Consider the following 121896-nt stretch of genomic DNA (forward strand, 5'->3'; position numbering starts at 1 on the left):
AGTTTGGGTAGCTGGACACAAGTACCTGGAAGAATGGAAAATGCAGAAAGATGCCACAGAAAAGAAGATAGTGGAATCATGCAGAAAAACTTCACCTATTTCACAATGTTTACAAATAATCTGGAGTATTTAATTTATATAGCTGATACCAAACAGTATTCAAATCAGATAGTCAAATCTTAAATACTAAACACGCAGTTACAGATAACAAAAGTTCTAAACAGCTAAGAAATGCTTAAATAATTACCTTTTTCTGGTGTTGAAAAGTTATAGGCTGAATTTTGTATTGCTGGGAGTGTGTTCTATTTACTGGTTTTTTACATTTAGCAGTTAAAAACCAGTAACCTGCAGGAAAACAGTAGTATAATCTCAACATTCTATTAGAGTTGATTATAATTAGTAGCTGAGCCATTGCTGAAGTGGTTAAAGTCACTTTCGTAATTTTTAGTGAAGTAAAGGTGTGTGTGTTTGTTTTTAAATCTCTTTTACTAGAGATTGGACTAGTTATTAGAAAAAGGGAACATTTTCTCCCTTCTCAGTTTTCTCTATACACAATTCTGATAAATGGGCTATAATCCGAAGTTGAATTCAAACTCTGGATAAAATAGATTATTTGGGGAAGGGTCCATGTTCATATTTCTGTCTGTTTCAGCTATGTTCAGGATTCCAAAGACAGAAGAGAAAGCATATATTCAAAAAAGCCCTGGGGGTACTACTGAGTCCATGAACCTCTCCGAAGAGCAGAGCAGAGGGGCTAGAAAACGCCCTCCCCTTTTTTTCTTTTCAATTTTGTTCTCATACGTCTCTGAAGAAAAGCAGAAGTTTTTTGAAAAATCACCGCCACAGACACACAGTAGGGTTGGAATCAAGCAGAGATGAAATCGCTGAGTCAGCAGCTTCCAAGCATCATTTTTAAGCCTGTCTTAAGTATCCCACCAACAACCTGAAGAAAGGCAGGAAGGCAAGCTTTACTTCATAGCCTGGCAGAGAACTGCAGAGTGGAAGAGAGCAGTTACACACACACGCCCGTAAATCAGGCAGGCTTGGGTTTGAATCCTGCCTCTGGCACTTAATAGCTGCAACTAAACAATGTGTATACGTTATTTAATGTCTCTGTGCCTATTTCCTGATCTGTAAATACATTTAATAATAGTGTCTACTTCAGAAGGTTGTTGTGAGGATCAAATAAAAAAGGTTCCTGGCATGGAGTAAATATTAATTATACAGTCATTATTATTAACTCTCCTCCCTACCACTGTTCTGAAAGTGGAGAAGGCAGATTTTGAGGCAGATTATAAAATGTGTCATAAGTAACTTGCTGGTAAATATTTGTTGAGCCAAATCTGCCTTTAGCATTCTGACTATATGCCCAAAGACTGAAATTCACATCTGAATACCAACATTTTAAAATTTCTACCTTGATATAAATTTTCTTTATCTTTTACCTGCAGACTCTTTAGAAGTTCATGGGAGAAAATACTCAAAAAAAGAAGTAAAATGTGCAAAATGGTATATACCATTTCGGCTGAAAAAAAGAGAGTTGAACTATTTGATTACTACATTTCTCCCATCTTCTAAGCCAAAAGAAATATTTTCAAGCTGGATACCCAGACCCCGCCATCCTTCCAATGATTCCTGGTGATCCCCGCTCCTCCGCTCGGAGCAACACTGCGGGACCCGCCGTTCCAGCTCTGCAGGACGAGCCCTCAGGCCTGGGCAACTGCCCTGGAGCGTGACATGGTCCAAAGAGATCTTCAGATCACCGTAGATATTTCAGGAAAGGATTTCTGCGGAAAGCATTTTGAGTGGCTCTCGCCCAAGGCAAAATAAAATACTTTCGGGAAGACAGAGGCCTAACTTCGGTTTTCCACCAGCAGGGCTTACCTGATGGGTCGTCACGTGAGATGAGCCAGGGCGGTTCCTCTCAGGGCTCTGCCCGCGGCCCACTCCTCACGGGGAGAAAACAGGTCTGGTCGGTGCAGGGAAAGCAGAGGGACCAGACTACCTTTACAACCCCAACCTCTTGTGAGGTTATGAATGGTGGTGGGAAGATTGACCTAATCAGACAGTTATCTACGTGGTTACCTCACAATACCGATTCCTGATGAAGGGTACCTTTTCAAGGCAGCTGCTCAGGCCGCCTCAGTGAAAATCTACAGGTGGGGTAGGTATCCTAAGTCATAAACTTTAGTGAGAAGTAGGCGGATAGTACCTTTTCAAGGCAGCTGCTCAGGCCGCCTCAGTTAAAATCTACAGGTGGGGTAGGTATCCTAAGTCATAAACTTTAGTGAGAAGTAGGCGGATAGTAATTTAACTGAGAATTAAAAAGCAGGAAACAACCTCAAGAGATCACCCTGCCTAAAATTCTGCTTCCGGGCTGGTCAAAACTATACAAGACACAATTAGTCTCTCTTGAGGATTCCTAAGGATGGAGATTTTACAAACCTAGATAGTTAAGTTCTTCTACACATTTAAATATAGCCTACATGGTAATAAGTGGTGATAAAATAGGAAAAGTCCAGTATTTGGAGTCAGAACAAATGTTATTGAATTCTGTCCTTTTAAAAAGTGTGAACCTGGGCAAGTTACCTAACCTTTTCTATCCTTAGTTTCTTTATCCTTAAAATAGGAATAATAATAGCTTTTGTATTATAATAGTATTAAAAGAAATAAATGAAGTAGATTATATGACAAGTATATCATGAAGTACTATATAAATGTTAATTTTTCAACAAATTTATGTTTTGTGCACAACTTGTACAAAAAGGTCATTGCTTTTATGGCCAGTCATAATTCCTGTAACCATTTCTATTTTTATCTGTATAAATAACACTGACACTTTTTCTTTACATCATTGTATCATATCACTGGACACTAAAATGGCTATTTATTGTCATGTTACATATTTTATTTTTATAATACCAACTTTATGAAAATTCACTATTTTCAATTATATTTACAATTCAGGTAACTGCCTCCAAATGAATGGTGGTGCCTGGTTTATGGTTGTGTGGGCTTACTGCCTCTCTCTCTGATTTGGCTAAGAGAATATAGTCAGTCCATAAACTAGTTAATTTTTTCTATCATATCTATTTATTAAAAATAATAATTCTTAAAGAAAAATAATAGTACTCAAGTATGACCTATCTAATTACCAATGGCAGATGTTGGACACCATATTCAGTAAGATTTAGAGAAGCACAAACACTTATATACAAAGTTCCTCCCTCACTCAATTTCAACTTTTAAATAACTTGCCAGAGCCTAAGGGGTTCTTTTGGAGCTTAAGTTAGAGCTTGAATGTTGCACCTATTAGAATGAGTGAAGGGTAAAGGCAGTAGAAGGTTATTGGAGTGGTGCCTTCCTGAAAGCCCGGAAGAACAGGTGGGTCAAGTTGCCAATGTAGAAAAGGTAGGATAGGAACCAGAAAGGAGTTGTGGTATACTCAGAATCATCACGATGATGTCAGAGAGTATGTTGACATAAAGTCAGAAGCAACATTAGAAATTAGGAGACCAAAAAAGATACTTTATGAGGCAGGAATTAGGGGCTAAAATGAATTGGGCTGCCTGGGAAAAAACAACAATGTATCCTCAGATTAATCTTGTGTAAAAACAAATGCCTGTCTGAAACTAGAATCTCCCTTTGGGTTAATGGTCAACAGCTTTCTGTATTCTTTTTTCTTACTAATCTGACATTTACTGAGAACTTGCTATGTGGCATCCCTGTTCCAAGCACTTTACTTGTGTTATCTCATTACTTTTTATGACAACCCTATGAAGTAGATTATCCATTTAGCCTTATCTTGTAGATGAAGAAACTGAGGCAAAGGAGGTTAGCCACTGTGTCTCAGTTACTCATCCAGTAAATACTAAAGCTGTGATTCCAATCCAAACAGCCTGATCTCAGAGCCTGCACTCTAAACCACTATGGTACATGGCTACCTGCAGTTTTAACTCATATTTTTAATTTCACTGGGCTGGAAACATGCATATATTACTTAGTCTAATTTTTCTTATTAAGAACATTATATCTAAAAAGATCTTAAAGAAGTACAAGGTAAGAAGAAAACCTTTATCCCTTTTGAAGTTAAAAAGTCTCTATATAGTTTGCTTTTTTTTTTAATACAGTTTGCGCACATAAGCATGTACAATTTTTGTCATCTTCGTGGCAGATTTTACTCAATTTTGGATCTGTTCAATTACAGAAGAGAAGCTGGCCTGTTCTGCCTGTAAGGAAAGACCCCAACACTCATCTGTCAGTTTGTCGTACTGTGGTGACTTGTGCATTGCTGTGGTGCTGGAAGCTATGCCAGTAGTATTTCAAATCCCAGCAGGGTCACCCATGGTAGACAGATTTCAGTGGAGCTTCCAGACTAAGACAGACTGGGAAGAAGGACCTAGGATTTACTTCTGAAAAATTGCTCAGTGAAAACCTTATGGATAGCAGTGGAATGTTATTAGTTATATTATTGTTGTTAGGTGCCGTTGAGTGGATTTCAACTAATAGCGACCTTATGTATAACAGAACAAAATGTTGCCCAGTCCTGCACTATCCTCACAATCCATTGCTATATTTGAGCCCATGATTGCAGCCATTGTGTCAGTCTGAATCATTGAGGGTCTTCCTCTTTTTTGCTTTACCAAGCGTGATGTCTTTTTCCAGGGATTGGCCCCTCCTGATAACATGTCCAAAGCAAGTGAGACGAAGTCTCGCCACCCTCGCTTCTAAGGACCATTCTGGCTGTACTTCTTCTGGTATGCTAACACAAGGTCATACTGGAGTAGAGTGGATCTTAATCCAATCTCACTGGTATCGTTATAAAAGAGGAGAAGAGATACAGAGAAAGAATGTCATGGGACAACCAAATTACGCTGTAGCTGTAAGCCAAGGAATGCCTGCATCAACCAGAATCTGGGAAAGACAAGAGGGGATCTTCCCCTAGAGCCTTCAGAGAGAGCATGGCCCTGCCAACACCCTTCGTTTGGACTCCTAGCATCCAGAACTCTGATACAATAAATTTCTGTTCCTATAAGCCACCTGGAAGCCCTGGTGGCATAGTGGTTAAGAGTTATGGCTGCTAATCAAAAGGTCGGCAGTTCATATCTACCAGGAACTCCTTGAAACCCTATGGGATAGTTCTACTCTGTCCTACAGGGTCACTATGAATCAGACTTGATGGCAATAAGGTTTTTTTTTTTTTAATAAGCCACCTACTTTGTGGTACTTTGTTATGACCACTAGGAAACTAATTCACCCCTTTTCTAGAAATTTCCCTCCTCCTCATGAAAATTGTGGTGAAAGCTATCATGTTCAATCTAAGTAGACACAAACCTAGATGAGAATTGACTACTAGTGCATGGGCGGTCATCTGCCTCAATCTGGGCCAATTAGAACCTTTCCCTGGGAATATGGCATTTGGGCTAAGAGAGAGCCATCTTTCTTCATGTGTCTGGACTATAAATTGTAAATTAAAGTGTGGTCAGAGTGCCTTAGTTTCCTAGGGCTGCTGTAACAAAACACCACAAAGCGGGTAGTTTTAAAGAATAGAAATTGTCTCACAGTTTTGGAGGCTAGAAGTCCAAATCAGAGTATCAGCCATGTTGATTCCTTCTGAGGGTTCTGAAAGAGGAACTGTTCTGCGCTTCTTACCTAGTTTCTGGGGGCTCTCAGCAATCCTCGGTGTCCCTTGGCTTGCAGATGTCTCTTCACATGGTGTCTTCTCCCTTGTGTCTATCTCTGCTTTTATAAGACATCACTCAGAAGGGATTAAGGTATGACCTCATGTAAATGTAACTGATAACATCTTCAAAAAAGACCCTGTTTCCAAACAAGGTCACATTCATAGGTACAGGGGTTAATACTTCAACATATCTTTTTGGGGGACACAATTCAATCCATAACACAAGGTGTCCTATTTTACATCATGTGGTCAGGAGAAGCCAAAGAACCTGATCTACAGAGAGAAGGTGGAATGAAGCAGATGTACAAAAGTAGGGAGGGGCAAGAGAGGGACAGTCTCGGTGACATTCATCTTCCTGGCTCCTTATGTCCTGCTGAATTTCTGTCCTTGGATTCTGTGAGACACCTCTGTATCTTCATAATAAAGCCACCTTCTTGTCTAGGCAAGATTGAAGTGGATTTCTATTACTGCAACCAAAAAGAATCCTAACCAATTCATCTAGGGAGATGTGCCATAAATATCCTGTGGCTCACACTTAGGACATGTGCTTGTTTTGTTCTTAATCTGAAAAATGTGATTTTACAGTACTTGAGATAAAGATTTCCACTCTCCTATGGAATTGCCCAGAATGTACTAAAATATTGAACCCATACCTCTTATTTTGCACGTAAGAAAACCAAAGCCAGATAGGTGAAGGGGCTTAGCCAAAGTAGTACAGCTAGTTGCTGTAAGAGCCAGAAGCAGCACCATGTCACCTCCCTTGCTTCAATATTACAAAACATGTCCTGGAGGGAAGCACCAGGAGGCTGCATTGAAGATTTTGTTTATTTTTAGTGCATTAGCCGTATAACTAATAAAGTAGAACTTTGTTAACAGGGCCCTACTTGAGAGATCAAGTGAATCAGGGATAGGGAATAGAGACATAAATAGAGTTATAATTATAGGCAGTTATTACTAAAAAAAAAAAAAAGATTAACTTTTATCGTTCTTAGTCATGGAGATATTTCATTTGTCACTTAGAACTTATACATAGTCTTCTGAGGATAAAGGAAACTAAATTTCAGGACAGATTACTTGAACATTTTAATTCAAACACTGAGTATCTGGAATTGAGAAGAAACAATTTTAAGACAATATGCAACAGGATGTCAAAACTCAGTTTGACGTAAGCTTCCTGAGAGGTGGAGGTTTGCTCTGAAACTTCCTGCTTGGTCATAACGGAGAACAAAACAACTGGAACACACTCGTCTATTTCTCTCTATCTGGTCCCATATAGTCTATTAGAAATGCTTATTTGGGATTATTCTAGCACAGCATTGTGTTAACTGTACTTTGAGAGGCACCTGTAAGAAGGGAAAGAATTATTAACACATTTTAAATAAAGACAAGGCGGATGAACATGTAACTTGCTGGAAAGCACAGCAAATAATAGAATAAGTGTAATTTGCAGCTCTCAGTTTTATGTTCCCTCAATGGAAGCAACGTTCATTGCTAGTCCATTGGCCACCCAAAATTGTAGCTGCCCACTTCTTGATGGAAGTTGCTTCTGCCACTGTTGGTTGTGCTGGGGCTGCAAGTGTTATGTGTACATGTACCTCTCAGTACTCTTGCTCTTCCCTAAACTGGCAGGGTATCTTATCCTTTTAGTAATTCCTTCTGTAGAGGGGTATTTTCATATTTGATCTCCAACTAGTGGGGATCCCCACTCTATCACTACCTCAGGTGCATATGAAAATAACTTTGGTCTTGACTTCCTTGAGCTGGGTCCTCCCAGAGAGCAGTACCTGCTCATTAACATACACGGAACCTCAAAACCTTTGGGTTAGGGGGAAAGAAAAAAAAATTTCTCAATATGCCAAATAATAAAGAAAGAAAGATAGGAAGGAAGAAAGAGAGAGGGAGAGAGAGAGAGAGACAGGAAGAAAGGAAGCAATTAATAAGAAAGACTTCCCAGCCCCCTAAAGTTTGCTTTTTGGCTTGGGTAAATAGGGCAGGAAAGGCTTCTTTGGTCCTTGCTTTAATTATATTTCTTCTAGAATCAACATACAGCATCATCAGGCCCATCGCTTCCATGTTTGATTGGCTTCCCAAAGACTCTACTCCTTTCTGGAACATTTACTACCTTCTCCTGGCCTGCAGCATTGCATCTTCATAATGTTGGTTTTCAAAGAAATTTATCTTTCCTGTGACTTTGGTATTAATATTTGGTATAATATTAATTTACACCCCAAAACTCCCATTACTCACAGTTCTACGTTGCACCTCTATCAAAAAGGCTAACAAAAGGATAAATGTATTCAGTTTAAATCAGTAAACACTCACTAAACAGAGACTATTCTGTCCTGTAGGGTCGCTTTGAGTTGGAATCGACTCGACGGCACTGGAACAGACTGGAAACAGAGACATACATTGAGATGAACCAGAACCTTATCATCCTATAACTGTAAAACTATGAGAAATATCAGCCTTTGACAATTGATATTACAGAGATAAAACAATAAATAGTCCCCCAGAAAGCAGTGCCAGGAAAGAGTAATTCCAAGTGAGATGGATGGGATTTTAGTAAGGTACAACTTCCTTTAAAAAAAATTACTCTTCTTTGATGACAGAAAGAATACTATCTTTAATTAAAAAAAAATTTTTTTTTTTAAGTTTGGAAATGCAGAAAGAAAGGAAAAAAATCCACCGCTGAGATAGCCTTAAGAAAAAAACTTGAGCTTCGCAAAATGATTTCTGTAGGATAGTTCACTACAGTGTTGTTTATAATAGTGAAAAATTGGAAACAACTTAAGTGTCCAATAGGAGAATATTGATTAAATACAAACAACCAAACAAAACCAAACCCGTTGTGGTCGAGTTGATTCTGACTCATAGTGACCGTATAGGACAGAGTAGAACTGTCACCACAGGGTTTCCAAGGAGTGCCTGGTAGATTCCAACTGCCCATCTTTTGGTTAGCAGCTGTAGCTCTTAACCATTATGCTACCAGGGTTTCCGATGAAGTACAATGTACTCGTATTCTGGAATTAACAACCATTTTGGCAAATACTCTAATATTTTCATACACATACACACATTTATATAAAAAAAAAAGTGGGATATTATTTTATCTAACACTTTACTTGCATCCTGAAGTATTCTATGCTTGAATGTTAATTCCAGAAAATGGATGCATTGCATTTAATCAATACCCTGCTACTGGACTTGAAGCTGGTTTCTAATTTTTCACTGTCATAAACAACACTATAATGAACTATCATACAGAAATCATTTTGCAAATCTCAGATTATTATCTTAAGTTCCTAGAAATTGAACTGCTTAGTCAAGGTATTTAAACATTTTTAAGGCTTTTATAACACTCCTCTCAGTGACATATGACAATCTCCTATTCTGATGGTATAGCTTTTCTAGGAGTTATAATAGCTCTTACTTGGAGGCTTCATCTGTTTGGAAGATGCAGGAAGTTACACAACACAGATTTTCTTGATTGGTGTGCTGTACCAGGAAGGAGGCACAGCGCTCTATCCACCCTACCCTGCCATTTTGGTGTTTGAGTGGGGAAGGGCGAGTTTGTGTTTGACATGCTGTCACACCCTTGTCATGTGAGATGCAAGATGTAGATCAAAGAGGAGAAAAGCTGTGGGCAGTTCTTTTCATCTCCAGCGTAGTTGTGCAAAATGACTTCCACGCAATATTAAGTGGACTTACTACAGGTGGATAGTATTAGTCTTTCTTCCTGCACCTTTTCCCTTCAAAGGTGATAACTGATTTTTTCATTTTCATCAAACATTCATGGACTGTGAGATCAGGCTACTCAAAGGTGGATTTTTTGTTTTTTTAAATTTAAGTATGTGTGTGATACTAGTTTTGTGATGAGGGTTAATCTATTCCTGTTTTGATGTGTATGATACCAAGTGTCTCTGTCTTGATTTTTAGCGTAGTGCAACGTATTATTGAGGAATTTCAAAGCTGTTATTTAAGATGTTGATTGTATAATGTACAGATATCATAGGTGTGTGGTTTAACCTGTTAAAGACATACCTAGAAAAAGGAATAGGAGTATATTGTCACTTTATTACAAATCTATATTAGAAGTCTTAAATATTAGAACAAGGCAGAAAGCTTTTTTGAATTTTGTGTATTTATGTGTGGTAAATATATATGTAACAAATCGTTAGCCTTTTTAACAGTCTTTGTATTTACAATTCAGTGGTATTAGTTATGTCTGTTATGTTATTCAGCTATTACCATTATGTTTCCAAGTTCTCCCTTCACCCTCAACAGAAGCTCAGTGTATACCAAGCAGTGAGTCTCCCTTTTCCCCTCCCTTCCACCCATCCTTGGTAACCACTAATAAACTTAGGTCTCTATACACTTGCCTATCCTAGATATTTCATGTAAGTGGAATTAGACAATGTTTGTCCATTTGTGACTGACTTATTTCACTCAGCATAATGTTTTCGAGGTTCATCCATGTTGTAGCTGTTTTTTAACCTCTTTTTTACTATGAAATATATCATCCATACCAAAGACTGTATAAAACATATACACACAAATAATAGGTAAAGAAACATCTATATACTCACCAGTTTAAGAATAATTTATTAAATTAACTGTTTATGAAAATCATCAAGGTGATTGTTCTCCAGTTGAGCCTGCACAAAATAGTGGCTGTTCAATTAAATAGATACCTGTTGCTGACGAGTTGATTCTGACTCATAGTGACCCTATAGGACAGAGTAGAACTGCCCCATAGGGTTTCCAAGGCTGCAAATCTTTACAGAAGCAGACAGCCACATCCTTCTCCCCTGGAACGGCTGGTGGGTTCGAACCACCAACCTTTTGGTTAGCAGCCAAGCACTTTAACCACTGTGCCACCAGGGGTCCCTAATTAAATAGACAGGTATATTGAAATCCACAGGCTCTGATAATTTGTACTAAAACCACCTTTTCCAGGAACTGGTTAGAGATACTACAGAGCTAGTGTATGTTTTTTAATTATTAGGGTTAAAAATATTTGGAAAAAATTATTGAATGTACCATGAACTGCCAGAAGAATGAATAAATCTGTCTTGGAAGAAGCACAGCCAGAATGCTCCCTAGAAGTGAGGATGGCAAGACTTTGTCTCGTGTACTTTAGACATGTTATCAAGATGGACCTGGAGAAGGATATCATGCTTGGTAAGTAGAGGGTCAGCGAAAAAGAGGAAGACCCTGAACGAGATGGACTGACACAATGGTTCCAACAGTGGGCTCAAACGTGGCAACTATTATGAGAATGGCACAGGACCGGGTTCATTCTGTTGTGTATGGGGTCGCTATGAGTCGGAAGTGACTCCAGGGCACCTAACAACAACAACAACAACAACAACATTAGGAAACCACATCCTCCCTGCTTGGTAGCCATCCCACTCAGCCTCAACAAAGGATCAAAAGATGCTTTGTTCTTAGGTGATTAATGGAGGATAATAACCACATCCCCAACCTATTGGCACCCTTATACAGTAACATTTCTGCTATGCCTTCCTTTTTAACAGAGGTAACTCTCCGGGTTCATTTCACACATTTGACAAGGGTGCTTATGAAACAGCTCTTAGGTGATCAGGGTCCAAAAAGCCTACTGAGAAGTTGCTGTATTATAATCCCTTGTCAGTTGGACCTAGCTTCATGAAAACCCTGTGTTTGAAAATTTTCTTACCTTTTGTTGGCCCAAAGGTGATTATTTTTGCTTGGAAAATGTGAGCTAACTCATCCGAGGTGATAAAAAAAAAAAAAAAAAAAATACTCCCACGGGAAAATTTATTTCTTAGTTCACTTTGAAAGGTTTCTTTTAAAAATAATTTCTTCTGAATTGCCTTCCCTGCTTTGTCATTCTGCAACTTGTGTTGGAAAATGATACTACTTATTTTTGGCTTCATTAGAATAACAACTAGCACTGGAAAATTAAGTTTTAAGCTCCTTGTCACCCATACTTATGAACAAATTTCTTACATTAGAGAAGGGTATGTTTTCGAAATGTTGTAGTCCTAGAATTGGTTTAAGATTTGAAGTTGTAAAATAGAGATGCAGTAATTAAAAGAATTTTTTTTGCACATGTTTTCTGAAAGTATTTGAAGTATTACCCAAGTTGTTTAATTACTAGCTAGCACTATATGTTGGCATATATCATGATTGTTTTTCTCATTTTGTTCATTTTAGCTCTTCCCCCTCCCACTTTTTTTAGCTTCCTCCATCTTGCAAAATTATTTCAAATTAAATGCAATATATATGCTCATGCAACATTTAGATTGTCCATTTAGCTAAGATTAAACTTTTATTGTATGACTTCTGCTAGCAGCCAGTGTGGTATAACAGAGACCAGAATTAACCTCCCACCTAAAACAATTAAAAAACTGAACAAAATGTTTGAAGCTATAGTTTTCAGATATCAGATATCGGGCAGTGCAGAACAGTGATTCTCAGAGAAGGAAACAAAATGATTCCTATACTTGCCCCAGGCCACAGGAGATTTTCCAGGCTGCAGCACAGAGCAGAAGAACCCAAACAGAGTCTGGCCATCTCTCTAAGTTAAGAAAACAGAGTTTGAAGATCTGGGAAGCCAAGACATCAGAATTTGCAAGGTGAAAACCAGAGGAGAAACTATACAAAAGAAGAGTTCTGGGGAGTTCCCTAAGAATATTCAGCTGACTACTGATCAGTATATGCATGTGAGAAAACTAACAAGTCTGGAGAAAGAGCCACTGGAAAATAGCAAACAGAACAAAATTGGGAGTCACACAGGGCCAGGCATAATTTGTGTTCCAACCAGATAGAGTGAAAAGACCTCTGACGTGCAGAACATTGAGTAGAGTTCTCAGAGTGGTGTTGGCTCAATAGTCGGGCCAGATAAACCCTAGAATAAATGCTGTTGTGGATCTACCTAACAAAGTTTAAAATTAAGGCTTGAAAAGATCAAGTCGTTTCTAAGTAGCATAATTACATCCCAGAACAAGCCAAAAATACTTAAAGTAATCCAGAACACTTCATCACAATGGTATCCAATAAAAAATTAGAACACATTCAAAGGAACAGGGAAACACAACCTATAATGAAAAGAAAAATCAATCAATAGAAGCAAACCCAGAAATGACACAGATATAATTAGTTTAATTAGTTAAAGACATAAAACAGTTATTATAACTATACTCCATATCTTCAAAAAGGTAGAGAAAAGAGTGAACATAATAAGAAGAGGCAGCTAAGATATAAAAAAGATCTAAATCAAACTTTTAGAGATGAAAAAAATGTTTAAGATGAATAATACATTGGATGAGATTAACAGCAGATTAGACGCTGTTGAAGAAAATATTAGTGAATTTGAAGGCATAGCAGTAGAAATTACCTAAAATGAAACATAGAGATTTAAAAAAAAAAAAAAAGGGAAAAAATAACAACAGAGCATTATTGAACTGTGGGACAACGTTAAGCAGCCTAACATACATATAATTGAAATTGTAAAAGGAGAAGAGAGAGATAGAGGGATGGAATGAGTATTGGAATAAATAATAGCTAATTTTTTTTCTAAATTTGGTGAAAGCTATAAATTTACAGGCCCAAGAAGCTCAACAAATCCCAAACAAACAAAAACATGAAGGAAAACACACCAAGGCACATCAACAGGAAATTGTTGAGAATGAGTAACAAAAAGAAAATACTAAACACACCAGAGAAGTAGGATATAAATGCAGAGGAACAAAGATAAGAATGACAGAAACAGCGCAAGGCACAAGACAAAGCAACATCTTCAAAGTACTGAAAGAAAAAACTATCAACCTAGAATTCTAGATCCAGCCAAAATGTCTTTCAAAAATGAAGGCGAAATAAGTACATTTTCAGACATACAAAAGCTGAGAGAATTCATCACCAGCAGACCAGATGCAGAAACAGAAAAGGAAGTTTTTCAGGCAGAAGGAAAATGAGATGAGAAAAGGAAATGTATGTTTGTTATTTTTTTTACAAGGTCTCTATATTATAGACTAAGTGGCATAATATTACATAAGGTAGACTGTGTAAAGTTAAAGATGGACACGTAAACTCTAGAGCAATCATTAAAAAAACAGACTTTCGGCCAACATGGTGCTACAGATGGAAGCACCATGCTGTGGCCCAAAAAAACCAAGTAAAACAGAGACAAATGTTAATCCTTGAATCCTAAGCATAAAATAAAGAGATAAAGAACTCAGCCAAGCACCGACTAAGAAACTGACAGAGAAAAGACAGTGAGGAGCGATACATGCAGAGGTCCCCTACCAGCTAATACAGCACAGCACAGATTAACTATCTTGGACTCCTGTCGGAGATTGGCAGACAGGAAGTACAGGAAAGCAGCTTCACGGAGCTCCCAGCAGGAGATGGAACACCTGGTAACCAGTGATACACGCTTTCCCACACCCCATTTTTCTCCCCCCAACTCGACCTCCCCTGCTTCATTGCTGGCTGTGGTTGGTTGCTTGGCTGGCCAAGAAGTGCAGGGTTCGTGCCACTTGGATTCACCCTGCCCACATTGGAGATCAGGGGATGGGGAGTACGGGAAAGCAGCTTAGACGAGCTTCCAGCAGGAGACAGACCACCCAGTAACCAGTGATATATGCTATCCTACCCCCCATTCTTCCCTCCCCCACCCCACTGCTCAGCCTCCTCTGCTTCCCGCCAGCCTCAGTCTCTTGGCTGAGAAGCACTGCTGCTTGGATTTGTCTGCCCGCACTGGCTGGCTTCCGGAGTGCCATTTTTTTTGTTGCTGATGTTGCTTTTTTCCACTTCTTTTGGTTTCTCCCATGCTTCTCAGCACCTCCCACTCCTTTCTCTTGAACAGCTGGCTCCACGTGCCATCTTTGTTTCTCTTTGAAAGGCTGTGAAGCACTATTCAACTGGGGAACGGCTTCCCTGGCCTGGTGGTGGGATCCCCAGGGTTTTTTTTTTTTTTTTTTGCTTTGTTTTGTTTTGCTTGTTTGTTTTCTTTTTCTTCCTGAGGCTTGGGAACCCCTTCTAGCTGGGCTGTACTGTGTGGCTTCAGAGCCACTTCTCTGGTCTGTGCAGTTGAATGGGTGGAATCCCTGGGGGCATTTTTTTTCTTTTTGTCTTTCATTTCTCAGTTTCTCATTTCTGTATGCTTACCTTCTTTTCCTGTCTCCTGAATACCTGGTGCTGTGTGACATCTCTACCCCTTCTAACCAGGCTGCACTGTGCAGCCTGGGAGCCACTTCCCTGGTCTTCAAAGCTGCACTGGTGGGGTCCATGGAGGCTTTTCTTTTCTTTCTAATTTTTATTTATTACTATTTTTTCCTTTTGTTTTTCTCCATTTCTCATCTCTCCACTCCAATGGCAAGCTCCCTTAGCACTTCGTTTGTTTGTTTTTGGATCCTGTTTCTCTCTCCTCTCCTATTTCCCATACCCATCTTAGCTCCACACATCACAACCTCCCCCCTCCTACTTACCTACCTGCACTGTGTACTGAACATCACACCCCTGAGCAGCACAGGCACAGCCTGCTGGAACCTGCCCTGCACTGATTCCCAGCCCACCCTGTTGGCACTCGAACGTGCCACAAACAACCTATCCCAGCCCCTCCCCTTCAGCTGGACCTGCCCCACTGCACCTCAGCTGAGCACCTGGTCCTGCCCATTGGACAAGGAGGTGAAAAGTACTGTACTTACAGGTGAGCAAACAACAAAGAACATACAGCCCACCTGCTCAGACATAACCACATAAAAGAAAAAAGCAGGATGAAACAAACAAATCTACGATTGATAAATGAAGAATGTCCCAAAGACAGCAGATAATATCAAAATATATTTAAAAAACAGGACAAGATGGTTCCAGCAGGCATCCAAAATAAAACACCAGGTGACTTTTCAGTAGAAGAAAAGGCACTAGAACTACTGATAGGGAATTCAAATCTCTAATACTCAGAGCTATCCAAAAGTTGAAGCAAAAGGCAGACAAAAATAAGGAAAAACAGACAAATTCAAGGAAAATACAGACAAAAAAATGGAAGAATTCAGAAAGATAATACAGGCACAAAATGCCAAAATAAATTCACAACTAGAAATCATACAAAAAACAACAACTAGAAATCCAAAAGATAAACAGCAAGATTTCAGAAATGGACAGTGTCATAGAAGGGCTGAGGAGCAGGTTTGAAATGATGGAAGACAGGATCAGTGAAATTGAAGACAAACACTTGGATACAACTCTGTTTGAGGAAAAATCAGAAAAAAGAACAAAGAAAAATAAAGAAACCCTGAGAATTATGTAGGATACAATCAGGTAAAATTTGCGAGTGATTGGAGTTCCAGAACAGGGGGAGAAAATGAAAAACACAGAGAGGATTATTGAAGAATTGCTGACAGAAAACTTCCCTAATATCATGAAAGATGAAAAGCTGACTATCCAAGAAGCTCAATGAACCCCAAATAGGATAGATCTCAAAAGAAAATCACCAAGGCACAACATAATCACACTTGCTAAATCCAAAGACAAAGAAAAAATCCTGAGAGCAGCTTGAGAAAAAAAAAAGTCACATACAGAGGAGAAACAATAAGACTAAGTTCTGATTATTTGGCAGAAACCATGCAGGCAAGAAGGCAACAGGATGACATACATTAAAACCTTGAAAGAAAAATTGCCAAGCAAGAATAATAAAAAAAATATATCCTGTAAAATTCTTGCTCAAACATAATAGTGAAATTAGAACATTTTCAGATAAACAGAAGTTAAGGGAATATGCAAAAACCAAATTTGCAAGAATTATTAAAGGGAGTCCTTTGGTCTGAGAACAAACAACATCAGACTACAGCCTGAAGCTAGGATGCAATATTGCACCAGTCAGATACCAATATAGGAAATGAACACTCAAGGACTATCCAAAACCAAAAAAATTACAACAGGGAACCAGAAAGGTTAATCTGTAAATGACCATAACATCAGAACAATGAAAGAGGGAATAAACGGTGTAGGTATAGAACTTTCTAATGGAGAGGAAGGCAAGATGATACCAAGTAATAATAGGCTGGTTCAAACCTGGGAAGATAAGGGTAAGTTTCAAGCTAACCACAAAAAAAGTTAACAAACCTACTCATCAAAATAAAGAAGAAAAACATAAGGTCTCAGTAAAAACAAAATCTACAAAAACAAAAGAAATGAAAAAAAAATCCACAAACAAAAGGAATTCAGCACAGGAGAGTAAGAGGAACAAAGAAAACATCACCACCACAAAAAAAAAAAAGCACTACACCATGCAACAATAAACTCACACCTGTCAATAATTACACTGAATGTAAATGGCCTAAATGCATCCATAAAGAGACAGGCAGTATCAGAATGGATAACAAACAAACAAACAAAAAAACCACAGGATCCATCAATATGCTGTCTAGACTAAGAGGCACACTTCGGAAGCAAAGATATACATTTATTAAAAATCAAAGGATGGAAAAAAATATATCAAGCAAACAGCTACCAAAAAAGAGCAGGAGTGGAAATATTAATCTCAGGTAGAATAGACTTTAAAACAAAACCCACCATAAAAGACAAAGATGGGCACTATAGACTGATTAATGGGATGATCCATCATGAAGACATAACCATAATAAGCATCTACACACCAATGACAGGGCTATAAAATACATAAAACAAACTCTAACAGCAGTGAAAAGAGAAATTCAGAGTTCCACAATAATACACCACTCTCGGTAAAGGACAGAACATCTAGAAAGAAATTCAACAAAGATACAGAAGAGCTAGAGGGCACAATCAGCCTACTTGACCTCATAGACATATAGAGAACACTCCACCCGACAGCTGCGAAGTACACATTCTTTTCCAACGCACATGGAACGTTCTCCAGAATAGACCACATCTTAGGCCATGGAGCTACCCTCAACAAAATTCAAAACACTGAGATAATACAAAGTATCTTCTCTGACCATAATGCCATCAAGGTAGAAATTAACAAAAGGAAGAGCAAGGGAAAAAAAAATCTTTTACATGGAAACTGAATAACACCCTGCTTAACAACCACTGGGTAATAGAAGAAATCAGAGATGGAATAAAAAAATTCCTAGAATGAAAACACATCATACCAAAACCTTTGGGACACAGCAAAGGTAGCACTCATCAAAAAAGAAGAAAGGGACGAAATCAAAACATTAGCTACACAACTCAAACAAATAGAAAAAGAGCACCAAAAAAGGCCCACAGCCACCAGAAGAAAGGAAATAATAAAGATCAGAGCAGAAATAAATGAAATAGAGAACAGAAAAACTAATAGAAAGAATCAGCGAAATTGACAAAAGAAGAACGGGAGAGGATGCAAATAACCCAAATAAGAAATGGAACGGGGGATGTTACAACAGACCCAACTGAAATAAAAAGGATCATAACAGATTATTATGAAAAACTATACTCCAACAAATTTGAAAACCTAGAGAAAATGGCCAAATTTCTAGAAACACACCACCTACCCAAACTAACACAAAATGATGTCAAAAATCTGAACAGACCCATAACAAGAGATTGAAAAGGCAATAAAAAAAAAACTCCCAACAACAACAACAAAAAAGCCAGATGGCTTCACTGGAGAATTCTATCAAACATTCAGAGAAGAAATTACACCAGTACTACCCAAACTATTTCAGAACATAGAAAAGGAAGCAATACTTCCAAATCCATTCTATGAAGCCAGCATGACTCTGATACCAAAACCAAAGACACTACAAAAAAAGGAAATTACAGACCAATATTTCTCATGAATATAGATGCAAAAATTCTCAACAAAATTCTAACCAATAGAATCCAGCATCACATCAAAAAAATAATACACCATGGCCGAGTAGGATTCATACTAGGTATACAAGGATGGTTCAGTATCAGAAAATCAATCAACGTAATATACCACATAAATTAAAGGAGAGAAAAGAATCATATGATCATCTCAACTGATGCAGAAAAGGCCTTTGACAAAGTCCAACACTCATTCCTGATAAAAAGCTCTCAGTAAAATAGATATAGAAGGGAGATTTCTCAACATAGTAAAGGGCATCTATGCAAAACCAATGGCCAACATCATTCTTAATGGAGAGAGGCTGAAAACATTCCGCTTAAGAACAGGAAGAAGACAAAAATCCCCTTTATCACTACTCTTATTTAACATTGTACTGGAAGTCCTAGCTAGAGCAATAAGGCAATAAACAGAAATAAACGGCATCCAAATTGGAAATAAAGAAGTTAAACTGTCCGCATTTGCAGATGATATGATACTACACATGAAAACCCAGAAGACTCCATGAGAAAACTACTGGAGCTAATAGAAAGATTTAGCAGAGTAGCAGGATACAAGATCAACATACAAAAATCAGTTGAATTCCTATATACCAATAAAGAGAGTGATAAAAAGGAAATCAGGAAAACAATACCATTTATAATACTCCTAAAAAAATAAAATACTTAGGAATAAATCTAACCAGTGATGTAAAAGACCTGTACAAAGAAAACTACAAAACACTACTGCAAGAAACCAAAAGAGATCTACATAAATGGAAAAACATTGTGAAAATGACAATTCTACCCAAAATGATTTACAAATACAACGCAATCCTGATCCAAATACCAACAACATTCTTTACGGAAATGGAAAAACTAATCACCAACTTTATATGAAAAGGGAAGGATCCCTGAATAAGTAAAGCACTACTGAAGAAGAACAACAAAGTAGGAGGACTTGCACTATCTGACCTCAGAACATACTATACAGCTACGGTAGTCAAAACAGCCTGGTACTAGTACAATGACAGATACATTAACCAATGGAATAGAATTGAGAACTCAGATGTAAATCCAACCACCTATGGTCATGTGATCTTTAACAAGGGCCCAAAGTCCATCAAATGGGGAAAAGACAGTCTTTTTAATAAATGGTGCTGGCAAAGCTGAATGCCCACTGGCAAAAAAGAAAAACAAAACAGGACCCATACCTCGCATCATATACAAAAACTAATTAAAAATGGATCAAAGACCTAAATATAAAGCCCAAAACTATAATGTTCACAGAAGAAAATATAGGATCAATGCTAGAGGCCCTAATACACGGCATTAACAGGATATAAACAACAACCAACAGCACACAAACTTCAGAAGATAAGCTAGATAATCTAAAAATTAAACAAGCTCATCAAAACATTTCACCAATAGAGTATAAAGAGAACCCATAGACTGGGAAAAAAATTTTGGCTATTATATCAGATAAAGCTCTGATCTCTAAAGTGTACAAGAAAATCCAACACCTCTACAACTAAAAGACAAATAATCCGATTAAAAAATCAGTAAAAGAAATGAACAAACACGTCACCAAAGAAGACATTCAAGAGGCCAACACACACATGAGGAAATGCTCTCAATCACTAGCCGTTCTAAAGAATGCAAATTAAAACCACAATGAGATACCATCTCATCCCGGCATTACTGGCATGAATCAAAAAAACAAGAAATAACAAATGTTGGAGAGACTGCGGGGAGATTGGAACTCTTATGCACTGCTGGTGGGAATGCAAAATGATACAACTATTTTGGAAAATGATATGGCACTTCCTTAGAAAGCTAGAAATAGAAATACCATATGATCCAGCAATCCCACTCCTAGGAATATATCCTAGAGAAATAAGAGTTGTTACACAATAGACATATGCACACCCATGTTCACTGCAGCATTGTTCACAATAGCAAAATGATGGAAACAACCTAGATGCCCATCAACAGATGAATGGATAAACAAACTACGGTACGTATACATAGTGGAGTATTATGCAACAATAAAGAACAATGATGAATCTGCAAAGCATCTCATAATATGGCTTAATCTGGAGGACATTATGCTGAGTGAAATAAATCAACCACAAAAAGATGAATATTGTATGAGACCACTATTGTAAAAATTCATGAAAAGGTTTACACACAAAAAGAAACAATCTTTGATGATTATGAGGCAGGGGAGGGGTGGGGATGGAAAAACACTAAATAGAAAATAGATAAGTGGTAACTTTGGTGAAGGGTAAGACAGTACACAATACTGGGGAAGCCAGCACAACTTGTCCAAGGCAAGGTCATGAAAGCTCCACAGACACATCCAAACTCCCTGGTGGACTGAATTGCTGGGCAGATGGTTTGTAGGGACCATGGTCTCGGGGAACATCTAGGTCAACTGGCATAACATAGTTTATAAAGAAAATGTTCTACATTCTACTTTGGTGAGTAGCATCTGCGGTCTTAAAAGCCTTTGAGTGGCCATCTAAGATACAACATTGGTCTCACCCCTTTGGGAGCAAGGGAGAATGAAGAAAACTAAAGACATAAGGGAAAGATTAGTCCAAAGGACTAATAGACCACATCTACCACGGACTCAACCAGACTGAGTCCAGTACAACTAGATGGTGCCCAGCTACCACCACTGACTGCTCTGACAGGGATCACAATAGAGGGTCCCACACAGAGCTGGAGAAAAATGTAACACAAAATTCAAATTTACAAAAAAAAGACTGGACTTACTGGTCTGAAAGATACTGGAGAAACCCCAAGAGTATGGCCCTCAGACACCCTTTTACCTTGGTAATGAAGTCACTCCCGAGGTTCACCCTTCAGCCAAAGATTAGGCAGGCCCATAAAACAAAACAACACTAAAGAGACACACCAGCCGAGGAGCAAGGACTAGATGGCAGGATGGAACAGGAAAGCTGGTAAAAGGGAACCGAAGGTCGAGAAGGGAGAGTGTTGACATGTCACAGAGTTGTTAACCAATGTCATAAAACTAGATGTGTACTAACTATTTAATGGGAAACTATTTTGTTCTTAAAAAAACAGAAGCAAAAACAAAAACATGTTACCAGAATGCAGATACAGGTTAAGGAAGTAGTTTTTCCTACTTTGCAAAAATAGCTCTAAGTATAATTTTCCTTCGTCTGGGAAAACAGAGTTGGATTAGTTGGGTTAGTTTATCTTAACATATCTCCTAACTTTAAAAGTCTGTACTTCTCTGAGTTCTTCATCTTCAGACAAAAAGAATGGCACTTTTTATTTGCACCTTGCAATTTGACCGCAACAATAATATCTGTTTGGCAAGGAAAATAAAAAAAAAAGGCGGAATCCAAAAATGAGTCATTGTTTTAAGCAAATCATCTATAATCTATTAGTTACCCTTTCCTGAATGTAAGTCAAAAACTTGGCATATTTTTTGTTTCTTCAGCTGCTTTTGAAAAATTCAGGTATTATTTTTATAATGTATAGATAATTTGGAAACCCTGGTGGCATAGTGGTTAAGTGCTAACGGCTGCTAACCAAGGGGTCAGCAGTTCGAATCCACCAAGTGCTCCTTGGAAACTCTATGGGGCAGTTCTACTCTGCCTATAGGGTCGCTATGAGTCGGAATCGACTTGACGGCAGTGGGTTTGGTTTTGGGTTAGATAATTTAAAAGAAAAAAAAAACAACAGGAAACAGAACCTACTTTCTATATTAGTAACTTTCCATTTAAAAATAGTCACATTAGTAATTTCCATCTAGGATATTAGAGTCATAGTATTAAGCAGTACCACTTACAATATTAAAGCCATATTATATCTCTGTTTTCTTCCAAAGTCACAGATTTTGAACTATGACCTAATTGTTATTATTTCCTTTTGTCTTAAGCACCTAACAGATTTTATAAATCACAGGTGTAGCTCTTAAGTTTGACAATTACCAAACAACTCTTATATTGATGAAGAATCCAAAGGCAAAATGAAGAGGCTTCTCTTCATTAGAACCTGCTGATTTTGTGGTTAACGTTAGGCTATGAAATTTAAAATATAAAGCATTGTAACAAAAAAGCTTGGGCTTTGCAGTTCAGATACCAGTGGGATTGAATCCTGGCTCTGCCACTTACTAGCTATGTAACTTTTAGAAAGTTTCTTACCTTCACCAAAACTGTTTCCTTATTTATTAAATGGGACTAAAAACTCCTACCTCACTGGGTCGTTTTCGGAATCAAAAGCTAGCGCATCTTGTATAAAATAAAATACTTACCAATAAATTTTAGATTTTTTTTTTGTTTTTACTCCCCTGAAAATCTTCCTTGAGGGCTCATAATTTAAAAACATGTCACCTTCCAGGTCTAGAAGTCTGTATTTGATTTAGGTTAGTAACGAAATATTTTAAGAACCTGCTTAAGAACCGATTTCATAGATTGTGATCTTTTTCTGTCACTAGATTTAATTTAGATTTTTCATACTTTTTTTTATTCTCAGTCTACAGGATTACGTTTTCTTTATTTCATATTCAGTTTACTCCTCAGAGGTTATGCCCCTCTTTTTCATCTCCCTCAAAGGAAGTAGAAATTTCAGAATACCAAGAATTTCTAGAGAACTTAACAACAAAATTTATCATTGTTGTTGGCAAAGAGTAACTTGAATTTGAATGGTCTTGGAAGCGAGGATCCTTGATACAATTATGATTATTGTATCTATTAATTTGGCTATAAAGAAAACAAAAATCCTCACAACTGGACCAATAAGCAATATCATAATAAACAGAGAAAAAATTACAATTTTCAAGGATTTCATTTTACTTCGATTCACAGTCAACACCCATGGAAGCAGCAATCAAGAAATTAAAGGATGCATTGCTTTGGGCAAATCTGCTGCAAAGGACCTCTTTAAAGTGTTGAAAAGCAAAGATGTCTCCTTGAAGACTAAGGTGCACCTGACTCAAGCCATGGTATTTTCAATCACAATCATAGGCATGTGAAAGCTGGACAATGAATAAGGAAGAGCGAAGAAGAATGGACGCCTTTGAATTGTGGTGTTGGCGAAGAATATTGAATATACCACGGACTGCCAAAAGAACAAACAAATCTGTTTTGGAAGAAGTACAATCAGAAAGCTCCTTAGAAGCAAGGATAGAAGCAAGGATGGCGAGACTGCGTCTTACATACTTTGGACATGTTGTCAGGAGGGATCAGTCTCTGGAGAAGGACATCATGCTTGGTAAAGTACAGGATCAGCGGAAAAGAGGCAGACTCTCAACGAGATGGATTGACACACTGGCTGCAACAATGGGCTCAAGCATAACAACAATTGTGAGCATGGCACAGGACGGGGCAGTATTTTGTTCTGTGGTACATAGGGTCGCTATGAGTCGGAACCGACTTGACGGCTCCTAACAACAACGACAACATCAACTTGGCTGGGACACTTCTTCAGAGAAAGAGTAAGATCAACTCCAGTTTGTACTCTATTTGTATTCTTTTCCATATGTGTATCTCAAGATGTGTATTTGTCCTTCAGTTAATGTATATAAACTTTTGCAAAACTCATGGTCAGCAAACATTAATTAACTTACCGTTTTACAGATGGAGGAATTCTGGCTAAAGTGGTTGAGTTGCTCAAGGCATCTAGGCAAGTCTAGGGAAGTTAGCAGCAGTCCAAGTTCTAAGGCCCGTTTAATTAATGTTACATCCAGGAAATGGTTTTCTCTTAAAGTAGAAGTCTGTTTCTGTGCTAGCATGTCCCCAGTGAAACCCTTAAATGTTTTTCTTTTGTTGTTGTTAGATTCTTGTTTACATACATGAAAAACATGTTTGGACCTTTATTTTTATGTCCCACCCAAATTCTTCTCTTTAGTGCTAATATCCTTGTTTAGTGCATGTGTGTTTTATCCTTGGCAGATTCCTGTTGAAACTATTGTCTTAATTTTTGCCTCTGGCATTCTTCCTTTTGGCCATGTACTTAGTATTAATTTTTTTTAGTGCTACTAGTATAAGATTCCATTTAGTGGATTTCGTGCTATTATCTTTTGACTTAATAAATTTGTTGTAATGCCTCATTGATTTTCTCATGTCTGTTCGTAAATGTAATGTTAAAAACTCTGTTCACTTGTGTTTATGTAGTCCCCAACATAGTGCCCTCAAAAATCTAAATCTATTGCCGTCGAGTCGATTCTGACTCATAGCGACCCTATAGGACAGAGTAGAACTGCCCCCATGAGTTTCCAAGAAGCGTCAGGTAGATTCGAACTGCCGACCTTTTGGTTAGTGCCTAGCTCTCCTAAATGCCTCCTGACTTCTTCCTTTTCCCTCCATCCCTTGTGTTACTACTGACTTACTTCATCATTACTACTGGGTTCACTGGACAGTGACTTCCTGACTTATCCCCTTGCCTCATTTTCCTGCTTTAATTCATCCTAAATAATGTCTCCAGAATTCTGTTTCTACAGTTTTATTCTGACCGTATCGCTGTGCTGCTTATAATCTTTCAATGGCTCACCTGAATTTCAGGGTAAAATATGGTCTCTTTTCTTGACTTACCATCCCCTTCCTGACCTGGTATCCATCCACTTCACCAGTCTCCTGTAATTCTATCTGAACTCTGTTGTTGTGTGCCCTCGAGTCCATTTTGACTCATAGCTACCATATAGGATAAACTGTGGTAGAGCTGTGCCATAGGGTTTCCTAGGCTGAATTTTTTAAAAAATAATTTTTATTGTGCTTTAAGTGAAAGTTTACAAATCAAGTCAATCTCTCACACAAAAACCCATATACACCTTGCTACACACTCCCAATTACTCTCCCCCTAATGAGACAGCCTGCTCTCTCCCTCCACTCTCTCTTTTCATGTCAATTTCACCAGCTTCTAACCCCCTCCACCTTCTCATCTCCCCTCCAGGCTGGAGATGCCAACATAGTCTCAAGTGTCCACCTGATCCAAGAAGCTCACTCCCTAGGATGAATTTTATGGGAGCGCATCACCAGGTCTGTTCTCCGGAGGAATGGCTGGTGGGTTCCTATGGGTTAGCAGCTGGGTGCTTAACCATTGCATAACAAGGGCTCCTACCTGAATTCTGTTGTTGTTGTTAGGTACCATCGAGTTGGTTCCAACTCATAGCGACCCTATGTACACAGATCAAAACACTACCTGGTCCTGGGCCACCCTCACAATTGTTGCTGTATTTGAGCCCATTGTTGCAGCCACTGGCTCAACTCGTCTTGTTGAGGGTTTTCCTCTTTTTCGATGACCCTCTACTTTACCAAGCATGATACCCTTCTCCAGGGACTGATCCCTCCTGACACCTCCAAAGTACATGAGATGAAGTCTTACCATCCTCACTTCAAAGGAGCATTTTAACTATACATCTTCCAAGACAGATTTGTTTTTTTGGCAGTCCATGGTATATTCAATATTCTTCGCCAACCCATAATTCAAATGCATCAATTCTTCTTCAGTCTTCCTTATTCATTGTCCAGCTTTTGCATGCATACGAGGCAACTGAAAATACTATGGCTTGGGTCAGGCGTACCTTAGTCCTCAAGGTGACGGGAACTCTAGTCATACTAACTCACTATCCTCTATGCCTCTGCACATGCTGTTCTATCAGGAATAGCTTCCGTACCCTGTATTATGATTAGACTAATATGCCCTTTCCCCCTTAGACTGTGAGCTCCTTCAGTTAGAGCTGCTGTTCCATCTTTGTATTCCCAGAGCCTGGTAGAGTGCTGGATATACAGTGAAAGATTAATGTATGTTTATGAATTAATTAGTGCAATAAATAGTTGAATGGCTGTGAAATTCACCATCAACAGAAAATACCTTGTAATGTCTACTGATGATGAAGTTTTCTTGAAATTTTGGAATGCTTAAGCTATGGTATCCCAAAATGGGATCTGGTTGGGACTTCAAGGGCACCTGGGGATTGGGGGTTGGATAAGGGAAAGAAATAACAACATTTGGAGAAGACCTAAGAAGTTTAGTAATTTTAAAGGAACATTGGCAGGAAGAATATCAGAGAATTGTTCTGAGCATAGTCATTTTAGATTATTTTTCTTTTTAAGTGTATAAAGATTTTTCTATTCTGGGCCAGCCTGTAACAACAGACTACCTGTTTATGATCAGTGACAAATTTTCACTTCTCCTTCAAAACTATAATTTAAATATATAACTATTCATAATAATGTCCCACATAAGTGTTTTCTAGCCAACTCTAAATTTAAATGTTTTATTTTTTTTAAAGAGTCATTGCAAACATAACTTTTCATATATTTTAGTAGATCTCCAAATATTTTTAAGGAATATTCTACTTAAAAAAAAAAAATACAAGGAATATATACCCATAATAAAAATTCAAATCATACAGAAGGGTATAAAATGATAAACAAAAACCTCCCTCTTTCTTGGCTCCATCATCTAGACCCATTCCCTACAAAGATAACTGTTAGCTGCTTTTTGGGGTGTCCTTTACATATTTATGTATCTATCACCATAATATATTTTTTAACATAAATATACTCAAATTATAATTTTCAGCAATTTTTAGAATTAAATACTGTCTTGTGGCATCTCCAAAGATTTATCCAGTTCTTTTTAATGGCAGTATAATATGCCTTTCTATTCCATAATATTCCATTGATGGATGTGCCATAATTTGTTGAATAAGCCCACTTTTAATGGACATTTAGGTTATTTCCAGTTTTTTTTTTCTGTTACAAAAATTGCTGCTCTGTGAACATTATAGAACATTTGCATATGTGTACACTTGTAAGAATAAGTTTCTAAGGTGACACTGTTGGACAAAAATGTACATGAATTTAAAATTTTCATGCATTTAGTCTAATTATTTTCCAGAATGACTGAACCAATTTACACTTCTGTCAACATAAAATTTTATATCCACGTTTTTTTTTCACTTAACATCTCATGATGAAACATTTTTCAGTTATTAGATAATTTTAGGCCCACTATTTTTTAAGGCTACATAATATTCAAAGTAGTGAATATACCAATTATTGCCTTATTATGGACATTTAGATTGTTACATTTTTTACTAAAAAAAAACATGATGAACTAAAAATGTTTGTGTATATTTTCTGTATTTTGGATGGCTATATTTAATATATGGATACTTATAAAAATAGTACTCCTTCATGAAAGAATATAAGAAAAAAATTCACCATAGTTCCATTACCCCTAAAACAGCTACCGTCATTATTTTGGTGAGTTTTTTTCTAATCCTTTTTCTAGACCCTAGGCTTTTAAAAATCAAATAAAAACAAAATAACATTTCAGGCATAGAATATATACAATTCTGTACATTGTTTTATTTCCATTTAATAATTTTATATATAAATTTTCAAGTTATTATGTAGTCTTTGGATAAATTCAATTATTCAGTAATATCTATCCGATGAATATACCAGAGTTACTTAGCCATTTTACTATTGCTAGACATTTTGGTTGTTTCTGTTTTTCAGGTTATTTGGTCAAAATAGTCTTTACTGACTATCTCTGGAACATATTCTTTCCTATTAGAATAATTTTCTTAGAACAGATTCCCAAAAATATAGTGTATCAATGATTTTGGATATTTTTAAAGTTTTTGACATGCATTGCTTTGTAAAAGTATAAAGGGACCACCAACAACTTGAACAAGCAGTTCACAAAAAAGAAAATCCAAATAGCCAATAAACATATGAAAAGTGTTTAATTCCAGTAGTAATCAGGGAAATGCTAGGTAAAACTACAGTGAGATAGTATCACATACTTCCACATTGGCAAATTTAATGTGTGTGACAATGCCAAATATTTGGATGGGATGTAGAGCAATGGGAACTTTCATCCTCTATTGATGGTAGAGAAAATGGTACAGCCAGTCTGAAAAAGTTCAGTAGTAATGTTTTATAAAAGTTTATATATATACACTTTTTTTAAAACTGTGCTTTAAGTAGTAATGTTATAAACATACACACACACATCAGGCCATTTCACTCATAGCTCCTAGACACATCTCCTAGGAAAATGCTAGGATATATACACCAGAATATGTACAAGATTGTTACTCATAATAGCTCAAAATTAGAAATAACCCAAATGTCTCTTAGCAGTAGAATAGATAAATTGTGATATTTTCATATAGGGTAACACAATAAAGCAGTGGGAATAAAAGAACTATAGACAATACTGATGAATCTCACAAACATAAGGTTATGAAAAGGCAGCGAAGTATAAAAGATGAATGGTATCATTCCATTTATGTAATTTAAAAACTGGTGATACTATTTACACAAGCAAACACACAGCTAAAACTACAAAGAAACACAAGGTGATCAAGAAAGTCAGGAGAGTGGTTACATTTGAGGGCAAAAGAGTCGTAACCACAGAGCTACTGGCAGTGTCCTATCTGTTGATCAGGTGGTTCCATAGGTATTCACCTGACGATTACTGTTTAAACTGGAAAAACATTTACTTTTCTGTATGTGTATTTCACAGTGAAAAAATATCTTAAAATGGGAAGGCATTTAAATATTGTGTTCAACTACTAGCAAGGATGAACATTTATGTATGTCTTTAAATTTATTTCCTCTTTTATGTTTATCAGTCCTTTTACCCATCGTCTTTATGAATTGTCTTTTCTGTGATTTTTCTGTTGTGTCCCTTGCCCATTATTCTATTGGCTGTCAGTGTTTGTCTTATAAATTGGAATGAAGTCTTAATCCAATAAAAATATCAACACTGATATGTGTGTATGTTTATTTTTATTTTAAAAATTTCCAGTTTATTTGCCTTAACAAATAGGGGTGCTTGGAATATAAATGTTTTCCATTTTTGCATAATCAGAACTGTGGAAATTTTAAAAAATTTCCATAACTTTTAAGTTTAGGATGTCTTCTTCCCTCTAAAGTTCTAATAACAAACTTTATTTTCTATTTTCCATTACATCAGTTTAACTCTAAGCAACTTATATCAATTCAACTCTTTCATCTGTCATATTATGTATTTTATGAGGTAAGAAAAAAGAGCTAATTATTTGGACATTTACTGTAATTTTAATATTTTTCATTCAGTACCAGTAATGCTAAAAATATTTTTTCTTGCCTCGTTTTGTTTTTGTACTTTAAGTGCTTTTCACTTGGCGCTGAAATAAGAAAATGCATTAATTCTCTTATGCTCCTTCCCTCCAAACCTTCTGAGACCTGGGGCATGAACATGCAACAGTAGAGAGAAAGCTTGAGGTCCATGGTAAGGAATACAAAACTGAGACTTGTAAAACTTCCAAAATAAAAAATTCTAAAGTAAGAAATTATCCTATGAAATCATAGTAATTGTCTCTAGACAAATATATAATTTAAGAATTAAGTCAAAAAATTCCATACAGAATATTAATACTGGTGTAGGAATGTCTCCTTGGTACAGGGTAGATTACCCAATAAGCAAGGTATGCATGGGCTTACTTGTGTTTACTTATTACCAATCTGTAGTAATTTCACTCTATGTGAAATTGTGGAATACAGATTAATAAGTACACACAGGTAAGCTCGACTAAGATTAGTAAATAAACACATAAACCTGTGCATACCTTGTTTAATGTAGTAAGGATGTGCATACCTGGTTTACTGGTTAATCTGCCCCTGCCTTGGTATCCTAGAGTTCTAATATTTGCCTCAGGCATTTATTTAAAAATGTGTTAGGCATATACATCATGCAGAGTATTTCTAAATGTTTTAGGCTAAGTTTGCCTTTTTTCCACTCCATCAACTAAAGATCTACAGTTTAACATGTCTAAATAAACATAGCAGTGATAGCACTTTGTAAACAATTGTCCATTTTTTCTGTAGCTCTAATCTCTTATCTGTGGACGCCACCTACAATTTGTACTCTTAACTATATTACACTAATGGGAGCTGAAGAGTTTTTATTTTAGAGATGAGGGACTGAATGATTTGAAACTAAGTTTACAAACAGACTCCTCTCCTCACGGTCCAGGGTGCTCCTAGTGTTCTCTCTCCTTAGGTCTTGTCCAGGGCACTCTAGAAGTGGCATTCTGGCATGTACTCAGGACCACAGCAGCACTGGAGAAATTGGGAGTCAAAGTTGGTATACTGTTTCCTAAGAATAGGCACAGTATAAAGTGAAATTCAGTGAATGTTATGTTTGTAATTATGTGCCATATTGCTAATAAACTCATCCTCTCCCCACCACCCCAGCATGGATTATTACTATTTGTTTCTTAGGCAATATTCTCAATACGTGCTACAGGCAGTATTGTTTGTTGTGTTTGAAATTTAAGTGCCTAAATATGTTATGATAAGCCAATAAGTACATTTTATTATATATAAAAGAATCATTAATAATAGCTATATTTAGAAATATTTAAAATTTACATTTTTCCTTTTCTATCAATCTCTTTCCCAAATTGCATCTGCATAGCCTCCTGGAAACACTACCAACTGTTACTTAGAGATGCTACGGTTGAGAATGACTTCTCAATTCTGTTTTAACTTCTTTCCGGTTGCGAGTATAGTTAAGAATGTTTTATGGGTTAGCAGGAATAAGTAATGCCTACGTAAAAAACAAATATTGGGTATTGGAATTCTAGTATTTATTCCAATATTCTTAATATCATAAGGAGCCCTGGTGGCACAGTGGTTAAATGCTCGGCTATTAGCTGAAAGGTCAGTGGTTTGAACCCACCAGTTGCTTTGAGGGAGATAGATGTGGCAGTCTGCTTCTGTAAAGATTCACAGCCTTGGAAATTCTACGTGGCAGTAGCATTTTGTTCAGTCACTGACCAATAACTTCCTTTTAAAAGTTAGGATAGACTGCCACTACAAATTCTTTTTCATAAAAAGGTTCTGCAATTCTAAAATGTGTGTTTTTTAAAAATAATTTAAATAAAATACTAGATACAAAAGTACTAGAACTAGTTAAGTGTTCAAGTTTTGAAGTTCCATTGCATTCTTTAAAAAGTTTTGCTTTTCCTAATTCAAAAGAAATATAAATCATTATAGAAAAAAATGGAACACAGTAAAACTCAGAAAGAAAAAAAAAATCACCAGTAATTGTTTTGCCTAGATATAATCTCTATTTCCAAGTTTTTTTCTTTTTTTTACTAGCCATTGTTAACTATTTTTCATTTTGGTCCTTGTGCTAGCCTCTTCAAATAAAGCTGTGTACAAGGAAGCTAACAGAACAGATATCTAACAAACAGGAGACCATATAACCTATTCTTCCTCTCTACCCTTCCCTCATGACAGAAGTTATTTCTGGTCTCTTTTTTTTGGCCATATCTAGATTTGGCCTACACAATTAGTGACCAAAAAAACCCCCCAAATATTCATATATTTCTAGCAGAATAAAAGAAACCAGAGAAAACAGTTATTTTCAGATAAATATTTTAATTATACTATTACAAAAAATAGAGCAAAGTTATACAACTATTTACAGATATATAAGCATATGTACGAAGATTAGAAAGACATATATGGAAAAAATATGTGTTAGGATACTGGGGTTATTTTTTTTTTCCCCATTATTTTGTAATATACTCAACAAAACATTACACCGAGGCAGGAGTCTTTTAGTGCTATAGAATCTTATATAAATGTATTTGTTGAAGAGCTTCTCTGTCAATATCATTTTCTGGGTATACATCATAGTTCAGAGGTACCTCTTCAACCCAAGGGGATAACTGTATATTAGTCTAAAAAAAAAAAAGATTTATAAACAAACATTAAAATTGCAGATGGATCCTATTCTCTGAAATTTCAAGAGACCTTCACTAATCAAGTAATTGAACACAGCAGATTTTTATTACAACGGGCATGACTAAACTCTGCATGGTGCCACAGAAACAATTCTTTATGGTACTAAATGGTAGGTTTGTTGTTTAGGGACTAACTTACTTTGATTTTGGAACTTAAAAGAATAAAGAAAATACATAATGGAGTAATTATTTTAATGCAACTAGTTTAATAATCATCATTAGGCTTAAACAATAAAGACGAAAACAATGAGCATAAACAGAGAACACAGAAAAACTGTTAATAAACACACAGGGATAGTACTAAGGGGTGGTTTGAGGAGGGCTCAGCTCCTTTATAACTTTCAACAGGCCCCTCCCCTCATGTCAAAAACTTTAGTCTTCACACCACAGAAATTCTGGAACAATCACTGAAAATATCTGTTTAAAGAAGTTCCCTTAAATAGGAATGCAATAAACTTATTCAAGAGTTTATGTATAAGGCTCTTTCATTAAGTATTAATTTTTAAAAATTATCAATACAGATTTATGTATTTAGTATGAACGCTATTATTTTGATAAGCAAAAAATTGCTAAATTATATCAATATGTATGGAAATTATAACAAACTGGATACCACATACTTTAAAAGGTTATGTTTTTATGAGTATGGGAAAAGTATGCCAGGATCACACCCCTCATGGGTTGGCAATCTCACTGGGGAGGAATGAAGTGTCAGGGTAAGGATGCCTGGGGAGACCAGCATCTTTTCTTTACACATCTCTGGATTATTTCCTTTGTCATAACAAGTATGAATTACATTTGTAATTTTGATGATTGATGAAAAAATTTTAAAAAGGTAATATTGGTGATTGGTTACTTTTTCCAAGGAAGAAATGGGTACTTAAATTTGGCAGTGCTTCTGGGAGAGCATGACTAATGAAAATAATATCTGTATTAAAACATGTAATAAGCTGCTGCTGTTGAGTCGATTCTGATTCATAGCAACCCTATAGGACAGAGTAGACCTGCCCCATATGATTTCCAAAACTGTAATCTTTATAGAAACAAACTGCCATTTCTTTCTCCCATGGAGTGCTGATGGGTTCAAACTGCTGAACTTTTGGTTAGCAGCTGAGTGCTTAACCACTGCGCCACCAGGGCTTCTTTACTCTAGGAATTCCAAAGAGCTTTATGAATACTAATTAACCTTCATAGAAGGATTAATTTATTGGATTGAATCTTATTATTAAATATTAACCTTATTTTATATGGAGAATCTAGGGAACAAAGTAGTCCGTGCAAGATCTCAAACTGACCTAGAAGCCAAACTGTAAACAGTATCGGTGGCATCACTAGGGGGATGCAAGAGGTGTAGACCATACTGGGTGACACATCAGAGGTGGTGACACCAAAATGACTGTCTATAAAAGTATCCCTATAGTTAGTCATAACAACAAAAGCAGTTTTCACAAGCCCAGCTTCACCATAAAATAACTGTAACCTGTTGCCCTTGAGTCGATTCCGACTCATAGGGTCCCTACAGGACAGAGTAGAACTGCCCCATATGGTTTCCAAGGAGCGCCTGGTGGATTTAAACTGATGACCCTTTGGTTAGCAGCTGTAGCTCTTAACCACTACGCCAACAGGATCTCCAGGCCCGCCTTACATGTATCAATATACCTATAAGACTAAAACCCTATGCTAATTTACTTTTCAAACCTTCTCAATGACAGTGGGTTTGGTTTTGAGTTAATGTGATCCAGTCAGAGCTATCATTATTACCAAATTACAAGGATGTTTTGAATCACGTGGCTTCATCTGCATGTGCTACAAACATGTGCTGTTGTTTTCATCGCTGCTGGTGTTTTTATAGTCATTGATTTTGTAAAATTTTCTGGTTTTATACTGTGGTAATCTGTATTTGTGAATCTGTATTGATAACTTTTTTGAGAATGAAGTCCTAATTAAAGGAAAAGGAGTGATATGCAGGAATTATGATTTACGAGTAACATCAGTACAAAAAACATTACCAAGGATTCTGTAGGGTCTGGTACGGGAGGAGGTCCACGGGGGGGGGTGGGGTGGGGTGGGTGATACCATGAGTTACCGCACTGAGTGACATCAACCCTAGTGACGCCACTAAACAGTATGTGGGCCTTCAGTCTACTTATTTGATTCCAGAAGCCTTGAGCAACTCTGTTCCTTTTGCTCTGAGGGACAAAATTATGCTGTGGGTGTTCTCAATAGCTTTAATGAACCTAAAACTATACAGCCCCACAGCAGAATAAATCAGGTGAAGTAGCAAGGGAATCTGTACCAATATGTTGTTAGGTGCCGTCCAGTCAATTCTGACTCACAGCGACCCCATGTGACAGAGTAGAACTACCCATAGGGTTTTCTAGGCTGTAATCTTCATGGGAAAGAGACTTGGTGGTGCAGTGGTTAAGCCTTCAGCTGCTAACTGAAAGGTCAGTGGTTCAAACTCACCAGCTGCTCTGCAGGAAAAGATGTGGCAGTCTCTTTCCATAAAGATTACAGCCAAGGAGACCCTATGTGGCAGTTCTACGCTGTCCTACAGAGCACTGGGAATTGGAATCAACTCCACAGCAATGGGTCTCTCTTTTTTTTTTTAAGTTTTAATCTTTATGGGAGCAAATCACCAGGTCTTTTTCCCATGGAGCCACCGGGTAGGTTCGAAATGCCAACCTTTCAGTTAGCAACTGAGCGCTTAACCACTGTACCACAAGGGCTCCTTTACATCAATATAAGAGTTAAAATTTCAAATCTCTGGAGGCCAGTAAAGAAATCACAGACCAGTACTTAAGCCATAAGGTCCTGCTACTCCCTCTATCATCTGTCAGTATGTTTAGACAGATGTTTCTAGAATATTGTAATAGCTATCAGAAAAAAGCAGCAGAAAAGTTCTGACAACAAAAATTCTGGAAAGGAAGCTTACATACCTGAAGACCAGAGAGAGACTCTTCAAGACTTGGCACTGTTACTAATAATGATCCTTGTTTCCTTACGTAATGGCTGATACATTCCCAGGCTCTACAACACATTAAAAACTGATGCTAGGTTACCAGAAACTGTAAAATTAAAAAAAAAAGTATGGCAAAAGAAAAGACAGCCCAGGTAATATCTTAGAAATTTAGATGGGCAAAAAAGTTCGCCGGCAGGAAATAGGTCTATAGCAACATACTAGAAATTGGTTAGTTCTCCAGTTCCTGAAGAGGTATTGGCAAAATTGTGAGGTTACGATACGGAAAAGATTAACAGAATGGAATCTGGGTTACTCTATATTGTGTGTGTGTATATATATATATTTATATTGTGTATATAGGTCAAAACTCAGTTTTCAGAACTGACAACAAGTCAAAGTTGGATTAGCAGCTTTGTTGTTAGTTGCCAGCAAGTTGGCTCCAACTCATGGCTACCTGATGTATAAAACAGTGAAATGTTGCCCAGTTTGCAATCTTCATGACCTTAGTTATGTTTGAGCAAGATGTTGTGGCTACTGTGTCAAACCATCTTACAGAGGGTTTCCCTTGTTTTTGTTGACCCTCTGCTTTACCAAGGAACCCTGCTGGCGTAGTGGTTAAAGCGCTTGGCTGCTAACCTGAAGACTGGCAGTTCGAACTCAGCAGCCACTCCACTGGAGCAAGATGTGGCAGTCTGCTTCTGTGAAGATTCACAGCCTTGGAAACCCTAGGGGGCAGTTCTAGTCTGTCCTGTAGGGCTGCTATGAGTCAGAATTGACTTGATGGCAATGGGTTTGTTACTTTATCAAACATTATGTCCTTTTCTAGCAATTGTCTTTCCTGATGACATGTCCAAAGTGAGTGAGCCAAAGTCTCACCACCCTTGCTTTTAAGGAGTCTTCTGGTAGTATTTCTTCTACGGCTGGTTTGTTTGTTTTCCTGGCAGTCCACATTATACTCAATATTCTTCACCAACAACATGATTTGAATACTCTACACTAATTTTTCCGTCTTCTTTTTTCATTGTCCAGTTTCGCATGCATATGAGGTGATTGAAAAGACCATGGCTTGGGTAGACACACCTTAGTCATCAAAGTGACATATTTGCCTTTAAAAACTTTAAAGAGGTTTTTGGCAGCAGATTTGGCCAATGGGAAATGTTATTTAATTTCTTGACTACTGCTTCCATGGGTGTTGATTGTTGATCCAAGTAAATAAACTGTTGACAATTTCAATTTTTTCTCCATTTATTATGACAGCGTTTATTGGTCCAGTTGTGAGGATTTCTGTTTTCTTCTCATTCATGTGTAATTCATCCTGAAGGCTGTACTCTTTTACTTTCATCAGTTAGTACTTCAAATTATGTTTATTTTCAGCAAGCAAGGTTGTGCCATCTGCATATCACAGGTTGTTATTTGAGTCTTCCCCCAATCCTGATGCTGTGTTCTTTTTTATAGTCTAGTTACTTGGATTATTTGTTTGTATAAGATTGAATAAGTACAGGGGAAGGATACAACCCTGCCACACACCTCTTCAAATTTGAGCCACACGATATCCCCTTGCTCTGTCTGAAAGACTGCCTCTTGATGCATGTACAGATTCTGCATGAACACAAGCTAAATGTCTTGGAATTCCCATTCTTTGTAATGTTATCCATAATGTGTTATGGTCTACATAGTCAAATGCCTTTGTGTAGTCATAAAACACAAGAAAACATCTTTCTGGTATTCTCTGCTTTCAACCAAGATCCATCTGACATCAGCAATGATATCTCTTGTTCTACATCCTCTTCTGAATCTGGCTTGAACTTCTGGCGGTTCCCTGTTGATTTATATCTGCAGCCTTTTTTGAGTTATCTTCAGCAGATTTTTGCTAGCATGTGCTATTAATGACATTGTTCAATAATTTCTGCATTCTGTGTGATTGCCTTTGATTGGAATGGGCGCAAACATGCATCTCTTCCAGCTCGTTGGTTACGTAGCTGTCTTCCAAGTTTCTTGACAAATAAGTGCTTCCAGCATTGTATCTGTTTGTTGAGGCACCTGAGTTGGTATTCTGTAAATTCCTGAAAATCCTTTGTCAATGCCTTCAGTGTAGCTTGAACTTCTTCCTTCAGCACCAGCAGTTCTTCATCATATGCTCCCTCCTGAAATGGTTGAATACTGACCAATTCCTTTTGGTACAATGACTCTGTGTATTCCTTCCATCTTCTTTTGATGCTTTCTGTGTCAACTTTTTGCTCACAGAATCCTTCAACGTTGCTTGAATTTTCTCTTCAGTTCTTTTGGCTTAAGAAACACTGATCTTGTTCTTCCCTTTTGGTTTTCTAACTCCAGGTCTTTGCACACTTCATTATAATACTTTATCTTGTCTTCTCAAGCAGCCCTTTGGCACCTTCTGTTCAGCTCTTTTACTTCATCATTTTTTCAGTTCATTTTAGCTACTGTGCACTTAAGGGCAAGTTCAGAGCCTGTTCTAATATCCATTTTGGTCTTTTCCTTCTTTCCTCTCTTTTAATGACCTTTTACTTCATCATGTATGATGTCCTTGATGTCTTCCCACAACTCTCCTTGTCTTTGGTCATTAGTGTTCAGTACATCAAATCTATTCTTGAGACAGTCTCTAAATTCTGGTGGGACTTGTTTTAATTTTCTTCAGCTTTAATTTGAATTTGCATATGAGCAATTAGTGTTCTCTTTTGCTGTTGGCCCCTGGCTTTGTCTTGACTATACTGGGCTTCTCCATTGCCTTTTTCCACAGATGTAGTCAATCTGACAATCCTGTATAATCCATGTGTACAGTCATTGGCTGTGTTGAAAAAAAGTATTTCCGATGAGTAAGTTGATCTTGCAGAATTCTATCATGTGACCTCCAGCGTCATTTCTATCACCAAGGGTGTATTTTCCAATTACTGATCCTTCGTCTTTGTTTCCAACTTTTGCATTTCAATCATTAGTAATTATCAATGCATCTTGACAGCACATTTGATCAATTTTAGACTGTGGCAGTTTGTATAAAAAAAATTTCTTCATCTGTAGCATTTGTGGCTGGTGCATAAATTTGAATAACGGTAATATTAACTGGTCTTCCTTGGAGATGTATGGATATTACCCTATCACTGACAGCACTGTGTTTCAGAATAGGTCTCAAAATGTTCTTTTTAACAATGAGTATAATGGTACTACTCTTCAATATGTCACTCCTAGCACAGCAGACCACATGACTGTAGTATTCAAAACGGCCAATACCAGATCACTTCAGCTCACTAACACTTAGAAAATCGATCTTCAAGAGTTCCACTTCATTTCTGATGACTTCCAATTTCCTTGATTCATACTTCATACATTCTGACTACCAAAGGATGTTTGCCATTATTAGTTCTCATTTTTATCCTGCCAGATCAGCAAATGAAGGCCTTGGGGGCTTTATTTCATCCATGTCATAAGGTTGACTCTACTTTGAGGAGGCAGCTCTTCCTCAGTCATATTTTGAGTGCCTCCCAACCTGAGGTGCTCATCTTCTAGGATTATACTAGACAATGTTCTGTTGTTACCCATAAGGCTCAGCAGCTAATGGCCCTTAGATCTCTTATGAATTGTGTCAAATTTGGCTCTATAGACAGGGACAGAGCTGAGACGGCTGGGGATAGAGGTGGGGAAGAATCACGGAGAAAGATCACAGAAGCTGGAGACCAAGCAAAGACCAACAATAAGGATATAATATACATTAGGATGTACGGAGCCAATAAGGTTGAAGGTGTGAGCTCACCCAGAAGCACCTCAGAAGAAAGGGCTGGTGAACTATTTCTGAAAAATCAGCCATTGAAAACCGTATGGAGCATATTCTACTCTGACACACATAAGGTTGCCATGAGTTGGAATTAACTCCATGGCAACAGGTTTTACAGATTAGATCTTTAAAAACAGCATCGAGAGTAAAATCATACTTTATTTGGCTGCCAGTAACATTCAATGGAAGGACTTCTAGTACAACATGGCACTTGAGAAGGTTAGTGGCATAAGCCAGCTTCAGTGCTACAATACTGTGTGTATATATGTGTCAGAGGGCAGTGTTGGTTTGACCAAGTGTTTAACCTTCAATGTAGACATGAACTGGATTTCTATGCTGTGCATGAATCTTCATAGCACATCCTACCACTGAGGAGCAATGGTCAAGCAAAGAAGAGATACACATTCCTTGCAATGGGCAGGTGGGAAGAAGTATCATTTGTACTTATTTTAGTTACAGAAATAGCTATTAGGTTTAGTAAATTTTGTAGTTTATTAAGTAAAATAATAAAGATGTTCTTTTTCTCAGGCTAGATCTAAAATCACGAGACAGTGTTTGATAATAAATGCCACTGTTTGGGTTAGGGCTATTTGTATTTTGATGTGATATCCAAAAATGACATATTTACAAGTTTATTTAATAAGAATGAAGGAGCTGAGTATATCGTATGGTTGGGTATGGCTCTCAACACAGTACTTTGCTTTTGGTGAACGGTCACTATAGCAGTTGTATTCATTTTACCTACTGAAAAACTACATAGAAGGACCTTTTAAACTAAAAATTGCTCTACAAATCTGGGATGTTACCCTGTAATGGTATCTGTCTTATTGTGAAGTCTGAGCCTTTTCTGAGTATACATTTTCTATTATTACAGATGTATTGAGGTTTCTTCTTACATGCTAACTCCTATAAAAAAAAGCTGTATCATTTCACTTGTCCTGAGATTCTGATTTAGATTACAAGTCTTTAGAGATTAAATGCTACGCCATCTATTCTCTTTGTAGTAGAGAACTAATATATAGGTAAATGCTAAGTTTTATCAGAATGATTCCAATATCAGAATGCCTTACTATGATTTCTAAAATTACTCCTGTATACTGTCATTCATAATGAAGATAATAAATTAACCATGAGAGGCTAGAACCTATCTATTTTTAGAATTCATTGCACTAGACTGCGCAAGGAGAATTTACTGAACTAACACAGATGGTTAATACCTATTCGGTGAATCATGCAGTCTCTGAATGATGTACCAGGGAAGTTTTAAAAACAACCCAAACATGCAGTATATCCAGTATCAAGTTCACCAACAGCTTTCATCATTCTTCAGCATTCAAATCTTTCTATAATGAATCTCCAAAAAGTTTTACGTGTTTTTCCCCTTCAACCTCTCTATACAGGCAGTCTCCTCATTATGAACAACAGCAGTTCCTAAGTCTGTCTTTAAGCTGAATCTGTAGGTAAGTCGGAACAGGTACATAAGGTTCTTATTTAGCATCAGCTAGTCAAATGTTTGTCTTAGTATATAGTATATATTTTACCTTTCTATGCATATAAAACACTTAAACACTTCTAAACTGTGCAAAGTTTTCATGAGCTTCACAAAGTAGTGTGTGTCTGTTATTATGAACCATTGCATTTAACTCAAATTTTTAATACAATAGGCTTTATGGCAGTCCGTTCTTTAAGGACAAGTTGTCCGTAAGTTGGGTGTTCGTAACCTGGGGACTGCCTGTAATATAAACCTAGTAATATTTCATTCTCTAACAATTATGCAACATTTTGGCTACCTGTCATTAACTTTGGAAACCCTGGTGGTGTAGTGGTTAAGAGCTACAGCTGCTTACCAAAAGCTCTGCAGTTCGAATCCACCAGGTGCTCCTTGGAAACTCTATGGGGTAGTTCTACTCTGTCCTATAGGTCGTTATGAGTCGGAATCGACTCGACACAATGGGTTTGTTTTTTTTTTTGGGTCACTAACTTAAAAAAACAAATGACTAATTATATTTTATCCACTGGAAATTATGCTTAAAGAGGTCACTATGATTAAAACAACTTTGCTCATGCTGTGCTGCTTATCTTTAGACTGTGACCAAAAAACATTATCCCATTCTGGTTGAGAGCTGACTATATAATTAGCTTCCTGTTTAGCTAGTTTTTTTTAAACTATTTAAATTGTTACTTTCATAGTGACAACCTAGTAGTAATGGGGGTGTGTGTTTTGTGTGAGAAAGAATGAAGATGGTGAACGGGTGACAATATAAAGAGGTTAAGGGATTCAGGATTCCATTCAGTGCATTAACTATTACATACGTAATTATGCGCATTTTTATTTCCTGTAATGGAAGCCTTACTGATGCACTAATCCAAGTATATTAATGTAATTCCCTTTAACACATATGGGGAGGAGTTTTCCTACATCTGGAGTACACACATGCCACTAGGATAACTAAGAAATCAGCAATTCTAACTGGTCACAGAATCAGTATCTTAGACAATAAACTACAGGAATTTTCTAATTAGAACCTATTTTTATAAGTCCTGATGGAAACCCTGGTGGTGGTGTAGTGGTTAAGTGCTACAGCTGCTAACCAAAAGGTCAGCAGTTCAAATCCACCAGGCGCTCCTTGGAAACTCTATGGGGACAGTTCTACTCTGTCCTATAGGGTCGCTATGAGTTGGACTCGACTCAACGGCAACGGGGTTTTATAGGTCCTGATGGAGCCCTGGTGGCCCAGTGGTTAAATGCTATGTTTGCTAACCAAAATTTGGCAGTTCAATCCACCAGCTGCTCTTTGGAAACCCTATGGGACAGTTCTACTCTGTACTATAGGGTCCCTATGGGTTAGAATCAACTCAGTGGCAATGGGTTTTATAGGTCCTGATGGGCCACAAAGCATTAAATTATGGCACAGAAGTCAGGAAAGTGATCATAGATTTGCTAGTTTCTACAGTACTTGAATAGTGGAATAAACTCTAGGAACCTATTGTTACCACCTCAAGAATATTTTTAACGTTCAATAATTAATACTGGTTTCCAATATTCCTATATCCTGTTACATATTCATTTATACCCCAAAAAACCAAACCTACTGCCATCGAGTTGATTCCAACTCATACTGACCCTATAGGAGAGAGTAGAACTGTCCCATAAGGCTTCCAAGGCTGTAAATCTTTATGGAAGCAGGCAGCCGCATCTGTTTCCCAAGGGGCGGCAGGAGGTTCTAGCTGCTGACCTTTCAGTTAGCAGCTGAGCTATTTAACCACTGAGCCACTAGGGCTCCTTTATATTCATTTATAGGTATTAGTTAATCCCCATCATTTTGTGATAGGATAACGATATGACATGTTATTTTATAGAAAAGAAAACTGAAGCAGAAAAGAAGCATTGGGGTCCACTAGAAATTGGTATCTTATGCATTCCTGACTGCTAAGCAAATTTTTAGGTCACAAAATCATTTTATTTCTGCCCCCAAATTAGATTTAACATTTTATAAGTTGGACAATCAAATTTTGTTTTTTATTTGGTTATATATAACATATCTCCTTATTAATATATTCTCATAGTTAAGGTCATTTTAAAAAAAAAGTTTAATAAAATATCATTTCTACTATACCAATCCTGTTTCATACCTTGCTGGATATATTTTAACAGTAATAATTTCTTGTTTGAATCAATAACGTACCTGGTCTGTTCTGCCTCATTAAGAAAATATTCAAAGACATTATTCATTATAACAACATCAGCATTTTGCAGAAGTGAACCCTGGGTACAGATGTCTGCATGAAGCACCTAAAGAAGAATGAATTCACGTAAGAGAACAAGGGTACTATACCATACATCACATGAGAAGTATTTATTGGTTCATTGAAACCACTGAGGCAGCATGAGAGGTTAATACTTCTTAGGAAGGAAGAAAGCATAGTACATTTAATACTACTGTCTATGGGAGATACTTAAAAACACTTGTAAAAATCTGTTTGATTTAGATGGAATTATTTATTTAGTCATAATTACATTCTCTTGACTCTTGGTTCATAGTTTTTTCTACTATAGTTACAGCTCCAGTTCTAAGAGTCAAAGGTTTATAGGTTCAAATTCTGGTTCCACTACCAACATTTTTGTACTCTTAGGTAGCCATTTATTCAAGTTATTTCTGAGACTTAGTTTCCTCATTAACAAAATGGGATACTATCTGTCTTCAATCACAGAGTCAAATGGGAGCACATAAAAATTATAAAAATAACTTATACAGTGTTAATGTTAATTGGCTGTGTCCAACTCTTCATCTAAAATTCACTTCTAAGTATTATCTACACAAAAAAGTCAACAAAACAATTAAAAAAATCTACCTCAAAAAATTAACTAAGGCTACATTCAATGTCTTGCAGACCTTAGGCATGGTAACATGAGGAAACATTTATTTGTTCAATAGTAAAGCAAACAACTTTTATTTTATAAAAGAGGAAAAAAAATTAATTACTTTATATCACACAATTTCTTTTAAATGAACACTTGGTCTTAATTATATAATATTTAGTATGATATGGGACCTAAGTTTTCTTACTTTTTAAAGTAATACTAAAGTAATTTAAATTAAATTGCCCTACAGTCTCTTGAACAGCAACTTTAACAACACTGTTTCCCAATACACAGATAGACCTTAGCTCTCAGGCAGTTCCCCCCTTTTTGCTTTCCCATCTCTGTTCACTCTGGATCCCCACCACCACATAGACTGTGTAAAAAAGAATCGGGTAGATCAATTAATTATGGCAGCCAACAGAGGTGCTCTGGAGGTCCCAAATAAAAATCAGGGAGTGGCTCTGAGCAAATTCTTGAATGCTGACAGTGCAGAGGGCACAAGGCAACCAAAATCAATGCAACCAATACTGAATGGGCACCTCCTGCGTGCAAGATACTACTCAGGGAGATATACCATGATGAATGTGACAGAAGATCTACTCTCAAATATACTATAATCCAGTAATGAGATAAAACAGCTATGATAATAACTACGAAGCACCATTGAAGGAATAAATGCCAGGGATATGAATGAAGTAATAGGTGTTTTTAAGAAGGTATAAGTCCACAAGGATAAAGAGAATGGGAGAAGAAACAAAACATAAAAACTGTAAGTTAGAAAAAAAAGTGGAAAACTCTAGGTGACCTGAGAGAACTGATTTCTAAGGTAAAAATACGGAAAGCTGAGATGCAAGCTTATTTATACTACATAATCTCCAAAAGGCTCATAGTTGGTGGTACCACGTATCTCTGGGTGAAGGGGTAGGGAGAAATGGTATAAGGAGATTTGGTTCAAAGTCAGTTTAAGAAGGAGCCAGATCCCTATACATCTTTTTATTACCCCAGCAAAAGAATAGATACTTATTCTCTGGAAGGGTAAAACAGAGGTCTCTGGACCAGGAGCTACTAGGCCCAGTTGAAGGCAAGGGTAATGTACTGAAAACAGGGAATTAGGGAAACATACAAACACTGCATGCTGGGAAGCACCACTTCCCCAACAATCTTCCTCCACCACTAGGTTCTCAGGTAGTTGCTAGCCATCCAGTTAGGAGATTGGAAAGGTTTCCTTTGGGCAATCAGACCAGCCCAAGAGAAAAGATTTAAAGAACTATCTAAATAAGACCACTCAACAGTGAAGCCCCCAGTCAACAATCCTCACTCAGATGCTCAGAACTTCAATCAGCTTTTTTGTTTCCCACTCTTAGGTATAAGCAGACAATCAAAGATTTCTAGATTCTAAAGAAAACTGTGTTAACAATAAATGAAAAGAGACTTGAAGGCTAGTTGGATTTCAACAAGCACTATCAAAAAGAATCCTAGAATCCCTATCTGCTGATCTTAGGGCCCCCAAATCAGTGTTTGTCTATAGTCTCAAGGAAGGAAATTGTTAAGGCTGCCAATAGTCATAGGATGGTGTAAAAAGGCTTCTTTTTTAAAGATACTCAATACTTCTCCAGATTGCCATTAGAAGCACAGGATCATTAGTGAAACAATAAGGATTACCCTGTTATCCGCCCTCCCAAAAATCCCTCCCTTTTTTTGTTATTTTTCCCCTTAAATACAGGTATTATGGATCAAATTGTGTCCCCCAAAAATGTGCATCAACTTGAGGTAGGCCATGAGTCCCAGTATTGTGTAACTGCCCACCATTTTGTCATCTGATGTGATTTTCCCATGTGTTATAAATCCTATCACTATGATGTTAATGAGGCAGGATTAGAGGCAGTTATATTAATGAGGTAGGACAGCATCTCCCAGATTAGGTTGTATCTTGAGTCAATCTCTTTTGAGATATAAAAGAGAGAAGCGAGCAGAGAGGAAGAGGGATTTTATGCCACCAAGGATGACGAACCAGGAAAGGAGTGCGTCCTCTGAACCCAAGGTCTCTGCACTGAGAAGCTCCTAGATCAGCGGAAGACTGATGATAAGGACCTTCCTCCAGGGCGAAGAAGAGTGAGAAAGCCTTTCCCCTGGAGCTGGAAACCTGCATTTGGGCTCACAGCCTCCTAGACTGTGAGAGAATAAATTTCTCTTTGTTAAAGCCATCCACTTGTGGCTTTTCTGTTATAGTAGTCTGAGATAACGAAGAGAACAGAGAAAGAGAAAATCTCTGCGGTATCCTAACCCAGGGCATCATTGCCCCATAAGCTACTGTTCTGTGGCATTTAAAATTCCTCCTGAAAACTCAGGAAAAGAAGATAAAAAATGGTGAGTGTTACTTAACCCTTTTTCTTCCTTTCAACGTAGAGTTTAGTTAAACACATTTCTTACCAACATGTAGACATGAAAAATTGTTGCTACCAAAACTATAGCCGATATGAAGAAAATTAAGAAAAAAATGTATTTTCTAATAAAATCAGAGAGAAAGAGAAATATGTGACTGGAATATAACTACAATAATTCATCTTTACTAATGTTTTACAGTATTAAGTGAACTCAATCTGTTTCTACACAACAGCAACCAAGAGCGTTTTAGAGAAGATTTTCAATTCCAGTGGCAAAGAGATTTGGTTAAAATTATGCTATACAACAGACAGAATATATGTTAAAAGTATACCTTTACTCTGTCAGTGAACTGGTATTTTTTTATGACCATTTCCTGCAACTGGCAAAAGTCTTCATTCATTTCTACTCCATACAGTTGCAATGCTGAACTGTAAAGATAACCCTAAAATATGAAGATATGTTATGATACAAATGAATTAACTTTTAATTGTAAACTTCTTTCTAATTAAAAAAATCAAACTTTAAAAAACACAATAAAGTAAAAACAGGAGCAAAATAATATCTCATAGTTTCTGTAAAATTTATAACTTCAAGAACTTAAAGACTCTTAGGGATGAAGGCCTTGATTACAGTTTATTAATTTCCATTGTTTAAAAGTAGCTTTATTTTTAAAGATTGGTTTCTTATTTTTCCGGTAAAACCACGCATTCAACAAAGTTGAAAATGAGAAGAATGGCCACATATAGATTCTTTTTTGTAATTTCGTAGGAAGTTACATCAGGGGGAGGGAAGAAAGGAATTAACCTGAGGGAAATAAAAGGAAAAATTATGCACAGTCTGACACTAGAGGAAGGTAGCCTGAGGTGTGTACTGGTTGGCTTAGGGAAGTTGGCACGGTGCCTGGAAATCAATTAGTTAACAGGATAACCAATTAGTTAATAGGATAATCAAGAATTGACTATATATTGTTATTTACCTATTTCTGGTTAAAATAACAAAATAATAATTTGGAAGGAAAAAGATCAAATCATTTCCTAAAGATTTTAGGTCAATTTATATCTATGTGAAAACCAAATTTGTATCTGCTGCTCATCATGGATGTTTGGAATATATCCAACAGTGCATATGTGGGTATTACAAATTTTTGTTGATTGAAAATGACAACATATTCAAATTCATCAATGCTGCCATCATACCTGCATAAACCCCCCAAAACCCAAATCCATTGCCGTAGAGTCGATTCTGACTCATAGGAACCCTAGAGGACAGAGTAGAACTGCCCCATAGAGTTTCCAAGGAGCACCTGGTGGATTCAAACTGCTGACCTTTTGGTTAGCAGCCGCAGCACTTAACCTCTGTGCCACCAAGGTTTCCCATACCTGCATATCCACATTTATTTCAGTTTTATTCTTTTCTAACTAAAATCAGAAAATGGAGATGAGTGGACAAAATACAGTAAACAATCATAATCTCTAGTGTTCTCCAAACAAAAACCATCTGATATTTTCTATTATGGTTATCTTTCATTAAAAAAAAAAAAAAAAAAAATCTTTCATAGTTACAGAATAAAAGTTTCCACAGTGAAAAACTGATTAAGCATTAGCTGTTTCTGTTCAAAGCAGGCAGCTATGCTGGAGGCTGAGAGTGCCTGTTTCTGGCAAGAGCCTCTACTGCTGGTGGCCACATGTTTTAACTAGTTTGCTAATGACAACCAGAAACCACATTTTAGTTTTTTGATAAACAACACTGGAAATGCTGATAATGTGAATTAAAGGGGGAAAAAAAAAATCTCACACTCAAGTGATGTTTCATAAACATCTACATTCAAACTTTGGGTAACAGAAATTTGGAGCAAGATGTGTCCTTGGGTATCACTCAGTTTCCCCATTTAGAGGTGAGGGACTTGAGGCCCAGAGGTGTTAAGTGACTTGCATATGGTTATACAGTGATTTCCTAGGCCAGCTGTATTTGTACTTTTATAGGAGCTTTCTCTCATCAATGGAGCCCTGGTGGTGCAGTGGTTAAAGTGCTTGGCTGCTAACCAAAAGGTTGGTGGTTTGAACCCACCAGACACTCTGTGGGAGAATGATGTGGCCGTCTGCTTCCGTAAAGGTTTACAGCCTTAGAAACCCTCTAGGGCAGTTCCACTCTGTTCTATAGGGTCACTATGAGTCAGAATTGGCGATGACAGTGGGTTTGGTTTTTTTCTTGGTTTTTTCTTATCAAAGCTCAGCATAAGCTACTTAGTAAGTACAAACAGAGGTCAGAAGGGCAGGAAAAAAACACAAAACCAAACCCGCTGCCATTGAGTCAATACCGACTCATAGCAACTTTCTAGGACAGAGTAGAACCATCCCATAGAGTTTCCAAGGAGCGGCTGGTGGGTTCGAACTGCAGCTTTTGGTTAGCAGCCTGAGTTCTTAACCACTGTGCCACCAGGGCTCCAGAAGAGTGGTATTGACAGACAAAACCGCCAAGTGTTATGAGGGTCATGTGCTTCTGTTTTGTTGATATTTCTACATTTGTGTTATACAGACAACCTAGTAAAGGAAATGAGACACCTGGGCTTTGAAAGACCCAATTTAATTATTACTATTAAATAGAACTTAAGTGCCTGCCTATGCTAAACTATTTTACTCTTGTTATTCTGTTACTGTAATAAATAAACCCAATCTGTCACCTTGGATGGTGGTAGGTAAAACTGTTGCTACCAGAAGAAAGTTTTTTTTCAAATGCTGAGTATGTTCGCAAGCTAGACTTTACCCCATAAAGGACTGTGCCAAGCCTGGAGCCAACGTCAACCAAGACCTTTCCCGACAGATCAGGGAGTACATGATGATAAATGAACTTCAATTCCATGAGGGAGAAAGAATGAGAAATAAATCCTGGAGAACAGAACAGAATGAACATCAAATTTTACTTGGGTATTAATAATTTCATTCTGTACTTCTAATCCTTTTACCTATAAAGTAATTTCCATGTTTTTTTTTTTTCCTTAATCAATGACAGCCACCCATAGTTTACTTAGAAAAAAAAAATTAATGCTGTAATTTCCTACTCATCTACTCTGGGCTGTAACAGAGAAGACCAAATACTAAGTCTCTGACATTTACAAGGCCGCTAGGGAACAGCTACCAGATGTCCGCCCCTACCCTTAAGCCCCTCTTTTCCTCCTTACTGCTGCTTGGGATGTCTTTGTTTTTTTCCTTCTTCTGCCTATTATCTGCTGCTCCCTGGAACTGTTTCCTAACTGCCACACCATTGGCTCTCTCATCTTACTCCAAAGACAACCTCAGAATTACCATGTACTGCTGCATAGACTGTAGATTATCAAACAAATAACCATCACTGGAGTTGTACAATGTAGCAGCCCTGACCAACACAGAACACGTTCTGGAGTGCAGGAGAGGACTGGTATGGAAAGAGATTAAGATACCCTCATACACTGCTCTTATTTCCCTTAGTTTAATTGCCACTTGTAGCCTCCTACTTCATCTTCTCACCCCAGTTTCAGTGATAAAATATATGGGATAGCCTGAGTCTGGTTTTCCTCTGATATGAACGTAACCCAAACTCTTTGTATGTATGTCCTACATAATATAATGGTCGAGAAGGGGAGGAACCTTAGCCGTAACTAACAGATGGAGGCAAAGAAAATAAAAGCAGATAGGCCAATTTCTTGGAAGAGAATCAAGGGTGTGACTAGGCCTCAGAAGTAACTCTTGTGAGGTAGGCTATTGACTGTCATAGTCCTTATCTCCTTAGGATCCTCATCCTCATTTACCCTGCACCACACTAGCACTTCTGTCTTGGGCCACAGAGTCACCATTAGTGTCCTATAGCTAGATAAGCCCCTGGTCACATGGGGAGGGAGAGTCCCACAGGGTGATAGTTTTTCAGATTCATTATAGTCATCTGGCCTGGCCTGGATAACCAGTCACTATTTATAATCTGATTTTTGTGGGAAGATACATCCTAATCGTCAAAGTTTTATTTGTCAAACGTGACTTTTCTATAAATTCAGATTTGTTCGATATGGTGTCACAATTACAATTTGTTTTTAGTGTTCCCTCTATTACCTTGTCTAGCTCCTTTTCTACTCTGTGAATTTTAACTACCTAAAGTAGAAATCACATTATCTAAAAATACAATCTTAATGTTAGCAACATATTCTCAAATTTGGCAGTATTTATCCTTTGAGAGAGACATGTAAGATCAGTAATATAAATGGCAAGTTCACTTACCTGGAGGGGTAGCCCACTCCCAGCACTAACTCTAAATCTAAGTAAGCAGGATGACTGAAATAGAACATCTAAAGCAACAGCCCAGACCATCACATCTAGTTTGAACAAAGAATGTGTTAACAGAAGAGTTAACATATTAGTAGCATGGACTCAGTCTAGTCTAGGAAATTTTCTGTCACTAGAGTTGTTCTCTCTTATGGACCAGGAATGCTCCACTGGGTTGAACCATGGCCTGCATAAACTCTTTCTCAAGATCATGTATCTTTGTTCTCTGAGTCTGTGCTCACCCAACAATATCTGATTATCATCTGACTGTTCAAGTAGATGTTTTTATACGGAGAATGTTTCAGCCTTCTTGGCAGTTATATTTTTATTGTAAATAAATCCACATTTACCTGTTGCTGTTGTCGATTCTGACTCATAGCGACCCTATAGGGCAGAGTACAACTGCCTCATAGGGTTTTCAAGAAGTGGCTGGTGAATTCAAACTGCCAATCTTTTGGTTAGCTACCTATCTCTTAACTACTGTGCCACCAGTGCTCCAAATCTGCATTATGGTTTATATATCAATCTCTTTTGATTTTGGAGAATATGAGTTGGTTCCCCTGTACTGACTCACCTCTGTTAATTTCTGGGCCTGAAAAGTCACATCCGATTAAACAGTTCCAGGATGTGGCATTAATGTGGGAGACATTAGCCTAGACGATATTTCTATTTAATCTCACAAACCACATATTTGGCAATGGCTATGCTGCACGATGGAGCCCTGGTGGCATACCGGTTAAGAGTTTGGCTGCTAACTGAAAGGTCAGCAGTTTGAACCCATCAGCCGTTCCTTGAAAACGCTATAGTGCAGGCCTACTCTGTCCTATAGGGTTGCTATCAGTCAGAATTGACTCAGTGGCAATGGGTTTGTTTGGTATGATGCACATTAGACTTTTTGCTTCAAAAAACATCGAATGACTTGGTCATGAATTTGCATATACATGACATGTGAGGAAGAATACATTTACAATCATCAGGTTTGCTTGAGTACCTACCTAAAGGTGCCGTCTGGTGTGAGCCACACACCATGCAGTAGTTTCTGCTCATTTTTCCTTCTTCACATAATGAATCAATAAAGTCTTCATCGTAAAGGAATGCATCAACGTGAACTGTGGGTTCTGGCTGCTGCTGTATCTGGTGGAGAGAATAACATCAAAAGAACAAAGTACAAAGAAGTCTCTTTTGATTGTTAAATAAGGCAAAACATCAGTGGTTCATAGGCTAAAATTCTGGAACGAACAAAAAACACAGAAAGACAAGTTTTGCTTATTCAAGTCAGTAACTCTGCCTCTCTTTCATTTTCTTTATGAGATACTAGCAAGTTTGTATTTGACCTAAAATGATGTAAAACATGGCTATGAGAAATACATAACATTTTAGTTCAAAGGGACATTAGAGATCATTTGTCCATGGTATGTAGTATATATATTTTTGGATAATATTTTATTGTGTTTCTGGTGAAGGTTTACAGAGCAAATTAGGTTCCCATTTAACAATTACTACACAAATTGCTCAGTGACATTGGTTATGTTTTTACAATGTGTCAGCTTCTCATTAATTCCATTCTGGATGTTTCATTTATAGTAATCTGGTTTCCCTGTCCTCCATTTGGTCTCATATAGATGATTTTCTGAAGGTGAACAGTACTCACTGATAATATTCTTTACTTTATGAGCCAATTTGTTATTTAGCTAATATCTGGTCCCTCAGTGGTTAAATGTTTGGCTGCTAATCGAAAAAGGGTAGCAGTTCAAAGCCACCAGCTGCTCCTTAGAAATCCTATGGGGCAGTTCTAATATGTACTATAAGGTCACCATGAGTTGGAATCAACTCAATAACAGTGGCTTTAAGCAGTATTTTAAAGACAAGGAAAGTGATACCCAGAGAGATTTCTTCAGAGAAATAATACTAGTTAGTAAAGGAAGAATTGAAACTGTTATCAGACCTGAGCCTGACTTACCCATTAAAATACTTAGTAATCTTTGCCAAGAAGGCAAAGTTTTCAAATAATCAAAATGTTTTTTAAAACTTCTCTTATAAACAGTAGCTCTTTATTAATATTGCTAGTACATGATATAACATCAAGTGGCTACAAAGAAGAAAATGTCTGATTCATTGTATCTTAACTCTAATAAAGATTCAAGCTATCTTTCTGGACAGCCACAAAATTATATCTACACTTACCAAAATAATGTATATTATAACCATGTAAAAATCAGGTATGAATATACACAAGGACCAGAAGGAAATCAAAGAAGATAAAACAGTAACTTTTTAGTATAATAGAATGTGGGCTAACTATTAACATGCAATGAATACTTTTTCCCTCATTTTATGTATTGTGATATGTCATAATGCTAATATAATTTTATTGTTAACAATGTCCAAACTTTATCACAAATGTTTCTGTAAATTTTTATACTGCCCATTATTTTCCTCCTTTGGGAATCCACTCTAAATGACTGGATGTTTACTAAGATTTGTAGGGAGCCTTGATGGCACAGTGATTAAGAGCTTGGCTGCTAACCAAAATGTTGACAGTTCAAACTTACCAGCTGCTCCACAGGAGAAAGATGTGGCACTCTGCTTCCATAAAGATTATAGCCTTGGAAACCCTGTGGGGCAGTTCTACCCTGTCCTGTAGGGTTGCTATGAGTTGGAATCGACTTGATGGCAGTGGGTTTCTACTAAGATTTGTTGTGTTCACAAAGTACAAAGGCTATTACAAATGTACAGGATTTAGTCCCTTTGCTCAGGAGTTAATAGGCTGAAAGACTACATGAAGGATTGCTGTTTTCAGATGAACAGTGAAGAAGAGACGATTTGCTTCAGAAAAACATTTATATGTCTCCCACAAGAGTTGGAATCTGAAGAAACATGAAGGAGGGGGTTGTATGGAGAAAAAACAGGAGAACTAACTCTAGGAATAAATGAATAGAAAAACAAGCAAACATGTGCGGTACAAAAGTAGGAGAAAGAAACAAAAAAGCGAACTTCACCCTTGGTAAGAGTGAGGGAAATGGAATAGGAAAGAGAAAACCAGGATAATGACGTAGGCAGAGTCAGATTACTACTTGGCCCTCATCTTTTTTTTTTTTTTTTGAGGGCCTGGCAAACAGGAGGCACTCAAAAAATATTTGTTAAATGAAAGGTACTGAGGAGCCAGAGGGTTAAGGACTGAAAATAATTGGCAACATGATTAAAGCAGTAAATTAAAAAACAAAAACAAAAAAACATTTAAAACAGACTTTAGGACCAGTTAGATTGGAGCAGCTGTGGGGTTAGGGAAAACGTAAAATTTTTAAAGAGATAAAGTAGAGGAAAAAGATCCAGGTATTAACAGATCTAAGAAGGGAAACTAAAGAAAGCAAGGCATCAGGAGAAGATTTTATTCTTAGAAGATAAGAAATGAGGGCCAGGGCCAATGGGCTTAGTGAAGGCTTCAGTATAAAGATGAAGAATTACCTTTTCATCATATTCATGTAACGTTTAAAAAGTTACATAAAATCAAAAAAGAAAGGAAAAAATGAGGGTCAATATAAGAGTCTGATAGATATTATAAAATAAGGCAATGCCTAAACCATCATGTTGTAAATTCCATAAGAACTCGAATCATGTCCTTTTCTTTTTTTTCATGTCTTTTTCTTAATAGTTCTCCCATAGTGCCCAATGCAGCCACATATCAGCTGCTCAACAAATGTTTGTTAAATTGAAATGGGTAAATCTTAGAAATAGTAAGAGGGAAAAGAGCCAAGAGTGAGCTCAGCTTTCAAGTAAAAGGTCCCTGACATGATGGTATAAAGGGACGATATCGATCAGGAAAAAGAAAGGCAGGAAGATCATTTTAGGAACAGAGATGGTTTGTAGGATAGTAATCAATATGGTAAAAAAGGATGAATGAGATTATTATAATGAAGTTGGTGAATAACTTAAACTTGGCTATCCTTTCTTACTATAGATGTAGTAACAGGGAAAAACCCATTATAATAGTAGTGGCAGTAGTTTTTGTAACGGTAGTAAAATCAAACCAAACCCACTGCTGTGGAGTCGATTCTGACTCATAGCGACCCTACAGGACAGAGAATAGTTGTCCCATAAGGTTTCCAAGGCTGTAATCTTTACAGAAACAGATTGCCACATCTTTCTTCTACAAAGCAGCCAGTGAGTTCAAACTCCCAACCTTTCAGTTAGAAGCTGAGTGCTTAATCACTGTGCTACCAGGGCTCCTTGTAATAGTAGTAGCCCACAACTATACTACTAAAACAGGTAACATTTACAAAGTGCTTTGTGCGTGCCAGGTACTTTTATAAGAAGTTTACATACCTTAACTCATTTAAATCTTATAATAATTCTACTAGTGTCTTAGTTATCCAATGCTGCTATAACAGAAATACCACAAGTGGATGGCTTTAACAAACAAATTTATTCTCTCACAGTTTAGGCAGCTAGAAGTCTGAATTCAGGGCACTGGCTCTGGGGGGAGGCTTTCTTTCTCTGTTGGCTCTGGCGGAAGGTCTTCATCATCAATCTTTCCTTGGGTTTAGGAGTTTCAGAGTAGGGACCCCGAGTCCAAAGGATGTGCTCTTCTCCTGGCTCTGCTTGCTTGGTGGTAATGAGGTCCCCTCTCCTTTCTGCTTGATTCTATCTTTTGTATCTCAAAACAGATTAACTCGAGATACAACCTAATCCTATAGATTGAGTTCTGCCTCATTAACATAACTGCCTCTAATCTTGCCTCATTCCCATCACAGAGGCTGGGATTTACAACACATAGGATAATCACATCATGTCACAAAATGGTGGACAACCACACAATACTGGGAATCATGGCCTTGCCAAGTTGACAACATTTTGGGACACAATTCAATCCATAACAAATAGTAATTACAAGAGCTCAGGCCGCTAACCAAAAGGTCAGCAGTTCAAATCTACCAGCCATCCTTGGAAACCTGATGACCCTTCTAGGGTCATTATGAATTGGAATCAATTCAGCAGCAGTGGCTTTGGTTTTTTGGTTTATTATCCCCTTTTATAGATAAGGCACCTGAAGCTGAGAAGTTAAATAACTTGTACTGCATCACGGAGTTAGTAAATGATTCAAAACAGGCACTCTGGCTTCAGAATCTTTTTATTTTCAACAGAATTTCTGGGATAGATTGTACATATCATAAAATTCACCCATAATAAATAACAATTTTTTTTGAAGTAGACAATTCAATGATTTGTAGTAAAATTTTAAAGTTGTATAACCACCAGCACAATCTAGTTTTAAAACATTTCCATCATTCCAAATAGTTCCTTCACGCCCATTTGCAGTCAATCCCGTTTCTCCAAATTTGATCTTTAACCACTAAATGCCTACTGCCTTAATTTTAAAATCATATAAAAATGAAAGGGAATAAAGAGAAGCTAAATTTGAAAGACAAGAATAAAAAAGCAGAGGTGAAAGGCAGAAAATAATCAAAGTTCCCATAAGGTACCCACTTCTGTTTTAAAGGAGATGGTAAAACTGACCTTTTACGTTAAAAGCAATATTGATGAGAAGCAAAGATAAGAATGGAAATAGTAAACAAATATTTTGTTGAAAGGGTCTTACAAAAACAATTTCTTTTCTGTAAGAAACCTTTTCTTCCATTTACAAAAACTTCTATGTAAGGAATCTTGACCTTCTTTCAAATATATTGCATGGTTACAAACTAAAGAAACAAGGTAAGGGATAAATGAAAAAAAAAAAAAACAAAGAAACACACACACACACACACAAAAAAAGGTTTTTGATAGACTGACTGATCGTCTTCTCCAATAAAAGTTAGGTCTATCTTTTCAGACATGGCTAAGTCTGTTCTACCTCACTAGAGCTTCTGGGTTTTGTTGGGTTTGCTGGGTTGGTCTTTACTAAGACCTAAATCCTAAAATGGTGGGTCTTAAAAGCTTGTGAGCAGCCATCTAAGATACGTGTACTGGTCTCACCCATTTGGAGCAAGGACGAATGAAGAAATTCATAAACACAAGAGAAAGATTAGTCCAAAGAACTAATGGAACACAACTACCACAGCCTCCACCAGACTGAGTCCAGCACAACTAGATGGTGCCCAGCTACCACCACCAACTACTCTGACAGGGATCACAATAGAGGGTCCTGGCCAGAGCTGGAACAAAATACAGAACAAAATTCAAACTCACATATAAAAGACCAGACTTACTGGTCTGACAGAGACTGGAGCAAGCCCAAGAGTATGGCCCTGTGACACCCTTTTAACTGAGTATTGAAGTCACTCCTGAGGTTCAGTCTTCAGCCAAAGATTAGACAGGTCCATAAAACAAACAATAACTATGTATATAAGACTAAATGGGCACACCAGCCCAGGGGCAAGGATGAGTAAGCAGGAAGGGACAGGAAAGCTGGACAAATGGAAATGGTGAATCCAAGATTGAGAAGGGGAGAGTGCTGGCACGTCACAGGGTTGGCAACCAATGTGACAAACCAGTTTGTGTATTGTTTAATGAGATACTAATTTGTTCTGTAAACCCTTTCACCTAAAGCGAAATAATTAAATTTATTAAAATAAAATAAAAAAATAAGATAATTAAAATAAATTGCTATCAAGTCCAGAATGTCTTCAGTATTAAAAAAAAAAATCCTAAATGGTTAAACCAATCTTATATTCCACCACTACCCAACAGGTACCTGCAAGCAAGTCTCCTCACAACCTGATACCATAATACATTCAGTACAGCCTCTGGCCTGTACTCATATTGTTCCCCTTACCCAATATTACCAACGATTTTTTAAAGCCTAGCTCAAATCCACCTCTTCCATGACACTTCTCCTGACTACTTTAGCTGTTACCCTCTTTTTCTAAGGTCCACCCACCTTTTTAACCTATTATTAGTTAAATTTAGGCATTTATTCTTAACTGTTGTGATTTTTGACAAATGTTTTTACAAACAATGAGCTGGATCTTCACAACTAGAACGCCCTCCTAGAAGGCAGAGATTATGCTTCATACATCTTCTGTGTCTCCCACAGCATCCATTGCATGGCCAAACCTTACCAAGCACTCAATACTTAACTGACAAGAAGAGTGTGAACTTTGTTTTTAAATACAAAACTGTAAGGGGATAAACACATCACTTTAACTTAAGCAGAATTCTTAAATAGCATTTAGAGAAAAATAATTTAACGTATTTACTTTTTGAAGGGCGAGATGTTCTGAGGAAAGCATGGTTTCTAGAGGCAAGCAGTTCCGAAGGTCTTCTGCTATGCTTTTCAACATAATATCATTATTATCTTGAGTGAATTCATCAAAATCTCCTGGGGGGGGGGGGAATAGGTTTTATAGTTGTAGTCAGTCATACAACTATAAATTTTGGCAAATACATATAGATGGAAAATATGGGCATATTTTCCATCAGGTGAAAGCAGTTTATAACAATAACCCTTCTAACCAATGACAAATTCAAGTTCTTACAAAAGTTCCATTTAAAATATTGAGTTTTTCCTTTTTCCAAATTTTGTGAAATACACAACTTGATTATTTTAGCCTGTTATACAAAAGCAAATGTATCTTGAAACACGTTGTGTTTTAGCCACTTTATTTTTAGTCAAGAATAAAAACCAAACTCATTGCCATCAAGCTGATTTCGATTTGTGGCAACTCCATGTGTTAGTGCAGAACTGCTCCAGAGGGTTTTCTTGGCTGTAACTTTTACGGGAGCAGGTCACCAGGCCTTTCTTCTGTGGCACCACTGGGTGGGTATGAACTGCCAACTTTAGGTTAGTAGTTTCAATCATCCAGGGGCCTTCACTCAAAAATAGCACTGCCACTGGCTTATAGAGTTCTATATTCACTCATAAGTAGTCAAACATTCCTTCTCTGACCATACAGACCTTAGAAATTCAGGAGATATCACACAAGGGATTACTAAGAAGATAATTCTGAGTATCCATGGTGCCAATAAAATGTACCCAGACTTCAGATAATAAGCACTAACATCTGGCACCAAAATCGTGATGCTCTGCTACAGCAGAGGAGCATACACAGTGATAATTACAATAGCAGATTTTTGATATCTATGGCCTACTTTTGGATGGTCTGGCAAAAGGGAAGTGTGTGTATAGCAATCAAGACAGCAGGTATGATAAGATGTTGACACCTGGTGAATCAAGGTGAGGGTTTAAAAGTGGCAGTCATTGTTCCGTTGTTTCAATTTTTATGTGGGTTTAAAATTTTGCTTTAAATTGGCTCTAAAAAGTATCACTTCTGAGCAGCTCATATACAATTTTAAACAGAATGTGACTTATCTGGAAGCAAAACATTCTTGAAGTCTGCTACTGTCTGGGATGCCACTGAGACTGGAAAGGGCTACTAATGAAATGGTGGTATAGGGAACAAAGGAATTTACATTTCCCTTAAAAGACTTTCTTATACTGAATTCTTGGTAGGATTTGTCTTTCTCACCGCTTTAAAGTAGCTATAGGGAAACTCTATAGGGGCAGTTCTACTCTGTCCTGTAGGGTTGCTATGAGTAGGAATCGACTCAACGGCACTGGGTTTGGTTTTTGGCTTATAGAAGAAAAATAAGGAGATACTGAAGAAAATATCATCCATTTCCATATGCCTGGCCCCCCCAATCTTTGGTTGTTGCTAAGTAAGCTCAGGATTTCCTTCTTAGACATAAAATAATTGCTTTGGAAAACAAAACAAAACAGAACCTTGCACATTAGCTCAGAATACTCTATTCATATCACAAATAACACTTAACATTTGGAAAATGTTTTTTGGTTTACAAAGTTCTTTCAATAGAAATTAAATCACTTAACCATTAAAAATTCAACATGAGGAAGACAAAGCAAGATTACATTCCCAGATTTACAGGTGAGAAAACTGGCGTCTTCTAAAGTTAAATGAATTGGTAAAAGTTACAAAGCAGGCCAACAGTAGCACAAGGACATAAACCTAGGTTTTCTGCCTCTAAAGACTGTCCTCTTCTTTTTTGCAATGCCACTCTACGTCCCTACATACAACGGTTCTTTCTCTACAAAATTCCCTCTGAGCTACAGTAGTTAATACCAAGGTAATATCATTTGGCTGTCTGAACTGATATGGGAAAACCTTTTAGCTCTTTTTTCTTTCCTACCATCTCTAGAACAGTGTTCTAAGCCGTTGCTTCACATTATTTCTAGAAGGAAGCAGAATATAAGTTATAGGAAAACAAAAAATACTATTAAGATGCATTCCAAATTGTTTTAGGTGGAACTTAAATAGCATCTTTGATGAGTTCTTTTTTTTTTTTTTTTAAAGCTGGCTTTTTTCATTGTATTCTTCCAATCTAAGTTTCCCCAAGGTGCTAATTAATACCTAACATCTGCTTCACTTCTCTCCATAGATAGAACACTGACTGGAAGCCTTCATGACTCAAATTTAATCCCAATACTACTACTTACACCAGTGATCCTTTGGCAAGTTCTCTCAATTTGTAAATGGCATAACTAAAGAAGCTGATAAAAATCTCATTATGTTAAACTATTTCACTACTCAACTTCTTTGAATTTAATTCTGTAACATAAACAACTATGTTAATAAACAGTCTTCGTGTGGGCCTCCTTTATAAAATTAAAGTCTTAGAGTAGAAAAGAGGCTGTGACATCTTACCAGATAGCAGAATCTATCTCTGACTGAACCAGAATCTGCCTCTCTTAAACATCAACTACTTTTTCCAAATGCAGCCTGAGGGGAATCATCATCTTTAATGCTATACAACATTTACTGAAGGAGCACTTAAGGCATGCTAGATATCGTACAGTGCTCTTCAAACATTACTATTTAATCCTTTAAATCATACAGGTGGTACTAGTATCATCTCTATTTTACCAGAAAACAAAAAAAGCAAACCAGAGGTCAGAGAAGTTAAGTTACTTGCCTTGGGTCACATCAGCCAGAAAGTGAGAGTTGAGTTTTGAATGCAGGTCTAACCCTGAACTCATAATCACTATACCATACAGCCTCCCTAAAGTGACAGAGAAGAAGGTTCGTGAGTTTTCCTACCTCTACCTTAGTCTTCTCTCTCCCTAGCTCTGACCGTGGTTCTTCTCATGATATGGTAGCCACATCCTTTGCCACCTTTGTCACTGTCTTCTGGACTTGCTTCTGGACAGCCCACTTAAATGTGGCCCTGGAACTGAACACAGTTTGGCAATCTAGTTCTCTAATCCATGATAACCTTAGCTTATTTTCTTCTGGGAAGCCCTGGTGGTGTAGTGGTTAAGAACTATGGCTGCTAACCAATAGGTCAGCAGTTCAAATCCACCAGCTGCTCCTTGGAAACTCTATGCGGCAGTTCTACTCTGTCCTATAGGGTTGCTATGAGTTGAAACTGACTCAATGGCACTGGGGTTTATTCTCTTCTGCTACTATTTTGTAGCGTTTTCAGGCTCTGATCACTACTGCTACTGGGTTATTGACAGAGTTGGGAAGGGGTTGTGGTGGCAGTGGAAGCCCAAATGTCTTAAAACAATAATATGTGAAGATCTAGGGAGCTGGAGAAATAAAAAATGAGAATGGCTGCAAATTCTGTTTATTTGGGAAATCAATCCCCCAGCTAATGTAAGCATCACCGGTCAAGAAGGCCGGAGATACTATGAAATTGTTATTACTCAGTCAATAAAAAAAAGCAGAGTTAAATGAAGACTGCACTTGTTTTACCTCAATACCAAGGATACCAGGTAAAAATGAGAATTGGCATCCCTTACCCTAGACAACAAACTCTGATTCAACCACATTCACGAATAAAAGAGTATTTCTTCAGTTACAGCAGGGTTTCTTCACCATGGCGCTACTTAAGAGGATCCACACTTGGTTTTACGTGGTCACAGAGGCCCAAAGTTGTATGCTTCTGTGTACATATAAATATGCATATTTTTCTAGGAAAAAGTTCTTAAGAAATCTTTAATAATAGCTAATATTTATTGAGTACTATATGCAAGGCACTCTGCTACAAGCTCTACATGCATTCACTTTCAGTCTTCACAACATCTCTGTGAGGTGTACTATTATTTTCCCCATCTCTGGCTCCTAAGGCCATGCTATCAAACACTGCTTAAGGCTGATGAGATGAAAGTTAGGAATCACTCATCCAAAACTGTTCCTCTCATTTGGGCTCTACTTACAATTTTTGACTCTTGGTTGAAACCACCCTCGCTTATTCAGCTGACCTTACTCCTATCCTTTGGAATTCTATCTCAGGGACAAACTCTGAATAACAGTTAAAACAATGGCCTGAATTAGAGTTGTTGGTCCAACACTTATTACCTAGGCAAGTTGCTTAACTTTCTGAGCCTCAGTGGTCTCATTTATAAAGTGGGAATAATAGTAATAGCCATCTCAAGGGATTGTTTTGAGGATTAAAGGAGTTAATATATATGTTTAGCATATTGCCTTAGAACAGTAATCAGCCATAGAAAGCATTCAATAGATGTTAACTACCATTTGAGGATCAGTGTGGTTAAGTTTGGTGAACTCATTTTCCAAACTGTATTTTTAAAATGTCAATTTCATGAATCAAAATGAAAATATGTCCGATTTAATAATTTTACTAAGATACAACTTACATAAATGTTCTCCCTAAATGTGTTTATTCTATTCCAAGTTACTTCTTATCTAAATGTCTGATTCATAATTGTTAAGGAGCACTTTCAGACTTCAAGGGGGAAATTTTTAGCTCAAGAAGGCTAAAATTGGTTTTATTATCTGTAGTGGTTGGCAAGTAACTTCTGAAAAGGATGCAAGAGTATTTTGCTCTAATAATGGCTATAAAAACACATTAGAAAGGCATGACGTGGATGTTACTGAAGTATGTAAAACTACAATTCACTTAACATTATATCATAAACATTTACTCTTATGTCATTAAAATTCTTGAAAGATTATTTTTAAAAACTGTGTACTATTCCAGCATATGTATAGTCCTTCTTTTACCACTCACTCCTACTGTTGACAGATAAAGATATAATTGTGAAATATTGGAGGCACTGAATCTAACATTTTGGTATACATCATCTTTGCATTTCAGATCATTTCCTTAGTATACATTCCTAGAAAGGGAACAACTTAAACATTTAAAGCCTTTTGCAACATCTTGTTGAATTTCTTTCCTGAAAGGCTGTATCAATTTACTCTAACAGAAATGAATAAGAATACATCTCATCAAGCCCTTAAAGCATCGAATAATTAAAACAAACAAACAAAAACCTTTGTTGTTTTAATTTGGATTTCTTCCATTACTAGTGAGGCTGAGCATCTTTTAACATGCATAATAACTATTTCAGAATGTGTGGTAACAGTTATGTTGCTTGCAGAAAGATTAAAGAAAGGTGCTAATTGGCTGCCTAGAGACAGTAAAGCTTTTCTCAAATTACATATGTAGGTGGGAAGGGCGTGGAGAAAGAAGAGCTTTTCTAAACGGCAGAATTAATTCTTAAAAAATTTCCTGCTTAATTAAGCATATGGGAAAAGAAAGGTTACCAAGCTTACAGCCTATGAAGCAAATTCTACTTTTTATGTATCTAGACAGGTACCAAGTCCCACCATGTTCTTCTTTTAATCCCATTTCCTCTTCAATCATAGCCATAGTCGTGACTTCACACTTAGAATACTATTACAAATTTATAACTAGCTCTTTGATGTCAGTTTCTCCCCTTTATAAAATACTTTACATACCTATTTTAAAATAGTCTTGCTTAAACCTCATTTTCATATCACTCCCCCTCTTTAAAATTTTTGGATGGCTTCTTGTTTTCCAATATATTAACTCTTACTCCAGACTTTTAAGGCTTTCCAGGATATTAACAGAAGTTAAAAAAGAAAAAAAAAAACCCCAGTGCCATCGAGTTTAACCATCCTATTTTCTATTCCCATTACTCCCTAACATAATTTTTGCTCTAGTCAGGCAAATGTCTTTAGTTGTTTTCCACAATCCTTCCTGTTCATATCATTCCTTTCAATTGCATGACCTTGCTTTCTGCAATAAGGCCCTGTCCAAGTTACACCATCTCCATGGAGTCTAACTCCACACCTCTAGTCCTCATTCACCCATATCCTCACCTCTAATGACTTATAATGCATAATTCACTCACATCATATATTATTCTGAAGTCCCTATTCAAATAAAAAATTTATTGAGGCGGTTTCTGGTCCTAGATAAAATGGCAGCTTCCCTCATTCTTCCCTGTTCTTCTCCTTTAAATACAACTAAATACCCTGGAAATAATTCAATAAGCAATTATAGAAGGATTCTGAAAGCAGGTAAGAAGGTGATCTGGCTGGGGGCTCAGGTCTTGATGAAGGACACTGTGATGAGTTCCTTGGGTTTCCGTTCTTTCTCCCAGATATTCTGGAATGGGTACCAGAGACCTGGGACCAACAGGCATAGAAAAAAATAAAAACAAAAAACTCCAGGAAAATCCTGTTCTCTCTGGCCAAATTGTTCCAGTACCATTTGTTGAAAAGGACATCCTTTCTCTACCACATTGTCTTTGGACTTTTTCAAAAACCCATATATGACCCATATCTCACACCATACACAAAAACTAACGCAAAATGGATCAAAGACCTAAATATAAAACATAAAATGATAAAGATCATGGAAGAAAAAACAGGAACAACAGTAGGGACCCTAGTACATGGCATAAATACAATAAAAACCGTAACTAACAATGCACAAACACCAGAAATGAAAGTAGATAACTGGGAGCTCCTAAAAATTAAACACTTGTGCTCATCAAAAGAGTAAAAAGGGAACCTACAGACTGGGAAAAAAAAATCTTGGCTATGAGGCAGTTCTGCTCTGCCCTGTAGTTTGACAAGGGTCTAATCTCTAAAATCTACAGAATACTTCAACACCTCAATAACAAAAAGACAAATAATCCAATTAAAAAATGGGCAAAGGGTATGAACAGACATTTCACCAATGAAAACATTCAGGTGGCTGACAGACGCGAGGAAATGCTCACAATCATAAGCCATTAGAGAAAGACAAATCAAAACTACCATGAGATACCATCTTACCCCAACATTACTGGGACTAATCAAAAAAACATTAACAAATGTTGGTGAGATCACAGGGAGACTGGAACTCTTGTGCAATGATGGTGGGAATGTAAAACGGTACAACCACTATGGAAAACGATATGGCACCTCCTTAAAAAGCTAGAAATAGAAATATCATACGATCCACCAAGCCCACTTCTAGGAATATATCCTAGAGAAAAAAGAGCTGTCACATGAATAGACAGACAGATGTAGACCCATGTTCATTGCAGCACTGTTCACGATAGCAAAAAGATGGAAACAACCAAAGTGCCCATCAACAGTGAATATAAAGAAATTATGGTATGTACACACAATGGACTATTACTCAACGATAAAGAACAACGATGAATCCTCGAAACATCTCACAACATGGATTAATCTGGAGGGCATTATGCTGAGTGAGATAAATTAACCACAAAAGGACAAATACTGTGTGAGACCACTATTATAAAAACCCAAGAAAAGGTTTACACACAGAAAAAAAACAATCTTTGTTGGTTACAAGGGAGGAGAGGTGTGGGGAGGGGAAATCACTAGCTAGACAGTAGACAAGTGCTAACTTTGATGAAGGGAAAGACAACACAATATACGGGAAGTCAGCACAACTTAACCAAGGCAAAGTCATAGAAGTTTCCTAGACACATCCAAACACCTTGAGGGACTGAGTTACTGGGGCTGAGGGCTAGAGACCATGGTCTCAGGGAGTATCTAGGCCAAATGGTATAACATAGATCACAAAGAAAATGTTCTACATCCCACTTTGGTGAGTAGTGTCTGGGGTCTTAAAAGCTTTTGAGTGCTAAGGTACATCTATTGGTCCCATCCCATCTGAAGCAAAGGAGAATGAAGAAAATCAAAGACACAAGGAAAATACTAGTTTTCAAAGGACTAATGGACCACATGAACCACAGCCTCTACGGCCCAGAGGAACCAGATGATGCCTGGCTACCACCACTCTGACAGGGGTTACAATAAAGGGTTCTGGACAGAGAGGGAGAAAAATGTAGAACAAAATTCTAATTCACAAAAAAAGACCAGACTTTCTGGTCTGACAGAGACTGGAGGAACCACGGAGACTATGGCCCCTGGGCTCCCTGCTAATTCAGAACTGAAGCCATTCCTGAAGCTTACTTTTCAACTGAAGATTAGATAAACCTATAGAACAGTAACACACGTTAGGAACATGCTTCTTAGTTCAATCAAGTATACAAGACAAAATGGGCTACACCTGTCCAAAAGCAAAGATGAGAAGGCAGGAAAGGACAGGAAAATTGGACAAATGGACACAGGAACCTGGGGTAGAAGGGGAAAGGGAGAGAGTGCAGACACAGTGAAGGGATTGGAACCAATGTCACGAAACAATTTATGTATAAATTTTAGAATTAAAAAAAAAGAATTCTTTGAGTATTTTATGTCAGGCCTCTATCAGATATGTGTTTACAAAATATTTTCTCCCATTTTGTAGCTTGCCTTTTGAGCTTTATTAACATCTTTAACACAGGAAATGTTTATAATTTTAATAAAGACCAACTTGGCAATAAAAAAAAGAAGTTAGGGATAAAAAAAAAAATCCACATATGTGTGAGTTTATTTTTGGACTTTCTATGCTCCACTGATCTACTTTTCTATCTTCACGATATTACCATGTTGATTTAATTCTTGAAATTGGGTCACCTTAGCCCTCCAACTTCTTTTTCCAAAAAACTTTGGCTCTTCTAGGTCTATTGTGTTTTCACATGAATTTCAGAATTCAGCTTGAGTTCCTAAAAAAAACCGTTGAGATTTTGATAGGGATTGTGTTGAATCTATATAGCAACCTGGGGAGAACTGGTATCTTAACAGTATTGATTCTTCTGACCCATGAACAAGGTTCATCTCTCCATTTACTTGTTGTTAGCTGCTGTCGAGTAGGCTCCAACTCACAGCGACCTTATGTATAACAGAAGGAATTGTTGCCTGGTCCTGTGCTATCTTTATGACCTCTGATATGATTGAGCCCACTGTGGTGGCTACTGTGCCAATCCATCTCAGTGAGAGTTTCTCTCTTTTTCACTGACCCTCTGCTTTACCAAAGATGATGTCTGTTTCTAGTGATTGGGCTTTCCTGATGATGTGTCCAAAGTAAATGAGCTGAAGTCTTAACAATCCTCACTTCTAAAAAGCATTCTGGTTACATTTAAGTTATGTTATACTAGTATCTACTCGATGGTAGTACAATAGAGAACTGAAGCAGTATGCTGCCCGACAAATGTAACTAGATCCCAGACTTTGCTTTTTATATTTGTAGGTACTAGGAAGAACCTGTAACAGCTCTGAGCTGCTGCTCAACTCCATGTCTAATTCTGCTCACTGAAGATGTATCTAAAATACAGGATGCAGAGAAGCTTCTAGTCACCTACCGTTATTATCTTCTTTAAGTATTTAAATTATTTTCTTGATGAGTTTGTTAATTTCCTTATAGTCAAAAACCAAATCTGTTGCTGTCGAGTTGATTCTGACTCATAGTGACCCTATAGGACAGAGTAGAACTGTCCCATAAGGCTTCCAAGGAGTACCTGCTGGATTTGAACTGCTGACATTTTGGTTAGCAGCCAAACTCTTCACCACTACACCACCAGGGTTTCCAATTTTCTTATAGCAAACCCTAATTTCCTATCCTCTGTAACTTGGTCCTTAATAGACACCGTTACAGGCTATTGGTTGTACTTCCTCATTTGTATTTACATATTCAGGACTAATTCAACGTTTGTTAATATTTCTGCTCCTGTGTGTGTGTGTGTTTTAAATATGTCTATTGGGGACTCCATTTGGAGTTCTGGCTCTCATCTCCCTTCACTTAATAGATCACAGTCACTTTCCTACCCTTTGAAATCTAGATCAAGAGCCCACTTTATACACACAGGAAATAGAAGAGTACAGATGTTCCACCACAGGATCAATAATTAGTGCGCTGAGGTACTGCTGTGTTTTTTATTTTTGGGGGTTGGGGGGTGTGAGGGAGAGAGAGGCTTATTTTTGCTTACTTTGGCCCTCAGACTTGTTTATCCTTCCTATATTGTCCATTTTGTTTCCTAGGCCTTTGGCTTAAGCTGTACCAAGATGAAATGTAGGCTTTCGACTTCATTTCTTCTAGATCTTCAGTTTGTATCACACATTGACATGTGCTTGGCTCTGCCCTGGTCCACTTGTCTGGTTGTACCAGCCTAATCACTATACCTTTACAGAACAATTTTATTATTCTTTTTGTGTATTTAAAATCAGTGATTTTACCAGTCACACTCAATGTCTATTACCCAAGGAGAGTTATAATTAAAGGTCTAAGCAAATGTCAGGAGCCCTGGTGGCACTGTGGTTAAATGTTTGGCTGATAACCAGAAAAGGCTGGCAGTTTGAATCTACCAACTGCTCCTTGGAAACCCTAAGGTGCAGTTCTATTCTGCCCTGTAGGGTCACTATGAGTCAGAATCAATTTGACAGCAATGGGTTTGTTTGTTTTTGGTTTATGCAACTGTTATACAAGATATTATGCAAGTAACTTGATGTTAGAGATCAAACATTTTTCTGGAAGAAGGAAATTCAATTAGGAAAATGAAAAATGGTTGAATGGAAGAATCTTTTGTGCTGTATTTAGAGCCACTTCATAAACTTTTTTTTTTTCATAAACAGGTATACTAGTAAATTACACTACATGGTTACACAGTTTGTAACAAAACACACTTCTTCATTTTAAGCCATCTGGTACTCTCATTTCTTAAAATAGTCACGCTAATAAACATTCTTCAGAAACTCAAGTTATTTTCTAAATTGTTTAATTTTTTGACCATCTCTGACTACAGGGTCTGCTGGAGAGATGCAAAAAAACTGCCTTTAAAAAAAGTAAAAACGTATTATTTAACCAATGATACTGGGTCCTCTTGTTTACCACCTAAAACATGCTTTCAAGTCTTCGTGATTTTGAAAAATGTAGTCTCAAGTAATACCTCTAAAATTAGAGATTTAGATTACAAATTACTCCACAAAACTAAGAGCTTCTTGAGAGCAGGGATGTTTCGGTAATTTTACAACTGCCAGAGCCAGGCAGTATGTGGCATTTTTGCAGGCACTCAATATTTTTGGAATGAATTACCTTGGGCATAAGAATGCAGAAATGGGATTGGCATTGTCTTATAAAGAACTGGGATATGATGAATGAAACTGGTAATACAGGGTTTAAATGAAGTGATAAGAGACTCAGCAAATTTTTCAAAATTCCTGTCTTGAAGTAATCTTGTATGCGTCTATAAACAAGAAGCTATTGTGTCTGGTGTCCTATACTTTCCAGGATAAACCTTGACATTGCATGTCCAAGTTAATTTTAGTTTGGCATCTTATCTAGAGTGCTCTCCTCAGAATAAAAATGGGTAGTAATAATGATAACAATAATACCTAACTCCACTGATAGACCCTGACATCACAAAAAGAGAGTTCTAGAAAAAGTCAGGGCTGGAAATCTAAAATTGGGAGTCATCAGCAAACAGACATTTTAAGCCGTAAGACTGGACGAAAATAATCACGAGAATCAACGTTTAGAGGTGTAGAACATAGTACGATCTGGCATAGTTAACAAAGACTATTCTATTTTCTTGCGCTTTCACCAGGCTTTACTTTGCCAAGTCTATCCCAATAATCAATAACTAGGCCTAATTATCACATTTCCTCGATTCTAACTCGTGCTTATTATTATTATTTAATTTTAATGGTTTAAAATCAAAGGCTTCTCCTCCCAGAAAAATTGCTATTAAACTGATGGCCCATTTTACGATCGACAAAACGCACCAGCTACAGTAAAAGCCTCCAGCTCTACACCCTAAACCCTCTCTTGCAAAGTGCTTTTTCAGGTAGTATCTCACTCATTCTCACAAATTTGTGGGAGGAGTAATGGGGAAGATGGATTATCCTCTTATTCAGAAACGGAATTAGGCACAAGAAAGCTCTTAAGACTTGTCCCAAGCCTCCAACGAAATCATAAACCCAGAGCCAGCTCTTCACCCAATCTTAAGATGGACTCTGAGAGGCCGAAAGACTGAGCGTGCGCCCCAGTCAACCTGCCCACAGTAGAGCAGAGACTAGCACAGCGACCCCATGGAAGGTCTTTGGCCTCACCCGTCCTACGTCCCCAAGGTCAGCGCCCACAGACTATTCTTGCCCGTACCACCTGCTTCTAGCCCTGGTCGCTTACGGGTCGTTCGCATCCACTGGAGCAGCGCTGGACGGTCGGTCGGCGCTACCGCGCCGAGCAGCTGCAGCACCGCTCGCCGAGCGGAGCAGAATTCCATGTTGGAGCAGAAAGCAGCGCGGAAGGAAGCTCGTATTGCGCACGCGCCGGGGAGTCAACACTCGATCCGATCTTCGGAGGACTCGCCTCCGTGGGGGCCCCGCCCCCTACCAGGGAGCCTGAAGTGCTCCCGGGGATCCCTATCCTCAAACCTACCTCCATTTATCGTCATTCAACTCAGCTCAGCCGAGTCTCATTTTCTAACGGTGGCTTCTTGAGGCCGTATTTCTTTCCTGGGGTGGCATCACTAAAGAGGCCTTAGAGAGCCTTCTATTTGGTCACTAACTTTGCTCTACAGTTATTGGGCAGAAAAAACTAAAACCGAAAGCAGAGCGAAGCAAAGAATGACTTCATAAGGCCTTTCAATAGGAACCAGGCACCGGCGTGCCCCGGAAGCGGAAGTTTATTCTCTTCATGAAAGGCTGGACTACGCCGAGTGGTGACGTTTCCTCATTGGGCGGAAGGTTCGGTGGCAGTCGTCGGTCTTCCAGCTGGTGGGAGTTGGCGTCGCGGTGCTGGGCGCTGGGACCCTAGTTTGTACAGTTTGGGAAGTCGGGTTGTGGGGTCGCATCTGTCTGTCGGCTCCTTGGCTTTCCTGGGTCTTCTCCCTCGGCGTGGGGCCTCGCGAAGGAATCCCGGGCCCTTTGGGCCACGGCGTTGGTGCCTGCTTTTGCGGTAAGTGTCTGCTTTTTCCCGCCCCAGTATATGGAGGGTCAAGTAGGGGCCGCCCCAACCCTGCTTACGGGGCAAGAGACTCGAGAGAGAGTTGGTTTCCCTGGCCACCGGTTGTCGTCACTGAGAATGAGGTTCTCTAGCTCTTCTTTATCTCATGTCCACTATCAGAACTTTTATTGAAAGATGCGCAGTGCCCTTTTCAAGTTGTCTTCAGATTTACCAGAGCCAAATAAGATGTAGACAGCTGCAAGCCTGACTCTTTGTTTTGCTTTCCTGATAAAGGGACTACTTCCACGAAAATCTTGTGACAAGTACCAGATTTTATTTTTCTTTGCGTTCATAGTGCTTAACACATAGTCTTGCATGTAGTAGGCGTTCAATAAATGAGTAAGGGATATCAGTTCAGTGCCAATAATGATTTAAGATGTGTCATGCTGATAGCGCTCCCTGTAGCATTTGACACTACTGACCATCCATTTTTTTAAACTCTTTACCTTGTTTTTCTTGTTGCTTTTCTCACTTGGTTCTTTCATATATCTTATCCAACAAAATTAGTAGTTTTTTTTTTTTAATAGCTTAGTAGTAATAAGTTTTTAGCTGTAGAGGGACAGAACAGGATAACATTTAGGAGCTAACAGTACGATCATAGAGAGGCACATAAATAATCTGTTATATCAAGGTGGGTAATGAGAAACTCTAGTTAGGTGTAAAGAGCCATAGAGAGGTACGAGGGGACATAGATGAGTGTTAGTGTGCTCCTTGGGAGATTTGTGACCCTGAACAAGTTGCTATTCCAAAATAGACTCAATTTTCCCATCTACGTTATTATGAGGGTGAAGGGATATTAGGTAACCTGTAACTTACAGTGCCTAGAACGCAGCAATGGTGGTGCCAAAGGGGAAGGGAAATATCTCCCTCAGGCCCCTTTCCGTCTATTTTTTGATATGGTCAGTTAGTATTTTCTGAGTTAATATAAAATGCTGTGCAAAAGCATCTTCAGGCTCTCCTTACAAACATATTTATTACTCCTCTAATTCCACTTATCTGGAAATTCTGGAGCTGCCATATTTGGTAGCTCTTACTGAAAACAAAAAACCACTGATTTTCTTCTGTGTACCTTTGGGGAAAGGACAGGAATTAGTAAAAAGCATAGGGTTGATATGAGTTGGAATCGACTCGATGGCAGTGGGTTTTTTGGGTTTTTGGTCTGTTTCTTTGTTTATTATTCTCAGTCTTTATTATTGACTCTCTTTTCAGTTGGCCTTTAGCTGGTGCTATAACCCTGTTGGTCTTCTACAGGCTCTCCACAGTTCTCATCTACATCTGTGGCTTCCGTGGCATTGTCTTTGTATACTAGCCGTTTCCAAATCTTTTTCTCTAGTACCTGTCTCCTGTGTAATAGTTCCGTAGCTTTCTCAAAATCAGCAAGTCCAAAACTAGTTTTGCTATTTCCACCTTCCTTTTTTTCATCATAACTTATATCATGCATACAAAAGTGCCAAAAGTGGTGATTCCCCGAGTGTTTTTCATTCTTGACCCCTTTAAAAACAAACAAGCAAACAAACCCATTGGTGTCGAGTTGCTTCCGACTCATAGCAGCCCTATAGGACAGACTAGAACTGCCCCATAGAGTTTCCAGTGAGTGCCCAGTGGATTTGAACTGCTGACTTTTTGGTTAGCAGCTGTAGCTCTTAACCACTGTGCCACTAGGGTTTCCTTTGATCTCTTACTAGTTGAGTTTTGTGATATATCTGTGTGTTTAATTTAAGAAAGGAAAACAATGTGAACGCCTGTGCATCCATTTATCCTACCAGTAGTAAAATATTACAAATAACCTTTAAAGACCCTTGAACCTTTTCTCTGTTAACTCTCTTTCAAACCTGCTTCCCTTTTTGCCTTCCATTCATTGGTTAATGGCCATCACTAGCCATTCTCCTTATTCAAACTTGGAATCTTTTTTGCTTTCTGTTTCTCCTTCATTTTCCATGACCATCTGGTCATTCTGTTCTGTAGATTCTGCTTCATGAAATAGCACTTGGCTGTGGCCCCTTCTCTCCATTTTGCCTTCTGCTTCCCTAGTTCAAGCCCACTTCTGTCATTAGACTTTTTGGGGTATGGTTAGTGTATATAGTGTCTTCTCTTTCAGGCTTTCTTCTTCCAGTGTATTTGCTGCATTGTTTCTGAAGATATTTTAAAAATATACAACAAATTCTTGATTGCCTTGTATCCTTTGAGAGTCCCTGGGTGGTACAAATGGTTAAAGCACTGGGCTACTAACTAAAAGGTTGGCAGTTCAAGTAAACCCAGAGGTGGCTTAGAAGAGAGGCCTGGTTACCTAGTTTTGAAAAAAATTAACAATTGAAAACACTGTGGGGCACAGCTCTACTCTTGATACACGTGGGGTCGCCATAAGCCAGAATTGACTCCATAGCTACTGTCTTTTTTTTTTTTTTTGTATCCCTCGAGGAGTCCTTAATGCAGTAATTTTTTAAAATAATTTTTATTGTGCTTTAAGTGAAAGTTAGCAAATCAAGTCAGTCTCTCACATAAAAACTTATATATGCCTTGCCACATACTCCCAATTACTCACCCCCTAATGAAACAGCAACACCATTCCTCTTCAAGTTGTCATTCCCAGCATAGTAGACTATATGATTGTCCGATTCAGAACGGCCAATACCAGTCCATTTCAGTTCACTAATGCCTAGTATATTGATGCTTATGTGTTCCATTTCATTTTTGACGATTTCCTCCTAGATTCATGCTTTGTACATTCCAGGTTCTGATTATTAATGGATGTTTGCAGCTGTTTCTTCTCATTTTGAGTTGTGCCACATCAGCAAATGAAGGTCCTAAAAGCTTTACTCCATCCGTGTCATTAAGGTCGACTCTACTTTGAGGAGGCAGCTCTTCCCCAGTCATCTTTTGAGTGCCTTCCAACTTGGGGGGCTCATTTTCCAGCACTATATCAGACAGTGTTCTGCTGCTATTTATGAGGTTTTCAATGTCAAATGCTTTTCAGAAGTAGACTGCTGGGTCCTTCTTCCTAGTCTATCTTAGCCTGGAAGCTCAGCTGAAACCTGTCCTCCATGGGTGACCCTGCTGGAAGAGGAATGGTGTTGCATTCATCATCAAAAAGAACATTTCAAGATCTATCCTGAAGTACAACGCTGTCAGTGATAGGATAATATCAGTACACCTACAAGGGAGACCAGTTAATACAACTGGTATTCGAATTTACGTACCAACCACTAGGGCCAAAGATGAAGACGTAGAAGATTTTTATCAGCTGCTGCAGTCTGAAATTGATCAAACATGGAATCAAGATGTATTGATAATTACTGGTGATTGCAATGTGAAAGTTGGAAACAAAGAAGAAGGGTCAGTAGTTGGAAAATATGGCCTTGGTGATAGAAACAATGCCGGAGATCGAATGATAGAATTTTCAAGACCAATGACTTCTTCATTGCAAATACTTTCTTTCACCAGCATAAATCTATACACACGGACCTCGCCAGATGGAACACACAGAAATCAAATTGACTACGTCTGTGGAAAGAGACGATGGAAAAGCTCAATATCATCAGTCAGAACAAGACCAGGGGCCAACTGTGGAACAGACCATCAATTGTGCATATGCCAGTTCAAGCTGAAACTGAAGAAAATCCGAGCAAGTCCACGAAAGCCAAAATATGACCTTGAGTGTATCCCACCTGAATTTAGAGACCATCTGAAGAATAGATTTGACGGATTGGACACTAGTGACCGAAGACCAGACGAGTTGTGGAATGACATCAAGGACATCATCCATGAAGAAAACAAGAGGTCATTAAAAAGACAGGAAGGAAAGAAAAGACCAAGATGGGTGTCAGAGGAGACTCTTAAACTTGCTCTTGAGCGTCGAGCACCTAAAGCAAAAGGGAGAATTGCTGAAGTAAAAGAACTGAACAGAAGATTTCAAAGGGCCTCTTGAGAAGACAAAGTAAAGTATTATAATGACACATGCAAAGAGCTGGAGATAGAAAACCAAAAGGGAAGAACACACTCGGTGTTTCTCAAGCTGAAAGAACTGAAGAAAAAATTCAAGCCTCGAGTTGGAATAGTGAAGGATTCCATGGGGAAGATATTAAACGATGCAGAAAGCATCAAAAGAAGATGGAAGGAATACACAGAGTCATTCTGCCAAAAAGAATTAGTCAATATTCAACCATTTCAAGAGGTGGCGTATGATCAGGAACCGATGGTACTGAAGGAAGAAGTCCAAGCTGCTCTGAAGGCATTGGCGAAAAACAAGGCTCTAGGAATTGATGGAATATCAATTGAAATGTTTCAACAAACAGATTCAGTGCTGGAGGTGCTCACTTATCTATGCCAAGAAATATGGAAGACAGCTTCCTGGCCAACTGACTGGAAGAGATCCATATTTATGCCTGTTCCCAAGAAAGATGATCCAACCGAATGTGGAAATTATAGAGCAATATCATTAATATCACACTCAAGCAAAATTTTGCTGAAGATCATTCAAAGATGGCTGCAGCAGTATATCGACAGGGAACTGCCAGAAATTCAGGCCAGTATCAAAAGAGGACGTGGAACCAGGGATATCATTGCTGATGTCAGATGGATCGTGGCTGAAAGCAGAGAATACCAGAAGGATGTTTACCTGTGTTTTATTGAGTATGCAAAGGCATTCAACTGTGTGGATCATAACAACCTATGGATAACACTGTGAAGAATGGGAATTCCAGAACACTTAATTGTGCTCACGAGGAACCTTACATAGATCAAGAGGCAGTTGTTCAGACAGAACAAGGGGATTCTGATTGGTTTAAAGTCAGGAAAGGTGTATGTCAGGGTTGTATTCTTTCACCATACCTATTTAATCTGTATGCTGAACAAATGTGAGAAGCTGGACCATATGAAGAAGAATGGGGCATCAGGATTGGAGGAAGACTCATTAACAACCTGCATTATGCAGATGACACAACTGTGCTTGCTGAAAGTGAAGAGGACTTGAAGCACTTACTAATGAAGATCAAAGACCATAGCCTTCACTATGTTTTACACCTCAACATAAAGAAAACGAAAATCCTTACAACTGGACCAATGAGCAGCATCATGATAAACGGAGAAAAGATTGAAGTTGTCAAGGATTTCATTTTACTTGGATCCACAATCAACAGCCATGGAAGCAGCAGTCAGGAAATCAAAGGACGCATTGCATGGGGCACATCTGCTGCAAAGGACCTCTTCAAAGGGTTGAAGAGCAAAGATGTCACCCTGAAGACTAAGGTGCACCTGACCCAATCCATGGTATTTTCAATCACATCATATGCATGTGAAAGCTGGACAGTGAATAAGAAAGACCAAAGGAGAGTGGAGGCCTTTGAATCGTGGCGTTGGTGAAGAATATTGAATATGCCATGGACTGCCAAAAGAACGAACAAATCAGTCTTGGAAGAAGTGAGGCCAGAATGCTCCTTAGAGACAACGATGGGGAGACTGCGTCTTACTTAATTTGTACATGTTGTCAGGAGGGATCAGTCCCTGGAGAAGGTCATCATGCTTGGCAGAGTACAGGGTCAGTGAAAAAGAGGAAGACCCTCAACGAGGTGGATTGACACAGTGGCTGCAGCAATGAGCTAAAGCATAACAACGATTGTAAGGATGGCTCAGGACAGGGCAGTGTTTTGTTCTGTTGTGCATAGGGCCGCTATGAGTCAGAACCAACTTGATGGCACCTAACAACAATGAAACAGCCTGCTTTCTCCCTCCACTCTCTCTTTTCGTGTCCATTCCGTCACCTTCTAACCCCCTCTGCCCTCTCATCTACCCTCCAGGCAGGAGATGCCAGCATAGTCTCAAGTGTCCACCTGATCCAATCCCTGTCTGAAGAGTTGGTTTTGGGGATGGTTCCTGTCCTGGGCCAATCCCTGTCTGAAGAGTTGGCTTTGGGGATGGTTCCTGTCCTGGGCCAACAGAAGGTCTGGAGGCCATGACCACCGGGGTCCTTCCAGTCTCAGTCAGACCGTTAAGTCTGGTCTTTTTGTGAGAATTTGGGGTCTGCATCCCACTGCTCTCCTGCTCCCTTGGGGATTCTCTGTTGTGTTCCCTGTTGGGGCAGTCATCAGTTGTAGCCGGGCACCGTCTGGTTCTTCTGGTCTTAGGATGATGTAGTCTCTGGTTCATGTGGCCCTTTCTGTCACTTGGGCTTGTAATTACCTTGTGTCCTTGGTGTTCTTCATTCTCCTTTGATCCAGGTGGGTTGAGACCAGTTGATGCATCTTAGATGGCTGCTTGCTAGCGTTTAAGACGCCAGACGCCGCTCTTCAAAGTGGGATGCAGAATGTTTTCTTAATAGATTTTATTATGCCCGTTGACTTAGACATCCCCTGAAATCATAGTCCCCAAACCCCTGCCCCTGCTACACTGGCCTTTGAAGCATTCAGTTTATTCAGGAAACTTCTTTGCTTTTGGTTTAGTCCAATTGCGCTGACCTCCCCTGTATTGTGTGTTGTCTTTCCTTTCACCTAAGGTATTTCTTATCTACCATCTAGTTAGTGAATACCCTTCTCCCACTCTCCCTCCCTCCCTCCTCTGGTAACCGCAAAAGAATGTTTTCTTCTCAGTTTAAACTATTTTTCAAGTTTTTATAACAGTGGTCTTATACAATATTTGTCCTTTTGCAACTGACTAATTTCACTCAGCATAATGCCTTCCAGGTTCCTCCATGTTATTAAATGTTTCACAGATTCTTCACTGTTGTTTATCGATGCGTAGTATTCCATTGTGTGAATATACTATAATTTATTTATCCTTTCATGCATTGATGGGCACCTTGGTTGCTTCCATGTTTTTGCTATTGTAAACAGTGTTGCAGTAAACATGGGTGTGCATATATCTGTTCGTGTAAAGGCTCTTATTTCTCTAGGCTGTATTCCAAGGAGTGGGATTGCCAGATCGTATGGTAGTTCTATTTCTAGCTTCTTATGGAAGCGCCAAATTGATTTCCAAAGTGGTTGTACCGTTTGACATTCCCACCAGCAGTGTATAAGTGTTCCAATCTCTCCACAGCCTCTCCAGCATTTATTGTTTTGAGCTTTTTGATTTAATGCCAGCCTTGTTGGAGTGAGATGGAATCTCACTGTAGTTTTGATTTGCATTTTTCTAATGGCTAATGATCGTGAGCATTTCCTCATGCGTCTATTAGCTACTTGAATGTTTTCTTTAGTGAAGTGTCTGGTCATATCTTTTGCCCATTTTTTAATTGGGTTATTTGTCTTTTTGCAGTTGAGTTTTTGTAGTATCATGTAGATTTTAGAGATCAGGTGCTGATCAGAAATGTCATATCTAAAAACTTTTTCCAGTCTGTAGGTAATCTTTTTATTCTTTTGATGAAGTCTTTGGATGAGTATAGGTATTTGATTTTTAGGAGCTCCCAGTTATCTAGTTTTTGTTCTGCACTCTTAATAATGTTTTGCATACTGTTTATGCCATTATTAGGGCTCCTAACGTTGTCCTTATTTTTTCTTCCATGATCTTTATCGTTTTAGATTTTATGTTTAGGTCTTTGATCTCTTTGAGCTCGTTTTTGTGCATGGAGTGAGGTATGGGTCTTGTTTCATTTTTTGGCAGATGGATATCCAGTTATGCCAGCACCTTTTCTTAAAAAGACTATTTTTTCCCCATTTAACTGTTTTGGGGCCACTGTCAAATATCAACTGCTTGTATGTGGATGGATTTATGTCTGGATTCTCAATTCTGTTCCATTGGTCCATGTATCTGTTGTTGTACCAGTACCAGGCTGTTTTGACTACTGTGGCGGCATAATAGGTTCTAAAATCAGGTAAAGTAAGGCCTCCTATTTTGTTCTTTTTCTTCAGTAATGCCTTATTTATCTGGAGTCTCTTTCCCTTCCATATGACGTTGGTGATTTGTTTCTCCATCTCAAAAGAATGTTGTTGGGATTTGGATTGGAATTCTAATGCAGTAATTCTTAACCATGGCTGTACATCAGAATAGCCAGTGAAGTTTTTGAAAATAGAGATGCCTGATTTGCTATCCTAGTCAAGGATTAGGTGAGACTGCTTCCCCCATGGGCATGTTATCAGGAGGGATCAGTCACTGGAGAAGGACATCATGCTTGTAAAGGAGAGGGTCAGCGAAAAAGAGGAAGACCCTCAATGAGATGGATTGACACAGTGGCTGCAGCAGTGGGCTCAAGCATAACAAAGACTGTGAGGATGGCGAAGGACAGGGCAGTGTTTCGCTGTATTGTACATAGGGTTGCTATGAGTCAGAACCGACTTGACAGCGCTTAACAACAACAACAACTTCTGTCAAAACGTGACGTGTACCATCCCTGAACAGTCTGATTGAGCATGTAATTTTTAGCTGAAACGTGTTACCAACATATTGAAATAACCCATTGCTTGAGCATATGGCTCTCAGCCATCCTCTTCTCATTTTTTTTACTCCATGCTCTTTTCAGCATTAAGTAAAGTATTTCTAAGGCTTTCTTTTGATTTTGTGTTAATTTTGCTCTTGGTAACATTTACCCAAAGATTCTTTATTATTGACCTGGCCACCAAAAATTATCTTAAAGGATTCCCAGTGTTTTTGAGTTATTACCCTTTGTTGCTAATTGAATTTTTGTTATATGTTGGAGCCCTGGTGGCGCAGTGGCTAAGCGTTTGGCTGCTAACCAAAAGATTGGCAGTTTAAATCCACCAGCTGCTCCTTGGGAACCCTGTGGGGCAGTTCTGCTCTGTCTTGTAGGGTCGCTATGAGTTGGAATTGATCTGACAGCGACTCAACTCCTACTCAACTATGAAGTGTTGGCTGTGGTTTTATTTTGAGTTTTAAAAATTAAAAAAAATTGTTTTAATGAGGAGAGAATTTCCTTTGGTGCAAAATTAAGGCAGAAGAGTTACTGGTGGTGTGATGCGTGGTTTAACTTGTGACATAACAGGGGAATCTTGTCTTCGTTATGATGTAATTTATTGATTTGCAGTTAAAACTTTTCTCATGCTGAGCCTATTCCTGGAGCACCCAGTAGTGTTTAATTAATGGTGGGAACTCCATCTGAATCCCTAGTCTATTAACAAATAGCACTCTTATCTCACAATGAGCACTTTGGGCAATAAATAATTTTTCTCTTAGATGTAAAAATGCTCTCAGTCATTACCGAAAATTTGGAAGATTCAAAAAGGTGTAAACAACAAAATAAAAATTACTAGTTATTCACCATCCAGAGATGGAAAATATATATTTTTAACAGTGTTATTGAAATATAATTTACATACCATACAATTCATCTATTTAAGTGTACAATTAATGGTTTTTATTGTATTCACAGAGTTGTGCAGCCATCACTGTAATCAATTTTAGAACATTTCATTGCCCCATGAAGAAACCCCATACACATAAACAGCCACTCCTCGTTTTCTCCCACTCCCCCAGCCCTAAAGCAACTGTTAATCCACTTTCTGTCTCTATAGATTTGCCCATAAAAAAATTTCCCTCATTTCTGCTCTCCCCACGCCCCTGAAAAATAAAATCTAGGGGAATATATATATTAAATTGTTATTGGTGGTTACCACTTGGTGGAAGGGGCCAGGATTAGGGGAATTATCTTTTCTACTTTAAATATTTCTGTAATGTTTGAATTTTTGAAATGAACATGTATACTCTTGTAATCATAAAACATAAAAATGATTTATTTCTTCGGGAGAATAAGTAGATTGAGAATGGAAAAAAAATGGTAAATTTAAAAACCATAATTAACTTTATAAAGTTAGTTATTCAGATGTAATAATTTTACCAAGTAAAATATCTGTAGAACGTTTTGTTAAATAAATTTTTTGCGATCAAGTTTATGTTTAGTATTATAATTGGGAAACCAAGAATTGATTGTTGGCTATTAGGTAGTTAATGGAAAAGTATATTTCTAAGGATATTTATTAAAAATAATGTATATTTAGTAGTTGACGCTAATATTGATCCAATAAATTAGTCACTGACCAGGCTTAGAAGAACTTTTTTGTAGGAATTTTCGTTTTAATAGAATTTGAAATCGCTTGTCGTTAGAGTCTTTTCATACAATCTCAGATCAGGCGAGGTTCTGGCAAGAATATCTTGTAATTGTTTGTGTAGAGAAAAGCGGATCTTTGGAGATGCAGCTTCTATTGTGTAATAACCAGGTACTTGTAATTGGTGCTAATTGTTAAGATTCCAGGGGTGGTTCCTGGGTAATGGGACAGGCACTTTAGTAGGGTTGTTTAGAAAATTTCCAGCCAACTTATACTCCAGGTAATATTATAGGGAGAGCCATTTGGTATCATTCAAGAAAGTAAGGAATTTAACAGCTAGGCACTTGCAGAAAATTTTACACATACTGTCTTGTTTAATCCTCACAAAGGCCCTTCAGGGTAACTGCCTTAACAATGGTATCTCCATTTTGCAGGTGAGGAAAGTGAGCCTCAGAGAGATTAAGTAACTTGGCCAAAGTAAATCCGCCAGTATGTAATAGAGCTGGGATTTGAACCCAAGTCTGTCAGACTCCAAAGCCCGTGCTCTTTCCAGTGCTTCACACTGCAGCGGGAAAGTATGATACTTGGGCTTGTGCTTGCCTTACTTAGGGCACCTCAAACCCCGAGCCTGGTTCCCTCACCTCACGATCCGACTCCTAGTCAGACTTCTGTTAGGAGAACATGTCACTGGGGTCGGTATCAGTCCTCGTACGTCCTGATTGCAGTGGTACTTAACAGTTCTTCCTGGACATTGCGGTTACTCTTCCACAGAAATGTGTATCTGTCTTTGCAAATATGATTTCTCCTTTTATAATACTGCACCAAAAGTTAGTCCCTAGAGTCTGCCAGTAGAGGTATTCAGCCCTGTTATTTAAAGCATCATTCTTACTCTAGGACTTACGGCTGGGTGTTGTGTCGTCAAGGGACTCTGGGAAGTTCTTTCGCTGTTTTGTAGTAGTAACTGTTCCATTCCCTAACCTGCCTGTGTCATTGAGTTGTTGTGAAGGTAAAATGAGATAATAGTTGTACAAAGGGAGCCCTGGTGGTGCACTGGTTAAAGCACTTGGCTGCTAACTGAAAGGTGGTTGGAACCCACTAGCTGCTCTGCGGGGGGAAAAACATGTGGCAGTCCGCTTCTGTAAAGATTTACAGACTTGGAAACCGTATAGGGCAGTTCTACCCTGTCTTACAGGGTTACTTGGAGTCAGAATCCACCCGAAGGCAACGGGTGTATGGGTGAACTGTACAAAAGTGCTCTATAGTAATTCCCTACCTTCCTAACAGCTCTAACTAGAGATTCCACTTTTATGAAATTCTTGCACACACAGATTTCTATAAATCTTTTTAGTAGCCAGGAAAATTTTGAGTGTGCATGAATTGTGAATTACTCCAATTTGAGAATTAGGGTTAGCTATTAAAATAAAAAAGGAGCCCTGGTGGTACAGTGGTTAAGTGCTTAGCTGCTAATGGAAAGCTTGGTGGTTTGAACCCACCAGCCACCCTGCAGGAGAGAGATGTGGCAATCTGCTTCTGTAAAGATTACAGCCTTGGAAACCCTATGGAGTAGATTTACTCTGTCCTATAGGGTCGCTATGAGTTGGAATCTGTTCCATGGCAATGGGTTTTTGGTGGGGGGGGTGTTTTAAAATAAAGTGTGCATCTTAGAACAGGGTGAGGTTAATTTTTAAGTATCTTGTTGGAAAGGCACGGTAGGGAAATTTTGAAAAATTTTTAATAAGTAATGGTGAGTGAATATTAGTTGTGCAGTATCAGATCTAGATGTTTGATTTCTCTTGCTACCTTCCTTGGTTTATTTTGGTGCTCTTTAAGAGATATTTGTAAAGCCTTTTATGACTTGAGTTCCCTAGTCTTGTTTTTTTTCCTAAGGTCTTAAATACATCATTTCATGTGTTCATTTCAAATGCATTTTTATTAGGACTTACTATATAAGAGCAGTGAGTTCACGAGAGAGAGCCAAAGAGACAAAAATCCCTGCTGTCATGTAGCTTACATTTCATTTATATTTCACAAATACAAGTAAATCATTTGTCACTTCAGTTGGTAATAGAGCAATAAGGAGAAATAAAGGCAAGAGGGGCTGCAATTTTAAATAAATAATTAGGGAAGGCTTCATTGAGAAGTGGCCCTGGGCAAGTACCTGAGTAGATGAGGAGGGTAGCTCTGTTGCCAGCCAGGGGAAGAGCATGCCAGCTCGTGCCAAAGTCCTGAGGTGGGAATGTACAGCAGCAATAGCAGGGAGGTCTGTATGAGTAAAACCAAGTGGGTGTATGTGTTTCGGTTATGGTGAGGGGTGCCTTGCAGACCATCCTGAGGATTTTACCTCTACATGAAATGGGAGGTTATTGAGGGTTTTGAGCAGAATTCTACCACCAGAGTTTTCAGAAACATAGCCTTGGAAATGGTAGAGGAAATACTGTATAAATAAAAGGTGTTGTTAGATATTATTATTCATTTGCTGAAGTGCATATTTTTAAAATAAAAAATTAAAAAAATATGCTGCTAATAAGTACTTACACAAGGAAAACTATATCGGAAAACTTCACAGAATTTTTTTTTTTTTGTAATTTAAAACAGCCAGGCAACATGAGAAGTTAGGTTGTACTTAAGAGTTAACTAGTATAGCTTTTTAAAATGGAGGATGATCTGTTTATGACATGATCTCTAAAAAAGGTAATTGTGGTGTCATAAATAGGATTATATCCCTCCTGGTGATACGGGGGTAAAGGAGATGAATTCAAACAGCTGACTCTTGTTTTTACAGGACAAATATTTACTTAAGCAGTAATGATTTAGTATAATGGATATTGAACAAGAAATAAGGCCTGAGTATTTTACATGAAGTAGTTGCTCTTTCGAGTTACGTAACCATGTAATTGTAAGACATTTACGGTAAGCAGTTAAAAAAAAAAAAAACAACTCCATCAAACGTTGATAGTAATTTTCTGAAGTTCTAAATTACCAAATTTTGAGTGTAAGTGTAGTGTTTAATTTATAGCTCAACCAAGAATATCTCTTTGCTGGTGATGGGTACTAGAAAGCATTTTCCTTTCCTGCTTCTTTTGACTCTTCTTATTTCTGCATTCTCTGAATGAGTCAACTATTTTACTGCCTGGTTTTGTCCTTCTGTTTCTCTTTTTTTTTAATCTCCTGGAGACTTTGTTATGAGATTTAGTCTTGTTAATCTTGGTTGGCTAAATTAGACTAGACCAGCTTGGAAGGATTACTGAAACAGTCGTTTTAAGCAACTCTTATGGTAGTATTGTTCATATTGATATTTCTTAAACGGGTTTTCAGAGCCCTTTATCCTTTATTTCTTTCTGACTATATAGCCCTCCGTTCTGACCAGAATGTTTTATTTACGTTCCCCTAAATGCTCATTGGAAGCCCTGGTGGCGTAGTGCTTGAGAGCTATGGCTGCTAACCAAAAGGTCAGCAGTTCGAATCCACCACGCGCTCCTTGGAAACTCTGTGGAGCAGTTCTACTCTGTCCTACAGGGTTGCTATGAGTTGGAATCGACTCGACGGCAATGGGTTTTTTTGGTTAAATGCTCAGTAGTTTGGCAGTTTGAATCTACCAGGTGCTCCTTGGACTCTCTATGGGGCAGTTCTACTCTGTTCTATAGGGTCACTATGAGTCAGAATTGACTCGATGGCAATGGGTAAATGCTCAGTAATCTATAAATCTTAATGCAATATAAAGTGTAAGTATGTCCTAGGATTTTCTTTGTCTTTCTTTCTGCTTACGCTATTCACCTTCCAAAAATTCCCTTCTTTGCTCCTAACTACTTACCTCAATCTTACCTATTTTTCAGTACTGAATTCATATTCATCCTTTTCAGTAAAGCCTAATTTGTCCACCTCAACCCAAAATGTTTTTTCTTCCTTTGAATTTTTACAGAAATAATCATCGACCAAAACCAAAAACCCGTTGCCGCCAAGTTGGTTCTGACTCATAGCCACCCTGTAGGACAGAGTAGTACTGCTCCATAGGGTTTCCAAGGCTGTAAATCTTTACAGGAACAGATTGCCACATCTTACTCCCTTTTGGTTTTCAGCTGAGCACTTAACAATTGTGCCACCAGGACTTCACTAATCATTGCAGTCGACCATAAACTTGTATTGCTAACTTTGAACTATTGGTTGTCCTTTTTGTAATTTTACTGTTTATTTGTGTGCCTTGTCTTGCCAACTAGTTAATAAATTAAGGACAAGGACTACAAATCATATTTGCTTGCTTAAAATCCTTAAAGCCTGGCATTCCGATTATATGTAGTATGTACATCTGTATGTTTTATAAAATCATAGAATTATTTTTTATTCTACTTTAGATGAAGGTTTATAGAGCAAATTAGTTTCTCGTTAAATAGTCAATATACATATTATGTTGTGACATTGGTTGCCAAAAACACCACTACATGTCAATATTCTCCCCTTCTCAACCTTGGATTCCCCATTACCATCTTTCCTGTCCCCACCTGCCTTCTCCTTGCCCCTGGGCTGGTATGCCCATTGAGTCTCGTTTTATTTTATCAGCCTGTCTAATCTTTGGCTGAAGGGTGAGCCTCAGGAGTGACTCTAGTACTGAGTTGAAAGGGTGTCCAGGGGCCATACTCTCAGGGTTTCTCCAATCTCTGTCAGACCAGTAAGTCTGGTCTTTTTTTGTGAGTTAGAATTTTGTTCTGCTTTTTTCTCCAGCTCTTCCCAGGACCCTGTATTGTGATCCCTGTCAGAGCAGTTGGTGGTGGTAGCTGGGCACCATCTAGTTGTGTTGGACTCAGTCTAAGTGAAGGCTTTGGTGGTTGTGGGCCATTAGTCCTTTGGACTAACCTTTCCCTTGTGTCTTTGATTTTCTTCATTCTCACTTGCTCCAGGTGGGGTGGGACCAGTAGAGTATCTTAGATGGCCACTCACAAGCTTTTTAAGACCCAAGATGCTACTTAACAAAGTAGGATGTAAAACATTTATAAATTATGTTATGCCAGTTGAGCTAGATGTCCCCCAAGACCGTGGTCCCCAGCCCTCAGCCCAGTAATTCGGTCCCTCAGGGAGTTTGGATGTGTCTGTGAATCTTCTATAACCTTGCCTTGTACAAGTTGTGCTGACTTCCCCAGTCTTGTGTACTGTCTTATGCTTCACCAGAGTTACCACTTACCTGTTGTCTAGTGTTTTTCCCTCCCCACCCTCCCCTCCATCATAACCATCAAAGATTGTTTCTTTGGGTGTGTAAACTTTTTCATGAGCTTTTAATAATAGTGGTTTCATACAGTGTTTGTCCTTTTGTGATTGACTTACTTCACTCAGCATAATGCCCTCCAGATTTCATCCATGTTGTAAGATGTTTCCCAGATTCATCATTGTTCTTTATTGTTGCGTAGTATTCCATTGCTTGTATGTACCATAGTCTGTATATCCATTGCATCTGTTGATGGGCACTTGAGTTGTTTCCATCTTTTTGCTATTGTGAATAATGCTGCAGTGAACATGGGTATGCATATGTTTATTCATTGACGTCTCTTATTTCTCTGGGATGTATCACTAGGAGTAGGATTGCTGGAATTTCTGTTTCTAGCTTTTTAAGGAAGCGCCATACCGTTCTCCAAAATGATTGTACCATTTTACATTCCCACCAGCAGTGTATGTAAGAGTTCCAGTCTCCCCACAGCGTCTCCAACATTTGTTATTTTCTGTTTTTTTTTTTTTTTTGATTCGTGCCAGTAATGTGTGGGTGAGATGGTGTCTCATTGTGGTTTTGATCTGCATTTTTCTAGTGGCTAGTGATTAAGAGCACTTCCTGATGTGTGTGTTAGCTGCCTGAATGTCTTTGTTGGTGAAATGTCTGTTTATTTCCTTTGCCCATTTTTTAATTGGATTATTTGTCTTTTTGTTGTAGAGGGTAAATCATAGAATTTTAGAGCTGGAAAGGACCTTTGACGTTACCTTGTTTTAGATTTGCATATCAGGTACATCTATAAAATGGGAAGAGTAATAACATACCTCTTTCCTTGGCTGTTATTAGAATAAAATTAGATAATGTCATGGATGTAGAATCAGCATAGTGCTTGTCATACAATTATGACTCAACGGTTGCTTTTCTTTGTACTAGAAAAGTTAAGTGATTAATTTTTTTTTTATATATTTTGCTTAGGATCAAGAAACAAAGTAGTTTTCAGAGTCCTTTAATGAGATATAATAGACAACATTCTTGGGTAGAGAGCTCACCTTTTTCTTTCTCCCTGTCTTTCATTCTCTCTCCCTTTCTGTTTCCTTCTTTCTCTCTAATTTAAAAACATACATGATACATCAATTAGTTGTTTATATTTACAATTATTATGCCAAAGTGAGAACAGGTTTAATTTGAGATCATGTCATTTTTTTTCCTCAAAGGGTATTATTTAACATATTAAATTTGCTGATTCCTATAGGTGATTCCAATGAAGTATTCAAACATAAAGCATCATAACCAAGTGACAGTTGTATCTTTTGAACATGACTGTATTGAAGCTGCAGGGTGAGGGTATAAAAGCTGGAATTAATTGTATCTAAAGAACTCTTTTGGCACAGTAGATAAGTGCTTGGCTGCTAACCAAAAGGTTGGTGTTCTAACCCACCCAGCAGCACTGCTGGAAAAAGACCTGGCGATCTGCTCCCATAAAGATTATACCGTTGGGCAGTTCTCCTCTGCCATATGGGGTTGCTGTGAGTCAAGATCAACTCTGAAGGCACCTAAGAACAACAACCAACATTAGAGTGCTTTAATTTTGACTTACATACTTTTCTTTAGAAGATTTCAGTTATGGGAAATGAAATTGATTCTTTCCAAATGCTTTCATTTAATTTTTGTTTTCTTCCTAGATTTCCTCATAAGTGTGTCTTAAGCCTTCAAGATGGTACTAGCAGACCTTGGAAGAAAAATAACATCAGCATTACGCTCTTTGAGCAATGCCACCATTATCAATGAGGAGGTATGAGAAATACATGTGGTTGTGGGTCATCACTAGCATCTGGAAAGATGGATCGTCACTAAACCTTATGTTTGTGTTTATTTTAATGTAGATTTAATACTTGCAGGTAAAAACCTAAAACTGAATGTAGTAGAGAGTGTTTCTGTATTGGTAAATCAGCTTACTGTTAATTTCAACTTTCTATAATCATCACCCAAATAAACCCCTTAACGTACATGTAAAAGTACCATACATTTTATCTTTTGAAAATAACTTAGATCTAGAAATATACTTTTGCTTTTTCTCTTGACATGGACCTAAAACCTGAGAATCCTGCTTCCTTTTTGTTGGCTAGGTGTGTGCTTCCCTGCTTATCTGCACCTTTCTGCTTGACTTTTTTTTAGCATTCATCTTCTAAAAGGCTAGCATTTTCATCTTCACTTCTATGATTTATTTTCTCTGAAATTCCCATTGAGTTTTTTTGGAGATTTTGAAAGCTGACTCCTTATATGGTATCTGAAATGTTTGATTACCTTGCTTTATTATTTTAACTTAAGATAGTTCTTTCTCTCATTTTCCATCACAGATTACGTTTTAATGGTTCGTTAATTTTAAAAAGCTTGAGTTTAGTCTACTAGTTTATTTTACATTTTGTGGCACCAATGGAAGAAAGTGCTGAATTTGATGTAAGAGGGCCTTGGTTAGTGTCCCACTTTAGGCATTTCCTAGCTGTGTGATATAACTTTGGGCAAGTGAACCTCAGGTTCCTTAATGTATAAAAAGAGAGGATAGCATTCACCTTACAAGATGGTTTTACGGATCAAATTAAATGGTAGATTAAAAGCGCTTCCTAGCTTGAAGGTTTGAAAAAAAAAATTCCAATGCAGAATTTTATATGACACTTAAGTAATGAAATTAAATACTTTTGACAACACCTTAGAGATTGCCTGGTCCAGTCTCTCATTTACAGATTCACGCTGAGTAGTGCCAAAATGAGAAGAAACAGCTGCAGACATCCATTAATAATCAGAACATGGAGTGTATGAAGTATGAATCTAGGAAAATTGGAAATTGTCAACAATGAAATGGAACACATAAACATCGATATCCTAGGCATTAGTGAACTGAAATGGACTGGTATTGGCCATTTTGAGTTGGACAGCCATATTGTCTACTATGCCAGGAATGGCAATTTGAAAAGGAATGGCGTTGCATTCATTATCAAAAAGAACATTTGAAGATCTATCCTGAAGTACAACACTGTCAGTGATAGGATAATATCCATATGCCTACAAGGAAGACCAGTTAAGATGACTATTACTCAAATTTACACACCAACTACTAAGGTCAGAAAATGAAGAAGTTGAAGATTTTTACCAACTTCTGCAGCCTGAAATTGATCAAACATGCAATCAGGATGCACTGATAATTACTGGTGATTAGAATACAAATGTTGGAAACAAGAAGAATCGATAGTTGGAAAATATGGCCTTGGCCATAGAAATGATGCTGGAGATCACATGATAGAATCTTGGAAGGCCAACGACTTCTTCTTCTTGCAAGTATCTTTTTTCGCCAACGTAAACAGTGACTGTATACGTGGACCTCACCAGATGGAATACACAGGAATCAAATTGACTACATTGTGGAAAGAGAGGATGAAAAAGTCCAATATCATCAGTCAGAACAAGGCCAAGGGCTGACTGTGGAACAGACCGTCAGTTGCTCAGATGCAAGTTTAAGTTGAAACTGAAGAAAATTAGAACAGGTCCGCAAGAGCCAAATTACAATCTTGAGTATATCCCACCTGAATTTAGAGACCATCTCAAGAATGGATTTGACATGTAGGACACTAATGACCGAAGACCAGATGAATTGTGGAATGACATCAGGGACATCATACATGAAGAAAGCCGGAGGTCTTTAAAAAGACAAGAAAGAAATAAAAGTCAAAAATGGATGTCAGAAGAGCCTTTGAAACTTGCTCTTGAACGTCAAATAGCCAAAGCAAAAGGAAGAAATGATGAAGTAAAACAGCTGAACAGAAGATTTCAAGGGGTAGTTTGAGGAGACAAAGTATTGTAATGATATGTACAAAGACCTGGAGTTAGAAAACCAAAAGGGAAGAACACACTCAGCATTTCTCAATCTGAAAAAACTGAAGAAAAAATTCAAGCCTCGAGTTGCAGTATTGAAGGATTCTATGGGAAAAATATTAAAAAACGCAGGAAGCATCCAGAGAAGATGGAAGGAGTACACTGAGTAACTATACCAAAAAGAATTGGTCGATGTTCAACCATTTCAGGAGGTAGCATATAATTAGGAACTGATGGTACTGAAGGAAGAAGTCTAAGCTGCGCTGAAGGCATTGATGAAAAACAAACCTCTTGGAATAGATGGAATACCAATTGAGATGTTTCAACAAACAGATGCAGCACTGGAAGTGCTCACTCGTCTATGCCAAGATATTTGGAAGACAGCTACCTGGCCAACCGAATGGAAGAGATCCATATTTCTGCCCAAGAAAGGTGATCCAACTGAATGTGGAAATTATCGAACAATATCATTAATACCACATGCAAGTAAAATTTTGCTGAAGATCATTCGAGAGTGGTTGCAGCAGTGTTTCAACAGGGAATCAGAGAAATTCAAGGCGGATTCAGAAGATGTGGAATCAGGGATATCATTGCTGATGTCAGATGGATCCTGGCTGAAAGCAGAGAATACCAGGAAGGTGTTTACCTGTGTTTTACTGACTATACAAAGGCATTTGACTGTGTGGATCATATCAAATTATGGACAACATTGTGAAGAATGGGAATTCCAGAACACTTAATTGTGCTTATGAGGAACCTGTGCATAGATCAAGAGGCAGTCGTTTGAACAGAACAAGGGAACACTGTGTGGTTTAAAGTCAGGAAAGGTATGCGTCAGGGTTGTATCCTTTCATCATACCTGTTCAATCTGTATGCTGAGCAAATAATCCGAGAAGCTGGACTACCTGGAGAAGAATGTGGCATCAGGATTGGAGGAATACTTGTTAACAACCTGTGATATGCAGATAATACAGCCTTGCTTGCTGAAAGTGAAGAGGACTTGAAGCACTTACTGATGAAAGTCAAAGACCACAGCCTTCAGTATGGATTACTCCTCAACATAAAAACCAAAAAAACCAAACCCACTGCCATCGAGTCAATTTCGACTCATAGCAACCCTAGATGACTGAGTAGAACTGCCTCATAGGGTTTCTAAGAAGCATCTGGTGGATATGAACTGCCAACCTTTTTGATTAGCAGCCGTAGCTTTTAATCACTACTCCACCAGGGTTTCCCCTCAACATAAAGAAAACAGAAGTCCTCACAACTGGAGATAAATGGAGCAACCTCATGATAAACGGAGAAAAGATTGAAGTTGTCATTCATTTTACTTGGATCCACAATCAACACCCATGGAAGCATCAGTCAAGAAATCAAAAGACACATTGCATTGGGCAAATCCTGCAAAAGGCTTTTTTAAAGTGTTGAAAAGCAAAGATGTCACCTTGAAGACTTAAGGTGCGCTTGACCCACGCCATGGTGTTTTCAGTCGCCTCATATGCATACAAAAGCTGGATGGTGAACAAGGAAGACCAGAGAAGAATTGATGTCTTTGAATTGTGGTGTTATGAAGAGTATTGAATATACCATGGACTGCTAAAAGAACAAACAAATCTGTCTTGGAAGAAGTACGACCAGAATGCTACTTAGAATCAAGGATCGCGAGACTATGTCTCACATACTTTGGACATGTTATCAGGAGGGATCAGTCCCTGGAGAAGGATATCATGCTTGGTATAAAGGGTCAGCGAAAAAGAGGAAGACCATTAACAAGATGGATTAACACAGTGGCTGCACCAATGTGCTCAAGCATAACAAGGATTGCAAGGATGGTGCAGGACTGGGCAGTGTTTCGTCTTGTTATACATAGGGTTGTTATAAGCCGGAACCAACTTGATGGCATGTACCAACAACAGCAAATTTCACATGTTTATTTACTGGAAGGGAAACCCTGGTGGTTTAGTGGTTAAGTGCTACAGCTGCTAACCAAAAGGTCAGCAGTTGGAATCCACCAGGCGCTCCTTGGAAACCCTGTGGGTTGGTTCTACTCTGTCCTGTAGGGTCACTATGAGTCAGAATTGACTCGACAGCAGTGGGTTTGGTTTTTTGGTTTATTTACTGGAAGAACCAGTAATAGAATCTTCTTTTCCTAACTCCTCATCCAGGACTTTTTCTAATATTCTTATCATTAAGTAATAAATCATAATTTAGACCATTGTTTAGTCTTTGGAATATACAATAAATAAAACTACAGATTTCTAAAAAAAAATTTTCCTATGTGTAGCCCATACGCTCTTGTGTTTATAGTAGAGAAAAAGAAAACAAGGGGAGAAGCGCCTGGTGGGACATAGAATAACAGCTGGCTTGAATTGGCAGCTTCTTTCTTCTTGGTACTGTGGTGCTAGGGAATTAACAAGGAGAAATTCCTCTATTGAGAGAGAAGTTCCGTTTTTATCAGGCCCTTTTAATGAGGGGTAGGGAAACCTGACAAGCCTTTGTAGGGCATAAGTGAGTTGAGGAAGAGGATTCATTCAAGAAGTATTTGAAGACCTACATTTTTACAAATATTTTTGCTGGCACCCAGGGTATAGCAGTGTTAAAAAATAGACTAAAATTCCTGCCCTTATGGAACTTGCATTCTAGTGTGTAAACATTTATATACATGAGCGGCTAACGCCTCATCTTTTCTTAAGACTTTATGGTTTCTGACCTTTTAACCATGGTACCTTGCAACTCACACATGTTTAGCGATAGTGAGGTATTTGTGAAGCGTAATTTCCTTCCCAACTTTGTGCCTCTGCTCTGAGTCGAAATGGTAAGGCAGTAGGTGGGACTGGGTGAATTTCTTCTGTCACATTTTGCTCCACGGTAGTTCAGTTAAGAAACGAAGATGTTGTAATATGCAGTCCTGTGATTCAGAGATGAGCTGTTCAATGACATGGAAAACTTCAATGGCAACATTTATTGTGTAGTAACTTTATTTGGTTTGGAAATTGTCTTTATTATTTTCAAATAGGAATCATGGTAATTAATACTTGGTTGAGGAAGCTAAATATGTCTTCTTTTGACAAAATGATTGGACATTTAATAAGGTTATCTCCCTAAGGCTAAATGAAAAACATTTTTTCAATAACGTTGTATTGTTTTATCTTTATTAAGCTGTAGTAATAGTAATATAGTGATGACTGATCAACCAGTGTTTTTAATGTGATTAAAATGATACACTGAGTGTTTTTCATTTTTATTTATTTATTTGCAGGTGTTAAATGCTATGCTAAAAGAAGTATGTACAGCATTATTGGAAGCGGACGTTAATATTAAACTGGTGAAGCAACTAAGAGAGAATGTTAAGTAAGTTAAATTAATCAGTTTTTTTTTTTTTAAACAGGCAAAACTGAGCTTAGTTTACTGAGGCGAGGCACTAACTAGAAAAGTAGGCTCTATCATGAAACATTTCTGCCATATGGTACTGGAAAAGAATAGAACTCATAGGTTGGAAAATTGGCATGTGTTGTATGTTTCCACATCGATGGTTCACAGAATAAGCTACATGTGACTTTCATTTAATTATGGATTTTTTTAATCCATTTATCATATACTGTATACTATTTTAATAAAAAAGCCTTTTAACAATTTAGATTCCTTATAGAAAAGTGGTACCATTTTATCCTCTTCAGGCTTCAGATGACATTAACAGTCTCCTTCGTTGTTAGAGAATTGCATCTTCTCTGTTCTCTTTTTGTTTCTCTCTATGTATCCTGAAGGAGTAACATTTGTGGTCTCAGTTATTGTATTCACTGGGAGAGGCCCTGAGTGGGTCAGGGCACAGAATGGTACAGACACTTCACTTAACTGCTTGAGTTCTAACTCTGATCATACTCAGGCCATCCATCCTTTTTGTATTGTTAGACTGGGTAATAAGTTTAGAACTACTAGTGTTTAAGCACTTAGAGAAAGGAGTCCTGTTTTCTGCTAGTTGTAAAGATGTATAGAAAAACAGAATTAGTGCTTTGCAGTGATGTGAGAACAAATTAATATTTAAACTTTCAAATAAAAGCCTTGAAAAGCTAACCAAAGTCTTGCATCTAATATTTCATTGTAAATTTTTTCTGACATAGATTTAGAAATCTATAGCAGTTATATACATGTCAATTGGAAAATTATTAATGTGAATGATTAATTATTCATACCTTCTTTGATGCAGAAGGTTATTTTTTTAGAGTGTCTTAACTAGCTTTTCTTCCCCTTACTCCCAAACCCTACCATCGTGAAGGTCTGCTATTGATCTTGAAGAGATGGCGTCCGGTCTTAACAAAAGAAAAATGATTCAGCATGCTGTATTTAAAGAACTTGTAAAGGTAAAAGTATATCATGCTCATGCTGTGATTCTCTATAGACTCTGGATAAAAATGCACCAGCACTACAAAGAGGAATACTATTCAGGATATTTGTTTATGTGCTTGTATGGTGTATTCATCTGTATTAAAATGTTGGTTGAAGGATTTACTCTTTTCTAAGGTGGTGTATTTTTATGATAGAATTTTCCGAATATAGAATTCTGTATAGAGATTTGAAGTCCAGTACTATTCCTGCTAAGGAGCTGTGGTGGCACAATGGTAAACAAAAGATCGTTGGTTTGAACCCATCTGGCAACTCCACGGAAGAAAAGATCTGGTGAGACCTGCTCCTGTAAAGATTACAGCCTAGGAAACCCTATGGGGCAGTTCTACAATGTTACAGGGTCACTGTGACTCAGAATCAACTCACTGGTGCACAGCAACACTATTCCTGCAAAGAATGTGAAAGCCAAGTTGCAAAGAGAAAAATTTCATTAATTCAGATTAATTGATGGAAGGGCCTGTCTGAGTTTATCCTCTTTTTGATACCAGGCATTGCCTAGTGAGTGCCCTGTGTGGCCAGATGGTTTACATGCTCAGCTGCTAACTGAAAGGTTGGAGGTTCTAGTCCACCCAGGATTACCTTAGAAGAAGGGCCTGGTGTTCTGCTTCTGAAAAATCAGCCATTGATAAACTTAGGGAGCACAGTTCCCTAAGGGGTCACCATGAGTCAGAAATGACCTGAGGGCAATTGATCCTTTTTTTTTTTTTAATTTATTGCCTAGTGAATGTTCTACTTTTGTACTGAAAGCCACACTTGGCAAGTATTCTTGTCTACACAGCTCACTGTGTAAACAGTTCTCTTTGAACAGAACAAATATCCCAACTCATGCCTAAATAATGAGCAATTTTGAATTTGTGAAGTTTTATTTTGCAAGCAGTAAATATAGCCCATTGCCCGGCCTTATCTTAGAACTAACATTGCTGCTGCTGCCATGAACATTTTGGTAAATATCTTAGAGCTTTAGAAAATATGTGAGTCCAATGGTAGGGAAAAAAGGGAAGGAACTATTTAAAAAAATATCTAGAGATACAAATGTTCACTAGAAGTTCCCTAGTATTTTTTCTTACATTGTATGAATATTTTCATTTACTCCTTTGGTGCAAACATAGCATTTACTTTGAAGAAGTCCGGTATCACAGATGCTTATGTTGTTGCAGTTGAGTCCACTGGGGTAATTAATGAAGAAAAAAAAAAAAAGAAATTCAGACCTAAAAGAGGTCAGAATTTATCCAATTTACACTTTCCAGTTTACAATTGAGAAAAATGAGGCATCTAGTTAGTGGCAGACCCAAGTCTGATCTCTAAACTCCTTGTATAGGTTTCCTTGCAGTATTTCCAGATTGCTTTTCATCTAACCCCTGATGTTAGCACAGTGTGAATAGAAAATTTTTATTGTTAGGGTTTGGCACCGTAGTAATTCTGGAGTGGCAAGTTCTTTGTTAAGCAACATTTGTTGAGACCCACTGGGTTTACAAAGCTAGATCAAAACTGTTTTTGTAATAATACTAAAACATTATCTGCCTTTTCAGTGTGTTGATATTTGCACTGATAATGGAAAAACAATGATGGGTAAAAATTTTGGGTGAAACTGCCTAGCATGAATCAAAGCACTGGCACCAAACTGTACTAGTAGTCATTGTATTTGTTACTACTACACTTTGCAGTAAAGTGACAGTTTCACTTAAGAATGCCCTTGATGAAGCAGTAGGAATGATTAATTGTATTAAATCTTGTTCTTCGAGTATACACATGTGTTTATAATATTCTGGGAAGTACGTATAAAGCCCTTTTTCTGCGTACTGAAGTTTGATAGGTGTCTTGAGGAAAGCAAACGTGATTGTTTGAAAGCTGAGCTAGCTGCTTCTTCGTAAGAAATGGTTTTTACTTGAAAGAAGAGACAATCTATGATTATTAAGGCTTGGACATTTGGCAGACATTTCTTCCAGAGTAAGTGAAATGAACCTGTCACTTCAAGAAAAATAACTGACAGTATTTATGGTCGCTAATAAAATTTAAACTTTCAAGTGAAAACTAGGAACTTATATCTCCCCTGTGAGTTTGACAGTGTCCCAGTACTTATTTATGAGATCAGTAGTAATATTAATGAGTATGATTTTTTGGTGTTGTATAGTGAAATGTGTCAACATTGGTAGATCCGCACTCAAGCAATATTTTCTAAATGTCTAGTGTATAATGTTATAAAATCAAGCAGCAGTATAAATGTTATTCAGAGTACAAGGTAGAATAATGGATTTTAATGTAACATTGTACAAAAGTTTTTATGGTTTCAGATTACACATTGCAACTAAATTTTTACAAACTACCTTGAATATAAAGGAGTCCTGAGACTATAAAGTTGAGAGCTGCTGCTCTAATGGGTGGGAGTAAGAGAAGATAGATATATAAAATAATTATTTAGTAAAGCTTATGTTCTAAATAATGGATTCATGGAGAACTGAGTGACTGATTCTGTTGTGAGATGTAGAGATGAAGGTGAATGTTGGGCAGCATCAATGCACTGAAAAGATCTAGGTGGAAGGGGAGTGCATTTATGTTTACAACAGAATTTACCTATCTCAGCAGTTTGCCTAAGACTAGGCCTATACCTGAAATCAAAATTCAAACCCAACCTACTGCCATTGATTTGATTTTGACTCATAGTGACCCTTTAGGACAGAGCAGAACTGCTCCGAGGGTCTCCAAGGCTGTAAATCTTTATGGAAGCAAACTGCCACATCTTTCTCCTGCAGAGCATCTAGTGGATTTGAATCACCAACCTTTTGGTTAGCAGCCAAGCACTTTAACCACTGTGCCATCAGGGCTCCTTATACCTGGAAAGGGATAAGACATCTGTTTTCGTTTTCTCCCTTTTCTGTCATGTCTTTTGTCTAACTTCAGGTATGATATGGATTATGTCACCTTTACAGTATAATCTGAAAGGGACTCAGCAGACTCTTTCTTAAAGGGCTAGATAGTAAATATTTTAGGTTTTGTGAGCCATGTGGTCTCTATTGCAAATACTCAGCTCTGCTGTTGTAGCATAAAAATAGGAAATAAATGGGTCTGCGCTTCAGTAAAACTTTATTTACACATAGTTTGCCAACCCCTGGTTTAAAACATAAACTATTATTATGGCTTTATTATTGTGTGGAGATACATGTTTCAAGTTCCAAATAACTGACTCACACATGAATTATTATTATTTTTTTAAATGAATTTTAAAATGCCTCTTGCTCATTAGTTTGGGAATTGTCCGTATACAAACATTAATTTTCCACTGGCTGTAAAATATTGGTGATTATTTTTTACCAGCCCTCTAAATAATAACCTTATAGAACAGTAGATCTGGAGCGTTGGAGAAGTTGACACGTGAAGTTTTGACTGACGTGGAGTCATTCACATGTAATTTGTAATGTTGCTCATAAATATTTGTCAAGCTGAACGTGAAGATCGCTGCTGTGTAATGTGATAGCCACTAGCCACATGTGGTTATTAAGCACTTGAAATTTGGGTAGTCCAATTTGAGATGTGCTGTAAGTATGAAATACACACCAGATTTCAAGACTTAGTATGAGGGAAAAAAGTAAAATATCTCGTTAATTTTTTTTATATGGATTACATGTTAAAATTATAATATTTTTAGTATATTGGCTTAAATAAAATATGTTATTAAAATTAGTTTGATCTGTTTTTTACTTTTTTAAGTGTAGCTGCTAGAAAATTTTAAATCGCATATATGGCTCACATATATGTTTTTGTATTATATTTCTCCGTTGCTGATATAGGTTGCTCCTTTGACTCAAACTTGGTCTTACATTTTATTTTACACTCCAGCTTGTTCTATAAATTTGTTTTCAGATCCTTACCTCTTAATGGGGTTGAGTGTATAGTCTTGATTATGATTTCACATTATTTTAAATTCTTAAATTTTACTGTGTGAGTCTACAAAGGGGAATGAATAGTAGAGCTGTACTAAAATGATAGGACTGTGGGTAATTTTTATATCAAAACATCCTTAAATTATTTTTAAAATTTAAAAGTTGTAGAGGGAGGTGTTTTGAATGTAAGCATATGATAATTTGATTTTATTTTGATTTGATTTTTGGTATGTAGCTTGTAGACCCTGGAGTTAAAGCATGGACACCCACGAAAGGAAAACAGAATGTGATCATGTTTGTTGGATTGCAAGGGAGTGGTAAAACAACAACATGTTCAAAAGTAAGTCACACTTAAGGGAAAAAAAAAAGGTCATGAAGAAGATACATTTTATAAATCAAGTTTTATGTTTAAGCCAGGCTTTATAGTGCTTTTGCTGTACAATTTTGTGTTACTTGATACAGCTATTATGTTTTTGTAATAGCTTTTTGTAGGATAAGGAGAGAAAAATCCCATAGTCTTTTGTGATTGTTTTTTTGTAAGAATGGTAGACTAGTGGATAAGTGTGCTATTTCTTTTACAAAAAAGACTGTTTCAGTTTTTTAAGGAGGTAAGTAAGTATGTATGATTTTTGGAGAAGAGAACATAGGAAGTTTATCTTACCACCTGTGGCTAAAGACCCCCTTTTCAAGTCTTCTGGCATCCCACTCAGCATAATACATATCTTCATTTTATATACCGTTATGCTAATTTTTAATCCATTATACCATCCTTTTGCCCAGAATTGAGTGCCTCAATTTTGTTACCAGATTTTTTTTGCCCACAAACCTCAACTCTGTTATAGTTAATAAAGAAGAAGGACAGGTTTGTTTCTTAGAGAGTTTTTTTGTTTGGTTTTACCTAATTAACATTAGCAGTAGTTAACATTTTTGACTGATCATTTGCTGCTTGATCATTTTACATCTTTGAATGTGGCTGTATGATAATTAGAATTTAAACTCTTTGGAAAATTTGCTGTATTCAAAAATCTTTAAAAATATTATTTTCAGGAGAATCATGAGCAGTTTTACTTTTATTCTTTCAGCAAACAAGAAGGGTAAACAGAAGATGTTATAATAATTTATATTTATTGATATAACTATATTTTAATGTTTCTTTCACAGTTAGCCTATTATTACCAGAGGAAAGGTTGGAAGACCTGTTTGATATGTGCAGACACATTCAGAGCAGGTAATACGTTGGAATTTAAAAGTTATTTTCTGTACTTTTTCTTTTCAAGTTTGAGGATTCATTAATTCTTATCTCCTAGGGGCTTTTGATCAGCTAAAACAGAACGCAACCAAGGCAAGAATTCCCTTCTATGGAAGGTAGGTGTCTGATCTTTGTTTTGATACTCATGTGCCTCATCTTGTTGATCTGACTTTCTATTTTACGCTTTCTGGCCACATTTTAGGAGCCCTGGTGGCACAGTGGTTAAGCACTCAGCTGCTAACTGAAAGGTTGGTGGTTCGAACCTACCAGCCACTCCATGGAAGAAATACGTGGCTGTCTGCTTCCGTAAAGATTACAGCCTTGGAAGCTCTATGGGGCAGTTCTACTCTATACTGTAGGGTCACTACGATTTGGAGTCAACTCAGTGGCAGTGGGTTTGGTTTTTGGGTTTGGTCACATTTTAGTATATACTTATAAGATTAAATCCTTTCTGGAACAAAGTGGTTATATGATTAATAAATCGTTATCTTTTATTACTATAACGTGACCTTGTGATCCATCCTGATCAAAGTCAACAGTGTTTAGCTCATAACTTGCTCTACTTATCCTGTGTAGCGTGCTTTCATACTTCCTTGTCTCTCAACTCTAGTTGTTTCTCTTAAGACCTATCTGACGCATTCTTCCATTAAACACATACTGATGAATTCCATATTGTTTCTAGTACATCGTTTAAAAAATTTTTGTGTTTGATCATCCAAAAATGATTATAATCTGCAGTTATTTTATCTAAGGTAGAAAATCTGATCATTGCTATCCCTCATTTGATATGTTGCTGTTGAGTTAATTAGTCTGTACATGTTTAAGTGTAATTAATAAATAAATAAATGAGTCTAGATCAAATTTAAGAGTACTAAATTTAGGAGTGAATAGCACTTTTGTTAACATTATTAATGTAAATGATTTATTATACCCTTGGGAATAAAGTTTAAAGAAGATAATTTGGAGGTAAATAAATAAATGATTTTGTTAGTCATTACCTTTTGCTTCTTGGCTGACCAAAAAAATTAATGAACTTTGTCTTAGATATATTGTTTCTTTTCTTATTTTTTTTTTCTTTTGGTCATTTTTATGAGAATTTCTAGCAGACAGATTGAAGAATAATGCTAGGAATTTTCTTTAGGATAAAACCAGTTGCTGTCCTGTTGATTCTGATTCATGGCAAGCTCATGTGTATCAGAGTAGAACTGGGCTCCATAGGGTTTTCAGTAGCTGATTTTTCAGAAGTAGATCGTCAGGCCTTTCCTCTAAGGCACCTCTGGGTAGACTCCAACCTCCAGCCTTTCGGTTAGCAGCCAAGTATGTATTTGTACCACCCAGGACTACCTTTAGGATAAGAACTGCTTCTAATATGGTTTTAAAATTCAGGGGATGATGAATTTGCAAATGATATGATTTATTTGATAATTACTTGAAGTGTTGGCCAAAACCAGAGCATTAGTTTTTTAACCAGTGTTCTCAGTACCATTTATTAAATAATCTTTCCTTTGCATATGAACTTTAAAGGCATACTATCTTTAGGGTTGCTATGAGTCGGAATTGACTCAATGGCAATTGACTCAATGGTTATTAATACTTTCTATGAAGTAAAGTATTAAGAACCATGGTTACCTCTGGGAGTGAGGAAGGGAATGGGACTGGGGATGGGCTTAACCTATATCTCCAATGTTTAATTTACAAATCTGGAATATATGTTAACATACACATTTATCCTTTTGTGCAGTAGACACAGGTTTATTTGTTATTTTGTCTTTATAAAAATCATACTATTTTAATTAAACATTTTTAGAAAATGAAATCACCAACAGTCTTACTTCCCAGTTATTAGTTTTGAGCATGTCCATCTATGCTTTTTTCAATGTCTATACAAAAGGAGCTCTCATGGCACAGTGGTTAAGAGTTCTGGTGCTAACTAAAAGGTCAGCAATTCTGATCCACCAACTGCTCCTTGGAAACCCTATCCTGCAGCTCTACTCTGTCCTGTAGGGTCACTATGAGTTAGAATCAACTTGAGGGCAATGGGTTTTTATACAAATAAGTAGTCACATAGATGCATGCATAGGAATATATTATTTTAAAATAAAATGGGATCTTAAAATGTTTTATACCTTGATTACTTGGTAGTGGTTGTATGGATTGTGTTAATTTGTCAAAACTCATCAAAATGAACACTTAAAATGGTGCGTTTTATAATATGTATAGGACAGAGTAGAACTGCCCCATAGAGCTTCCAAGGAGCGCCTGGTGGATTTAAACTGCTGACCCTTTGGTTAGCAGCTGTAGCACTTAACCACTACGCCACCAGGGTTTCCATACCACTTTAGGGTTGATAAAAAAAAATGGGATATTAATAATTCTGAAACAGACAGTATACTGTTTTAAGGTAATTCTTTTTTATGGCATGATTGTATTTCATGGTATGTATGTATGTCATTAATCTCCTTATGAACATCTCTGACCATAAGTCTTTGCAAGTTTGTTTTATTATAATTGTGTATTTTATTTTTAAATATCTAGTAATGCTAATCTGTATCTTCTTTTTCAATATTTTCTCAGTTATTCTCACCTGCTTTTTTTTCTGGATAGATTTTAGAATTCTTTATCAAGTTCCGAAATGAAAAAGCTTCCTAAGATTTTGATCTGAATTTACATTTAAGCCAATTAATTTGGGGGGAATTAACATCTCTACTGTATTTGTATAGTTCCATTTAGGAACCTGCTTTGTCTTTTTTGTATAAAAACTTTATGTCCTTAAATATAGTTATTTTCGTCATTTAAGTCTCACACATATTAAGTTTATTCTACCTGATGTTTTTTGTTGTTGTTGATTTTGGGGAAAAACATTTTTTTCATTTGACAATGCTGATCGGTATAAAAAGATGTCACTAGCCAAAAGGAATGAAAATTAAAATGTGACCTCATTTCTTGAGTCTCAAGTTGATGCTAATGTTTTTGTCGGGGATTATGAAAATGTGGTGAAATAGGAATGAGATTAAACTTTGATGGAGGACATTTCTTTTTTAAAGCCAAAAGTTTTAATGGTCATACCATTTGGTCCAAATTCAACTTGCAGGAATTGGTCATAGCAGAGTTTCAAAGAAACATACAGCAATTACGTACTATTCATAGTGGCTGTATTTTTAATACCAAGAAATGGAGAAAACCTTAAATGTCTAACGGTAGGGCATTTATTTAACAAATGAAACCATAGCCATGTGATGAAATACTACGTAAGTCATGTTTTACAAGAATATTTAATAGCTTTATAAAATGCTCACAAAGGGGTGTTAAATGGAAAAGCAGATATAAAACGCTACGCAATATCAGTTCAATTGTTAAAGAAGATGAAAACAGTTGAGGGAAACAGGACTCATTCAGAAATGACATATGGCAAAATCATAAAGGGTTTTGTAATTGGATAATTGTATACTAGTTCATGCTATTCTAGAAGTACCTTGCTATATTTAATAGTTTTTAGATTATTCTTCTACATCAAAATTGTGGTCATTTACATTTTTCAGAATAGTTTAAAGCTAGACTAAAGATTTTCAAATTAATAGAATTATCCCTGTTAAATAGCTATACAGAAATGGACCCTGTTATCATTGCCTCTGAAGGAGTCGAGAAGTTCAAAAATGAAAATTTTGAAATTATTATTGTTGATACAAGTGGCCGTCATAAACAAGAAGACTCTTTGTTTGAAGAAATGCTTCAAGTTGCTAATGCTATAGTAAGTGGTTTTCAATGTAACGCTGTTATAAGACTTTAACTATAAACCCTAACTGAGTTTATGACCAATATAAATTATTCTTTGCCTTGAAGGCAAATTCCAAGTAATTTGTTTCTGTTTTGCGCACCTGTATCTGTGTGACGGGCTTAATCGTCTCATCTTACTTAGCCTCCATTAGAAAGGAAATTTTCACGATTATCAAAAAATTCCTTTCACATTTAATTAGTATTGGAATGTATAAGTAAAAAAAAAAAGCAAAAAATTAAGGGCCAACCTTCAATGTCTGTCTGATTTCCATTCTGTAAATAATTTAACTTCATTGCAAATACTTACTTTAGATGAATTATGAAAGTTTTCTAAAGCGTAACATTTAAAATTATTAATCATTATTTAGTGTCTCTTCTTTAAAATCATAAGGAAATAACTTGGGGAGAAGAAGCAGTTTATAAATATGTTTATAAATATCAACAACCCAATGGCAAAACATGCATTCCTAGTACGTTTGATTGTTGTGCCATTGGGGTGTTGGGCAGTAATCTTTTGGTTACTGGTTAATACTAATAAGTTTCTTTTTAACTGTGTCATTATTTGACCTAGCTGGACAGGTCTAAGAGAAATTGCCTCACCTTTATTTCATTCAGTTTGGTTTCAGGGCATGCTCTTCTACTTTTTATTTTTCTCTGTTTCACTTTTACTATTCCCTTTGCCTATAGGGCCATTCCTGCAGATCTTTGTACAGCTGTTTCTTCTTTATTCAGGTCTCAGCTCAAATGTTACCTTCACAGATGCTTTCCCTGACCACCTTACCTAAAGAAACCTCTCACACCTCAAAACTGATAGTCTGTGTCCCATTTTAATTGTTGTGTATCTGAAATGTTTATTTACCTCTTTATAACCTGTCTCCTGTGACTAGAATGTAAATTTCATGAGAGCAAGGCTTTTCTTACTTCTGTGTCCCCAGGATCTAGATGATGCCTAATACATAGAGCTCCCTCAACAAATATTGATTGAATATTTGTAGTAAATATTGTTCTACAGATTCTAATGGTGAGTTTTATTTAAGATCGGTAAAAATATGTTTTCTATTTAAATTTTCTAGCAACCTGATAATATTGTTTATGTGATGGATGCCTCCATTGGGCAAGCTTGTGAAGCCCAGGCCAAGGCTTTTAAAGATAAAGTAGATGTAGCTTCAGTAATAGTGACAAAACTTGATGGCCATGCAAAAGGAGGTGGTGCACTCAGTGCGTAAGTATTGTTAATGTGGTCATCCTATGTCTTGGGGCTGTAGTGTACGTGTGTATGTGTGTGTATTTATGGCTTTCTTATTGCTCATTTAAAATACATTCCAATAATCAAACTAATATGGTTTATAAAAGTTTAAATGGAAACAATTTTGGAGTCTCTCTGATATAGTTCTGTTTTAACTAGTGAAAAGAAACTTGAGCTGTGTACCTTTGTCTAATTAGCTTCAAAAATCTACTGGAAATTTGTTTTTTTGAGGTTACTTTGTGTTTCTTTTTCTTTGCAGAGTTGCTGCCACAAAAAGTCCAATTATTTTCATTGGTACAGGGGAACATATAGATGACTTTGAACCTTTCAAAACCCAGCCTTTCATCAGCAAACTTCTTGGTAAGTACAGTGGTGTGGATATAGAAATATCTCCCAGAAATAGTACAGATCTGTATGACAGATTAGGATTCTAATCTTGTCTTCTCAGTGACTAGGAAAATAATTTTCTTCTTTGACTTATTTTCCTCATCTATAAGATAGAGTTTATGGTTTTTTTCCTGTGGTTAGAGTGGTAAGAAGAAAATACTAGATGGAAAGTTCTTTTGAAAAGTTTTAGAGCATAATACAAAAACACACGGTGGTAGTAGTAGCAGTAAAACATGGGTAAGTCTCAAGGTGGTTTAGTTAGAGAGCAGGAATTTGGAGTTAAACCCTGGACTGGAATCCCTGCTTTGTCATCTCTTTACTGTCCCTTAACTTCTGTGGCTTCAGTTTTCTCTTTTGTAAAATGTAGTAACAATACCTGACCTGCATACTTCACGGAGTTATATATGTGAATGTGTTTGATATCATGTAAAGCAGGATATTCAATTAGTTATTAATTTTTCTTTTTTTATACTTTACAGGTATGGGTGACATTGAAGGACTGATAGATAAAGTCAACGAGTTAAAGTTGGATGACAATGAAGCACTTATAGAGAAGTTGAAACATGGTACATGAGTGGCAAGAAAGCATTTGATTTCAGATGTTTTTCTTTGAATACTTTTTTATAAAACTGCTTTTTATTTGAAATGATATCTGTTATTAAAGTCAGTTCTTCAGATGTTTATTATTTTACATGATTTATGTGTGACTCATTTTAAATTACAGATTAATGAGCAGTTACAGAATTGAGTATTTTTGTTTTATTTTCTCTCATAATTAGATTGCCTTCAAGTTAAAATTGAGGCTTTCATTCGGTTCCTTTTGAAGTAAAATAAGTTAAAGATGAGTTAGAACATACTGTTGTAATCTGCTTACGTATAAACTAAATGTATAATATAAAACATATAAAAAGATATTTTAAAAGGATAAGATTAAACACACACACATGCACACACGTCCTTAACTCTACATTGAAAACCACTCCTGTAGAAAAGTGTATCACTGTGTAAGGGTGTAAGCTCTTAAATATAACATAACCTGGATTTGTATCTCTGTTGTGTTTTCTAGCTGTGCAACTTTTTCAGTCATATCATCTTTACTTTCCTTATCTGTACAATGTAGATAATACTGACTACCTCCTAGGGTTGTGAAGATTAAATTAGTTGATGCATGTAAAATGTCCAGCAGGCCATAAATACTCAACATAGATTATTGACCATTCCAGTTCTTCTCAAAATGATCTTTTTCCTTAATTTCCATGGCTGCATACTCTTCTCCCTTTTTGCTGTTTCTCACTCATCAGGTACCTATGCCTTTACCTCTTAAAAGTTGTTGTTTTCAGGGGTCACCTTAGGCTGTCTTCTTTGTCTGGAGCTTCAGTCTCATATCTAGATGTTTACTAGACCATTCTTCTTGGATGTCCATTGTTACTGCTAGTTGCCATCGAGTCGGTTTTGACTCAGGGTGATTTTATAAATAAAATGAAACATGGCCGGCCGTATGCTTTCTTCATGATCATTGGTATGTTTGGGTCCATTGTTGAAGCTATTGTGTCAACCTTCCTCACTGCGGATCTCCCTCGTTTTCGTTGACTCTCTGTGAAACATGATGTTGTCTTCTAGTGATTGATGTTCCCTGATGATGTGTCTAAAGTAAGTGAGCAGAAGTCGTGCCAACCTCTCTTGTGAGGAACATTCTGGTTGTATTTCTTCTAAGACTGATTTGTTTGTTTTTTCGGCAGTCTACGGCATATTCAGTATCCTTTGCCATCACCACAACTCAAATGCATCAGTTCTTTTTCTGTCTTCCTTTTTAATTGTCTAGCTTTTGCATGCATATGAGACAGTTGAAAATACGGTGGGTTGGGTCAGATGCACCTTAGTCATCAAAGTGACATCTTTGCTTTTTAAAACTTTAAAGAGTTCTTTTGCAGCATACTTGCACCAATCACATATACCATTTGATTTCTTGACTGCTCTTCCATGGACTTTGTTGATCCAAGTAGAATGAAATTGTTGACAGCTTCAGTTTTTTTTTCTCTATCATGATGTTTATTCGTTCACTTGGGAGGATTTTTGTTTTCTTCACAGTGTATTCCAGAGACACTTCAAATTCAGCATATCCTTATCGTCTATCCCAATCTTTTATTCCACAATTACCATCAGAGAATGTTAACATCATCCATCTTATTGTTAGAGTCAGAAATTTGGGTATCGTCATTGACTCATCTCTTCCTCGGTCTGCCCACCCCTTCATCAGTCAGTAAGTCTTAGTGATTCTACCTCCTAAATATACCCAGTCTATCTTCTTTTTTTGAGTTCCCCTGCAACTCTGCTAGTTCCGGTCATCCTGATCATCTTCTGCCTAGATTCTTATTGTAAGTCTTCACAAATCTTCCTGCTTTCTGAACTCTTCCCCTTTGATCTGTTTTTTATATTGCAGCCAAAATGAACTTTCATAAATGCAAATCTGATCTCATTACTGCCCTTTTTAAAAATCTTCAGTGGCTTCCCATTACCCTTAGGGTAAAGTTCAAATGCTTTAAAATGACTCCATCATCTAGCCAACATCTTCAACTATGTTTTTTCCCTTGGTACCATTGTTAGCATTCCATCCACCAGCTGTACTGAGCTTCTTTCAGCTTCTCAAATGTATAGTGCTCTCTCTTACTCTGGGCCTTTATGTTTGCTAGGCCTTCTCTTTTTCCTGCCTCTACCCTCCTCTTTTCTTTTCCTCCAGCCAAACTGGCTAACCTCCTACTCATACTTCAGGCCTGTCCTTAAATGTTCTTCTTCAGGGACATTTCCCCTGATCCCTAGTCTGAATTAGAACCCTCTGCTGTATGTTTCCATTGCACCCTATTATTGGCACATTATTCATCACATTAACTTGATGATTAGCTTGAAGGTGAAGGTGGAGTTGATAGCTGCGTTCTTTGTCTTTTATGTTCACGGTACCTAGCATGGTGTCTGTCACAGAGTGGGCTTTTAGTAAGTATTTGTTGGATGAATGAATCTATTCTTCATTGCCTGGTTCTTTCTTCCTGCCTTCCTTGATCTTGAGTAACCCTACCACTGCCTCTACTACCACTATGGGCTTTACCATTTTCTTGGTTCCCATTATTTGACAGTGTTAGCTGCCTTTTCCATCTTGAAACTCTTCACTTGTGTTCCATAATGGGATTTCCTGTATAATTATGGCATTAATTATCACCTTTATATAAATGGCCAAATAATGTGTTTTGGCCTTAGCTCTCTCTCCCACTGTTTTCTAGCTGCCTGCTTTAACATTTCTTTTAAAATGTAGTACTGCCACTTCAAATTTAGAATGCCTAAAACCAGATACCTTTTCTGTTTTTTGAAGGTAAATAGAAAATACTCTCTCTAATTTGCCTTGATTTTTTTCCCCCCCCTCAATTGAAGTTGATTTACGTATAATGAATGCTCAGATTCTAAGGATACTGTCTCAGTGGTACCATAACAGAAATACCGCAAGTGAGAGTGGCTGTAAAGAACAGAAAATTATTTTCTCACAGTTCTGGAGGATAAAAGTCCAGATCAGGGCCTGGCCATGTCAGTTCCTTCTGTGAGCCTTTCAGTTTCTGATGTCTGCTGGCAATCCTTGGTGTTCCTTGGTGTTTGTTTTCCTCCTGTGTGTGTCTGTGTCTATTCTACTTTTCATAACTCAGGAGTAATTAGGTTTAGCATCTACCCTGCCGTGGTATGCCTTCATTAACATACCAAGCATGATGTCCTTCTCCAGGGACTAGTCCCTCCTGATAACGTGTCCAAAGTAGGTGAAACCAAGTCTCACCATCCTCGCTTCTAAGGAGAATTCTGGCTGTATTTCTTCCAAGACAGATTTGTTCATTCTTCTAGCAGTTCATGGTATATTTGGTATTCTTTGCCAACACCATAATTCAAAGACATCAATTCTTTGGTCTTCCTTAGTCATTGTTCATCTTTCTCATGCATATGATATGACTGAAAACACCATGGCTTGGGTCAGGTACACCTCAGTCCTCAAAGTGACATCTTTGCTTTTTAACACTTCAAAGAGGTCTCTGCAGCAGATTTTCCTGGTGCCATATATTATTTGATTTCTTGACTGCTGATTCCATGAGCATTGATTGTGGAATACTGCAGTATGGACTTTTTGTTTTACACCTAGTTTCTTTGATTCAGCACAGTTTTTTAACCCATAATGTGCAGCCGTCACCATCATTTAATTCTGTTTTTTTTTCATCACCTCAACCAGAAACTCTGTACCCATCAAGCAATAATTCCTCATTTCCTTCTACCCCCAGTCTCTGCTAACCACTAACCTACTGTATGTCTCTATGCATTTACCTGTTCTAGATATCAACATCTTTTATATTCATCCATGAAGTTGTATGCATCTAGTTTGTTCTTTTTATTGCTGAGTAGTGTTCTATCCATAGTTTATCCATTTTCCTATTCATGGGTATCTAAGCTAAGAAACTACAAATAATTTTCTGAAGTGGTTTTACCATTTTGCATCTTCACCAGCAGTATACGAGAGTTCCATTTGTTCCACATCCTCTTTAACTTTTGGTGTTGTCAAGCTTTTAATTTTAGCCATTCTAGTGATTATAGTTTGTCTTGTTTTCAGATTTCTTGTATAATTATATATGCCCATCTTCTCTGATAGAGTATAAGCTTCTCTAGGACGGGATCTGTATTTCTGTATATTCTCTGGAGTATTCATCTTTGACATTGTACGTAGTAATTGCTCAGTGAATATTTATTTGGATATTTTATAAGTGTCTTTCATAGTGAATCTATGATTAAGGAAAAGGTTAGTTTTATTCAATGGAAATATGTATTCTCTAATATGTTGGAATCATTTGTATTGTATTTCAGGTCAGTTTACGTTACGAGATATGTATGAACAATTTCAAAACATCATGAAAATGGGCCCTTTCAGTCAGATCTTGGTTAGTCATCATAAAAAATTTTTATCTTCTTTTTTTTTTGTTGTTCACTAAAATGTCTAAGATGCGTTATTTTTGATATTTGGTTAAAAATAAGTATTTTAAGACTTAATGTTAAAATTCAAGCCAATAGTTAAATGTAGACGTTCTGAACAATCTTAAACTATTACTGATTTTATGTTTAAACATGTTTGTTTTAGGGGATGATCCCTGGTTTTGGAACAGATTTTATGAGTAAAGGAAATGAACAGGAATCAATGGCAAGGCTAAAGAAACTAATGACAATAATGGATAGTATGAATGATCAAGGTAAGATGGCAGATTACTTGACTTGGAAGGTGATATTCTGAACATGACCAAGTTGAGAGTTTCACTGTATTCTTGTGGACAAGATGGGGGACGTATTGGGCTGAAAGATTATTGTTAGACTTACAGCAGCTTGAAAGCGCTTATTCAAAGCACTGTAATTATTGGGTTGAATTCATTGTTGAGAGAAATGTTTAGTATAGTGCTTTTCCAGATGAATTCCATGGAAAGAACACTAGCTCTCTACGCTGCCAATAGAAGTAACTTCAAAACAGGGAGGGGACTGTTTAGTCAAGTAAATTTTGGGAATGCTGGGTGAAACAAAGTTAATTGAATTTATTTATTGTAAGCCTTCTCAGAGCTTTAATATGCTATCACACATTGGGAATCTGTAAGAGCGGGTTAGTTTAAGTAATGTTTACAAACTTCTTTTGCTGTGAAACCCTCAAGGTTTCAGTCTTCTCAGAAGTATACTGCTTTATCTCTGTAATCCTGTGTTATCACTGCCTCGTATACTTCCAGGTCTTTTACGTGATCCTCAGCCCATTAGCATTTCTAATCCCATGACCCCTTTGTTTTTCCCAGTTTTTTAGTACCCTTTTTCATTTTAGCCGGCAAACATGCTGAATCTTTATCACCCTGTTTTAGGCCTTCTGTTCTACTATAGGGTCGCTATGAGTTGGAATCGAATCGACAGCAGTGGCTTTTTTGTTTTTTTTATTCTACTATGTGCCCAGTTTTTTTTTATTTTATTTTTTTTATTCTATTATGTGCCCAGCTTGAACTCTGACCTCATTTACAAAGAAAATACAGGCTTTTGACTAATTGACCTACAAAGACTGTGACAACTACAAACCATTCTTACCTTCTTCATGCTGCTTTAAGGACCTCTCTCCTTCGGTGATATCCTTTCCTATATCTTCAGTTTCTTATCTAGTAATTTTTTTTTTCCCCTATTGGAATATGAACTTCTTAAACTCACATTTTCTTGGCCTCACCTCTCCCTCTAGCTTTTTACTCTCTTTTCCATCAAGTTTCTTAAAAGAACAATTTGTGTATTTCTCAAACCCTGAAATATGACTCTGTTCCTGTCATTGCTCTGAAGTAGATCATACAAAGGTCTCCAATAATCTCCTACTGGTCTACTCTAGTGGGTACTTTTCGGTCCTTGTCTTGACCTCTACAATATTAGATGTTATTAATCACTTTTTCCTCCCTGGTTTCTATTACACTAGTCTCTCTGCTTTTACCCTTACCTTTCTAGTTACCCTTCAGTCTCTTACTGGTCTCTTCTTCAGCCCACCCCTAAGGTGAATATATGCTCCAGGGTTAAAGAACCTCAGCCAGTTTTTTCTTATCGTTATGCTCATTTTCTTTGAATGATTCATCCACATCTATGCTTCATCTACTACGAGATTGTTTATTTTTTTGTATTCTCTCCTTGTTTTCTGAGCTCCAGCACTTCATAGTAACCTGAATAAGACTGAGTTTTTCTCTTCTCTGTATCTTTAGCACTGCAAAAATTTGAGCATGTAACACTTAATTGTGGCAGGCATGTCTAGAGTATTACCCTGTGCCAGGTGCCGTCCTAAGCACATTTAATCCTTAAACAACTCTTAAGGGCTATCTATAAAACCCATTGCAATTGAGTCGATTCCGACCCATAGAGACCCTATAGGACAGAAGTAGAACTGCCCCATAGTGTTTCCAAGGCTGTAAATCTTTTACTACCGCGTCTTTCTTCCGTAGAGTGGATGGTGGTTTTAAACCGCCGACCTTTCGGTTAGCAGCCGAGCGTTTAACCACTGCCCTTAATGGTTAGTGCATTTTTATTTGCTTTTTACAGATTAGGAAACTGAGTAATTTGCCCAACCTCTAGAAAGTGGAGAAGCTGAGCTTCAAACCCAGGCAGGTTGGCTCAAGAGTCCACACTTGATCACTATGCTATACCACCTCTCTAGGTGCCGACTAAGTGCTGGACATTTACGTGTTTGAAAGTTTTCCAAAACGCATCAGATCCAAAATGTAGCACTTCTCCCTTGGTGAGTGATACTACCATCTAGCTGCCAAGTCACTCAGTTATAAACTGGAGCCAATTTAGATTTATAATACCCTTGCTGATTTTGTTGAGTAGTTCCATTTATTACTGAGATAGGACTATTGAAGTACCTAACCATATTTGAGGATTTGTGTATATCTCCTTTCAGTTGTATCAGTTTTTGCTTCATGTATTTTGAAGCTCTTTTATTGGGTACACATTTAGGATTGTTATGTCCTTTTTGTGTATTGACCCTTTTATCATTTTGTAATGTCCCTCTTTGTTCTTAGTGTTCTTTGTCTGATATTAATACAGCCACTCCAGCTTTCTGCTAAGTAGTGTTTATAGGGAATATCTTTTTCTGTCTTGCTTTTAATCTGCCTATATCATTTTATTTAATGTGAATTTCTTGTTGACAGTGTGTAGTTTTAGATTTTTTTTTAAATCATTCTGACAGTATCTGTCTCTTAATCAGTATACTATTGATATGTTCTGCCATTTTATTATTTTCCGCCTGTTCCCTCTGATTTTTTTCTGTTTCCCCTGTTCTGCTTTCCTGTGAGTTACTAGAACACTAGTATTCTATTCCATTTTAATCTATAGGGTTTTTTAGTATATCTGTTTGAACGGTGTTTAGTGGTTGCTCTAGGGATTATAATATACATAATACTTAATTTATAAAAGCCTGCTAGTGTGAATATTTTACGACTTCAAATGGAATGTAAAAACCTTTCAGTTACTTTAGATTTAATGTGTTCTGCTTCCAAAATATTTCTTATATCTGCTCTGTTTTCTAGGTCTCTGCATACCTTGTGTTAGTTCAGCATTTCTTGCCTGGATTACTATAGCAGCCTCCTAACATTTTCTTTTCTCTTTTGTTACCTCTCTCTTCAATCTGTCTTCCTCGCTGCCATCTAATGGTCTTTCCAAGATAACAATTCTGGGGTTAAAATCTTTCAGTGGCTCTTTATTGTCTTCATGATGAATTCCAAACTTCTAGGCCTAGCATATGATATGAGTCAGAATCGACTCGACGGCACTGGGTTTTTTGGGTTTGGGTAGGCGTAGCATATAAATCCTCTTATAGTCTTGTCCTTACCTTCCTTTGCAGTTTCTTTGCAGCTCTTATCCAGGCCCTGTTCCTTCATTTCTTCTGGGAAGCCATGTTTTACTTCCTAGAATGTGTCTTTTCTCTTTTTAATTTATACTTGTCCTCTAGGACTTCTCAGCTCAAGGGAAGCTACTGGCATAGAGCCTTTCCTGTTTTACTTTCTTCCTTAAAGTCTGCTTTTGCTGTTTCCTTAACTCTGTCATATTGCATATCATGATGTGCTGTTACTAGTTTATCTGTTTTCTTCCACTTGATTTGAGCTCCTGGAAAGAGCATGATACATGTTTTCTAATGAAGATGTGGTGTAAAAGCTGCATTTATGAAGTGGATTTAGAGGCTTTAACTGACTATAAGTTTATTATGAGATATTTGCCCTTAACCTTTCATTGTGTTGGTAATCAGGCTTCACCTGGATTTCAGTTCACTTCTGCACAATATCTTTAGAGGGGTACAGGCAAATTAGAAGATGTATTTAGGAAATCAGGATGGCAAATGGGGTTCTAAACCATGTTACAAGAAGAACAGACCAGAGTTGGATATCTGTCACCTAGAGAAAATTCACAGGAAGCATGATAGCTGTCAGGTATTTGAAAGCCTTATTCTTTGTACCTGGCAAGGGATACCTACAACGGGAAGAAGTGCCAAGTAATCAGATTTTGATTTAATATATGAAAAGATTTCCCATAATTACTGCCATACCAGAATGGCATGGACTGCTTTATTAGATCATTGGTCATCTTTCCTGGGGGTGTTAACACTTTTTGGGGGGATATTGTAAAGAGAGAATACAGAGGTAATGAAATTTTTACTAAAGTCCGACTCATTTTTGGTATTGTATGCGATTAAAGCCAGAAGAAATATGGTTCATATTTTAAATTAGCACAATCTTTATATGTTATTAGAAAGGATTAAATATTACTAGGAGTAATTACTTGACTATAGGAAATACATCAGTTTTTCTGTTCATTATAGATTGAGCCTACCCCCTACTGTTTGCTTATATAGTGTAAATCTATGATTTAAAAGGTAACTAGCATTTGCTTATATAGCCTAAATTTATGATTTAAAAGGTAACTAGTCATTTAGGATAGAACTAAAGAGAACACTTCTGTCCTCTCTTGAAATATACCATAGCTCTGGTGGCTGCAGGGTGGCTGGATATAAGATCTGGAAAAGGGCTCACATAAGGTTTCAGAGGTTCCCAGGATGTTTTATTTTACTTGAATTGTGGGGTGATACATGCATGTTGTTTTTATTGTTATGAATATTATGAAATTTCTTTTGAGAATATTCCCTAATTTTTAAAAATTAGAATCAAACATGGCAAATGATAACATTTGTTAAATCTGAGTGGTGGTTTGAGCATTTATTGTATCATGTCTGTTTTTCTCTATGTTCAAGATACTTCATAATATAAAGAGAAGAGAAAAATCTCTTTAAAAAACGTATCAGCTAATCTCTGTAAAGTTGTGTATTGCCCATTTGTATATAACTGCTTCGATGATAATTGTTGAGTATTTTATGTAAGTGAAAATAATTGACCCTTGCCTATAGAACTCGACAGTACGGATGGTGCCAAGGTTTTTAGTAAGCAACCAGGAAGAATCCAAAGAGTAGCAAGAGGATCAGGTGTGTCAACGAGAGATGTTCAAGAACTTTTGACACAATACACTAAATTTGCACAGATGGTAAAAAAGATGGGTGGTATCAAAGGACTTTTCAAAGGTAAGGAAAATAACGAACTCCTCATTAGATACCAGATTGAAAGGAAATAAAGAATCTAAAAATTAAAGCCAGAGAATACATACTGTCAATATTGCAAAATTCACTGCTATATTTTATGTTATAGTCAAGTACTTTCAGGATTTAAAATGTGATCTGTGATTTGTCTGTTTTCAGACTCAAAGTCTGGTGTGCATTAATACTTAAAAAAAAAACAACTGAGGAACTTAATGACTATCTTTATGAACGTTTAATATATATTTAGAAAATAGAAGAAAGTATAAGAAAAAAATTAAAAGCACCCATAACCTTTACTTATCAGAGAATCCCATGGGTTCTGTTGCCAAAAAGTTTGCCATAACTACTGTTTTCCTCCAGTACATCATGATTATTTTTCTATAATGTCAAATGTTCTTCAAAATATAATTTTAAACCACTGAACGCTATTGCAGTTATGCATGTACCTTTAACTTATTGTTAGGTGCTGTCATGTCGATTTCGACTCATAGGCACTTTGTGTACAAAGAATGAAACACTGCCCGGTCCTGCGCCATCCTCACAATTGTTGTGTTTGCGCCCATTGTTGCAGCCACTGTGTCAACCCATCTCCTAGAGAGTCTTCCTCTTTTCAGCATACTCTCTGCTTTACCAAGCATAATGACCTTCTCCACGGACTGGTCCCTCCTGGTAACATGTCCCAAGTATGTGAGACAAAGTCTCACCATCCTTGCTTCTAAGGAGCATCTGGTGTACTTCTAAGACAAATTTCTTCCTTCTTCCGGCACTCTGTGGTATATTCAACCTTCTTTGACAACAGCATAATTCAAAGTCATCAATTCTTCAGTCTTCCTTATTCATTGTCCAGCTTTTGCACACATTTGAGGCTATTGAAAATGCCATGGCTTGGGTCAGGTGCACCTTAGTCCTCAAAGTGATACCATTGCTTTTTAACACTTCAAAGAGGTCTTTTGCAGCAGATTTGTCCAGTGCAATATGCTCTTTGATATCTCGACTGCAGCTTCCATGGGTGTTGATTGTGGATCCAAGTGAAATAAAATCCTGGACAACTTCAATATTTTCTCCATTTATCATGATGTTGCTTACTGGTCCAGTCATGAGGATATTTGTTTAACTTAAAGCCTCTTTATTAGTCAGGCTGATTCCAGTTTAGGGCCATTATCAACTAATAATGCATATTTTTATTTTAGATTCTTGTGCATCTATTTTTCTGCATATTTTTATATCCTTTAGGATGAATTCCTACCAGATATGGCCATTTTTAAGGCTCTTACTACGTATTCCTAGGCTATCCTGTAGATACGTTGAGGATAATGCATCGAGATCGTCAGTTTCTGTGCAGTCTTCCCTAGGGCCAGGGATTTTATCTGTTTCGATCAGAAACATAGTAGGTGCTGATTAAATTTTGTAGTAATTTAATATCATTTCCAATTTAATGGTCAAATGTCTTTTCAACATGTCTTTTTCATATTACTAAAGTGTTACCTTTCTTCATGCATTTACTGGTTCGAATTTCTTTCGTGAATCCCCGCTTCCTGTTTCCTGTTCATTTGTTCTGTTTTTTTTCCCTTATGGCTTTGTAGTAACTCTTTAAAATCCTTGGTTTCTGTCTGCAAAGTTTTTTTCTCAGTTTTATATTACCTTTATTTTTGTTCATATTTTTAATGAACAGAAGTTTCCATTTTTTTAATATAATCAAGCCTATCTGTCTTTTCTGTTATGGCTTTTTTAATGCTCATAAAGTCTCCCCCATGCTGATACTGCAATACCAAAAAACCAAACCCATTGCCATCGAGTCGATTTCGACTGATAGCAACCCTATAGGACAAAGTAGAGTTGCCCATAGGGTTTCCAAGGAGCGGCTGGTGGATTCAGACTGCCGGCCTTTTGGTTTGCAGCTGTAGCTCTTAACCACTGCGCTACCAGGGTGCCAATGCCACAGTAGTCACCTATGTTTTCTTCTGCTGTTTTTTGGGTTTACTTTTTTTTTTCTGGAATTAATTTGCTGTGTATGTGTAAGGTAAGGTGATAACTTTGTTTTTCTAAGGAGCTAATCAGCTGTCCAGTCTTCTTTTAATTTTCCATAATGTAAACAAGTACTAAAGTCAGTTATTTTTTAAAGTTTTAAGTACACCCCAAAGATGAATGATATTTCTTTCTAAAAAGGATGAGTATTTACAGATTTTTCTGTTATTGCCTTTTGTCTTTGATACTTTATTTTTACGTCCCTTGCTTGCTGTGTCCTACTTTTCTCTTCTGTGACAAGGGACAAAGTTATGCAGACAAACATGTTTAAAATTGGTTAACTCCCAACATTATGTGCTATTGCAGGTGTGACTAGTAAATGTTACGTCAGTTTAACCTACGACTCTGACTATTCTCAATAGAACTACTGCAGGTCATCAGGCAGATCTTACCTAAGAATTGACTGCTCAGTAAGGGCACAGCCAAGATGAAATGGACAACGGATACGGCACACATTGTTTTCACAGCACACTGCTAATATTTGTTAGAAATTTTAAGTCCTCAAAAACAAACTCTACGACAAATCACCAGTCAACATGGAATTCAGATTTTCCTCAGACTTCACAGATTGTCATTTTGACATAAAAACATCTATTTCATTTATAATTCATAGTTTGTAATTCACATAATTTATTCAAGGTAGCCAGTTTTGATCAGAGACAAGGGACAGCTTTTTTATTTTCATTAAATGCTCCTGAGAAGTGCCATAGTTAATGTTCCTTTGAAATAATTTTGCTGAGACAGCTCTCCTTACCCCTTGTTGCCTTAATGATCACTTTTGCATCCTTTCTCTTATGAGCACAGCTATTCTCTAAAGGATACTTTTATCTGTTCTGCCCCAGAGTGCATCTTTCATTGGCTTCCCTTTTTTACTGGAGAGTTTTGACTGTGTGGAAATTCATTGACAAATGAGGATGTATTTTTTTCTTCTTTCTGCTCTCTGAAGCTTTTTGTTACCTTTTAATAAGTTCTTAGATATAGAAATCTTCGGGTTCTCTTAGACTCATTCTTTCATGTTCATTTACCAGCAATCCAATATCTTTCTTGATTAATCGATGTCAGTAAACTTAGCTCTTTGTTTAGCATTCTCCCATGTCACTGTTAAATAATTGTTGTTGTATCTTAACATTAATAACCACTGGAAACAGTTTTGCTTATACTACCTCATTCACAGGTATAAGTAAAAATATTAACAAAGATCTTAGCCCCTAAGTCCCTTAGTTGTTTAAGAATAGAATTTCACTTGTTTGTCCTCCAAAATATGTATACAATTGAGGTAAAGATTAGAATATGTAGAAATAGAAATAGTTATATTAGAGTGGTAGGATTATAGTTGACTTTTTTTCTTCGTACTATGAAGTTCATCAAACTTTCTTTGATACCCGATTATATTACATTTTATAGTGACTCAAATATTTTTTTCCTCTTTCAGGTGGTGACATGTCTAAGAACGTGAGCCAGTCTCAGATGGCAAAATTGAATCAACAAATGGCCAAAATGATGGATCCAAGAGTTCTTCATCATATGGGTAAATACATAGTTGTTGCCATTTGCTGATGTTGTTGTCGTTAGGTGCCGTGGAGTTGCTTCTGCTTTATAGCCACCGCATGTACAACAGAACAAACCACTGCCCGATCCTGTGCCATTCTCACAATTGTTGTTATGCTTGAGCCCATTGTTGTAGGCATTGTGTCAGTCCATCTTGTTGAGGATCTTCCTCTTTTTCACTGACCCTCTACTTTATCAAGTTGCTAAGATACAGTTTAATGTATAGTAAGGGTTGAGTTTTAATGACAGGCCTTCTGTTGTAATATAAAAATCTGTTTAAAAGGTATGTGACTTAGAGAAATGGCCACCTGAATCGTAAGTTGAATGGTTGTCATATCCCTATATGAGCTTAGGTTTTAGTCATTCCTGTATTGCCACTTTGTGATTTTTGAGCAAATGACTTAAACTTCTTTTGCTAATTTTAGTGACCTTTTGCCCTATTTTGAAACCTAGATATTTTCAATGAGGAGGGTTTGATATTATACAGTGAAACGTGTGAGAGTCAGAACATAGTGGAACTGCCTTGTTTTTCTGGGTCTGGCAAGTTTTCCACCTTTGACAGGGTGCAGTCTTACCATTTTTCTCTTGAACTGTATTAGTGGACAATATTTGAGTTTTGCTTCTCTGACAGCTTTCTGCCTTACACAGGTTCCAGCTTTCACAGGCTTTACTGTGTAAGGATTTTGAATCCTAGCTCTACTTTTGTTATTTAACTTTTGAAAAGTTCCTGTGACTTTCTGAACCTCACTTTCCCTTCTGTAAAATTACAAGCAATATCTTAAGAAATTGTGACAATTAAATGAGCTAATGTATATGAAAGCATTTAGTACAGCTCTGAGGAGCTCTGGTGGTGCAGTAGTTAAGTGCTCAGCTGCTAACTGAAGGGTTGGTGGTTGGAATCCATCAGCCTCTCCATGGGACAGAGATGTAGCAATCTGCTTCAGTAACGATTACAGACTTGGAAATGTTATGGGGGCAGTTCCGTTTTGTCCTATGGGGTTGCTATGAATTGGAATCGATGGCGCACAACAACAACAGTACAGCTTTGGGCACTATAAAGCTGTTGCCACAAGTCGATTCCAACTCCTATTGATGCTCTAGGGTTTCCAAAGAGCAGCTGGTGGATTCAAACTGCTGATCTTTTGGTCAGCAGCCGAGCTCTTAACCACTACGCCACCAAGGCTCCCTGGGCACTACAGTAGACACTTAATAAATGGTGAATTTTTTTCTTCCTGTAAGTCTTATGAAATAATCCAGGTTGATTACTTTTTATGTAATTTAATGCTATTTTTAGTGAGACTCTTTTGTAATTGCCAGAGAAGAAAATGTGTTTTGTTTAGATTTGTCGACTGCCTACTGTGACAGGTACTGTTCTTAGATCTTTTCAAGCATTATCGCATTTATTCTTCTCAATTCCATAGGTATGTTATTTATTTTCTTTTACAGATGAGGATACTGGTAATGATACAAAATTTTAATTTGTGTGTTCTTTAAGGCTGATGACTAAATTGTAATCAGAACCAAGCATTTTTTAGAAGCTAAAGTACTTATGCAAACCCAAAAAAAAAAAACCAAACCCACTGCCGTTGAGTTGATTCCGACTCATAGCAACCCTGTAGGACAGAGTATAGAACTGCCCCATTGAGTTTCCAAGGAGTGCCTGGCAGATTTGAACTACTGACCTTTTGGTTAGCAGCCATAGCACTTAACCACTATGCCACCAGGGTTTCCACTTATGCAAAAGTAATAAGATTTCAAGTTCTACTTAATAATTTTCTGTTTTTACTCTATTTTCATTCTAGGTGGTATGGCAGGACTTCAGTCAATGATGAGGCAGTTTCAACAGGGTGCTGCTGGCAATATGAAAGGCATGATGGGATTCAATAATATGTAAAGAAGATGCCTTAATATAAACTGACTCAGTTGATTACATTATTTGCTGAGACCTCAGTTGTTTCCCTCCTTTTTTCAAATGGGGGAAAAAAAAAAAAGTATTTTTCTTGCCTGTCTTGACCTTCTTCTTTTATTCTTGTCTTCCTCCCCCACTTTTTTCTTCCTTCTTCCTTCTTTCTTCTTTCCCTCCCTTTGATATAAGGGAGGAATATATGGTGTTTTGGGAAATCATTATATTTTTGCTTTAGATTATCTTCTTTTGTTAGTTTTCACCATCATACACTTAAGTTAAACAAATCATGATGTAAAATTTTAGTACTTAAAAGGTTTTTAATTATCTCAAAGGCCAAGCATTACATTTGTAAACAGTCCTGGTCAGTAGTTACGTGATATCTCAATAAAAGTGCTGTAAAATAAACTTCAAAGTGGTTATAAGTTAAGGGTTGTTAACTTTCTTTATGGTATAAAATTATCAGTGTATCACATAAAAAGTTAAAAGCCATTACATGTTATTTAAAACTATGCCTGGAAATATAACTTTAATGAAAAGAATGGTAGAATAACTTAACCATGAATATTAGGAATTTTTGTTTAACTTAGAGTGATTAAGATAATTTTGCCATTGAAAATTTTAGTTTGGGAATTTAAATTCAAACTGAGAATTTGGTTACAGTTCATAATACATATGTTTTGTATATAATTTGCATTTTTTTACCTCATATATTTGAAGCCTTAATGGCAATATTTGATTTTTTAAAACCAATTTTGTTATGTTTCTTAAATATCAAGAATTTGCTTGAAGAAGTTGGTATGATTTGATTATATTAGCTAATGTATAGCCCTCCAAATGGGAAGATAATTGCAAATGTTAGGTTGTTACTATTATATATTAAAAACATGAGACAATAACAAGTTGATCTGATTATTGGTTATCTTGAATTCCTGCACAGTTTATTTAGAACAATGGCTTTTAAATAAATTATAGTTAATTGAAAAGACTAGAATAACTCTTATGCCTATTATTGACATCATGAAGATGACAGATACGGTATAGCACTGTATTTTGAACTAGGATGAACTGATCTTTGGCAAAGAACTGATTTATAGTCAGAGAGAGCAGAAGAAATAGCTTAATTTTATGATGTAAATTTATTAGTCATATGTTTTAATAAGGTCTTTTAAGCCAGCTAATCTTTAAAAAATAATTACATAAAGAATGCAACTGGTTTTGTCGGTTTAGGCAATGATTTTATATCCTAATTTTTTTTCACCAGCTATATATTCGAATATCCCTATAAAACATCGTATACCCTGTAAAAATAAGGATCTTATGTTCTGGAGGAATGTCATATAGCAAGGTCCAGATATAGAAATTTGATAATAGAGAGAATATTGTTTACCCGGTAAATTTCTAATAAAACTGATGCATACCTTCTTTTCTGGGTATGCATTTTTGTAATGTCTATCCTCAGAGTACCTTCCTTGCATTTCAATGAAGAAAGGAAGTGAGATACTTGGCCATAATAAACTTTATGGATTCAGGCATAAGTTTTTAATATTTTTGCTCTGAAGCAAACTGTATTTTTCAGAAGCACAGATAACAGCAAGGGAAAAAAAAAATATCCAGGATACCTAGTTCAGGTTCTGTTTCTCTTTTCTCTTGTGTTAAAATGAGAGAATTGGAGATGTTCTCTAAAAGCCTGATCTTGTTAATTCCTTCATTTGACATCCTCAGGTACAAAAGCTGTCCTTCATTTCTCACCGTTTTTATCAAGGTACTGACGTTTGACAGCGTAAGTTTATCTACCAAAATAAAATCCTAAAAAATTTGAACTTTTTATTTTTCACTACTGTTAAAATTGATTCTTTAGCTTCGTGATATCTCATATATTCCCAATCACTAGCTAGATCTAATAACGTACAACATTGGATTCTTTCTGATTTTTGTTACACTGTTACTTAAATATGTATAAACTTAAAACTGGTTATAACATCCTTAAGCTTATAGTGCTTATGTAATAATAAACCAAAACAAATTTAGAAATTAAATACCAACAAACTACAAAACCAAGAAAGAGCAAATTAACGTTTTCACGTGGTAGATGATAGTGTTCTCCTGAA

General features: G+C 37.2%; 2 protein-coding genes across 6 annotated transcripts; one reads left to right on the forward strand and one right to left on the reverse strand.

Annotated features, from left to right (window-relative positions):
- Positions 1-31569: 31569 nt before the first annotated feature.
- LOC126084230 (uncharacterized) lies at positions 31570-69848 on the reverse strand. 5 transcript variants are annotated; one of them, XM_049898606.1, is made up of 9 exons: positions 69368-69848; positions 59984-60070; positions 57253-57374; positions 51055-51193; positions 48534-48655; positions 46102-46212; positions 42709-42815; positions 35213-35303; positions 31570-32210 (listed from the first exon to the last, which is right to left on the reverse strand). In XM_049898606.1, the coding sequence occupies exons 1-9, from the start codon at positions 69462-69464 to the stop codon at positions 32094-32096; spliced, it is 993 nt and encodes a 330-aa protein (XP_049754563.1). In that variant the 5' UTR covers positions 69465-69848; the 3' UTR covers positions 31570-32093. The 5 variants fall into 5 exon arrangements, with proteins under 5 accessions (XP_049754563.1, XP_049754565.1, XP_049754567.1 ...); XM_049898608.1 differs by having other exon boundaries at positions 59984-60241; positions 69368-69413; XM_049898610.1 differs by lacking the exon at positions 59984-60070 and having other exon boundaries at positions 69620-69848.
- Positions 69849-69884: 36 nt separating this feature from the next.
- SRP54 (signal recognition particle 54) lies at positions 69885-121590 on the forward strand. Its single transcript, XM_049898603.1, has 16 exons — positions 69885-70138; positions 87043-87152; positions 92487-92578; positions 93501-93585; positions 97742-97846; positions 98668-98734; positions 98814-98871; positions 102353-102503; positions 103603-103751; positions 104035-104135; positions 104642-104728; positions 109044-109117; positions 109315-109423; positions 114124-114294; positions 117767-117862; positions 119685-121590. The coding sequence occupies exons 2-16, from the start codon at positions 87075-87077 to the stop codon at positions 119774-119776; spliced, it is 1515 nt and encodes a 504-aa protein (XP_049754560.1). The 5' UTR covers positions 69885-70138; positions 87043-87074; the 3' UTR covers positions 119777-121590.
- The last annotated feature ends 306 nt before the right edge of the window (positions 121591-121896 follow it).

The sequence above is a fragment of the Elephas maximus genome, chromosome 10 (assembly GCF_024166365.1).
Source record: "Elephas maximus indicus isolate mEleMax1 chromosome 10, mEleMax1 primary haplotype, whole genome shotgun sequence".
Taxonomy (NCBI): domain Eukaryota; kingdom Metazoa; phylum Chordata; class Mammalia; order Proboscidea; family Elephantidae; genus Elephas; species Elephas maximus.

What these genes read in the sequence shown, in the direction of transcription:
- SRP54 (XM_049898603.1), top strand. Translation starts at nt 87,075, where the DNA reads ATGGTACTAGCAGACCTTGGAAGAAAAATAACATCAGCATTACGCTCT. An exon ending in GGAGGTGGTGCACTCAGTGC is followed by an intron (nt 103,752 to 104,034) that starts GTAAGTATTGTT and finishes TTTTCTTTGCAG; the next exon opens with AGTTGCTGCCACAAAAAGTC. An exon ending in GGATAGTATGAATGATCAAG is followed by an intron (nt 109,424 to 114,123) that starts GTAAGATGGCAG and finishes CCTTGCCTATAG; the next exon opens with AACTCGACAGTACGGATGGT.
- LOC126084230 (XM_049898606.1), bottom strand. Translation starts at nt 69,464, where the DNA reads ATGGAATTCTGCTCCGCTCGGCGAGCGGTGCTGCAGCTGCTCGGCGCG. An exon ending in ACACCAGACGGCACCTTTAG is followed by an intron (nt 48,656 to 51,054) that starts GTAGGTACTCAA and finishes TCTGTTCTCCAG; the next exon opens with GATTTATTTCTCATTCTTTC. An exon ending in TTGGCACAGTCCTTTATGGG is followed by an intron (nt 46,213 to 48,533) that starts GTAAAGTCTAGC and finishes TTCATATTTTAG; the next exon opens with GGTTATCTTTACAGTTCAGC.